We start from the raw sequence: 144,179 nt of genomic DNA on the forward strand, positions 1-144,179 counted from the left end.
GAAAATCGTTCCTACCCCAAACTATGCGACTCTTCAATTCCACCCGGGGGGGTAAACGTTAACATTATATAAAGTTATTGTCTGTTTTTACCTGCATTATTATCAATCTTTAATTTAATATTGTTTTTTGTATCAGTAAGGTGCTGCTGGAGTATGTGAATTTCTCCTTGGGATTAATAAAGTATCTATCTATCTATCTATCTATCTATCTATCTATCTATCTATCTATCTATCTATCTATCTATCTATCTATCTATCTATCTATCTATCTATCTATCTACTGTTTCAGTTACAGCACAGCCAATTAAGTACCTTGTTCAGAGTCATACAAATCAGGTAGATGCTCAGAACAATGTGAGCCTACACTCATTCATTTCATGCAGCAAACACTAAGTGAGCAGACATACAAAGGAGGCCAACAAAATCAGATAAACAACAGTTTGGGGTTTGTTTTAAAGCAAATGTTACAAAACTGATTTACAAAATTGGCCAAAACAAATAAGTGCTCTAAACTGTATTAGTAAGCAACAAGTAAACCCATCATAAACAGAAGACTGGTTAGCCTTGGAATAACTACAAAAGAACCTAGCATATTCACTGTTGCATGTTGGTCAGACATTCAGGTAAGGATTTCACTGTAATTTTTACATGTGACAATACTACTTCTACAACTACTACATATTACAGTACTTGTTACTTACTTGAGGTGAGTTCCCATGCTACCATTCCACTAAACCTGAACATGATCTCCTATCAGATACAGAACTATGTATAAAACTAATACTTTACACAAAGTGATCAACAACTGCCCCATATCAGGCTGTTTGATCTTATGATGGACGACTTTTTGCAGTCCTAAACTTTCAATATTAAATTCTGATGCCCATTATTTTGGCAGTGTCATTCATATTACAACTATGAGCAGAAGGTGTCCTTTTTTAAATCCCACTGCTAATTTAGCCATGCCAAGCTGACCATGTCACTTTACCTGGTTCTAGTCTTACTTGGGAATTCTTCCGTTTTTACCTTTTGTCTCTGCAACAATAACTTCGTTTTACTATTTGTTGAGCACTTTTGTCGTTTCTGCCTCAATGAGCCTAGTAGAGTCTTTCTGTTCTATTTTACTTTCCAGAACTGTCCTTCTAGCAGGCCATGTTTAATGCGGATTCGGCCAAGTTTTATCGTGTATTACGTTACATCATTGTTACTTCCATCATTTCCTTTCGGTCTACAGCTCATTGTTCTTAGATGTTTATAGCTGACGCTCATATGCCCTCTCATTGTCTATCAATATTGTGTTCTTATCATGGCTTATTAATGTTACCATCTTGACACGATTTATTTTCATACCGGATTACAGTTTTGTTTTATGTTGCCTTTCAGCGGCGCTATATAACGCCTGACTGACTGCTACGAGCTTTCCGCTACTCAAAGGCGCCACTTCAATACATGCAATCGCTTGCCTCACTTTTAAGTGTCCCTTCATGGTGTCACACCCGTTAAAGACTTCATTTATATAATTGTGGGGGCGGCGCATATATTGAAAGTAAATGTGAGAAGTCCCTCGCGACTCAGCCCGCATGCCGTGGCCACACCTTTGTTTTGCAAGTGGCTGGCAGCTGAGCTGGTGAGGAAGCACCAGGTCGAGGAGCTGAAAGTCGGCGTCTCGCTCTCACCACTTCAAGTACGCGAATCTCGGAGACGCTTCCCGCCGCCAGGCGTCGGGGATGTCGGGAAATCTAGAAGGGCTAAAATCAGAGACTTCGTCTTGACGACCACCCGTTTCACCTTCGACTTGTCTCAGATGCACTTGCCCTGCAATGGACTTCCTGAAATCAAACGACACCCTGGATAATGTCACAGCCTTGACAAATAAGCAGGTAACTCTAGCGGCGTCCCCAAAGACGCTTTGTACTGTATGTCGAGTACAGGACACCATTTGAAAAATCACATAATCCACGAAACTATACCGTCGAACTTTTTAAATTTATCGTACGTCATTTATTCCATTTAGCGGCACTATACAAGTCAAGTGGTCTGTAGACGGGTTCTGGTCAACTCAGTAGAGTCTCTGTGTTTTAGAAGAGATCCTCTCAACGGAGGCAGGACGAGGAAGGAAGCAATAGTTGCATCCTGATCATGAATGGATTTGATAGTTAGGATATAGTGGGTTGGATAATGGATGGATGGATGTTTAACACCTAGACAGCAGATGTTAGCGCTTCTCCTTCGGATCCTGTGCACAGTCACTGTGGACTTTGCACGGTTTCCCTTTGGATGAGTGAATTCTACTAGGCATAGTCTCGTCAGTTTCCCGTCTTTCCCACAGTATTGATTGGATAGATTCTGATACCATACGACCCTGAATTGGGCAAGGTTTGGGAATGTTTAAAAAATATTTCAAGGCTAAGTATGTTGTTATGAAATAAGAATGTAATTGGTATGTTAGAGTTAAGTATCCAGTTTATATAAAAGTGGAAAGACAGATAACGTCAATGGCACAATAGATAGATAGATAGATAGATAGATAGATAGATAGATAGATAGATAGATAGATAGATAGATAGATAGATAGATACTTTATTAATCCCAATGGGAAATTCACAATATAACTAATTTATCTAGATATCTGTTTAACATAACTCTGTTGTTTTACAGTATATATAGTAGTTGTCATTTAACAAGGTGTCCGAGAGAGGCACAACTACATCCATCCATCCATCCATTTTCCAACCCGCTGAATCTGAACACAGGGCCACGGGGGTCTGCTGGAGCCAATACAACTACATATTACCATAAAGGTAACTGATTTCACCTTAGCAAGTGATAACAAGACACGAAAAATAGGGGCAATATATACTGTACTCTATGCATTGAATTTACACTGGGTGTATTGTGTGTATAGCTCTGAACACAGGTCTTGTAAGGTATTAGTTTGCACGTTTTTACTGTTTTGCACCATTGTATATCTAGGTGCACTATATATTTGATGCTGTTACTTGACCAAGTGAGTTTCCCCTATAAGGATATCTATCTATCTATCTGTCTATCTGTCTGTCTGTCCAGCTTGTATAGGCCCATTAGTGACATGCACAACTACTGTACAAATTACAAGTAAAATTACACTGAAACATATAGCAGTATGTAAAAGTACTATGTACAGCAACAGCTGATATCTTGTATATTTGATGTACAGTATATACTGTATACAGTACTACCTCAGTTAGTAAATAATCTGAGAATGAAACTCCTTTATAATAAGGCATACATAAAACAAGCAATGGCTCATTCCAGTCAGCTAGAGCATTGTTGCAGTCTTTGTGTGGCATCACTACATAGAACATGTTGTTTTGATTGATGACATGCATACTATGGAATGCAAAATTAGTATAAGTGAATGCATCACTCTTTCATTGGAACTGTGGATCCAACAAAATATTGCTACTTTCAGTACTGTTTGCAGTGTGAGAGTGACCGTGAATCTGTCATATAATAAAATTGTCTCCTATGACTCAAAGTTAAAGTAATAACATATATAGCACAAGGATTGGCACAGTGGCAGTGCTGTTGCCTCATAGTAAGGAGATTTGGGTCCTCCCAACGTGTAGTTTGCATGTTCTTTGTGTACATGGGTTTAAATCGGGTGCTCTAATTTCCTCCCACTGTCCAAAGGCATGCAGTTTATGTGAATTGGTGCTAAATTGGCCCTAGTGTCATTTTGGTGTGTGTGTGTTGACCCTGTGATGGACTGGTACTCTGTCCAGGGTTTGTTCCTGCCTTGTGCCCTATGCTAGCTGCCATGTAGCACAAATAAGTATATTATTTCATTTTTCTATTTCTGTCAGAAATGTTAGAGCAGAATATCTTTGATGTGACAACAAGTCTTTGAATCAGCCAAATACCAGTGCAACACTGCAGGATTAAATCTATGTGATTACAGTATTCTAACTGGTCCTGTCTTTGAAAAATACTCCTCAGTTTTGTTTGCCAGACCTTTCTGTTACACGGCTCTTGGATAATATGTGTACACAAACATTCATAATGTTAAATAAAATATATACTTTGGGATCTCCCAAAATTGCTTCTTTTCCTATCCGTGTTAGACCTAGTTTACTCTGTTCTTTCAAAACAGTAGTGGACACCTTTTTATGCAATTTGTCACATGGAATAACCTTCATTTTAAAAAATAATAGGCTGACATGTTCCTTGAGAAAGCTGTTTTGTTCTAGTCATTTTTGAACCCAGAATTGCAGTGAACTGCAGTGGACTATGTAGTGTAGTCCCTGTGGTGAGCCCACCCAAACAATGGACCAAATTCTACATGAATGTTCCCGAGGCCCTACATGTACCGATGAAGATCTTAAGGATGCTAATGATGCCACTGTTACCGGGATATGGCAGTGGCGCGATAAGATATGATGATGAACTCAGAATTTAACTTTAGACCCTGCACCCTGCATCCCCAGGAAAGATGATTTGCTTGCTTTATTGATGATAATTAAAGTTTTCAGATGTGGTAACATGATTATAAAGATTTCTGTATTAACCAATCAGTATTTAAACTTGATTAATTAAGGGTGAGCTAAGAGATTTTGCTAAGGACACTGGAGTAATGGCTGCTGTCATATGTGAATAATAAATTATTCATTAGTAATTTCAAGCAGTGAAAGCCGTTTTCAACATTAGTAATGTACTGGCAATATTTTTAAACCAAATTAATGATACCTTGATGAAAAGTATATACAGGTGCTGGTCATAAAATTAGAATATCATGACAAAGTTGATTTATTTCAGTAATTCCATTCAAAAAGTGAAACTTGTATATTAGATTCATTCATTACACACAGACTGATGTATTTCAAATGTTTATTTCTTTTAATGTTGATGATTATAACTGACAACTAATGAAAGTCCCAAATTCAGTATCTCGGAAAATTAGAATATCAATTAAGACCAATGCAAAAAAAAGGATTTTTAGAAATGTTGGCCAACTGAAAGGTATGAACATGAAAAGTATGAGCATGTACAGCACTCAATATTTAGTTGCGGCTCCTTTGGCCTGGATTACTGCAGCAATGCGGCGTGGCATGGAGTTGATCAGTCTGTGGCACTGCTCAGGTGTTATGAGAGCCCATGTTGCTCTGATAGTGGACTTCAGCTCTTCTGAATTGTTGGGTCTGGCATATTGCATCTTCCTCTTCACAATACCCCATAGATTTTCTATGGGGTTAAGGTCAGGCGAGTTTGCTGGCCAATCAAGAACAGGGATACCATGGTCCTTAAACCAGGTACTGGTAGCTTTCGCACTGTGTGCAGGTGCCAGGTCCTGTTGGAAAATGAAATCTGCATCTCCATAAAGTTCGTCAGCAGCAGGAAGCATGAAGTGCTCTAAAACTTCCTGGTAGACGGCTGCGTTGACCTTGGACCTCAGAAAACACAATGGACCAACACCAGCAGATGACATGGCACCCCACACCATCACTGACTGTGGAAACTTTACACTGGACCTCACGCAACGTGGATTCTGTGCCTCTCCTCTCTTCCTCCAGACTCTGGGACCTTGATTTCCAAAGGAAATGCAAAATTTACTTTCATCAGAGAACATAACTTTGGACCACTCAGCAGCAGTCCAGTCCTTTTTGTCTTTAGCCCAGGCGAGACGCTTCTGACGCTGTCTCTTGTTCAAGAGTGGCTTGACACAAGGAATGCGACAGCTGAAACCCATGTCTTGCATACGTCTGTGCGTGGTGGGTCTTGAAGCAGACTCCAGCTGCAGTCCACTCTTTGTGAATCTCCCCCACATTTTTGAATGGGTTTTGTTTCACAATCCTCTCCAGGGTGCGGTTATCCCTATTGCTTGTACACTTTTTTCTACCACATCTTGTCCTTCCCTTCGCCTCTCTATTAATGTGCTTGGACACAGAGCTCTGTGAACAGCCAGCCTCTTTAGCAATGACCTTTTGTGTCTTGCCCTCCTTGTGCAAGGTGTCAATGGTCGTCTTTTGGACAACTGTCAAGTCAGCAGTCTTTCCCATGATTGTGTAGCCTACAGAACTAGACTGAGAGACCATTTAAAGGCTTTTGCAGGTGTTTTGAGTTAATTAGCCGATTAGAGTGTGGCACCAAGTGTCTTCAATATTGAACCTTTTCACAATATTCTAATTTTCCGAGATACTGAATTTGGGACTTTCATTAGTTGTCAGTTATAATCATCAATATTAAAAGAAATAAACATTTGAAATACATCAGTCTGTGTGTAATGAATAAATCTAATATACAAGTTTCACTTTTTGAATGGAATTACTGAAATAAATCAACTTTGTCATGATATTCTAATTTTATGACCAGCACCTGTATTTCTATCAAATACATGAAAATGTCTGGGTGATTCCAAACTTTTAAATGCTAGTGGGTGGATATCCAAAATTTTACCTGTATTCAGAATTAAGTATCTGAAGATAAACTATTCCAATCATATTTTTAGTATAAGTAATATTTTTTGAGCATAAAAAGAAATAATGGAAGTTGATATTTGTGGGCTTTTTGTAGAGTGCAGGTTACATACAGTATCAGTCTGAATTTAATCAGACAGTTATGCATGTCAGCCTCATTGTGGTCAAGTGAGGGTGGTGGTTATTAAACTACATTCCAAAAAGTCTCTTGTGTGAAAGTATTTTCTGAAATGAATGTGTTTAACATTGTTGCTTAAGGTATTTTAAGAGGATTTAGTGAAACAATGAATGTACTTAACTTTTTATTTTATGTTTATTTTCAGACCCAACAGCTAGCTGTTGTGTACATCTTGTCTTTGTCTTTCAGGTAAGAGTTAATGCTGGTAACTTTCATTTGATGGATAACACATACAGGTTATCTGTAGTATATCATCTAAAAACCACTATTAGCAAACTGTCAGCGTCAATCACATTTAATTTAGTGTTTGAAAACAACGCAGACTGGTTTGTTGCCGGTGAATACCATTATCCCACATGAATGATCATACCAGTATATAAAGTACAACACAGTTAAGTACAATGTAAAGAGCCAGCTTGCATTTATGTGTTTGCTTTGCAGAGGATGTGGAATGCACTCACTATTAGTTTAATTCAAAATAGGCATCACATGTTGAATTTGGCAAACATTCTTAATTATTTTGTACTTTTCCAACTTTAAATTAGTATGCAAATAAAGGAATCACTAAATTATTATCTTAAAAAAGTTAATTTTTGTTATTACTTTTTAATTGCTTAGATTTCAAATGTAATATTCATCTGAATTACTGAATTAATTGACCCAACTATCCAGCTTATGATAATAGTCTGAATTTAATTATTTTGAAAAAAATTATTTCTCAGCTTTTATAGTTTCAGATTAAACTAATCAGATCTTTATTTTCAGCTCATTTTCCAGTGCAAGGTGTATTTGGTAGGTTTTAAAAAATCAAAGCTTTAGGAATGAATTATACCAATTCTTTTAATGAACAAGCTTGAAAGCCTGTTAAATTCTGGTTTAATTACAAAACTGACATTTTTTGAAAAGCATTATTTCAACAGTTGCTTTTGTACTGTAATATATACTGTAATAACCCTTGTTAGATTTGTTATTATGAAAAATTCAAGGAACACTCTCTTGTTCATAAGTGCTCTTAAATTAATTAAGTGAAAACTACACAAAAAACTGTTAGGAGCGACTCTGGTCTTGCATCGGGCAACATGACAGAATATGCCATATAGGTGACATCATACAGGCTAAGATAAGTGGTGAAGCAGGTGAAAAATCGGTACATGGATAGGGTGGAGGAGTGGATGGACCAGCGTGACTCAACACATTTGTGGCAAAAATGTCAGGACCATCACGGACTATAGGAGCAGATTTCATACACTGGTGAATGCAGACATTATTCTAGCTGAGGAGCTGAACTTATTCTAGGCATAGTTTAATGTCAATAGTAACAATGGCAGCATGCCAGCTAACATTGGCATGGCTGATGGATCCGTTATGACCTTTTTCTGTGTCTGAGCACTGTGTGAGGAGAACATGGATTTGAGTGAACACCAGGAAAGCTTCAGGCTCTGATGGTATAACAGGTTGTGTGCTGAAGATCTGTACTAACTAGCTAGATTCTGGGTTCACCACTATTTTTAACACATCTCTGATCCAGTCTGTAGTCTCCACTTGATTCAAAAGGTCCACTATTGTCCCTGTACCCAAGAAAACCTCTACATCCAGTCTGAATGACTACCAGCTTGTAGCTCTTACCTTAGCAGTTACAAAATGCTTTGAATGTCTGATTAAGGACCATGTCTGCCCCTGCCTTCCCAAATACATGGAACTACTTAAATTTGCATATCGGGCAAACAGATCCACAGATGATGCCATTTCCCAGATATTACACTCTACTCTTTACCACTTGGACACTGTTAAAAAAAGCCAATGAGAGGCTATTGGTTATTGACTTTAACTCGGCCTTCAACACAACTTGACACCAGACTAGCGACAATATTGCATAATTTTGGTCTTAGCTCCACCTTATGCACATGGGTCCTGGACTTTTTTGTCTACTAGAACCTAAGTGGTTAGAGTGCGAAAATACACCTCTAGCTCCATTACCTTGAACATTGGCGCCGCTCAGGGATGTGTTCCTAGCTCCCTGCTGTATTCACTATACACATCTAATTGTGTAACCAGATGCAGCTCAAACACAGCTGTGGAGAGCCTCATCAGCAACAACAATGAGAAGCCCTACCTAGACAAATGTGTGCATAAACTTCAGCAAAACAAAAGAGCTTATAGTGGATTTCAACAGAAACAAAGAACTGAGTACATACCTCTGTTCCTTAATGGTACGTTAATGGAAGGGTTGTGTGTTTGAAATACCTAGGAATCAACATCAGGAGTGACTTAACACAGAGGCATTCCGGTGAGAAAGAAATTTATCATCTCGGATAACCAAAGAAATTCAGAATGTTAAAAATAGTCTTGAACTTCTTCTACCATGTGGCCGTTGAAAGCATACTGACAGGATGCATCAATGCCTGGTCTGGAAATGGCTCTAGAAAAATAACTCTGCCAAGAGTTGTGCCCTTGGTTGAGCACATCATGGGGATATCACTACCATCCCTACGGGATCCATATGCAGAAAAGTGTATAGATAGCCAGGATCATGAAGGACTCCTCTCACCTTTTCTATAGCCAGTTTAAATGATTAAGATGTGGTACCTGCTACATCAGAGGCGGGCAAAGTCATTCCTGGAGGATTGCAGTGGCTGCAGGTTTTTGTTCCAATCCAGTTGCTTAATGAGAAGCACTTATTCCTCAAGTAACACTTCTGCTTCATTTTAGTTGTCTTGCTCGTTAAGATGTTGAACCCTTATTGCTTATTTTAGTCTTAAACAGCTGTAGTGTTGTTTTTTAATTGCTCCCTATTAGCAATAAGATACAAATGACAAAAGAGACCAGCATTTCTCCATTTAGCTTGTTACCATTTCCACCTGTGTGTATTTATCATGCACTATTTGGTTTAATTAAATACGTGGAAGGAAAGTGAAGAGAAAAAAGTGAAGCACTGAGAATTACTCACTTGTTTTAGACTTCAAATCATTTGGATGATATTCTTAGAAAGGGGAATAAAATCTAGGATATGAGAATGACTTGACATGGCAGAGTTAAAACACTAACAAGCCATGAAATTTAGTTATTGACAAGGATTGTTTTTTAATTAAGCAACTAGGTTGGAACAAAAACCTGCAACCATTGCGGCCCTCCAGGACTGACTTTGCCCACCCGTGTGCTACATGATTAAGAACAGAAAGACTGAGAAAGATCTTAATTTTACAAGCGATAAAAATAACATGTTTATCATGTCAGGAATTCCTCAAAATTATATAAATAGTCAATCTATTATTTATAGTTAACTCTTTTTATTATTTAATAATTATTTAACAGTTATTATACCTCTAATGTGTATATGTGTCACACAATTATAATAATTTGAGTATTTTAATCTGTTCCTTTTTAATATTTAATATTTATTTTTAATATATTCATTTTAATTTTATTGCACAGTACAAGATTTCTTCCCTCAGTTTTACTTCACTATATACATGTAGTGTGTATATGTGACAAATAAAATCTAAATCTACAATTTAAATTTTCTTTTACCATTAAGTTGTAAATTGACCAACTATTTTAGACTAAAAGCACCACAAATTCCTTGGATAACAAAACATGTTATAAATTACTGGTGTAATACAGAAAGAACATGTAAATGTATTTGGGTTGTAAATTATTAGTTCACAGGGGAGGAAACTTTCAATGTAAATTGCCACAATATATTAGTTAGTTAATTTGCTTTAATGGTCCTGTAAATTCCCCTATAAATTAGTTCCTTTATAGTTCATCATAGTTCATGTGAGCAAAATTAAAAAAAAATTTGATATAAGCAGTCTGCAATTTCAGAAAAATGATGACCCAGGACTGGTTTTACCAGCTTCATAGGTAATGTTTAATGGATGATTGGAAGAAATGTCAAAACAGCTCTACAGCTGTTACATGTAACCTCTTAACTGTCTCACTTTCCATATTGTACCCCACATACTCAGCCCTAGGAACCTCTAATGACAGGCTGTTTCACTGACTGGGGTTGTCTTTACTTCAGAAGCTTTACTTTAACCCAGTTTACCACTACTAGAGGGCTTCTAAATATTGTCACTTTGAGTACTTAAGGGATCACATTTAGACAAGAAACGATAAAACTTAACTTCTCAGTTCACTAGTAGCTTTCATTTAAACATTATATTTATTTGCATCAAAACAAAAAACAGCAAATATAAGCAATACAAAGAATTATTTAACCTTGGTGGTTTAGTGCACTCTACATTCAGTACCAGAACATAATTCCCAGGTGGTCTAATTACTTAGATATAGATTACAAGTTCTAATCAAAAATGAAAATAAAAACATTTCTTGCCAGAGACTTAGCTCCTTTCCAAGTTTTCAGCAGATAAGCAATAACAAATACAGTAGAAAGCTTAATTAAAGTATCCATTTCAGTCAGAGAAAAAGCTCAAGGAAATCAAATACATTTTAAAATACCTTTAAAAACATATGAAATTATTTCAAGATATCTGATTAGCATTTTCAGCCATTTACAATACATTTTAAAATATCTCAAATACATTTGCAGATATTTCAAAATAACGTCCTGCTCAAATACATTTCAAGATATCTTAAAATAGACAGTAATCCCAATTAAATAGTAGGGAATTTTACTGAAAGTAGTTTTGAAATATCATGTACAGTAATGCATTTCAGAGATCTTAAAATGCATTCAAGGTCATTTTGAGATACAGTAATAAATGTATTTGTGATATCTTGAAATATGTTTGAGATATCTCTAGGAATGTGCTGTATTTTGAGATCTTGAAAACAGTTCAATATCTAAAAAGTATACTGCACTTTAAGATATCTGAAATTCATTTTGAGATTATCTGTAGATATTAATTGGGCATGCCATAAAATTTAGATGAGACAAGAGATCATTTTTAGGAAGGAAGAGTGCCAGGTATAGTATTGGGGGGGAAAAAGCTGAAAATAAACAGATGACGTCAACATTGTAACTTTCAATAATACTTTCATTTTAAATGAACAAATATAGCTAAAAATGTATATTATATTATGCCACTGATTTTCTTATTTAGATATGTATATTCTATATTTTGTTGTTTATAGTATATCCATGTATATTACCACCCCACAATCCTAAAATAGACTAGACATGTTTCAAAACAGATGTGTGGTTGATGGATGGATATGTGTTGAAAGTGGTGCAGGTTTTGCAGTGCAGCCTGACTGCTACAGAGTCCTGCATTCAATTGTTGACAGTTATGCTGTCTTTGTGGAGCTGGCACATTCTTGAAGTGTCCAAGGGTATTTTTCTAGATAATCTGTTCATTTTTGTATCCCAGACATATGCAGCTTAAATTATTTGATTGCTCTAAACCTGGATGGTATCCTATCCAGGATTAGTTTAGGTCTTTCATTTTCTACTTCTGTCAAAACAGGCTGCAGTAGACTGATGTTGTTTTGAAATGTAAGGCCATAGGAGCAATGTTGACAAGAATATGTCTTTCTGTCCAGCATAGCCCATCCCTCAATACTCAACAAAGGTCTGCAAAATAACAATCAGCAAACTGAAATTTGTATGTCCCCAAACTATTACTACCTATAATCTGGTTCTGTATACCACTCCTGATAAGAGGATTTTTCATATTTATTTGATTTTAGTTGCAGCTATATTATCATTCATTACTGTTTTATTTTTTACAGTATAATTGGGAGTAGCTCTGTTATTTCTGTTTCCCTGGTATTGAAGAAGTACTTTGATGATCAGGTAAAGAACATTATTTTCCATGTAAACATGTTAAAATGGATCAGATGTTCAATAAGCTATAATTAATTCAATAGGATGTCAGTAGCCCTATTGTGGTAGTCTGAATTTTGAAGTTTAAAATTTTTGTTTTGTTTATTTTTGCAATTTTTAAGCAACTAGGGGGCTCTGCCCTTGCTCGCTTCGCTCACCCACCCCCAGGTTTGGTTTACCGGATATACAATTTAAAGAGATTGTTATTTTCATGGGAATTGTCACATATTCATTATTTTCACTTTTACTTTATAACTTTTGTAAAAACAATACTTGTCCTTTATTTCCGGCCCCAGCCATGGTTAAATCTCTTTCTCGCGAAGGGAGCGTGGCTGAATGCACGCTAAGGAGATGCCCTTGGATCAGGTGCTGTCTTTTCTGCTGCTGGCGAGCTACGTGTTCTATTTGTCGTGCTGCGTGTTGATCATGTAAAAGCCTGTATAGCAGTTGTCCTTTTGTCACTTCGCGTCTCTGCCGCTCACGTGGGGGGGGGGGGGGGGGGGGGTTGGGGGGGGAGGGATGTTTGGCTGAACGCATGCTAAGGAGAAGTGGTCAGATCATCTGCTGGCGAGCTGCGTTTTCTGCTTGTTGCTTGTCGTTATTTTAAGAGCTGGGAGCACATGAAATGTGTCTGCCAAAAGCATTCCAATAACTGCTTGGTTAGATGTCCGTGAACTTGTTTTAAATGTTGTCTCCCTGCCTTGTCTAGCGTGACGTTAAAGTGTCTCTTGCGGGACGTCAAATTGTCTTCCGAGAAGATTACGTCTCGTCTCCCTAGTCTCTGTCCCAAGATTTTTTTTTATAATCGAGAGATATACAAAATATTGGCTCTTTTTAGGGGCTCTTCAACCATGCAGCTTCTGCTCACTTTGTGGGATAAGCTAATTGTAAGCTCTAAGTTAGCCCAGTGCAAGTGATTAGGGTTATGTTCGTGTGAGTGTACCCTGAAATGAACTGAAACTTCATTTTGGGAACCAGCACCCTACTACCTTGAACTGGTTATGTGGGTTTGAAATTGGATGGAGGAATTTCTTAGCTGAGTATGTGTTGCTAATGTTTATTAAGCACATCTTTTGAAATTAGTGCACATTATTTGTAGATAGCTTAACTGTTATTTGCAACAAAAAGATACTTAGTAACAAACCAAAATATATATAAACTAGCAATATATATAAACTAGAACATATGTTAATGAAATGATGAAGTAGAGAAGAACATCACACATACAGTAAGAAAGCAGATTATTTTAATAAGTAGTGACTTGTGAGAGGACTCAATATTACAATAGTCACATGATTAGTATGGGATGTTATTATAGTCACTTACAACAGCATGAATATTTACAGTACAAAGTGTAACATGAACAGGTTAGATAGATAGATAGATAGATAGATAGATAGATAGATAGATAGATAGATAGATAGATAGATAGATAGATAGATAGATAGATAGATAGATAGATAGATACTTTATTAATCCCAAGGGGAAATTCACATACTCCAGCAGCAAAAAATATTAAATTAAAGAGTAATAAAAAATGCAGGTAAAAAACAGACAATAACTTGAATAATGTTCAACGTTTACCCCCTCTGGTGGAATTGAAGAGACGCATAGTTTGGGGGAGGAATGATCTTCTCAGTCTGTCAGTGGAGCAGGACAGTGACAGCAGTCTGTCGCTGAAACTGCTCCTCTGTCTGGAGATGACACTGTTTAATGGATGTAGTGGATTTTCCATAATTGATAGGAGCCTGCTGAGTGCCCGTTGCTCTGCTACGGATGTCAAACCGTCCAGCTCTATGCCAACAATAGAGCCTGCCTTCCTCACCAGTTTGTCCAGGCGTAAGGCATCCTTCTTCTTAATGCTACCTCCCTAGCACACCACTGCGTAGAAGAGGGCACTCGCCACAACCATCTGATAAAACATCTGCAGCATCTTACTGCAGATGTTGAAGGATGCCAGTCTTCTAAGGAAGTACAGGCGGCTCTGTCCTTTCTTGCACAGAGAATCAGTATTGGCAGTCCAGTCCAATTTATCGTCCAGCTGCACTCCCAGGTATTTATAGGTCTGCACCCTCTGCACACAGTCACCTCTGATGATCACGGGGTTCATGAGGGGCCTGGGTCTCCTAAAATCCACCACCAGTTCCTTGGTTTTGCTGGTGTTCAGTTGTAGGTGGTTTAAGTCGCACCATTTAACAAAGTCCTTGATGAGGTTTCTATACTCCTCCTCCTGCCCACTCCTGATGCAGCCCACGATAGCAGTGTCGTCAGCAAACTTTTGCACGTGGCAGGACTCCGAGTTATATTGGAAGTCCGATGTATATAGGCTGAACAGGACCGGAGAAAGTACAGTCCCCTGCGGCGCTCCTGTGTTGCTGACCACAATGTCAGATCTGCAATTCCCGAGACGCACATACTGAGGTCTGTTTGTAAGATAGTCCACGATCCATACCACCAGGTATGAATCTACTCCCATCTCTGTCAGCTTGTCCCTAAGGAGCAGAGGTTGGATGGTGTTGAAGGCGCTAGAGAAGTCTAGAAACATAATTCTTACAGCGCCACTGCCTCTGTCCAAGTGGGAGAGGGATCGATGTAGCATATAGATGATGGCATCTTCCGCTCCCACCTTCTCCTGGTATGCGAACTGCAGAGGGTCGAGGGCGTGTTGGACCTGTGGCCTCAGGTGGTGAAGCAGCAGCCGCTCCTTGGTCTTCATCACATGTGATGTTAGAGCGACAGGCCGGAAGTCATTCAGCTCACCAGGACGTGATACCTTTGGGACTGGGGTGATGCCAGATGTTTTCCAAAGCCTCGGGACTTTCCCCTGTTCCAGGCTCAGGTTGAAGATGCGCTGTAGAGGACCCCCCAGCTCTGATGCACAGACCTTCAGCAGTCGTGGCGATACTCCATCTGGACCTGCTGCTTTGCTGGCACGAAGTTTCCTCAGCTCTCCTATGTTGGTATCAGCAGAAGGATGTGTAGAGAGTGCAGTACTCCGAGGTGAGAGTGGGTTAGGGTGGTCAAACCTGTTAAAGAAGATGTTCATTTGGTTTGCTCTCTTCACGTCTCTCTCGATGGTGGTACCCCGCTTCGAGCTGCAGCCAGTGATGATCTTCATCCCATCCCACACTTCCTTCATGCTGTTGTTCTGCAACTTCTGCTCCAGCTTTCTCCTGTACTGCTCCTTCGCCGCCCTGAGCTGGACTCGGAGTTCCTTCTGCACGCGCTTTAGCTCATGCTGATCACCGTCTTTAAAAGCCCTTTTTTTCTGGTTCAAAAGGCCCTTGATGTCACATGTAATCCATGGCTTGTTGTTAGCATAGCAGCGTACAGTTCTTACTGGAACTACAGTGTCCATACAGAAGTTGATGTAGTCAGTAGTGCAGTCAACAACCTCCTCAATGTTCTCACTATGTGATCCCTGCAGGATATCCCAGTCTGTAGTTCCAAAACATTGTCTCAGAGCATTCTCAGCCTCCGGGGTCCACTTCCTGAATGATCGTGTGGTTACAGGTAGGACTCTCACTTTTGGTTTGTAGTGAGGCTGAAGCAGAACCAGGTTATGATCTCCTTTCCCAAGCACAGGCAGCGGGGTGGCGCAGTATGCATCTTTAACGTTTGCATACAGTAAATCAATAGTCTTATTTCCCCGGGTGTTGCAGTCCACATACTGGGAGAATGCAGGTAATGTTTTGTCCAGCGTCACATGGTTAAAGTCTCCAGCGATTAGCACAAGTGCCTCGGGGTGCTGCGTTTGTAACTTAGCAACAGCAGAATGGATGATGTCACTCGCTATCTCCACGTCCGCCCGAGGAGGAATATACACGATGACAACAATGACGTGTCCAAACTCTCTGGGCAAGTAATAGGGACGCAGACTTACGGCCAACAGTTCGATGTCCCTGCAGCAAGTGGAGATTTTTACTTTAACATGTCCAGAGTTACACCACCGTGTATTAACATAGAGAGCGAGTCCTCCTCCTTTGTGCTTCCCACAGGTACTTGCGTCTCTGTCCGCTCTAACTGTGCTAAACCCGGGTAGCTCTACATTAGTATCTGGGATGGTGTTAGTTAGCCACGTTTCGCAGAAACACAACAATCTGCATTCTCTGTAGGTTCTGACATTTTTCACCAGCGCAGCCAGTTCGTCGATCTTATTTGAGATTGAGTTCACATTCCCCAGAATAACAGAAGGCACCGAAGGCTTAAAACGGCACTTTCTCGCAAGCCGCTTCATTTTTAGCTTAGTGCCGGCTCTGCTGCCACGATACCGCCTTCTTACCTCATCAGGTAGATATGGAACCACACCGGCACTGGCATTTGTTCTCAGCGCTCGAAGTTGAGTACTTGAATAGGCGAGTCTCGGCGTGTAAAAATCCATGCCCACGTTGTAAAAGTAAGTGTGTCCAGGGAACAAATCCACATAAAATAAAGTGGTAGGAGTGATCAATAAATAAAAATAGAAAAATAAAAGTAGAAAAATACACATATAGTCATACACGGAACTGCTGAAAAGGCTGCCACTCTCGGCGGTGCCAGATGTTAACAGAAGATATTGGATAAGAAGGGAAATGCAGGGCACATGTAAGTCAGTATGTGTGAAGTGTGGCCATCAGGTAATGTAGTATACCAATGTCTATAATAATGTTCGGAAAACGCAATTTGTTGCATAAACATTATTGTCGGCGAAATATTCCCCTGTGTGTAACCCGCAAGTACCTGTACATTTGACATGGGTTTTGATATAACTCTGGAAAATGTAGTGTACAATTGGCCATGGGTTTAACTAGGTCCTGACAAATAAACTCCGATGTTATTAAACATTTGTCCTTGTGACTTGGTGATAGTCCTACAATATGCTAAATGAAGGGGGAAATGCCTATGCTGTAATATAAAGAGAATATCTTGTTTTGAGTTGTCAGTGTTTATGGAATCCCTGTAGTTTTTCCGTCATAATGTTTCATGTTGTCTGGCAGTTTGCCGCTGCTCTTCAGAAAGGTTGTGTGTGTAATTCGTTTTTCATTCACTGTGTAAGTGCAAGACTTGCTGCCGCTGATCTTTGGATAATGTCACTCTATAGTTTGTCATATGTTGTGTTTGTTGTTCTGAGGCATCTTGCCTGTGCTGGTTGGTCTGGAGTGATGTAGTTGTTTCTGCTTCTTTGCGTTGGTCTGAGTATGTAGGCCGGGAAGACCATTTCTGTTGGTCGCAGCTAGGTTGTATGTGCTTATGTTGAAGTGAAGGAAAAAGGAGGTGTAAAATGGTAGTGTCACGTAGACTTATCTTGCTCAACTGGAAGAATGCTAACTCACCTCTTTTAAGTCGGTGGGTGACTGATGTTATATATTATCTGAAATTAGAGAAAAACAAAATCTCATTTACAGGATCTGTACAAAACTTTTTCAAAACTTGTCAGGATCTAGTGAATAACATGTTAGAATTTAAATTGAGGAAGTGGTTTATCTCCCCTATTTTTTATTCTATTTATTTTTATTCATTTATTTATTTACATATTTTTACTATTAAAGTTTTACTCTGCTGGTCTAGCTCTCTCTCTCTCATGGGTGGGGGTTGATTTGTTTTCAACCTAATTTTGTTAAACTTGAATTGCCTGTGTGCAATGTTATTTGACTTTTAACAAAATGAATAAAATGTTAATAAAAAAAATAAAATGGTAGTGTAATAATGCAGTTTCAGTGAGCAACAAAGGCATGAGGCTTATCTTGCACCGAAGAGGAGGTGTAAAATGGTAGTGTCATAATGCAGTTTTGGCCAATTAACAATGTATGCACCGAATAAACAGTCAAATACCACAATCGATAATTGGTCACAGTGAAGAACTGAAGACTTGAAGATAAGCCTAAGACCAAAACTCTGCCAGGAGCACGGATTCCTTGCTATTGTTGTGGAGGGATATAGTAGTTGTGGCAACCGTTGTTTATATCAAGCATGGATGGTCACAAGTGAAATAATATAAGGATGTTATATGAGCAAAACAAAAAAAATGTTTTTAGATACAAATAATGTAGGGCCAGAGGACATATGAATTAGAGACATGTACACTATGTCTGGCATAGTGGGTAGGACAGCCTGCATTGCCCTCCACAGTATGATTCTGTGGTGCTGGGATGGTATAGAACTTAAAGCTCCTATAAGGAGCTCTACAGTACAACTTTAATGCTGCATAATTACATTTGGTACCATGGAAGTACTGTACTTCCCAGGGTTTAACAGGAAGGAAAGGTGGACCAGTCATATAGAGATATCAGGGCTGTTTTTTAAATTAAATTGCCCACCTACCTTCTTCATTTTTTTATAATAAAGGTATATTTTTGCTTATTTTTCCTCTTCAGTTTCCCGTTGGGTTGGAGGTGGGATTATGGGTGACTGCCCTGGCAATATCTTATGCAAGATAGGTATCAGTACTTGACAGAGTACCAATCCATCACATGGCACACTTATGAACACACCCCACACTGGCTCATAGATATCCAAATTAGTGTTGTCAGTTATCCATTTAATTGTTTCATTTTAATTCTCTTCATTTCTGAAAGAAGAGTTACAGCTTTAAATCAATTCAGTTTTGAAAAGGTAAAAAATGATTGATCTTTTTAGCATGACTGTTCTTCCTCACCTAACCACTGTTGTGTTTCCCCAGGTTCGCCCACTAGTCCAGCTTACTTTGGCAGATTTTCTTGCTGCAACACTACTTTTTTCAACAACTATTATAGAACTATTACCTGCTGAACGCTTCCTTAATGCCTATGTTTTCTGCCACTATGGAATGGGACTGGCCTTGGTAGGTATTGGCTAAGACATTTAAATATTCCTCCATTTCATTCCTATTTTTATGTATGTAATCTATAAAGTGTAGCAAAATTAATTGTGCTTTTTAATTTAACATTTTGACTGAAAACTGGGTAGAATTAAATACAAAAATAAAACCATGTACTTGATGTCTTTTAGCAATGAGAACATTTTTTGAAAGCTAATACAGTATGCATTATGCCTGCATGTTTAAAAATTATATCCATCCATTTCCTAAACTCTTGCCCTTGTTCTTGTTCTTGTCCATATGGATTTTTTTTCTAGGTTTTGCAGTTTTCTCATACATCTCAAAGAGTTGTGTTTGTTTGCTTGGTATGTCAAACATTGCCTGGTATGAGTGAGTGTGTGTGTTTAAGTGACTGTACAACCCCAGGATATATTATGGATAAAGTGGAGTTAAAAAAATAATTGCTTTATAAATTGCTGAAAAATCTTCTCCAAGATTTGTACAAACAGTATTTGTAATTCCTTGTTAATATGCAGAAGGGCCATTGTCACCTTATGTCCGTACACTAAACTACGCAGGTAAAAAACACACTTGGTGAAGAGGTGTAAATATCATTCCTTCAGGTTTCTTATAACTTTGATGACTTCAGTAGATATTACTTTGCTCATGTTTTTAGAGGTTCTGAGTAATTTTTAATTTTTAAAAAGCACGTCTTTTCTGTGTTGCAGTCGTTCTACTGTGTCTCATTCCTTCTGGTCATGATTTATGCTTATGAAGTGAAACTGACAGTTCAGGGATGGAGGGAGACGTCCAATCCTGATTTACAGGTTTGGCAGTTTATTCTTCTTGGAATACAGTATGTGTCTAATCTACTATACATACTCTGTCATTTACTGTTCAGTATTTTTTAACTCATTGTATAAGAATGGTTTGTGATGGATTCAACAGTCACACAAATGCTTAGTCAAGTATCTGCTTAAAATTCAGCATTTCTACAGGGTTAACATTTGGATGTTTATTTTGAGACATTCTCTAACCCTCCGTTTCTTCTTTTTTGAATTATTCTTTTGTGGATCTGATTGAGAGTTGCAGGTCATTGTTTTATTGCAAGGTATACTAACACTAACAGACAGATGGCTTTACATTCTCTTCAAGTACTCTTTGGTTCAATGTAGAATTCAGGTGTGAATCCATAATGGAAAGCTTACCAGGCACTGAAGCAGAAAAAAAGCCCCAAACCATGATGCTTCCACTTCCATACTTTCACAGTTTGCATGAGGTTCTTTTGGCCAAAGGCAATTTTGGGTTTCATTAAACATTAAATCTGTCATTGTGGATAAACAGGCCTACCTAAGTTTCATCCATTATTAAGCAATTGTTCCAGTAGTCTTAATACCTGTGTGTTGTGTTGCAACTTTAGTTCAGTTCTTATACTGTATATTATTTTATGATAACAGAGGACAAAGTTGTGTAATCTCTTTTGGATGGCTGACTCATGTATTTTACCAAGACGTGCTTAATAAATCTCTGGGGTTCTTATTAAATTCTCACAGCATCTTTCGGTCAGTTCTTGGAGTGAATTTGATGTGATGACCTGACATGGACAGATTGCCTGTTTTGTAAACATTTCTGAATTTTTAGATGATCTTCCAAATATTTCAGTGATTGACTTCATTTTGCCTGGAAATAGCTTTTAAACCCTGCCCAAAATTTCTGGTAAATAATAATTTAAACTCACAGTTGGGTTAGTTAGCCGCCACTGTTTTCATAGTACTTAGGGCTGAATTTGAGTCTGGGCTAGGAGGTTTTCCCTGTAAAATGTTCATGTTTTCTCCGTGTTCAAATGGATTTTCCTTTGGGAGTCTGGTCTTCTCAAAGGTTTCAAAGATATAATGGTGCTCTGAGTTGGCTGGAAATTCTAAATTGCCTCGCTCGACATACTGTAAGTAAGTATGGGTGATTATGTAGGTACTTCAGTGAACTAGCATTCCATCCATATTACATTTCTGCATCATGCCCATTCTTGTTTTAGCTTACCAACTTTCTGCTCAGTTACTTAGTTTAATTTTTTTCAGAACATCCATATTCTTGAATCATGAGCCTTCATTTTAGAATTATTGAAAATCAAATATGAATATGTATTAATTTACCGCAATTTCAGAATTTGTTTTATTATATTTAAGTAGTGAATAATGAATACACATGGGTGGAAATGGAGACAAGCTAGCTGCTGTTTCCTTTGTCAGTTGCTTCATATTGCTAATAATGAACAGTAAAACAATGAATGCGGCTGTTTAAGCCTAAAATAAGCAATTAAGGGTTCAACTAAAGCAAGACAACTAAAATAAACTAGAAAAATGTTACTTGAGCAATAAGTGCATCATCAGCAATGAATGATTTCTCATGAAACAATTAGGCTGGAACAAAAACGTGAAGTCACTGCAGCCCTCCTTAGCCTTGAATGAAAGGTTCTGAGTCTTTAAATAGCAAATAATTAAAATGAAGATAATTAGTAGCAAAAAATTAGTTACTAATTAAGAAAATAGTAGAATGAAAACCTGTAGCCACCATGGGTCTGCAGGATCAGATTTGGCCACTCCTGCAATATAGCATTGGTAACCCAAGGACAACAATGTTGAATATTTTTTCATTTTTTTATAATTTTTTGTGTCATATACAGTGTAGGTGTAAGAATCTCATTCTAGACATCATTATTAACATTTGCAGTTCATCATCAGTGACAATGTAGAAGAAATGTATCTTACTGACATTTTCAAAATGTGTTCCTTCTACATTCCAAAAAATGGCCTACTGCACAAATAAACAGTGCTGAACATTATATCAAATGCTCTTTCCATATTTAAGTCCAGTATCTTCCCAAATACAGCTGACAAGAGTGCTTAAAGGGTGATTTTACATTGAATTAAGAATTCACAGACAGATGTAACCAAACAGAAAGTTAAGAAACGAGAAATTTCATCTAAAATTGTTCTTCACATTCATCTGCCATGTTCGCAAGTTCCTGCAGTTGTTTTGTTTACTGCTTCCTAGTTGCGGAAGGTTTATTTCTAAGTGAAACACTAGGAGCAAAAGAAAAGAAGGCTAATGTTCTTAAAATAAAAAAATAAAAAACCAGTAAACTAAAAAGGGGATGCGTAGCATCAGAGGATGTTTTTAGTGTATGGTTAATTTACAAGAAACATTTCTCTTTCTTTGAGAATTTGTTTTCAGTGTGTTTTACTTGTATATTAAAGTAGAATAAAGGTGAACACAGCAGTTTAATGGTTAACATGTAATTTGTTGCATTTACAATTATAAAAAAACTATAACTGCAGATTTGTATATATTCAAGCAAATTTTAAAAATGGAATATTCTAATCTTAATTATTAGCAGATAACACTACTTCAAACATAAGGGTTTATCTCACAAGGATTCACTCAGAGCTAAATTTACGTACGCAGTGTACCACTGTACTGTATGTCTAAAGTATATGTCGTTAGTGTAGATAGATTTGCTCTTACGATTATGAATTCATTTTAAATTTCAGTGAGATAAAGAAAGAATTAAACATTACAATATACCGTGAAGTTGAATTGCAGTACATAATAAAAAAAATACAGTATTACCATATTTTGACTTATGTATTGGGATGATATTGTATTGTGAGGTTCCTACCATTTTCCACCCCAGACCTGAACCTTTGGGTTCACTCTTGCTACTTCTCATATGTCAAAGACATGTGTGTTTAATTATTCATTTAAATATGGTATATTTTCTTATATAGAATGGAACTCACTGTAAAATAAAGAGAGAGCACCTGTATCTTCTGTACTTTCTGGCCTGGTAAGTTCTTTTACATACATTAAATCCCTTCTATCACTTCATATTCATATCCTTTTCTATTTTGCTTCAAATGTACATTTAATATTTCATGTGTCACTCTGAAGTAATTTCCCTGAGGGACCTGTGACCTTTGTTTCAACTTACTGTAATCTTTACCATACAAAATATTTGCTTTTGGAGAAGAGCTAGCTGAGGATGCCAGTCATTTTTTTTTTGATTCTCAAGTGATTTCTTTTTGTCAGGGCTCTTTCCTTTGGCTTAATCTGTTATGAGGTAGAAGGTGTCTTATTAATTGCTGCAGTTTTGACATAACGTGTTAGTGATGCCCAGCTGAGAAGTAAACGTTTGTTTTGTCAAATATATTTGCTTTTTGTATTTCTTCTTCTGTTCATCTGTGCCTTTTTGGTTTGTTAAATAAAGTCATTACTTTGAATTATTTTTTTGGAGCTGCTGAGCAATTTAATATACTGTACTTGGATTAGAGTATTAATCTTTTGGCACTACATTATAACACTGATACTTGAGGGAGAAATCATTTTTTATTTTATTTCTTATTTTCTATATTTTTCTAAACTTTGCGTGTTTTTTTATTTAACCTCCTTAGCGTTGCATTTTGTTCCAAAAAAACAAGTAAAAAGTACATTTTTTTGGCATGAAAAATTACATTTTTATTAAATCTTAAAAGTATAATAATGATACAAATAATAATAATAATGATGAGTAAAACTAATAATATGAAATGAACAATAATAACAAAGATAATAACAGTAATAATAATAATACTACTAATGATGCGAAAACAGTATACAATCTCAAAATGAGTCCTTTGTGTGGTAAATCTTAAAGCACGGTGGAAGACACAATCCAACTTCACAGTCGGGACAATAATAGTGTGCTTCTTTTCGGATTTTCTTTCCAGATTTATCAGTTTTTGAATAGCACACTGCACAGGTATGAGCTGGATTCAGATTTTTTTTTTTTTCTGTTGGAGGTATATGATCAATAAAATGTCTACCAATAAGACCGGTAGTGTGGATGGTGGATGTGTGGCAATGATTTGTTCTACAAGCTGGCATGTAAAGTTTGCATGAGATACAGTTTTGCCAGCTTCTTGTTTGTATAACACAAATGCATTCCAAATGAACAGTTCCACCAGATGCCGAAATATCTTTTGTATTTCTTTTGTTGCCTCCACATAACGGGATAAAAAGTCCATTCTTGATCCACGCGATTTATGCTGTCAGTCATGTTATTGTAGTTGACCATAGCACAATGCTTTGTAACCTGCTTGTTGCCTTTTGCCTATACAGTGACTGTAGCTGCATTATGTACAGTGTTAAGAATACAAACATCTTTCTTGTCCTTCCATTTCAGCACAAGCATTTTACCCTTTTGCCAAGCTGCTAGTGCACCTTGCTGTAATTTAGCTCTGCCACTTTCTTCAGACATGCTATGACGGTTAGGACGCACTGTTCTATATGCATCAGTCTTTCTTTGCATCAAAATGTCAAATAGCTCTGGTGAAGTATAAAAATTGTCCATGCTTACACAGTAACCTTGATCCAGCAGAGCACCTATCAAAGTCAGCACCGATGACGTAGCAATGCCATACTAATTGTATTTTGGATCAAACATCGTCCTCTTCCCTGTGTACAGAATCAAATTCAAAATTTATCCCGTTTTAAATTCACAAAGCTCGTGAAGCTTTATGCCAAATCTTGCTCTTTTTGATGGGACGTACTGTGTCCTTGACAGTCTGCCCTTACAGTATAAGCCGTGAGACTTTCATCAATGCCAACATTGCAGCCCATAATATAAACACTCTGAAATTTTACTACAATGTCCTGGTATATATCCCAAATTTTCTTCATTTTGAGTGCTGGATGGGTATTCTAATCAAAGTCTTCATTGTTGGTAAACTGCAGATATTTCATAATTAGTGAAAATCTACACTCTGACATAATTTCTCCAAGGAGTGGCAGCACTGTCAGTATTTTTACAGCCCGAGGGATTCTCGGTTCTAATGCTTATACAAGACTCATCTGTACAGTTGCCCAAGTGACACTTGGGACTAATGCTTTTAGCACGGTATTCGCAGCCTGAGTAACGCTCCGGTCTAATGCGAAGGAGGTTAATCAACATGAATTATTTATTGATCTCTATTTATTGATTTAGTCCTCAGAAGTACAATAAGGCATGTATAAAATTTTAATTCCATGTAAATGATCTTGCCATATTTTGTGTATTAAGCATAAGCAATAGGATTGCAAAATCCCCAACAACTTATTCACCTCTGAGACCTGAAATGTCAGCGTTGTGACGGTTGATATAGCAAACATTCTGATGAACTGGGATGCTACCATCACTTATTTTAAGACAAGCAACTTACAACATCTAATTTAATTAGGTCTTATCTTAAATCTCCTGTTTGTTATAGCAAAGTCATTAAACTCTGTATCGAACTTCATGGCTTCCACTGTATCCATTTGTGTATTAAAGAAATATTAAAATCACAACATACTTACAGTATATATAGCAGGAATCTTGCCAAATTCAGAATCTGAGAGTAGTAATCGCTATTTGGAAGACATTTTACAGCTTAGGAATACAGCATAGCTTGAGAAAATTATATGCTAAGGGATTGCTGGAACATTTATTGCCATGAAATTCCTTGGTGAATCACTACTGCCTATCTGCTATTTGGGCAGTATTATATAACAACTGAACAAGTTTCATTTTCAAAGTTAGATTAGTGGGGTTTATATACAGTAGGCCACTTGTTATTCATGTTTTCTGGGATGTAAATTCATTTTACAATATTTAATGCTGTGAATCAAGTCTATTATCATAGTGGCATAAGGTATTAGACAAGTGCATTCAGAATACCCAGAAATAAAAGCACAAGTTTACTTTGTCTTTGTATTCTCAGGTCTGTACCAGTGGTGGCTTTTATTGTTAATGTAATTAGCATATTGAATTCTGCTACAGAAATAATTCCAAATCACTTAAATGGAAAATTTGCTCTTGGAATAAATAAAATGTCAGTTAATGAGGACTACAGTTTCTTCTGCTCCAGGTAATTTTGTTTAACAATCTTACTATGTATGGTTTTACTCTTGAGAATGGTACATAAAAAACAATCCAGTTTTAAAGTTTTGGATGGTAGAGAAATTAAAATGACATGAATAATAAGCTTTCTGTAGTACATTCTCTACGTGACAGAGGCAAGCATCCCTCAGAAAGGTCAAAATCTAACTTTAAGGAACAGCTCTCTATCTAATATTTTTAAAGAATTTTAGTGTAATCAGATTTTAGTTTGCTGGTTAGCTGGTATTTCATGTTGCCCCTCAACCCCAAATTCGAGTAAGTGATTTTGATATTTTTTTATGTATTTAATGTTGAATAACTCAATAAAAGTTGTTTATTATAGTTCCTTGCAAAGGGCACTAACCTCCTAATGTACTTAGAACTATAGATGTTCAGAATATAAACAATGATAACTCACTCTCATGTTTCATTTGGATGCTTTGTAAAGGATTTGATGAAATCTAAGTGCCATTTTGTGATACCCATTATTTGGTCAATTTTATTTAATAAATATCTGGATTTAGTTCCTGCCATGATAGGGCACCTAACTAGAAATTTAATCAAAGTATAAAAGAACTGACAGTTTGCTGAAAGCATTTTCACCAACCTGCATTATGCATAATTACTGTAAATCAGTAATCCAAGCATGCAAATAAGTCAAGTAAACCATACATACAAAGAAAGCAAAATTTAAAGCACACAAACCATCCTTCAGTCCATTCATGTACCTGCATTTTCAACAAAGGGGTGTTAAGAACCAGAAAACAAGACCTGTCCTACCAATATTGCACACAAAACAGAATTTAGCTTTGGATGGAGCAAGTTTGTTGTAGCATAAACACAAAACATACATCCTTCTCTGTTGTATTCCAGTGTATTACTTGGTTGAGTATACAAATAAGTGGGTTTGAAGAATGGAAACATATTTGTTAAATGGCATTGTAAAGATGGTCTCTACAAACAGTGCTATGCAGAGTAAAGGTTTATTACCACAACAGAAGCACTGACTGCTTCTACTAAATAAGGTTCTCGTATTTCAGGTCAGGAAAAAGAGAATTTTTGCATTACATTTGTATACAGAAGCCATAGTGGAAATGGTTTTCATAATAAATTTGTTTGTCAACAGGTGCATTTTTTTGATCCACATGCCTAGTGATATATGTGAAGCAGTAAGTACAAATGTCTCTTTGCTACTGCTAAATACAGTATGTTAAAAATGTTGCTTAGAACCATTTACATTGATATACATTGATATAAGGTTTAAGGAGATTTGTGATACCTCCACTAGTCAGCCAGGTTCAAGGACATAAGATGAGAGCAGACCATTTAGGCTAGCACTGCTGGTTTATTGCTAACGATTTCTAATGCAATAATGTAATGTTAGGTTCAATCACACTGCTAATGATGGTAATTGGATCTGAGGATTTATAAACATGTATCTTCCAGTGAGGGACAATTACTTTGTGGTCTGCATTTTATTTCTGCTTGGTCAGGTTGTGTGTTTTTTTTTTTTTTGCAAACTCCTTTGCATGATGTATAACAATTAATTTAAGCAATTGATATTTCAGTTGACATGATTATCGGGCCTGTTTTTAAACAGTGTGTTTTACCATGAAACTCAGGTTGGTGTCAGCCTTGCATGATTGAAGACTTTATCTCATTTTGAGGTGAATCCTGTTATCTTATTCTTAAGGTGCTACTCAGAAATTGAATACCACATTTGCCTAACATGTTTAGATGGGCTCAGTGTCTAATGTATTTTAATATTTGGTGTAATTTAAAAGAAAACATTTTTTATCTCCATTCAATTTCTGTACATGCACGTGAGGTATGCAAATTTTTGCAAGACACAAAACTCACAAATTTGGTGTTTTGTACAATGAAGTTTCATTTTCACAATAGTAGTGTGATTTCATTTGTTACAGACATTTGCTTTGTCAAATTAGGCTGTAGTACTAGGGTGTTGTATAATGTTAGCCATTATGAATGTAGTGAGAAGTCAAGCAAAATGACTCCTTTTATTGGCTAATTAGAAAGATTACAATATGCAAGCTTTCGAGGCAACTCAGGCCCCTTCTTCAGGCAAGATGTAATACAGAGACTGGAGTTCCCTGTGTTTATATACAAACTAGGATAAATAACAACACTGGAAAACCTTTAAGTGAGACATCTTAAATGTAAAAAATTAATAGACCTCTTCAGGCTAAGATTCATTTAGCAAGAGAGGAGAAAAATATATGGTCAAGATCTTTGGATAAGATAACTGTCAAATTAAGCTGAAAATAGTATTTTTATTAAAAGACAACAAACACCGATCTTCCTGATCAACTTACAATTGCGGCCAACAGAACACCAGACTAACCATTAAACACATTTGTTTCAACCAAAATTTACTGAATATGTTCAATTCAAAGCAGTAATATAAATCACACAATGCAAATGAAGGTCATCTGTTTTTCAGATGTATGCTTTGTTCTGACAACAAAACAAAGATACACATTATTATTTTATCACAACTTTATAGGGTAGTCTTTCCTTTGGAGTAATACCTGTTTCCTTCAGAGTTCACAGCAACTTGTGTTGGTAGTTTTCATGTAAACAAAAAGCCAGTTAAGAAACACCAATTGGAACTGCTCAAGGGATAGGGGTGGTATAAGAGGAGTTTGGAAGTAAAATGTATGCCTGTAGCCATTTAGTACAAAATTATCTTCAACCTAGTGTCATGTGGAAATACATGTCTAGAATATGAAAACAAAATGAAAAAAAATCATACACCTACACTTCCCCTAGCCATCCTTCAGTAATCTAGATACTTCCTATGAAAGAAGTTAAATGTATGTGTTTGAGCTACCCACTTTAGAGAATGGGTAGAAAGATGATAAATGCATCTGTACAGCTAATTAATTTACAATATCATTTGATAGCAAAGTAAAAAGAAACGAGTATAAGTAGCTGCCCTGACCAGGTATGAAACAAGAAGGAGCTTGACATACAATATGCAAGACATTGGGATATCATAGAAAATTCTATAATAGCAGTAGAAGCCAGAAGTAGAAGTTTTCCATTAGCTAATAGTTCCATCACACTGTTTAGGGAAGTCTGGCTTGATTGCACACTGATCACAGTCTGCATGCCCATTTGCAGGCTGTTGTAGGTTAGACTGAATGGTGAATGTACATTGTGTCAGTATAACTGCAGATGAGGATGTACAGTGTAGCTTAATGCTTTGTACAGTGCTGTCAGAATAAATTCTGACATCCTGCAGTTCAGTAATATATGTGTATATGATTAAGTACAGTCACAGTGTATGGAAATGTGTACTGTTCCTACTGAATAAATGCAATAGATAGTGAAATAAATGGGAAATTTCAATAATTTTTTAACCATATGTGTGAAGATACTGTTGAACTGTATATATATATATATATATATATATATATATATATAATATAAAGTTCATGCCCGGCCGGGATGCCCAGGAGGACAGGAGGAGGGCTTGTGCCTCCTTCAGAACACGAGGGGGCGCCCGCCCTGGTTGCTTTGGGGGCCACGGGTACAGAGCTTGGAAGCTCAACCCTGTAGGGGCCCGTGGTCACTGCCAGGGAGCGCCCCGATGCCTTGGGAGCCCTGGACCTCAGCACTTCCGCCACACCCGGAAGTGCTGGGGGGAAGAGGATTGGGGACACCCGGAGGAGTTCCGGATACACCGCCAGAGCTTCCGCCACACAGGGGTGTGGCTACAGAAGCTCCTCAGGATGCACCTGGAGTCCATCCGGGGTGTATAAAAGGGGCCGCCTCCCTCCAGTCATTGGCAAGAGTCAGGTGGAAGAAGGACGGAGCTCAGAGGAGAGGAGAGGAGAGGAGAGGAGAGGAGTGGAGGTGGACCAGAGACTAGAAGGCATTGTGTTGTGTGGCCAAGGACTTAAGGGTTGATTGGTGCTGTGGCACTGGGTTTGTTTTCTTATGGACACTGTAAATATGTACAATAAACGTGTGTGTGGTGAAACCAACATGTCTACCTGTCTGTGTCCAGGCTGTTCCCCACTATATATATATATATATATATATATATATATATATATATATATATATATATATGCCGTTTAACACCATCCTCCCACAATGACCGGTATCCAAACTGGCAGATCTGGGACTTCCATCACTCACCTGCAGTTGGATACTGGACTTAATGTCTGGTCGCTCCCAGATGGTCAGGCTGGGTCCCCACACCTCCACTGCTCTCAGCCTCAACATCGGGATGCTGCAAGATTGTGTGCTCAGCCCCCTCCTCTACATCCTCTACACATATGACTGTGTCCCCACTCACCATAACAACAAGATCATAAAGTTTGTGGATGACACGACGGTGGTCGGACTCATCTTGGGCAAGGAGGGTGAGCAGGCATACAGGGACGAGGTAGAGCGGCTGGAGCGCAACACCAAGGAGCTGCTGAAGAAGGCGCAGCAGAGACTGTACTTTCTGAGAATCCTCAGAAAGAACCATCTCCCCAAAAATCTGCTCCTTGCCTTTTATCACTGTTCCATCGAGAGTGTGCTTACGTACAGATTATGTGTGTGTGTGGTACGGCAGCTGCACTTCCTCAGAAAGGAAAGTACTCCACAGGGTCATCAGGATAGCGGAGAGAACAATTGTTTGTACCCTCCCCACTCTGGAACAAATCTACACCTTCCGATGCCGCAAAAAAGCAATAGACATTTCACAGGATTCATCACATCCTGGTCATTGCCTCTTCCAGCTTTTGCCATCGGGCAAGAGATACAGAGCAATGAAAACCAGGACAAACCGCCTTAAAAACAGCTTTTATCCAAAAGCAATCGTGGCTCTGAACTTAGAATAAAACTGCTCCGTATTATTCTGTTTTGTAAAGTACTTTTATTACTATTCAGTTTGTTATTATTTTTTTTCTTCTTGTCTTTTTAACTCTTATGCCTCACACTGAGTCAACTGCACCTTCAATTTCGTTGTTACTTTGTAAAAGTGACATGACAATAAAGATCTATCTATCTATATAGTGATAGACCTCTGGGCATGAGCCAAGCCCAAACCTCAACATGAACACACCAAAAGTCCCAGGTTCAAATAATGGATGGTTTATTTATCCAGATACCTCCACACAATTGCAAAAACACAAAACAGATTCACAGGTTCTCTTTCTTCCACAATTCCTCTCCTCTCACCACCGCAGTGCCCTCCTCCAGTTCAGTGTTGCCTTCCTTCCTCCCAGCTCTATCTCGCTTGGGCACGGAAGTGCGGTCCCTTTTATTAAGGACCTGGGAGTACTTCCAGTGCCAGGGTCACTGCCTGATGGAAATACTTCTGGGTCATATGAAAATCCATTACAGTATGGAGCTTGTCTCCCTGCAGCACCCTCTTGCAGCACCCAGTAACTCCAACAGGGCTGCTCTGGTGGACTACATGCCCCAGCATGCCCCGCTGGCTTCCAAATGGGCACCGATATTTTTGGTGCTGCTGCCATCTATTGGGCTGGGGGAGTAAAAAGCCCCTAGCGACACCTTCCCTTTCCAATGGGCTGTCTGTCCATCCCTTCTGGTCCTTCCTTCCAGGTCTGATCCCCTTCTCCTCCCTGTTTGACAGACATCTTTCAAAATTGGTGACGGTGTAAAAAATCATTATATTTTTGTTAAAATGGCTTAAGTACAGTTATCAGCAATATGTGTGCAATCACAAGAAGTGAATCATTATACAGAAACATTCTCAACTTCAAAGTTGATTTCAGTTTTAAAGCACTATTGGCCACAGTTGCATGCTATTTGGCATATATTTTTTAATAAAATGTCTGATTATAGCTTGACAAAACAAGTGTCTGGGGAATTTAAAGCACTAATGACTATTAAAAATATATTCAACTTCAAATATACCATATTAAATCTTTAACAAAATGAGAAAATGTAGAATATTTTCCCTGCGATTTTGTGTTTGTCTATTTATGACACCGTCTTGTGACTCTCTCAGCCTGCCAGTCTACAATTTTAACAATGTGATTTATAAGTCACTTTTGGATAAAACCATTAGTTAAATTTATAAACTCAGACCAGTAGTTGATATCTGGAAAAATACTGTAGATTGTGATTTATAATAAAGCATATGAATAAATGACATCAATTTTTTAAAACAGTATGTATAATTATTATTAGTTTAAAAAAAAGATATCTTCTTGTTGCAGCATGATGATATATGGAAGAGAGACCTAGTGATGAAAATCCTGTTCTTCCTCTACGCATTTGCAGTGGTGACCTGTTCTGTGGTAAACAAAAATATCATTAGAGATTGTTATTAAATTGGGCCTAGGGGTTAATTGCACTGTTTAATACCAAGAATGTACTGTATGGCTGGGGTTTCACATTCTCTCTATGATTCGTATGGGTTTTCACAATTAAACATACTATTTAAAAAGGGGGACACCACAGCATATCTCCAGCTAAATATTTTCAAATGGAATTACACTTACGCTTATCACTATCCACTGACAACCAGGTGACAGATTAGTGGATCCTGCCAGATTATCTTGGTCTCTTCATTAACTGTCAGCTTTGTTGTCTCTCTTTCTTTCTCTCTTTTTTTCTTTCTAAGTAAAAGGATAAGTACACTCAGGCCTTGCTGTGGAGCTTTTTGCCCTTTGCCTTCAATTTATCACTCTCATTCTGTTTTGCTCTGCTGCCAATGGAGGTGTCATTCAAAAGGAACACAAGTGACAGGTCCTATAATACCCAACACCATCCATCCATCCATCATCCAACCCGCTATATCCTAACTACAGAGTCACGGGGGTCTGCTGGAGCCAATCCCAGCCAACACAGGGCGCAAGGCAGGAAACAAACCCCGGGCAGGGCGCCAGCCCACTGCAGAATACCCAACACGCTAGTGTGAATTTTATGTAAAGCAACAAATATTGGCATACTTACCCACATGGTAGGTGCAGAAGAAATTACAGAGAAATCTCTTTTTTTTTCTCTGAGTTTTATGCACAATGAAATTTGTAGATATGATAGGGCAGTTTGCCTCCGACTTTCAAACACAGTGAAACTCATTCATTTGATACTACAACAGGAAAAGGAGATTGGTTTCCCCCTTGAAGGACTAAGTGGGAGATGCCAGTGCACACCAAACACAGACAGTAATACTATGATGGCTTATGGGTAGTCTGAACACACTTGGTGCAGTGGTCTGCTCTTAGTCTAGTTTAAGCCAAGGTCAAATGTACATGGATGCTTCACTTCAGGATTGCACCATTGTTGAAAAGTGTGCTATAGTGAGATTTTGTTGGGCAGATGGAGTGCAACCTGCTGAAATTCACAGAAGAAGGTTGGCTCAGTACAGAAATGAAAGCAGCATGACTTGAAGAAAAGTTTATGAATGGGTAGAAAAGTTTAAATAGGGAAGAACAAGTGTAATCGATGAAGCTCAATCAGGTTGACCATCAACATTGCACACACAAGGCCACATCGACATGGCAAATGCCTTAATCAGAACAGACAGATGCTGTTGCTGCAACTGTGGCTATTAGCTATGGATCTGCACCATGACTAATGATGACTTGGGATACTGTAAAGTACTGTAAAGTTCGCACAAGATGGGTGCCCAGAAAACTTACTGGTCTGAACAAGCCAGCATCCTTCAGTAAATTTCAGCAGGTTTCATTCCCTCTGCCCAAGGAAATCTCTACGGCATGTTGTTCAACAACAGTGCAATCCTGCAGTGGAGCATCCATGTTCACTTGACCATGACATCAAATAGACTAAAGGCAGAGCGCTGCAGTTTGCATTTTTAAACTACCTATAAGTCATCACAAATATGTTGCATTGCCTCAGCCACCATCCTTTGTGGTTACTGCGTAATTTTCAATTGCCAGGCTGCTCCCCAGCCTGGAGTAATGACAGAGTGAAGAATTTATTATTTTATTTTTACTTAACTAAAATAAGAACTTCATGAAAACAAAAGATAACAAAAGAAAGAAACAAAACAGAATCATGCATCCACAAATACACATGCTTCTTTGCTCGTGTTTGCCACTGTAGGTAGAGTATGCCTCCCAGCTTACTAAAATCTCAAGTACTGTGAAAGCACACATTCTCTCAGTTTCCCACCATGTCTCTTTCTCTTTCTCAGGCTCTGACCTTATATCCTCCACATTAGGAACGATTCAGTCCAAGTGACATTTCAAGTAAAGTATAAACTCATCTAAATCCTAATGGTGTGATCATTTAAAGCCTATTTTAGAATCGGTTTTTGAATCAAGCTTCTGATTCACTTCTAGAATAAAAGCCCACCAGGCAATGAATCCTTCTAGCATCCCTGCACCGATAAACCCTAAATAATCTTCAAAGGGCCACATTTGTAAAGTTTCTTCCAAGCTGCCTTTTAAGCAGAAGTGTCCTTCCTATCCTAGTTAGCTGCCATCTTCTCTCACTTTAGTTCGCTCTAAGTATTTTTTTGGGAATTACTTACTTTAGAGGGGCCTTTTGCACCCTGGCAGCATCTGACTACCCACACTGCCATGCACAGGGACTGTCAGTTTGCTATTAGGGGTTACACTCCTTATCAAGGCCCTGATATGCCTTACTTAAATCCAGTGCCTCCAAAATGATGCGTGGACTTTGACAATCCCTTGCCATCTTGGCAGTTGCCTGTCATATGCTTAAATTTTTCAGTTTGTGAATGTGCTAATTTTAGTTCATGGTCAGTGGCTTCAAGTGACTCTTTAATGGAGAAAAGTGACTGAAAAAAGGTTTACACTTTAATTCCTGCATTTCTAATCTGTTCATAGTGTGAACTACAATTATGTGGTATATGAAATGTGTCTTATTAAAAGCTATATTTTTGGTTCAGCCTCAGCACATGAATATTTTTATTTAGTAGTTGTAGTTCAAAATGACTAACAGAGCAACAATGTGTCCTTGAGTGAGTTCTTAATGGCTACATAGTGACCCTCAGTAATACTAAGCTTGGAAATTGGGGAGTTGTATAAAAGCTGTATTCAGTATTTGTCTGAGTGATTTCTGCCATAAAATCATGCTCAAATATTTTATGTCAGGTGAGTAAAAGAAGCAAGAAAAGACCAAAACATGAAATTCAGGCCAAAGTGAAGGCAGTTGCTGCCTTCAGTCTCTGCTCAGGACTTTTTTGAAATTCTTCTCTTTTTTTCTTAAATCATGATGCTGCCTTTTGGCTTTAACAGAATTGTCCCCCCACACCAGGTTGCATACTGCAAAGTAAATCTCTGGTGTCGTCGCTATGAAGAAGATGGATTATTCTGTCTACGAGGAGATGGATTCAACAGCAGAAACATAAAAGACATTTATTTGACTGTGAAATTCATTTTCCTTGCATTTTTAATCTGCTGGACTCCAGGTTAGTACAGATGTTCACTAGAGTGGGTGCAGGGGGTGCAGTTCAGCTATAGTGGAACTACTGTAGGTGTTTTCATACTTTCATAAATATGGGCCACCACCTTTGATAGACTCCAGAGGAATAGGAGCAATACCTTACTGTGTAGTTCCAAACTGTAAAAGGCTACGTCCCCTTTTAGAATAAGAAGTATTATACATGTATATGCACGGGAAAGGCACTATATTAATAAAATGTATTATTATTCAGCATTAGCACTTTGTAAAAGGAAATGGTAAACTAAAATTTATGAACAGTGCAAAATAGCTCAAAAGTGTGGATATTTTTAAATAAAACACAAGCATGATGTGCATGCACCAGCCTGAGTTCTTTTAATTTCTGCTGTTAATTAGGGTATATTCTAATGTCAATGAAAAAGTATTATTATTAGTTGCCTGCTAATCATTTTTATTTTCTTTCCAAAGCTTTCATACTTATAATTCTTTCATTGGCCAATATTAGTCCAACAAAACTGTTTGCCCTGTATATTATACAGGTAAGGATCCTTAAATTTATTATGACATGTGTCTATACTTTTCTGTAATGCTTACATAACTCATGCACCATGTTATTCTCATTAAACAAAAACTTAAACGAAATATGTTGTTAACAAAAGAATAATCATTTCATTAACTAAAATGAAAAAGCAAAACTAGTTTTTGTAATTTTCATCACACTAGACTTTGTGCGTAATGTACACATGAGCATGAAGTTGCAGGTATATTTGTTAAATATTATAAAACTGCCCAATTGTAAATTGGTTGGAACAAGCATTGATTTGTGTGCATGTGCAAGTACCACTCACTGCTGCCATCTGAATCTGTGGATTTCATTGGTCATTTCATGTATCAGTCAGCTTTCCCTTCTAGAAATAAGCGCGAATGCCTAAACACTTGTCAATGACTAACTCTGTGGATTTCATTGGCCACAATTGACTGTCAGTCACAGATAACTCCTTGTCAGTGAATGGTGGGTAACTTTCAGTAAACATTAATGAAAAGGCACTTAAGTTAAAACATGCCACTAATTACTTTGGAAATTGAAATTTAGAGCCATGGAAGATTTGTCTAGATCAAATAGCCACCCCCTACACTTCAGATTCAGTCAGTATTCAAACTGGAAAAAATGTTACATTATACAGCAAAGAAGGTAGGAATTTTAGCCACTTAACCTAACTTCTCACAGATATTGTTTATGGACAATACCTTTTTAGTGACATATTAAGCAGCTGTGTAGCATGCAGTCAATGTTATCAACTGAGCCTTTTTAGTTATTAGTACCAATTAAAGTGAGTTGACTCAGTCTGGTCTGTTTACTTGGCAACACCACGGAGGTCAGCTGGGATTGTTAGATCTGAACTGAACAGCAAACAAATAGCCATTAAATGGTCGATGTCATCCAGCACTTGACTGTAAAACTGATATTGAAATTCACACTTACCCTATTCATTGTTCTATATCACTGTAATTGTACAAAAATTGTGTTATTTGTTCACAGCTTTCTTCCTTTTTTTATCCTGCTTGTTTCTTAATCAAATTCAGAAATTTGTCTTTCAAATATTTATTAATGTTTGATCCTGCATTATTAATGTCATCTTTACATTTATTTCTGTTGTATTCTTTTGAATATTTGTGAAGAGCTTTTGAGCTCTGCTATATAAATTAATTGTATAGAATTATTATTATTATTATTGCACAGTGCCATGAGCTCAGGTTTGATTGCTAACCTGGTCAGTTTCTGTATGGAGTTTGCATGTTCTTCCCATGTGTATATGGACTGACTGTGCCTAATTTCAGATGTTTTTTAGCAGAATAGTCAAAGAGTGTCATGAAGCACTCTCAATTTTCAAAATAAGTTTATTCCTAGATGTGTAGTTAAATGACATCCTCTCACTTTAGGCTCATAGGTAGCTCACCAGTTTTTGCATGTTGCTTATTAAGTAAATGATCTGATATGTTACTATAACAGATGTGCAGTATTTCATGTAAATTGTATTCTTGTAGAAATGCACTATAGACATGAAAAAAGTTAATCTCTATTTACGCTGTTATTTTTAATAGCACAGTTCAAGTAGTGACCTCAACAGTATTTCAAAAAATAAGCAAAGTAAGAATTATCTTAAAAAATACACTTTCAAAGTTTTGATTTGGGCAGATGAGGTATAGTCTGCATCAGAAGGTATAAAAAAAACAAATATAAAATAAGAGTATATGTGCATGGTGATCTTACTGCTCACAAAGGGAGTCTAAAAAATAAAAATGAAAACATTTTAAAATTAAATAACCATTTGCTTAAACTTCTTGCAGGTTAAAGTAACATATTACATCAGTGCACAGTTGTTATTTAATTCTTACATTTTCTGATTATATTGGAAGCTTTGAACTCTCACATTATCAGTAGAAAATTGAGTTATGTCCCAGACAGTAAAATTGTGGGGATTAAGTTGATAGGTACACTATAAAGTATGTACAATTTGACAACTATAAAGAAAACACTTGTAAAACTGTGTCCATGTGGACATAAAATTAGAAAATGTTGTACAACTAAATAAAACCTAAACCTAAAAATATCTTAAAGCTAGAAAACCACTGCCCATTCAGTTATGAGGCCATATTTTATATGAAAGCACAGCAAAATAAGCCATTTCAGTTTACCTAAAAATCAAACTTTTCCTGAAGTTTAGCTCCTCTCAAATAGCACAATGGTGAATAAAATCACACTCATGGAGGAGTATGGCTGAATTATGAACTATACACATACACAAACACAGAGACTGCAGTTTTAAAGTCCAGACCACCATTCTTAACTTTGGTTTCAAATGTGTTAGTGATCTTGTGCCATTGGTAAAATGGGTTACACCTTGTGCACACCTCACACATTTAGACCGACCCTGGAAGAATTTTTTTTAAGAAACTGTGTAGCTTTAATGGTATTTCATGTGTGCCTTCTTTGTCAAGCAGTGGAATGTGCAATATCCATTCATTTTGTAAACCTGCTTATCCAGAGTAGCTTCATGGACAGGATGGAGCCTATTCCAGCATGCATCAGGAGCAAGGCAGGGCACCAGTCCATAGCAGGTTGAATACACACAACAGGGGCCAATCTAGCATTGCCGTTTCTCCTAACCTGCATGTCTTTGGACTGTGGGGGGAAACTGGAGCACCCGGAGGAAACCTTTTGGGACACAGGGAGAACATGCAAACTCCATGGACACCTGAACCCCAACCTCCTTGTTGAGTGGGAGCTGTGATTTCAAATTTCAATTTAGGAGAAGTGCATTTTAACTGCTTAATTTAAACAATGCAGTTTTTTGCATTTTGCATTATAGTTAAAGCATTCATACCCAAAGCTTGCACTGTCATTGTAGTGAAGTGTTGAATTAAATGGTGTTGCTTCCTTCTTTGGGGTTGAGAATACAATGTGCTGTGTGTTTTGCTGTTTCAGGCCTTCACCATGTCTCTGCAAGGGTTTCTGGACAGTATAGCATACGGATGGCTGCGTCGTAATTTTCGACAGGTTGCCTTGGGGGAGAGAAGCCCAATTCTGCTTGCATCAAATGCCAGACCATTCTATGATGAATCCTTAACACTGCCCAGGTCCTAGCAAGTCTAGAGAAGATAAACAGAATATGTCTTTGAGCAGATCACAAAGCTAAAAATAAGCCATTGCTCCGTATCATCATTGCACATTTTTGATTGAGTGGACTGATAACACATTCACAGGACTTTAGATGTTGACTGCGGCATAGCAGACTTTTAATGTTTTTGCATTGTTATAATATATAAAGCTACATTGTTTCTAAATCATAAAGATACACTGTTTTTTTTTTATAATTTTGTGAGGAAATCATTGTTGCCAGTTTATTTTCAGGAATGGCCTAGACAACCTGATCTTTAGAGGGCTTGTGTGAGCCTCATGTTAAAGGCAGAGGACTGTCATCCAGAATTATTTATTATGGTGCATTTCACCTTTTCTGCAAAAAAAAAAAAAAAAAAAAAAAAAAAAAAAAATGACATGCCCTATAAAAAGGTTAATTTTGCCTTAAAGGAAAACTTGTTACTTCAAAAGAGAATGCTTTCTTTTACAAAGAGAACTTAACTCTGCTTTTACAAAGGTAAAGGTAAAGAAGTTTTTAACCACTAAATGTGTTTTTGATGTACTACATAATATAGCATAATATTCTCAAGCTTGCCTATCCAGTTCAGGGGAGCCAGAGGCCCAGAGTCTTTCCTGGCATCACCGGGCACAAGACAGCACCCAGTCTTTGACAAGAAACCATTTTTGAGGTACTTCTTTTTGTAATTACTTCTTGTTCATTACTGATGCATGTACCAGATCTTATTTATTACACAAGTCAAAAATAAATCTGCTTTGCCTGCTGCATAGCAAAGACATTTCCTCTAACATTGAGTATAGACATGGCAGGTTAATAACTAGATAGCTTATCAGCTGCAAATAAGACACATATAGGTACTCAGGGAAAAATAAAATAGCCAAACATCATATTTCTTTCTTTTATGCACTCACCTCTTTTTTGTTTAGATGCTTATTATTTTTCTTTGCAGGTTTTATGAATCTGCTTAACTTTTTTACGCCATGTGTTATATTTTGGGATTGGTTAGTGATAGTACTGTTTTCTATGAATTGTCCTCCGTGGGTGTATTCGCTGGAGACAGCCAGGTCAGGTATCACCACACTGATAGTCCTGACTACAGATTTACCTTATGGTTTTGTCAGGTAACATCTACCAAAAGCTCTAGACATCAAAAGCGAATATGAAAGTCGTTGCTCGATGGCCAAGATTGTGGCTGAAAGGTAATCCACAGCGCTTTGTTTTAAAAGCATGAGCGAAGGTTGGTAATGAGTCCAACAAGACCAGGTTCCATCAAGAGCTTCCTTTCATACTTTGACTCTCATGAGTATGAGTTCTTGGAAATAAAGACAGCTGTGGTATTTCTCTATCTTGATGCAATTGCAGGATGACTGTGCTCAGTCTGGAGGATGATATATCTGCAAACTCTAGTCACCAGAAGGACAACCCTCACAGCAAGACTCCAGTGATCTGGGTTTTATAACAGAGTGGCCAGACAGAAGCCTTTCTGCAATAAAAGACACATGGAAGCCCACTTGGGAGTTTGCAAAAAGGCACCTAAAGGACTCTCAAACTGTGACAAAGAAGATTCTCTAGTCTGATGAAACAAAAATTAGCATCATATCTGCAGTAAACTAGGCATCACTCATCACCTGCACAATACCATTACAACAATGAAGTATGGTAGTGGGCACTGTTCTTTGTCAGTGGTGGGGCCTGGGAGAATAGTCAGGGTTAAGGGAAAGATTAATGTAGCAAAGTACTGAGATATCCTTAATAAAAACCTGCTCCAGATAGCTTTAGAATTCAGACAGGGCTAAATGTTCACCTTCCAACGGGACAATGACCCCTAAGCAGAAACCAAAGACAGCACAGGAGTTGCTAATGAACAACTATGGCAATGTCCTTGAGGTGTCCAACCAGAGCCCAGACTTGAACTCAATCAAACATCTCTGGAGAGACCATTGACAGTCTCCACCCACCCTGACAGAGCCTGAGTGAATCTGCAGAGAACAATGGCAGAAAATTCCCTGCCAAAGGGGCTTCAACTAAGTACTGCCTAAAACGTCTGAATACTTGTATCAATTTCATATTTGTTTTTTTATTGTAGTTTTTAAATTTACAAAAATATATAAAATGGCAAAATATGAACATAGTAAAAGGGTCTGAATACTTTCTGCATGTACTGTATTACTATCTCTCTATTATAAAAAAAAAAAATCTTGGTGGAAGGGAGACCAGGGAGACGAGACATGATCTTCTCAGAAGACACTTAAAAGACCAACGAGATGAAAGAGATTGGCCACAGAGCGTCTCGCGGGGACCTTAAACATGAGACTTGGTGCCAAGAGATTGCGATTTGACGTCCCACGAGAGACACTTTAATGTCCTGCGAGACAAGGCAGTGAGACAACATTTAAAACAAGTTCACGGACATCTAACCTAGCAGTTGTTGGAATGCTTTTGGTAGGCAGACATCATGTGCTCCCAGCTCTTAAAACACGGACAAACAGAACACGCAGCTTGCCAGCAGCAGCAGTTGGAAGCCAGCAGATGATCTCAACTTTTTAGCGTGTGTTCAGCCACACCCCTCTTCACAACGCGAGCAGCAGAGACACGAAGGGGCAAAAGGACAGCTGCTGTACAGACTTTTAAATGATTGACGCGCAGCGCGACAAACATAACAGGCAGCTCGCCAGCAGCACCAGCAAGACAACGTGATCTGACTGCATCTCCTTAGTGTGCGTTCAGCCACCCCCCCTTCACAACGCAAGCAGCGGTATACGTACTGTGAGAAAGAGATTTAACCACGCCTGGGGCCGGAAATTAAGGACAACTATTGTTTTTACAAAAGTTTTAAAGTAAAAGTGAAAATAATACATATGTAACAATTCCCATTGTATATCTGGTAAACCAAACCCAGGGGTGGGCAAGCAAAGCGAGCAGGGTGCAGAGCCCCCTAGTATATTATATATACACCTGTATATTTGCATACCTCACAAAATTTAAAAACTCACTCTTTATTTGTAACATTTTTGGAGGAAGTGTTTACTCACATTAATCTTTATAATACCAGTTGTTCAGTATCCCCTCCTCAGATACTGTGACAGAAAAAGGATAATGAAGAATAAGACTGTCACTGCCAGACTGTTGTGTGGCAAGGCAGGTCAAGAGCAAAGAAAAAAACAAAATTGTTCAAAAATGACGTCCAGATAAGGTAGGTGGCGTTAAGAAAAAATATGTTGTAGAATCGAGAAATAGAGGAAAGTTTTATTATTTTATTATTTCCTTGCTGAGTATCTGTGTATTTCATGCACACTCATGATTCTAAGATCAATTGATGGGTTGCTTGGCCTTCAGAGATAAACTAAAACAAGAAAACTGCACAGATTTTAATTGTCCTTTGTGGTTTTAATTAGTTTGCCTGAGGACAGGGTCATAGGATCCACCTTCATTTATTTGTCACACTAATTCATCTGACTTTTTCTCCTCTGTATGTTGTTTAGTGTCATCTACAGTATATCACATCATTCTCAAACCCACTTAAACCAATTTCTGGTCGTAGGGCACTGGAGCTTTTTTTGGCAGATTACACAAATCCACACACACTAACACAAGCACACACATAGAACTGCCAGCCACCCTAACATGCATGTGTTTTTTTGGGATGTAGAAGGTGAATAAGCAAATGTCTGGGGATGGGAGTCAAACCCATGATGCTGTATCTGTGAAGCAGCAGCATCAGCCCACTAAAATAATTTGCCAACCATCTTCTTGATAATGAAACCTACAAATAATTTCTTATATCATGTGTATCACTTCAAATTGTTTTAGGTGTCTTTATTACCAATATAGGGAAGCCTGCAGATAGTAAAGAAGTATTTCTTGAAGATGTGTTATTACTTGATTGAATATATAAAACAGCTCAAATTGCATTATATTCTGATGTAGGACTGAACTGGCAGACTGCAAGGGCAAAAAAGTAAAGGATCATGGGAGGAAACATAGTGAAAGGATTATAAAAGGATAAAAACCAGGAAGTCAGATGAACTATGGAATAAGACCAAAATGAAAGCAAACCCTAAGCCACATCTGTCATGCAAAAAGGTGCATATGAAAGCACACATGAAAGTCTTTAAGAATGTACCCACAATTCTGGATAACTGTGACAATGGGTTAAATATCATTGTAACTTCCACTATGCATCACCCTGATAATCGAATGTAATATCTAGGCAACAGAGCCACAGAATGGTGTAAAAGCAGGACAAAATTAACATTAATAAATCTGAGAACTAAAGAAAAACAAAGAATAAAATGGTGATTAGATATTGCCCAATTCAGAGTGTATTAAAGTATATGTGATGATGGAGAAAAAAATTGTAGACAGAATTCAAAATAAGTACAGGTCATAATACCATGTGGACCTATGAATAGACACGGCCTGCTGCACTGACAATGCCCCAGTGTTCGCCTGCAGAGAATGCAGACAATTTTCAGTGGTCCCTCAGGGATGTTGTGTTGCTCAATGGGATTTCTTCAGTTAATTTTACTCTGGTTCTTCTTATTAGTATTATTATTAACAACAGACTAAATGTTTTCTTTTTTAGTGCCATATTTCTTTGTGTTAGTAAATGTTCAGTAGGATTACAGTTTACATTTAGATGGATTCAGCAAAACCACTACCTGATATTTAATAATGCTTCCCCCCCCCCCCACCCCCCAATAATATTAATGTCTAAATTCAGTCAGGATTCAAAAATTAAGATTGTTAGGCAGAAAATGATATAGGAGATACAGTTAGAAGGCCTTGGCAGCAGCAGTGAAGAGCTAATTAGGAGGTTTATTTTTGTGACTTCCTCCATTAACATGTCAGTGTATGCATTATAAAAGTTGTTGATTTGGCATTTTGTCATCTGTCACCATCTTGTCCAGGCTAGATCCAGGGTAGTGCAACAGAGTGCAACTGTAAAAGACTGTAAATATTTATTTACCTTTATTTCCTCCAAGTGGAAACAATGAGTGCTAGCCAGCTGAGATGTTTGAGTGGTGGCTAAGGGCTGAAAACAAACTTTCCAGTAGTAGCCAAAGTGCAGGAAGCAGAGTTCACCTTCCTCCTTATAGACTGCCGCACCTGAACTATTGAACCTGCCACATGGTTAATCAAATACAGATGGTCAGCCAAACATCATCCTGTACAATAGAAAAAATATGTCAGTCAGTCAGTCATTTTCCAACCCACTATATCCTAACACAGGGTCACAGGGGTCTGCTGGAGCCAATCCCAGCCAACACAGGGCGCAAGGCAGGAACCAACCCTGGGCAGGGTACCAGCCCACCGCAGGGCACACACACATACACCAAGCGCACGCTAGTGACAATTTAGGATCGCCAATACACCTAACTTGCATGTCTTTGGACTGTGGGAGGAAACCAGAGGAAACCCATGCAGACACGGGGAGAACATGTAAACTCCACGCAGGGAGGACCCGGGAAGCGAACCCAGGTCTCCTAACTGAAGCAACAGCACTACCACTGCGCCGCCAGAAAAAAGCATGTTGAAAGTCTGGGGGCTGATTTTCTTTTGTTCCAGGTATCAGAATCGGAGCAACTACCTGAAGCCTATTTGTGTTACTAAAAATAAGGAAAAAAAATACCTATCCTTTCTCACCACATGCAAGTTGGGCTATAGTGAGTTTTTCAAAATAGGCATTCTTTGGAAATTAAAAGTTTTACAAAAAGTTTCTATGAATTAAAAAAAAAAAAAAAATTCTGTGCCATAAATTAGGTGAGGAGGTGAGGTGCAAGGAAGAATACAGCAAGAATCAATCTGACTTTCCATTATCACTGGGGTTTTCAATTTCAGTCCTGGGCACCCCCTGTGGATGCAGGTTCTTCTTGTAGCTTATTTCTTCTTTTAATTGGACTTCTCCATTAATTAAATAAGCTGTTATCACCCAGTTTCTGTGTTGCCTGGAGTCAATCCAGAAGTCACAAATTGGTTATGCTAAAGGAGACCTTGATAAAGCAAGCACTTTTGCAAATTAGATAGGGACAAAGTCATTTTTTATCTTGCTTTTTAATAATTGGTGCTTTGCTGATGTTCAGGTTATTTAAGACTTTATTTGCTAAGAAACACACAAGTGAGGTACACTGCAGTAGCTGCTGTTCTTCAGCATTCAGTATCATCTGCACCTGTTTCCATGTCACTGGTCATTAATTGTCAGTGTCCAGATATAATTAAATTAGTAGAGCAAACTCCACATAAAAAAGTAAATTAAACAGAAAATGACAAAAAAGAGTTAAACAATTACAGTTATGGCAAAGAAATCTTTATTTGGTATCATTGCAAATCTTGCACTACTACACTTTTCCTTAATGCAAAATAAGAAAAGCAAAAAAGGTCAGCTAAATAAATGTGTAAAAATGAAATTGGTTGGAACAAACAACGAAAAAAAAAAACGTGTAGCCATACAGGAGGCCCCCAGGACTGAACTCGAATGCCCTGTATTATCAAACATGCATCATCATGAGGGGCTGAAGCCTGTTCTGAAAATATTAAAAACAAGGCAGGAGCCAACATCTGCTCACTTTTTTTGATTTTGCTACTTTCACTTAATTTTTCCTCTTAATTGTAACCTTTTTGCTAATATTTCTGACTTTACAATTTGGTTCTCACTGCATGATTTTTGACCCTTTTAATAATGAACCTTGCCTTGTCTTTTGACTTCTCATTTGGGAAGCCCTTTAGATCATCAGGAGTTCCAGATGTGGCAAAAGGGTGTGAAGCCTCCAAAATAAGCCATGACAGCAGGCCCAGATGAGGCTCACCCCAAACTACTTCCTGCAGGATGAGGCCTATATGGGCCTAACAATGGGGAGCTTGCTTTTAGCACTAGAATCCCTGAAGCCTATGAAAAATGTCATAATGCCGGGCCTCCTTAAATTCCTTTGCACCTCTTCATCAGCATCTTTGTTTTTAAAATGTGTCAATCAACACTGGCTTGCTATCCCATCCCAAACCGACGCAGCTGAAGTGAGACACAAAATTCTCTGAGCTCAAGTCTGTTTATCGGGGTGTGAAGTGCCTTGAGATGTATAGGGTAAATAATATAACATTATTTGGAATACAGTGATCCCTCGCTATATTGCGCTTCGTCTTTCGCGGCTTCACTCCATCGCGGATTTTAAATGTAAGCATATGTGAATATATATCGTGGATTTTTCACTGCTTCGCGGATGTCTGCAGTCTACAGTACGTGTGCTTCCTCAGTTGATTTGCCCATTTGAATTCAAACAAGGGACGCTATTGGCGGATGGCTGAGAAGCTACCCAATCAGAGCCTTCGGTTAAGTTCCTGTGTGCTGCTGATTGGCTCAGCGACGGAGTGCTGCATTAACCAGGAAGTCTAATCTCACTCATTCAGCATTAACGCACGCTACTGCTGCAGGAGCCGTGTCCAAGCGCCAACAGAGGGTGCAAATGATTGCAGAAAAGGTAAAAGTTTTGGATATGTTGAAGGAAGGAAACAGCTACACCGCTGCAGGACACCATTACAGCATCATTGAGTCCACGATTCTTTTTATTTAAAAAGGAGGAAAAGCATATAAGATCTACGGCCGCAGTGTCCTTTAACCAGGGTGCAAAACGAGTTGCAAGTGGACGTGATAAGGCAGTAGTCTGGATGGAATCTGCTTTAGGGATTTGGATTGAAGAGTGATGGAAGAAGTACAACGGCGGTGCTAAACAGTCGCCTGAAGAGGCTCCTTTAGAAGAGCTGTAGTCCTTTGTAGTGCAGTAAAATGAAACTCATCGTTATCGGACAAGTCGTCGTGTCATTGTTGGTGAGTAACCATAATTAATTATTTACGTACAGTACTTATTACATGTACATAGTTTAGTGTCACTGTACACACATTTTATTGTATACAATTTTTCTTGCATTGTACGTATTTATTGCTGGTGGCCTGTCTGTCGTAATGGCTTTAACATATGTGATATCGGAGACGCTCGATATCTTTAAAATAATATTTAGGTTTTATTGTATGTAAACTGTGTTTACATACATAATTTCAATGAATCTTACCTAATATCTAAGAGAATACAAAGGGTTTATGCTGTATAATTGTGCGTGAAATGTTTATAATAGTGTGGGAGAGTTTATAAGGGCTTAAAATATATAAAAATAACCATATAAACATATGGTTTCTACTTCGCGGATTTTCTTATTTCGCGGGTGGCTCTGGAACGCAACCCCCGCGATGGAGGAGGGATTACTGTACATATATTTCATGTGTGTTTCATTTCTACAATAATCTGGATTAAATGTAGGATGACAGGAAATGTGAGGCAAGAAACGTTGAACACATAAATAAAAACAAACTTTTTTCATGTAAAATTATAAAATGTTGACATGAAATGTATAATGTGTGAAGACTGAAGTTTAAATATCAAATAAACACTTTCACAAAAGGTATAACAAAGCAAATGCACCATTATTCAAGAATGTAACCAAAGAAAAATAAATTATTCAAGTTACATGTTGCTGTCAATATGTAAAAACCAAAGCCCATTTATCAATCACATGGCTGGGTTAGAGATAAGAACAGCTGCCTCTAAATCAAGAGGTTGTGGGTTTGATCCTGGGTCTTCCCTGCATTTTCCATTTTGAGTAGTGAGCTGTTATTATTATTACTATTATATAATAAAAACATACATTTGATTTGAGTCTGTAACACCCGTTGTAAATTTTTTCTACTTGTAAAAGATTTTGCTGAACATTTTATCAAGTATACATGAAAAAAGTTTCTGTGTTAGTTATGTGTTCATTTCTTGCCTTGCATTTCCTGTCATCCTACATTTATCCAGATCATTGTAGACACGGAACACACACAAAATGTATGTATTCCAAATAATGTTATATTATTTACCCTACACAACTCCAGGCACTTCACACCCAGATAAAGACACTTCAGCTGCGATGGTGGGGGTTTTGGTTGGGGGTGGGATTGCAGGCTGCTTGCTGCCTCTGCTGATTGACACATTTGCAAAAGAAAGACGCTGATGAAAATGTGCGAGGGAATTTAAGGTGGCCCGGCATTACAACTTTTTTCATAGGCCTCACTGACTTTAATTTTTAAAATGAAAAATATTACAAAGGTCTCAAAAAGCTCATAAAGAGAGAGAAATTCTTAAAACTCTGCCTTGTTCACCAAAGGGTAACAATGAATGTTTATAGAGTTAGAATTAATAAAAATAGAAAAATAAGAAAAAAGGAACAAAAAGGATTTGCCTAAAAGGCAATCCAAAACAAACATTCCTAATTTAAATCCCACAGAGGAGGCAGGGAAAGTCCAATAAATATGAATAAAAAAGAAAAACAATACTCACAGCCTCTGATACAAACTCAGTGTGTGTCACTGCAGGGCCTTATAAACACAGAAGGAGGACCCAGCAGCACTTATATCAAGGTAGCTCTGCCTCCTACGGGTCTAACTACAGAATACAAGGAGCATAAGATTATTTAAAGAGACAATACATAGCTGTTAAATCATAAATAGAAACTACATAAAAACATGAAAAATAATTTCAAAAACAACAATAAAACAAAAAATACACAAACTCCAGTGGACACACAGCAATCTGTTGGCAATTTATGAACTGTGCTTAATAGATAGATAGATATATAGATAGATACTTTATTAATCCCAAGGGGAAATTCACATACTCCAGCAGCAGCATACTGATAAAGAACAATATTAAATTAAAGAGTGATAACAATGCAGGTATACAGACAGACAATATCTTTGTATAATTTTAATGTTTACCCCCAGGGCAACAGCCTGTTTTTCCATCCTGGCACCTTATGTGTTGGCAACAGAAGCAACTCAATTGCTTACAGAGTCTCATAGGTTTTCAGATACAAGAATTTTACAATTTGAATGAAGTTTTAATGAGAGCACGTCATTGAGTTGAACAGTTTATCACTTTCTTTTCACCTAATGTTTCCAAAATATTTTTACTTGTCTGTTAATGCCATCTTCAGTTCCACTGTACGGTAACTCATTTCATGAATGTGAATGAGAATACGTGGGGTGAACATGAGTGTACTCACTCTAATCGCTCTTCATGTCTGATCCTGAACTGCACTGTGTGCCTCCAGATGTGAATGAATAGACGAACTTGACTCCGATTTATTGGGCATTCATCCACCTTCAGATTTTATGAAATCAGGAATAAATAAGGCATTTTGATAGCAATCACTTTGCTTTATTATTGTACAATCTCATGTAACATTGGCTTCAGTTTAAAACAGCAGACTACCATTTTTAATGTAGACTACAGTACAATAAGTCAACTTATAGGCTTTACACAGTCAAGTCTGTTTTATGCTACTACAAAATACCATCTTCAGAATATAATAAAGTTTTAAAAGAAGTGCAAAATGCAGCAAAACAACATATGGTAAATTGCTGGGACAACACAATTACCATAGATGTTTTAAAACAGCTGTTCTCTGAGGACATTTATCATATTCATATTTTGCACAGATATCTTAAAAAACATTTTACTTAAATAAAGTAAATTATTTGCACACATGTAGAGGCACCTGATTCAAATTATTACAGTACAGTATACAGTATTTAATCCTGTTATTGTTACCAGTGAGCTCCATTTATTCACATTTGCTTATTTACATGAGGAGCTTAAATATACATACATTGGAAAAGAAAATGTTCTTATCAAAAGCACTGATTACTTTACAGCTAGCGCCTTGCACTTGTATGACTTCTCTCACTTCTTTAAGCACTAGCCTTATTTCACTTTAAAAGGTCATATCATGGCACCATTTTGTAATGAAACTTTGGTTTGGCTATTGTACAGGGTTGTTGTGCCATTCATTTCTCTCCTGTATTGCATTGGATTGGCATTTAAAACATTCAGATCATCACACAATGAATGTCTCCAAGTTAAGGCTTTTTGAAACATTTTAGTGCCTGTTTATCCGATTCTACCACACAAGACAGTTTATGACACTTTTCAGAGGAGAGAGTGACAAGGTGTGGGGAGCTCCGTTATTTTCTGTGTAAAGGAACAGCTGTAAATATATAAGCAGGAAAATCAGCAAACACGCCAACACATTGTAAAATGCAAAAGAAATAAAACAATTTTTTCTTCATAAAGTGGTGTTAGGGAGTGTTTTGAAATGACACATCATAACTACTTTAGAGTCCAAGAGGTGGGTGGAATCATGGCAGCATGGCCTATGAACTGCACCCAGGGACCAAAAGCCTCTACAAGTTTAAAGTTTACAGCGTCCATAGGAACAAGACATATGCTTATACCTCACCACAGTCCACGACCCATGGAGTGGCTAAGCAACACATCACTTAAGAAATTTGATTTCTCAGTATTAAAACACAGGACAAAAGGCAAAATTAGAAAAAGTCATTAAAAAGCAAAAAATCTTCAAACATTCTAAATTCATTCAAAGCCAAACAACTGACTGTCAAGAGCAAATAACAGACTTGCTTTAGATCAGGTTCAACAGCCAAACATTTAGTAAAATATTTAGGACATACTATAACATTTCAAGGACACAATCCACTTTAGGGTCTCAGGTGATGCACTGTTCGATGCAAATATATCATATGAATAAAGGTTTGTCCCTTCTGTTCTAATTAGATACAGTGAGAGAAACATTTACCAACAAATCAAAATATTTTTAACAGCGTTCACTTCAGGAATATTCAACAACAAAACAGAAACATATCAAGAAAGATACCTACTGGGCATAAATCTAAGCACAGAACTTAAACAAAAACGCACTGTACATATACCAAGAGATCTTATGAATGTCAAGTCTAAACAAAACAAATGATTTGACTGAACTTGCACATTCCATACAATCTGTTTTTATTAATTATTATACATAATCAGCTGCAAGCAAAAACAGCTAAAATATAAGTGGAAACGTTGAAAATGATTCCAAACCTTTGTCCCCTTCCACCCACCAGTTTGTAAGGTAAAGTGCAGGTCCACTGCATTCACTGACCAGCATTCACAATGTGTTGTGCTTCTATAGATACTGGTGCAGCTCTTTTTTTCACATATACAGGGATGTACGTATTAGCTCCAAGAAGGTGCTGATCAAAAACTGCATGTTCCAGCACAAATGACTGAAATAAATATGCTCTAAATTGTCTAACATCGCAGAAACTATGAGTTAAATACAATACGGTATTTTCAGGCATCACCAGTGTTTCAAACTCTACACATATGCAGCCCCAACTGGGTTGTACCAAACTGGGATCATGCAAAGACAATGTGTCAGCTTATCATTTTAAGAATAAACTTCCAAAAAATATAAAGAGAGAGTTTTGATAAGAACTTACCATTCTGCATAGGCCAACATTTCACATCCTTTTTCCTGTAATGTTTCTAAAATATTAATAAGCTGGCATTGAATGGTTTTGCTAATTTCTGCACTGTTAAGTAGTTTTTTCCATGGTTCTGCTGTTCTCTGTAAGTTATTTGTCCAGTTAACTAGCCTCCATTGTAACTTCTTTTAATATTGCAGCTGGCATCGACTTTAATTATCCACCCAGGCATCCACTTTCCAACCTGCTTAATCAAACTTACAGTCGCAGAGGCCTGGAGCCTATGCTGGCAAACTGGGTGACTACTTCACTGCAGGGCACACACAGTCTCACTCAGCCTGGGCAAATTAAAAGTCATCAATCAAGTTAACATGAACTAAAGTACCTGGAACAAAAATTACGGTACCACTTTAGTTTAGGTATTGCAAAAAAATAATCTATTACTCATGTACTCTTACGTAAGAAGACCCTACCAAAGGCTTTTTTGGTCATTATAACACTTATAAAACATTAGTTATTATAGGTTATTTGTCTCTGTGCAGTGTGGCATATTGACATGATGGTAAAATTACTTGCTAGGATTCACGGGTCTTATACTAAATATGTGATATCAAGAGATATGTATCTCAGTTAAGCCACCTCAGACCACTCCAAAGTAACGTTTTGTTAGTAGGTCCCATTGCAGAGCTGAATAAACACTTCACTGATGCTTTGTAAGTGTTATGAAGACTCAAAGAAGTGTTTGTTAAAGTTACATAATAGTAAATGAGTAATAGATGCATTTTTGCAAAAACATCTGAAAATGAATTATCACCTATCCCCTTCACAATATGTAGAAGCAGGCTGCATGCCAAGGAAGTGTAGCATATTCCCCTTTACAGTTTGAAACTGAATTCACTTGCAAGGTTAATGATGAAATGCCAGAGAAATTAATTTCCTGAGAAAGCCATTATGCGTGGCAGCACTAAGTTTGGCGAATGCTAGTAATCAAATTAAGAAAACATTCAAGGAAACAATTTGCTACTATATATCTATCTATTCATCCATCCATCAGCTGCCCACCATACTTAACAATTTTCAGGGTGGCTGGGTTCAGATCCTATCCTGGCCACATCATGTATAAAGCTGTAGCCAACCCTTTTTGGCGTGCCAGTCTATTGCAGGGCACACTTATATACATGGTCCAGTTCAGAGTTGCCAGGTAAAAGAGCTAGCTAGTAATGCTAGGGTGAAATTTCATTTCAATGTCTTAAAATTTGTTAACACAATAAACAAATGTAATAAACTTTACATAATGTATTAAGAATCATAATCAATTATATAATTAGAATCATAAATATACTAATTTAAAAAAGAAATCAAATTAAATTATCATATATATCATACTGAGGCAATAAGATCATACAAAAAGTTTTGACAAGAGCAGACCATTCAGCTCAACAATGCAGCTAAATTTTTGTTCATGTAATTCTTTCAAAATACTGCCAGTTTGAGATTTGAAGATTCCACAAAACCAAAAATAAGACAACTATCTTTTTTCTTTTATAAAAATTAAAGCACCTTACATACTCTGAAACAAGAACCTTATTCAAAAACTCTTGTTTCACTTTCTAATAAACAAAAGGTTTTTAGGATAGCACATTGTTCCTATATCCAAATTAATTAAACACATATAAACAACAACAACAAAAAAAGGTAATTTGAATGTGTATTTCATTTTAGCTTTGTAATCAATGTCTTTTAAGGACAGCCTGCAGGTCTTCAGGAAGAGAAGTGATAATAGTCTGAATATATGACTCCAGCTTCTGTAACACCTCCTCTTTCACAGGAAGTTGTTGATGATGAGCTTTTACCTACCAGAAGAGGATGAAACTCAGTGTTACTGGATACAAATGATCAGCACAATCATTCTCCCAGTGGGAACACAAAACAGTATTCTGAGTTCTGTGGTGAGTAGTATAATTAAAATCATAAAGGCTTCTAGCTATACAATATATACATTAAGTGCTAGAGTTTAGAATGTTTTGTCAAATCCAATAACCGTCCATTTTAAACAAACATTATTAAAAATCCAAGAAGTAAATCCTGGAGCACACCATCAGGGTGCAGTTCCTGATGTCTTCAATGCTCAAGCAAGCCAGTTACGACTGTGATGATAACGCAGTCTTAAAATGCTGAGGTGGTCCCACCATGATCATTGGCATCCCTACCAAGAAGTCCCAGATACAGCTGTCTTTGACAGTAGGAGCTGCAGTAGTATAATACACCCTTACTGTGACATCAGGGTCAGAAATGTGCTGCAGTAAGCTGTGTATCATATACAGTGGCATGGTATCTAAAGGCTTCACTAAAGTTTGGGTCCCACAGTAAATAACTGACAGTAGAATTATGCATGTGGACATAACATCAAATCCAATCTGCTAAATCTAATTCAGGGTTAAGGGGAGCTGGGGCCTGTCCAGCAAGGATTAGGCACAAGGTTTGAACCAGTAATGGACAGTGTGCCAAAGCTATATCAGGGCCCACTCACACTCAAATGGGACCAATTATGAGTTTATCTATCATGTCATTGGGGATATGGGAGAAAAAAAATACACAATGAGGTAACACTTTAGCTTAGGTACTACAAAAATGCCTACATTGTTCATATACAGTTATGTAGCAAGACCTTAACAAAGTCTTCTTTTGGCCTTATTAAGATTTACAAAGCATCAGTAAAGTGGTTATTCACCTTTGTGCAGTGTGGCATATTGACGTACTGGTAAAATTAATTCTGAATTTAAAGGTCTTATACTCAAATATGCAATATCAAGAGGAACATGTATCAGGTAAGCCACCTTTGACCATTCCAATGTAAAGCTATTTTAGTAGGCTATACCGCAGATATGAATAAACACTTAATTGATGCTTTGTAAGAGTTATTAAGACCAAAAGAAGCCTTTATTTCAGTCTTGTTCCATAATAGTAAATGAGTAATAGATGCAGTTTTGCAGTACCTAAACTAAAGTTGTTACCCACAAAGAAAAACATGAACGGGGAAAAAAATCTAAACTCCATACAAACAGTGACCATATTAGAAATCAAGCCCAAGAAATTCACCTACTTTATGACACAGAAAAAAGAAATACAATGAAAGTGTAAGAAGAAACTTCTGTAAAAATCATAAAACACAAATTTTGAGAAGGCCAGCATGAAATTATGTTATATGGTATGTTAAAGGAACCAGAAAAACTCAGTTAATGAGGCACTTCAGATTTGTAAAAGAACACATACTTTACTGTGATACCTGGAATTCAATATCAATGTAAAATAATTGCTTAAAATGTAAACATGTACTTTAAAATAAATACCTGAAGTGGCATTTTATCTAATTACTGTAAAGTGTTCTATGTATAAATATCCAAATTAATAATACACATTACCAGTTTTTCCCGTAATTTCAAAACTAAATCGACAATTTCAACTTCAGATTTATCCTTAATCCATAATAACAGGTCCTAAAATGGAAAAAAGCACAGGCAGGCAGTAATCAAAAGAAAGGAGTGCAAAATATAAGAAAACAAAATCCAAAACTCAAACACTTGATAGAAACTTAGAGGGAAAGGTAACAAATTAGGTTTTTAAAGTTATAGTTTTATAGGCTTGTGATTGCACATTGGGAAGAACAGAATCCTGACAGAAAATCCAAAGGGTACAAATATTATTACAGAAAACACTTCAAGTCTTTTTAACACTGATCTAACCAGACAAATGATTCCTGGTATGCTCTAGGCAGCTCTCTGCTCTCTTATTCTACATTAATTCAAAAGCCTGCCCATATTTTAAAGCATGTGCTTTCTAATTTGTATTACACTTACACATCAGGCTGGCACCCTGGCACCCCATATACTGTTTCCTGCTGGCCCCACCCACCTGGCTGTATTGCTAGACAGCAGCAATGGAAAATAAGGTTGGGGGTAAAAGGTGGCGCCCAGGTCACTGCCTGACACTACTGCTGCATATTCTCAACAATATTCTTCACTATTATGCCAAAATGAGATATGAAATTATGCTTACAGCTTCACAAAGGACTTCCAAGTGAAGTGACTCCAGTTTGTGAGACATTTCTTTATGTCGCAACCGGTACCAACCATCAAAGTTTGGTGACCTGAAGAATCGCCTAAAAAAAAAAGTGCATACTATAATTTCCAAAATCTAACAAAATTTTTTAAAATAGTGTCAGTGATACAATACCAACCTAAAGACATACAAAACATTCAGTTAAATATCAGGTGCCATTATATACAATAACACACATACTATTAAGTAACCTTAAAAGCTGCATAGAGACTGTGCTCGATTCTGCAGGTGCACTGTACATCGTTTGCTAGAAGGCAGGAGTGTGAGAATCGGCTGTGCTGGAAGACTGAAGTCTTTAATTATCCTGTTTGCCTTTGTAAGCCAGTTTGTATAATATAATATAATATAACTAAGGGGTTCACCACTTTGCATCTCTGCCACTCACGTTGTGAAGAGGGGGGCTGAACGCACCCCAAGGAGACACGGTAGCTCCTCCGAAACCCCCTCTTAAATGGTGATACAATAGGAAACAAATAGTTTTTTTTACCTCCTCTTTGCTCGATCAGTTACTGGCTTGCTGCTGCTGCCGTGCTGCGTGATCTGCATCTCGTGAAGTGCTTTGAACATTTAAAAGCCTGTACAGCATCTGTCTTTGTCATCTACACTTTGTCTTTTGTTTCCGGCCCCGGGTATGGTTAAATCTGTTGGCACAAACTCTTGTCTCGCGGGATGCGAGTTCTTGATATTTTAGTTTATAATTTAAAAATGGAATAAGAATCTAAGAACCTAACAGCATCACATTAAAGTTTGATAAATTCTGAAAAGAATGATACCAAACATATATATGTAGTTCTTAAAATAAGCCCGATTTAAAGCGTGACATAAAAACACATAAAATCGTTGCACAAAATCATTGCACTTTTAGGCTTAGGATTTTATATATACAGAGTAAATATAATATAATATAATATACACTGAGTACTTTGAACCAAAATATTATTCAGCAGGAGTGTGTCAAGAAACGCTATTGGGGCTCCTTTATATACAACAGCAATACGCCTGCATAATGCCTCACTGTGACAGGCAAGTCAGAAGTTTTCTTTCTTTTTTCTTTCTTTTTCTTCATTGTCCAGACTAAAGAAGAGTGTATGTGTGTGTATTTACTGCATTTTCTGAAACTAAGGGAGCTGGGTTACAGTGATATTCTATGCTGCCTTCACCACTCCAAGCAGTGCTTTCGTTCTTGGGCCAAGAAGGTGCCATATCAGGGTGTTATGCTGCCAATGAGAATGGACTCCACTGTGCACCTTTAGAGGTTTGTGAAAAAAAGGTAGAGAAATTCGAGCTGGCCTAAAATGTTTAAAAAAGTAAAGTTGCTGGTGAGCCTTTCTGACAAAAGCTAAAATGTGTCGTGCCAAATTAAGTTAATCTGTGATAGTCTCTCCCATGATTTAAAACTACTCAACCTTTCAATAACATCCTGACTTATGCAGAAGACAGAGAGAACTGCTTTCTGCTTCCTGAAGTACACGCTATTTTGTTTTGATATCATTAAGAATCAGATTGTTGTCCTGGGATCACTGAGTAACCAGGTAGACTTCTACTCTGTAAGCTGTCTCATTATTTTTGGTGATCAGTCCTATGATGAAGTTGGAGCTGTTTCTGGCCACATAGTCAGAGGTGAACAAGTAGTATAGAAGGTGGCTCAACACACCGCACTCTAACATGCCTATGCCTGGGTGGAAGATCTGATGCTGCCAACCCGTATATGTTGAGGTTTACCAGTTAAGAAATTGAAAGGCGAGTTGCACTGTGTAGCTTTAAGTCCTAAATTGAGGGGTTTTAGTGGTCATCTTTGTTGGTGCAACAGTGTTAATGCTAAGCTGTAGCCTATAAACAGGACACTGGCATAACAGTTTTAAATATATAGATATGCCATGTTGCTATGAAGTGTGACAGATATGCAATCCTCTGTAGACTGGTTGTGATGCCCTATGTCTTTTTCTCTATCTCTATAGTCCAGTACTGTGAGACTTTTGTAGCAGTGATCCAGAATATTAGCACCCCTTGTGGGGCAGGTGACATGCTGGTGATATTTATGGTAAACACTCTCCAGCAACAATCCTGTAAGTAATCCTTGAGGATATAAATGCCTATGTTCTGTAAGAATGCTGCATAGATCATTCAGCACATTGCTCTTGTTGGCTTAAGGAGCAATATTAAGCAACCACTAGAAAAACAGAACTCCTTCAGGTGATAAAATTGGTGACAGTTGATCAATAAATATATCACATCAGGCAGGTACTTTTTAAAGAGAAATGTAACATTCACGTAGCACACATTGTTCACTGTAAAACTCATGCCTCCTTTGCTTTTAACTGACAGCTCATTTCAATCCATATGAAAGACACAAAAGCCAACTGGTTGTATTACCAGTGTCTGATGTCTCCAAGAAACAAAAAACAGCAGTTTCCAATATCTGTCCATGTAGCCAGCCCTGTCTGAATGTCCTCTAGTTTATTATTCAGTAGCCGCACATTTGCCAGAAAAATTTTGGGCAGAGGAAGTCAGTTCCAGCAGTGTTTTGCTCTCATCTGAATGCCTCCTCTTTGTCCCTACTTCCTAGCTCTATTGGTTGAGTCATTCCCAGTCGAGTCATGTAGGTTGTGTTAGCTAAATATCACTAATGATAGGACGACTGTATTTATTGGGATAAAAGTGGAATCCTGAATATACGCTCCTAATTTAAAAGGGTTTGTCGATTATCAGTAATAATTATGGTAAGGGACTGCACAAACAACAAAAAATAAATGTATAAAAAACATAAATAAAAACCAATCATAGTGTCAGAATTGTGGTGTACATATTTAAATCTATGTCACTCCACTCGTTACACCAAGGGAGACACTACCGCATTGCTGCATTTTTAATGTTTTACAAGGGAAAATGTTACCTGAGGTCATCAGTGACAAAAACCAAGTAAAAGGCCAAAAAGACTGAGAACCACTGCTGCAACATACTCCAGTCTGCAATAATCAACAGAAAGAATAGTATGGCCCATCTAACACCCTATGTTTTATAAACATAGAAAGGGACGAAAATATTTAGATTAAAAGTGTTTGGGGAAAAATGTTATCATTAAAGAGGAACTTCTTACATATAATTCTGAAAATTATATGATCTCATCATCTTCATGTTATGTTCACTTGCACCGCTGGGGATTTCACCCTTATTTAAAAAAAAAAAATAAGAAGCAGAAAAAGTGATGGCTTCTTGGTTTTATTAATTTAACTAATTGGAAAAAGAAAGAAAATAAATAATGGAGTTTAGCATTTTTGTTGGACAAAATTATTGCTACCTAAGAACTAGTTCTTATGTTCCTGTAACATTAATAAGCAATGAATAAAGAAGCATATCAATGCATGATTCAATACATAATATATACTAATATCTTTAATAATTCCTTAAAAGTACAACATACAAGGTTTTTTTTATATTTTATAGGAAAAGAACTTGATATGATTCCAAAGGCAAAACATATTAGAAAATGACTGAAAGGCTTTGATGTATTTGTGAATTCTGTGTAGTTGATACTGTTTATTTTTTAAGTTGCAATGTGAATGTGCCATACAAAATAAGAAATGCTGTTTAAAAAATAAAATTCTAGTAAATACCATGTGCACAGGCTAAATGCAGAGAGCTCCATAAAAAGACTGACCATAGGCACTCTATCAGCTTGTCACACTTGTGCTCATTTTTATACCAGAATTAGAAGGATGACTACTACTAGCTCTCTGTGTGCTGTATACATTTCAAATACAATAACGTGAAAGAAACTGTCATTTTGTTTAATATAGTGCTATTCACCGCAACACTAGAATACAAGTCTAGGGCACAAAAAATACTGTGGATGAAACCGCAGTTTTAATAATTTCTTGATTGACAACAATAAATATGCAGAAGCACTATCATAATGTTCTTCACGCAGTGCAATATGGCTGCTTTACAAATGACAAGAGAGGAAGATTCCAAACACCAAGATAAAAAGTGTAGTGGTATTAATAATTAATCACTTAATGTGTTTAGTTCAAATAATCTTTATATATAATCTTCATTTGGATCTTGATCTTTGTTTGTCCGCGAATTCACTGCCTTGTGTGGTGTTCCTGCTGTGTTCAGTAGAGGGCAGTAGTGATGGAGGAGGAGAGGAAGTGAGGGGGAGGATCGCTGGATGAGGTTGGAGTGTGGTGATTAAAGAGGATTGAACTAAAGGAGACTACGTGCTGTATGTACTGGCTGAATACACAACACCTTGGTTGTTACTTTTGTTTGCAAACACTGTCGATACCACTCTTTGTGTTTAGATCTGGCGTCGACACCGTGCTTTGTGTTTAGATCTGGCGTCGACACCTGCTTCGTTGTCGAGACTGTGGTTTTTTGTGTTTCTATCGACCGTCGTTGGCAGCACTTCGTCCAAATCGAATGTTCACCCACTTCTTGGAGTTGGCAGTCAGAGTATATAAGTCAGGCACACTTCTGTGATTTTCCATCAGTCGGCATTTAGAGTTCAAGAAAGAAGCATTGGTTCTTCCTTACTCTTTGGATTGCCACAAAGCAACCTGCGAGATTGGAGAAAGGTTGAGAACAGATCGTGAGAGGAAACGACAGCGTCATGAAAACGAGACGGACTGTGAACGGAGAGAAGCAGAAATGCTCCTCCACCACCACATAATTACTATTTGGACAGTGATTCCGAGTAGGCCGTTCCTATTGAATCAATGTCCAAGGGTTTTGTTTTGTAATTTTGTTTCCCTTATAAAAAATCATAATGCTGTGCGACGAAGGGCCCAGTTCACGACTGGCAGCCGCGTTTAAACAGGGAGCCCTTCACAGACAACTTTAACACGCGCAACGGAGTTGGGCACACATGGCTAGTGTATGTATATTATGCATGTTATCACATAATAAATGACCTAATATGTCATTTTGTCACTGTATTTTATGCCTTGTACTGTACATCATTAGTTTAAATTTAAAATTCATGTTGTTTCTGTTTGTCTGTATTATATTTAAAATTGAAATTGTTCTATTTAGTCTTTTACTTGCTTATCTATATTTCTACAATTTACTCTGTTTGGCATAATCTGATTAGCAAACCAGCTTGGCATTTCACTGCATATCGTATGTGTATAATGAACAATAAACTTTAAGTGACAAATACATAAATCCTGAATCTTGAAAAGTTCAAGGCAGAAATCATTCTGACACTAACAAATCACTAATAAGTGTCCATCCAAAAAGACTGCTTTCTGCCAAAACTTAAATGTTTTACAAAAATAAAACAAATAAAATGCAATACTTTCTGCTTTTTCACAAATATCTATCCATTTTCAAAACTGACTTTTTCTCCTACAAGTGTAGTAGGGTCTATCCCAGTGGTTTGATGACAGGCACCCTATTATGATACATTAGTGGACATAAAGTTGTATCACTAATGCCATCACTGGTTAAGAAACAACAAAAATTACAAACAAAAAAACAAACAAAAATTATATATCGAGCACATCTGTCTCGCTTAAAACTGTCCAAAATATTTCCAGGGCAAGATCCAACCTGCGAACGCTGCAACCAAGCTCCTGCCTCACTGGGTCACATGTTTTGGGCCTGCACCAAATTAACATCATTTTGGACCAAAATGTTTAAGTGCCTTTCAGACAGCCTTGGTATCACAATCCCTCCTAACCCATTAACAGCTGTGTTGGGTGTTCTTCCAGATGGACTTGTAGTGGAGAAGGACAAGCAAACGGTGATTGCATTCACTACACTTTTGGCACGCAGACTTATTTTGTTAAATTGGAAGAATCCTAACTCTCCTCTGATAAGTCAGTGGGAAACCGACGATTTATATTATTTGAAATTGGAAAAAAATCAGATTCTCAATTAGAGGATCTGTGCAGAACTTTTTCAAAACCTGGCAGGATCTAATCAATAATATTTTAAAATAAGAATTATCTCCGTATTTCTTTTCCTTCTCCATTTATCTTTATTGCCCTATTAAACTCAACAATTTAGGTATGTTTACAAGCTTTAAGTATTACAGTAATCCCTCCTCCATCACGGGGGTTGCGTTCCAGAGCCTCCCGCGAAATAAGAAAATCTGCGAAGTAGAAACCATATGTTTATATGGTTATTTTTATATTGTCATGCTTGGGTCACAGATTTGCGCAGAAACACAGGAGGTTGTAGAGAGACAGGAACGTTATTTCAAACACTGCAAACAAACATTTGTCTCTTTTTCAAAAGTTTAAACTGTGCTCCATGACAAGACAGAGATGACAGTTTCCGTCTCACAATTAAAAGAATGCAAACATATCTTCCTCTTCAAAGGAGTGCGCGTCAGGAGCAGTGACTGTCAGAGGGATAGAGAAAAGCAAACAAATCAATAGGGCTGTTTGGCTTTTAAGTATGCGAAGCACCGCGGCACAAAGCTGTTGAAGGCGGCAGCTCACACCCCCTCCGTCAGGAGCAGAGAGAAGAGAGAGAGAGAGAGACAGAGTTTGTTTTTCAATCAAAAATCAATACGTGCCCTTCGAGCTTTTAAAGTATGCGAAGCACCGTGCAGCATGTCGCTTCAGGAAGCAGCTGCACAGAAGGTAGCAACGAGAAGGTAATATTTCAGCATTTTTAGACGAGCGTCCGTATCGTCTAGGTGTGCGAACAGCCCCCCTGCTCAATCCCCCTACATCAGGATCATAGAAAGTCAGCGCAAGAGAGAGAGAGAGAAAAGTAAGTTGGGTAGCTTCTCAGCCATCTGCCAATAGCGTCCCTTGTATGAAATCAACTGGGCAAACCAACTGAGGAAGCATGTACAAGAAATTAAAAGACCCATTGTCCGCAGAAATCCGCGAACCAGCAAAAAATCCGCAATATATATTTAAATATGCTTACATATAAAATCCGCTTTGGAGTGAAGCCGCGAAAGGCGAAGCACGATATAGCGAGGGATTACTGTACTCCTTTGGCCATGCTCTCCTTCTCAGGGGTGGGGTTTGATTTGTTTTCAATTCTATTTTTTGTAAAAATTGATCTATTTGTACGGAATGATTACAATAAAATTAATAATAAAAAAAAAAAAAGAAACAATAAAAGGGCAGATACCAAATACAAGGCCTGAAGTCTCCTATTACTGTTTAGACCAAACACTTACAGAACGGCTTCTCTTTGTCTTCTTTTACAATGGGTTACCACTGCATCTCTGCATTGTATTTATACCATGCCACCAACAAAAGCAGAATTAAAATGAAAACTGACATTGGTCTAATCTAATAACATGTAACCTTTAGGTGAAAACAAAAATGAAATTTCCAATGTGTGAATCATTTACAAATATATTTAGCAGCTTGATATTTTTTTTTTACATTTTACATGTTAAATATCCATTTTCCTTGAGATTATAGAAGTAACATTTTCAAAACCGAGGAATAAAAATACATGAATAGTTAAAGGACTTACTGTGTATGGCTGGTTAAACATAACTCATAATTGCTTTGAATTCATTAAAAATGCAGGTTTAATTAGAATTAAATGTTTTCTCTAAAAAATATAACACCATCTGTAAATGTGTCTTGTTCTACTAATACCACAAGGTACCCTTAAGTGGACTACTGTCTGGCTCTCAGGTCTTAATTAAATAGAGGACAGGGAACACTATCAGGGGCCATTGTTTTACATGAATTAAACAAAAAAAAAGGTTAGAAAAGCAAGTTGTAGATATAATAGAAAATAACTGGAACACAAACAAGGACAATGACAAAGGCACACTGTTACACAAAGAAAATATTATAAAAAGCAGTACAGTACACAGGAGAAAGCCACAGATATTAGAATATTGAGCACAAGGAAACACTGAAGCTGAACACCATGCAACTTGCAGGTAACCTGATGATGGTTGTATATTGAATTGTATCCATCCATTCATCCATCCTTTATAGGAACCAACCTACTACTTTTTAAAATTACTTAAAGCTCGTAAACTCTTCTGATTACAGAAAAAAGCTATGGTAAAAACAATGTATGCTGTTAAGATAAGTACAACATAGGGTTAGCAGAATTAACCATCCCAATTTTTCATTCACTGATCACATAAAAAAAAACCTGCTTACCTGTAAAGCCCCATCCAGTCCTCCTTTAAGAACAGAAGTGAGCTGAGGACCAGAATGTTCAAGTGTCTTCATAAATTCTTCCCGACTGAAAGACCTAATCTGTGGTGGATTCTTAGTCAAAAAATAAAAATAAAAATTGCTGATTTAATTATTAACTTCAAATTTAGAAACATTAGCCTTTTCTACTCAAAATATTAAGGATTTATCAGATTCTGGTGAAATAATCTTATTATAAGAGGTAGCATCAGGGAAATTTTATTAACATTTGTGGAACATCTAAGCAGAAGTCAAAGGGCAAGTTTAACCTCAGTTTAGTACAATGAAATAATTTATGTGACTGAATTAATTAAACCCAAGTAACTTATATTATTATTATTATTTTAAATTTTCCAGATGCCTATACCCAAAGCAATACATATGATCATGATACTTAATAATTCCTATATTGTCATATACAGGGAAATTCACTCGAAAGAGGCCCCAAATATGCTGTAATAACTCTCAAAACAATGTGCTCCTCGGTATATGGAGCTTCAAACAAGCAGGGATGCCCATGCATCGGAGTGATGAGGTAGGCGCCGGATAGCCATTGCAACGTTTAACCTCCTTTTGCAACTTCTGGGTGCATACCGCCCATACCCCTTCACTCCGTCACTCAACTTCTCATCAGGATGGTGGTGTACAGTATTGAGCAGCACGTCTTCATGGTGCAAACCTATTGTGTCACCAATTAATTTAAGCGATGACAGAATCAACTGGATGATCGTGAGTTAACGGAAGGTTACTTCCAGCAAGATGGAGCAAAGTGTCACACATCAGCAAGGAACGTGGCAGAAATTGAGTCCTTCTTTTGCAACAGGGTAATTTCAAAGGGGCTTTGGCCACCATGGTTGCCGGATCTGACACCACCAGACTTCTTCCTTTGGGGTATGCTCAAAGGAAAAGTCTATCAGAACAGGCCTCATACTGTGGAAGATTTGAAGGAAAACATCCAACGTGAAATTGCTGCAGGAACATGGAGCGCCGCGTCGAAATATGTCTAGCAGAAGACAGAAACCACTTCCAGCATTGCATGTAATGCAATCGATTACACATACGTCAAGGTATATGGCGTATTTTTTGGTTCAGATTGCTTCATCCTAACAGGAGTTACAACAGAATATTCGGAGCCTCTTTCAAGTGAATCTCCCTGTATAATTTATGCAACTATAGTTACATTATTTGGAGTCTGCTCCTCTAAATTGCCATCCATGTGGCTGCAGCTCAATATATACTGCATGCAGGCACTGTCAAGAGGTTTAAGTAGAACCAACAATTAGAATGGGTAAGGCACGTGATTTAAGTGACTTTGATTGTAGTATGGTTGCTGGTACTGGATGTGTTGGTTCTAAAATTTTAGGAATAGCTGCTCTTCTGAAATCTTCAAACACTTACAAGTAATAATTTCCCGCAATAAAACCCTTCATTATTAAAATACTAAGGACACAAATTCATGTCGTGTCTCTTAAGAATTGACTCAGAGAGCCAAAAACTTTAAATGATTAGTGATTCGCCCTTCATATTAGCAAATGTAGTAAGTAAATGCACTAATGTATATTAGTTAATGTATTTTTCTTTACAGATTAGCCTTTTTGAACATGCTTAGATGTAAATGTAATTCGTTTTAATATTTATCTACAGGCAGTATTTCTCATTATTCAGGTAAAGAAAAAAAAACAGGAAAAATACCTTCCAAGGCATTATGGCCTTCTGCAACGGCATCAGACTTGCCATGTAGCGTTCCTAAAAATTGACAAATATAGATTTAACAAAAAAGTCCAATAATAAATATCATGACTGCATTAAAAACAGATCACTAATAAAGCACATACTGTACAAAAGCCTTTCACTGTGTAATTATGGTGATTTCAAATCTTTTTATATCTATTTATGATTACCTCTGTATTTCAAAGTGAAAGCAATATTACTGTTTTGTGGTATTTAAACTTAAAAGAGAATATTGTAAGACTAAGCACAAACTAAAGTAACAGTTTAGGAAAACTAAACTAGAGGAAACCTAAATTAACTGTCCATTATGAAATAATGAAAGCTTAAATAACTAAATACAACATAGCAGTATGACTTTCCAGACAGTCCTGCTAATCTAAAATTCTAAATGATGTGGAATACCCAATCCATTTTTCAACTATTGATCATCTTTTAAAGCCAGCTACAGTGATGGAATGGCTTCTATGAAAAAAGAGAGGATTTACAGCATTTAAAAAAAAATCAAACATTATTAGATGGAATATAATACATCTCTCAAAGGCAAAATATACTGAATCTCTGCATGTTTGCCCGTGTCCTTAACCTAATCCCAACAAGCTTTTTCATAGATTTTTCCGATGTGCGAATTGATAGTGTATTAGAAATAGTTGACTGTTCATTAGACACTGGCACACTCCTAGATCTTTTAAAGACTGCAGTAGTTAAACCACTCCTAAAGAAAAAATGATCTTGACTCTTCTGCCTTTGATACATTTAGACCTACTACTAACCTGCCTTTAAGTAGATAGTTTTTCAACAGGTAAATGATTAATTGAATAAAAGTATTCTTGATAAGTTTCAGTCAAGTTTTAGACCAAATTGTAGTGCAGAAACTGCACTGGTTAAAGTGATTTGCATGTTAATGCGGACACACAACATACCTGTTCTTGTTCTCTTAGACTTGAGCACAGCATTTGACACCACAGTCCACAGCATTCTTATAAATCACCATAGACAATGGATAGGTCTCTCTGGTAATGTCTTAAACTTGTTTCAGTTTTATATAACAGGTAGATCATTCTTTGTAAACTGTTGAGATTGCATGTCAGAGGTCCATGATATTGTATATTGACTGCCATAAGGATCTATTCTGGGCCTGCTACTTTTGTCAATATACATGCTCCTATTAGGCCAGATTATTACAAAAATGTAAGGTGAACTGCCACATTTATGCAGATGACACACAGTGTCACTTATGTATAGCACCTGATGACCCTGAGGCTTTGTACCCTTTGATAAAATGATTTAATAGCCATTACATTATGGATGAGTATTAATTTCCTCAAGCTAAACAGGGAAAAATGATATTTTAGATATTGTAAGAAATGAAAACCTCAATCAGCTGGTTTTAAAAATCAAGACAAAAGTAAGTATGAATCTAAATTTCAAATTGCATATTAACTATACTATTAAGACTGATTTTTTTATTTAATAAATATTGCAAATTAATTTGTCAAAACAAATTAACAAATTAATTTATGCTTTTATTTTAGCTGAATATATTACTGTAATGCACTCCTACCAGGACTGCCTAAGAAAAAAATCAATCGGTTCCAGTTAGTTCAGAATGCAGTAGAATAAAATCTGAGCACATCTCACCAATCTTAGCATCGTTGCATTGGTTACCTGTGTCCTTTAGAACTGAGTTTAAAATACTTTTTTAATTGTATATAAAGCCCTGAATAATCATGCCCTTCCTTATATTCTTAAGTACCTGTGTACCTGTCTCTGGATTATACTAGCTATAGTCTTAGATCCTCACATACTGGTCTGCCTATTATTCCAAGAGATAAACATAAAAGAAAAGGTGAGGCAACCTTTTGCTGTTATGCACCGAAAATCTGGAATACTTTATCAACAAAGATACACCAGGCTAATACTATAGGAGATTTAAAAAATACTAAAATCCCTGGCTTTTTCATAATTGCTTTTTTACATTAGTTCCAATGGACTATAATATGTAAAGCATATGTTACATACTTTTTAGATTTGCAATCATTGGTAATCTCTACTAATACCAGTTTTCTACAATTGTACTGTATCTGCACCACTGTCATCTGATTGAGGTACTCCTAGTGGGAGCTGGCCTGTTTTTTTGGCCATGGAATCCCTGTAGGCTTTTACTTCAGCATCTTGCTGGCTGGAAGTTTTATACTTAAAAAAACTAGGGGTCTTTGCCCCCTGCTTGCTTTGCTCACCCACTCCCCTATAAGGGGGCACGCTACGTGCCAGCCACTTCACATTTCTGCCACTCACGTTGTGAAGAGGGGGGCTGAACGCACGCTAAGGAGATGTGGTTGCTCCTTCGAAACCCCCTCTTAAATGGTGATACAATGGGAAACAAATACATTTTTTTTACCTCCTCTTTGCTTGATCAGCTGCAGGATTGCTGCTGTTGCCATCCTGTGTGATCTGCATGTCACCCAGAGCTTCGAACACTTAAAAGCCTGTACAGTAGCTGTCCTTTTGTCTCACTGCCTTGTCTCGTAGGACGTTAAAGTGTCTCTGAGAAAGTCTCGTCTTGTCTCCTTCCAAGCCTTCCAAGATTTTTATTATAATGGATGAGCAATTTAATTGAAACTTTCCCAAACAATATTATGTAAGGTATTTATTTATTATTTTTGTGATTCATTTTGAATATATAGTTATTTATTCTTTGAACTTGTAAAATCTATTTTCTTTAAGCTGTTCTAAAATACTTTGAACTATAGGTTTTGCATGAAAATGTGCTATACAAATAAGTGTTGTGTTTATTAGAAACACAAAACAAAATAGCATTGTTAAAATATCACTAAGATGCAAGGACAGCAATCAGTTTTAAACTATTGGTTTTAGTGAAACATCTGGGTACTCCAGCTACGTAAGATATGTTTTAGAATAATGTGTGCTGTAAATCAAAGTTCATTGTCTTTACTGCATTGCACTGTTGTAAGAGTCTGTTGGCTGTGTTTCTCTATTCCCTGTGGAGGATTACAGAGGATTACTACAGTTTGCCTTTTGTTGTCATAGCACAACCTTGAACTACAGTCAACTATTAAAAAAAGATAAACAAAGAAAATTGTTGTAACTAAAAAAAGCTAATGAGCAGTGAGAATACGAGAATGGCTAAAGTTAACAAAACAGCTGACTGACTCAGATGGGCAGCACTGGCAGTCCAGACATTAGATTTGTATATTTTTCCCCAGACCTGGAAAAAATGACTTTTTGAGTATAGATCTGAACTTAAATGGATAGAAAAAGTGACTTATTATGGACTAGAAACAAATGTAATCTCAGAATTTTAGTGTCCACAGTCAGTCCAGGATGATAAGATTGTTAAAATAGACAGACACATGCATTGTTAATGATTTCTATAGACACTAAATAGAATCTTTAAATTGTGTAACACTGAGATATTTTTGTATACTATAGGTAAGATATTACTAATGCTACATCATTATATTTTTAACAAAATAGCAATGTCTCATATCTCCACTTGTACACTGACACCACTGCTGTCAGAGGAGTTAAGTCCCTACCAATGGTATGATGAAACTCTGTGTTAACTCCAGCAAATGTCTTCTTAAAATGGCACTCTGTACTTCTGATGGTCTTTTCCTCTGAATTCCCTACAAAGCATTTAAAGAATAACATAAAAAATGAGAAGCTTTTCGTCAGTAATCCAGTCTCACATTTTCAGTTAAAAACAAAATAAACCCAAACACTTGCAAACAGAATTAAAAATAGTGTCTGTCTTGCTTTTAATCAAAATACCAATAAATTAAGAGACTAAAGAGCAGACAGTACATGTTCAGTTCTACAGAAAAACTAAAAGAGTTCCTATTGTAGGCACCTCTGTAAAAAGAATACATTTATGAAGTGGCTATAGATGGTTTTCACTATATGAAGGTAGTAAATAAAGTACAGAAGATGTCTAATTCTCTTGAACATACTTTTATTCATGCAGGTTATTTCAAAAAAGCATATTATTACCAAAGAAAAAAGACAACCCCTACTTAATTGAAAATACCTGAATTAGAAAAATATGTATAACATTCTCAATTATTTGAGCAAATCAAAAGCATTTAAAATGGAGACAATCATCCCGAGTACTTATGGAAAGTGGGAAACCTACAGGTGAATGTTGGCCTTAGAGAAAGAAACACAATTAGCATCTAGCAGGGTAGACATCCTGTATCCTATCCAAGAGAATAAGATCCACGAAAACAAGTCTGTATGGCATCAAACAAGTCCAAGCTGTTATCAAACCAAGAATAGGACCTAAGTTAAAGCTGCAAAAGATCAGCAATAGCAAGCCAGTTATTCCTCGAATAGGTCAATTCAGCAAGAAGGAGATTTGAATTCTCACCACCTATTTATCCATCAGTTTTCTAACCCACTAATTAAGGCCTGGGCTGCAGGGAGCTGGAGTTTATCCCAGAAAGTTGGGGCACAAGACAGGTATCAGCCTGAGACATAGTGAAATTCTATTGCAATGCACACCCACAAAAGGCAATTTAGATATGACAATTAACCTAACCTGCATGTGGGACGTAAGCCAGAGACCTAGAGAAAATATACACCTACACTGTACAATGGGCAGGCCCAGGATTTGAATCCAGCACCCTGGGATATGAGGCGGCAGCATGAACACACAGTGCTGCCGTGCTGCCCAAGTCACAATTATAATCGAGTCAAAAAACAAATATGGAAGAGCAACCAAACAAACAATCTGATATAAAAAATTAGATTTTAAACCTAGTGTAAAGGCATAAAGCATGTGTCAGCATGCCCTCTCAGCACTGTAAATCTACCTTCCTTTATTTCATGAGAAAGAAAGGCAAGTTTACTCACGTGTAAATAAGTTGCTTCAGCCTTACATGAAACTCCCCAAAACAGATAAAAACGGAGTATGTGTCTGTAGGTTTTTTTTTTAATGCCATAAATCTTTTTTCAAAAATTTATTTTTACTATGCAAGCTTTCTTCAGTCTTTAAATACAGTACCTGTTCCATGAATCAACTCAAAGTCAGGAAGGAGTGTGAAGATTGTGATGAAAGATTGATTCAAGCTGGAAGAAAGTCCTTTAAAGATGAATGAACTTGCCCTGCTTATCAGCTTTGCAAAGTCTCGTATCAGTTGTACAGCTGAACACACAGGGTATGCAACTCTACACAACATGTGGTCTCTCACTCTGACAAAAACAGACATTGAGCACCTCAAAACCATCTACCATATGATATTATGCATCTTATTTTTGACATGCATATTAAAAATGCAGTTGGTAAAAGATTGTAGGCATGTGTGCCAAGAATCTGCAACCATTCACAGGGTCACAAGTCTAGGTTTTGCTGAGCAGTGTACAAAGTGTACAGGTACACACACATAATAAAAAAGTATGCAAGAAATTTATATTAAAAGAACAATTATAATACATAAAGATAATTGGTAATTTAAGCTTTCTTTACCATAACAGAGTCTGGCCTGTGAGGTTCAGTTGTCATACCCCAAATTCAGTTCTTAGCTATACTAAGAACAAATATTGTATCTGTCTTTCTTATTGGCTTCAAAAAAACAAATGTAGCAGGTTATAACAAGTAAGCCCGCGATTCACTAGCGAATCGGAAATCCTAGAATGGCAATCAGTTTCTGTTCCGTCCGATATGTGGATGGATGACATATCATGGAGGGCGGGTGCGTCTGGGGAAATGTCATTTAATCCAATAAGCATATCTGTACCAAATTTGGTTTCATTTTGTGGAGACGTGAGTCTGTTGCCTTCGCTGACACCAACTGCTTGAACAGGTTGTGGTGTTTGGGGGCCACCTACTGACTCTGGGAAGCCGCTGCGTCGGACTGTGGGGCGAGCGCCACAGCGCAATTTGCGCCTTGGTGGGAAGCCGCTGCATGAAGACATATCATGGAGGGTATATGCGGTGGTGTGGGCGGTCCCGTCTGGGCGGCTGTACAACCTGGCGTGCACGCTTTACCTCAGGTGTAGTTCACAGGTCGTAGTCTTGTTTCTGTGTTTTCTTTGGTTTGAGCCGTGACTCCTTTCGCAAGTGCGTTGTTGGCTTGCGCGGCAGGCGCCACAGCGTTTTGGGACGCCGCTGCGTTTGACTCTGAACTCTGGGGCGGGCGCCAAACTGAATGACCGTTATGTGATCTACATTACTGGCACAGTGGATTAGAGCGAGTGTAGTTTACAGGTGGCGGGCTCGTTGCAGTGCGCGTGACATCCGATTTACAACCTTCTCGTTTCTGTATTTTCTGTGCAGTGCAGCAGTGCGCGTGCGCCTCGATGTGCCCAGCGCCCTGCGTCCATATCCGGTTTACAACCTTCAGTTAGTAAGATGGATCTGAGACTGATCTTAGAAGGTGAAAGCCCATGAAGTGAAATATTTCTTTGCAATAATCTGAAAAAAAATCTCATAAAAATGGAAATAGCTCTAGTTAACTGAAAACAATCCAAACTTTCAGCAAATGGACAAAAGTCAGAACAAGTATAACTCAGTATAATATGGTTAGAATCACATAATCACATAATAGAATCATAATTTTTATGTGAATAACTATATTGCTGTGAATGAGTTTTTTTTTTCCCCCAAAAGTCTACAAGAAGGTACAAGCTTATATTTAACAAATGCCATGCAAGTTAATACATGTAAGGAAATCTTAGACGAGCTTTAAATTTACTATAATGGGTGTGCAGTTTAACATGGCCCCTTCCTTTACTGCATAAGCCAAATAAATAATTTCCTTCAACAAGACCATACATGGCAATAACTTCAGAAATCACATATATGTAACACCATTACAAAAAGCAATATATTACATTAGAGAAGAAAGACTGACTTTTAATTTCTGAACAAAACAGAATTCTATATATCTGATTTCATTAGCTTTTAAAAATGCTATTTTTTTCAAGCCACTTATTTATTTTGTAAGTTCAAGAACAGGATTAGACTTTTGCTTACTTTTAAAAGCCTTTTGATTAGTGCCTTATCCTTGTGAAGGTAGGTTTTGTAAGAGGTATACACACCTGAGGGAAATAATTACATATAATTTAATCAATTCACCAACAAAACTTTCATTTTCATATTGAAAGACACCAAAGAAGACTTGATTTTTTTTTTTTTTTGTAATCACAGTTAGGAAACGAGTCATGTATCTTGTAAACAACACATTTCTGAAGTCTCTTTAGGATTTCCAAATGCCTTGCTTATCCAAAACTGCTTGTTAAACTTGCATTAAAAAGAGCAGGCTACACCATCAGATCCTGTACTTCTGTACCTGATAGCAGGTTTTAGTTTTTAATTTTATTTTGTATTTTTTATTTAGTAATAGTTTTTAGACATTTTTCTAATTGTAGATTTTCAGCAATTAACTTTTAGTTTTTGTCACACCAAAAATGTCCATAAGGACATAGTTTTGCAGGCGTATATTTTTTTATAATTGTTAAATTGTATATCATTCATGTTGTACCTATCAACTTACTACATACAATTTTACTGTCTGTGATGAAACTGTTTTTCTTATGATGATGTGTCAGTTCAAGGCTTCCAGTATAATCAAAAAATGCTAGAATCAATTAGCAAGAGAGCTCTGATGTCATGTTTTACTTTGGCCTGCAACAAGTTTAAGCAAATGGTTATTCAATTCCAAAAATACTTTCATTGTATTTTTGAGAGTCTCAATGTGAGCAGTAAGATCACCTCAAACATATCATTTTATATAAAGTCAAAGGAATACAATAGAAATAAAAGCAAAGATGACATTAATAACACAGGACAATTAATATCAAATATCTTTATATATAATACGCTACCGTGGCTGTTCATTTGTCTGTCCAGGATTTTAAATCACTTGTAGCTTGCAAAACATTTGACCTATTGACCTGAAATTTGGTACACATACACTATGTGATATCTACTATCTGCTTCGGGGCCATGATTGACCTCCAAGGTTATTCCTCTTCTTATTTTTATTTTATTTTATTGTAAAATCAACTCTCAGCAGCGGCCAGCAGGGCAGCCGTGCGACACATTTGTATGGGCACCGTTCTCATCCCTACCACCTTCGCCATCACTTCCCCTACCTCTTCATATCATTCTTGAGGCAAATTGAAGACTTAAGTGCCAGCTTGAAATATTAAAGAAAACATACTAAGTAATTGCAACACAAACACTGAGTTAATCAGTTTTAATGCGAAAAGATGCTGACGAAAGAAGAGAAAGAAGCAGGCCACTAAGGTGGAGAAAGCAAGCGCATCAACCTCTGAGCAAACGAATGCTAAACGTACAGAGAAAGAGAATGAAAACTATTAATGTTCAAGTCAAGTGGATTTCCAGTGCGCCATCACTGGTTAATAAATATTTGAAAGTCAAAGTTCTGAATTAGTTTAAGCAACAAGCAGGAAAAATAAGAAACCGTTTACATTTACATGTAGGGATATACAGTAAATGTAGTTGTTACAATCACCCATAGTGATGAAGAACAATGACTAGGGTAAGAACGGCTTTTGTTATCAGTTTTACAGCCAAGTGCAAAAATCAAATGTCTCTTTTGGATGTATGCCACAAATTACTAGATAGAACATGCATCCAGCTGATGAGCTGATCAGGGTATCTTTGACACATACAATAAACTGCAAGGGAAAGTTTAAAGGCATGAACAAAAGTGGATTTTTCCATCAGACTTTATCATTTTCTATAAGCCTCCGTCAGGGCACAGACTAGTAATGAAATGTACATGTGCCATGCTGACTCTAGAGGGAGAGGGTTACTGAGCTGCTTTGTCTTTTATTTTGGAATGGAATTCATATTTATTTTACAATAATATATCTTAAAGTTTGTAGGCTAATGTTCATATCTCTAAATACTGTAATATGATTCTACATTTCACAATACATTAATAAAGTTCTTAAACTCTCTGTGTATGCTCTTATTTAAAGGAATTTTAACTCTTAAATTATTTAAAAACAGAAAAACAAAAACTTTTTTAGAGTTTTTTTTAAGTTTCTAACTATTACAGACTTAGATACTAAAGATTCTTCCATTTGACTTAATTTATAACTTTAACTTTTTTTACTACTTATGAAAGCACTACACTTTAATTTGAAAATATGCTTTAAAAATAGATATTGTTTTTCTTAAAATCACTCACCCGGTTTTGTGTCCAAAGTCTTCAGCTTTGCTAGCTTCTTCACTTTTACTTGCTTTGGCAAATCACCTTTAAATTTAAATTGGACAATTTTTATCACATGAACTTGGCATGTCATCCTTATGTTATAAGACATAACTGCTGAGATAAAAGTTTACACTAGGGCTGTTCAGCAGAGGACTGGAAAGGCCACCGATTCTTAATCTTAGTCTCATTTTGTTTTTTATTGAGGTTGTGTATCTGACTTCGGATGGAGGAAATTAGAATGTTTTCCTAAGATATTTTGATAATTTAAATTCAAGAATTTAGTTCAGAGAATGGTATTCTATTTAATACCATTTTAAATAAAATGCTAATTAAAATGGTAATTTCCATTGAATGGACTGATAGATGATCATTAACTGCCACAAATGAGCCTAGCCTTTGTAAACTGCTTTCTGTCAATTGACAACTAAAGGCCCTGACACATTTTATGACTTTTCCAGCATTTTTCAGTTGTAGCCTTCTCTTACATAATCTTAAGTGTGTCACAGGCAGTTGGTGACACGTTCCTGTGAAGCTGATCACCTAATGTGACATGCCCAATGACTCAGTCCAGCTAGTCTGTGACACACTCCAAAGAAAATCAAGCAGGTTTGATGCTCATCTGGTTAAATGATGATATGTAGTTCAGGTGGCACACAGACTTGTAGGTACTTAAATGTCTCTAGTTAAGGCATCATTGGTGCTCAGCTTTCAGCCACACAAAATGGCTGCTGAGCTGTGCTCTTCATTGTGTTCTTTTCATCATCACAGGTTAGCAAGAGAGATGCTTCTTTCAGATGTTGGTTAGTAAGAGAGAGATACTTCTACATCATCACAGGTTAGCAAGAGAGAGATTGTGAGGTTAAACACATACATTTATAGATCTTCTGTCCAACCCCGAGAGCCAATAGGACATCATGGTACTTAAAGGCCTCTGAGACAAGCCAATTCCAAACAGCCATACCTCAGACCAATGGGGGAATAGAACATCTTAATACCTGCCACCCCCAAGACCATATGTCTTTAAGTCTTTCTTGCGGGGTAGAAATGAATTAAGCAAAGAAACACTAACCAAACCGGTTTAAGGCACATCTTCCCCCAAATCCTGTGGTAAAATTCAAAGAGGCTCAGTCGTAAAAGGGGGGGCAAACATGAATGCCTCTCACCAAAGTAACACTAAATTACATTGCTTTGCCTAAAAATCAAATACATACAAAATATTCATCAAGTTATATGTAAAATCTCACATCACAACAACTATACCTAATTGCCTGAGGTTATAAATGTAGAAGAGAAGGTGGGGAGAAGTTATATGGTAGAATACCTTATGAACAGTGATATGTCTGTGAGATTTGAGGCATTCTGACAAAGGCTACATATTAATAACTAGACAATGAGCCTGTTTCGACAACATAAGATGAAACGGGCACGAGTGCAATAGTAATAAGTATAAGCACCACAAACCTGATATAGGTGTATTGAATGAATGCGTAATTAGGCCTGGAGCTGTAGTCGAAATCGCCTTTCAGGCCTCTAGAGCTTTAATCGAAGTCGCCTTTCTCTTTGCTTTTTTGTGGCCGTAAATCCGCCACGTGCCGCGATGCTGGTCGAAGTCGCCTTTCTCTTTGAATTTTCGCGGCCGGAAATCCACCGCCTGCCGCAATGTTGGCCTCGTAAGGTTTTTCGGGCAGCTGTGCAGAAAGCGACTGCACATTCGGCTTCAGACAGATGTGAGTGAGTGAGTAGACTGGCGAATTATATATAAGATACAAAAGTGGAAAGTAGAGTCATATACAACTCTACCAAGACAAAACAAGCGAAAAGAATACTCTTCCTTCCTTGCTGCTTTCAAAGTTTTACTTTATTGGTTATTTCTCCTCCCTTTTTTTGGGTGGAGTTTGAATTTTGTTTTTTGTTAAGTTTGATTTGATTGTTTGGATTATTATTTGCTTTTAATTAAAATCCATAAAGGGCAGCACAGTGGCGCAGTGGTAGTGCTGCTGCCTCACAGTAAGGAGACCTGGGTTTGCTTCCCAGGTCCTCCCTGCGTGGAGTTTGCATGTTCTCCCCATGTCTGCATGGGTTTCCTCCGGGTGCTCCGGTTTCCTCTCACAGTCCAAAGATATGCAGGTTAGGTGCATTGGCAATCATAAATTGTCCTTTGTGTGCGGGTGTGTGTGTGTGTGTGTGTGTGCCCTGCGGTGGGCTGACACCCTGCCCGGGGATTTGTTCCTGCCTTGCACCCTGTGTTGGCTTGGATTGGCTCCAGCAGACCCCCGTGACCCTGTATTCGGATTCAGCGGGTTAGAAAATGGATGGATGGATGGATGGATTTTTAAAGTAACAGTCTTGATCCAATGTATACTTTTTAAAGTAACAAGTCTCAGTCCACTGTGTCTTGATCCTTTCTCCTTTTGCTTAAAGTGAAAAGGTTAAACTCATTTTATCTTTCCTAATAACTCATCCCTTGCAGTCCTGGAATCAACCTAGTTGCTCTTCTCTGCACATTTTCTAGTGCTGCTATGTCTTTTTTATAGCCCAGAGATCAAAACTGCAACACAGTACTCCAGATGAGGTCTCAAGAGTGCATTATAAAGCTTGAGCATAACCTTCTTTGCCTGCCAATTAGGCTAACTTATATAACTTTGAGATCTGGGAGGAAAACTGGAATATCCAGTGAAAAATTCAAGTAGACCAAGAACGACGGTACAAACTCCTCACTGACAGTAACTCTATTGGGATTTGAATCTAGGTCTACGGAGCACTGAGGCAGCAGTACCAATGCTTATGCAACCATTCTAAACAATATACCCTTGTTTTAAATAATTACTCAATACAGAAACAAATGTGTGGTCCAACACTTACCAGACATTTTTAACTCTCCAATACGGATAATATGGGGCCAATACTGGAACGTTTTTATAAAAAAAGGGTTTGTTACCCCTAATATAACATTTGGCCTGGTTAGAAGGAAAAAAAAGAACAAAAACCTTTTATAATTACACATGGAAAAAGTAAAGATTCATATTTTAGCCAAACTGTTTTAAAACATGACTGTTTGCACTGTTTTTACATGGTTAAGTGTTAGACTAATGTAATTTGAATTTAGCATTTGAATAGCAGAGCAATGTAAAGAAACTAATTGCAAAACCAGTTAGCTAATTTTCTACTTCAAGTCTATTGACATTTAAGTGAAATACTCACGGTGCTTGTGTTCGGGTTGTATACTCTTTGAACTCGCTATCATGAATTGTAAAATAAGGTCGATAATCACAGCAGTATTTTAAAGGTGCAATACAGCTGTAAACATACAAAACAGAAACATTAGAAAAAACAAATCTACCTTTGTTGGAACAAATCAATATCTGCAGCATAGACCCAGCACATGAAGCATTTACTACACCTTTTTATTTTGGCTAGCAACTCATATTTTTGTATTTTAATAATATTTTATATTTTTACTAATCAACACAGAGTAAGAATTTATCAGGTTTATTCCTACATAAATATCCACTACACTCTTGCTTGTTTGGTGTTGTTTTTGTTACTAGACTATTCTGCTTCTACTCTGATTTCTGAAACCAAGAAAACAAATTTAACTACTAAAGGTCAAGCAAATATCAAATTTTAGCTTTATAACTTTATATACAATTATTAACTGAATTATTCAAGTACCATGAATATGCAGAGAAGGTGAATGATAACAAAAAACATTTTATACAAAAGTCATTTAAAAAATCATACATGTATGTTGTATTGAGGTGTCTGGCTAGCAATGAGAAAAAGTGTTAGACTTAGGTTTAGGATTGGCAGTCAACATCTAAGACAACTATACACTGGACAAAGGAATGTTCCTCTTCAGACTAGTTTGGGCAGAAATGGGAAGACAGTGGGTGATACACCCTACATGAGTTGGGCACAGCAACAGACAGGTTTGGTTATAGTGCTAAAAGCAATTACTCATTGGTGGGCACTTGCGTTTTCAACCTGGATATCACAGTTTCCCAGGTAACTCTAGCATTCTGCAGAGTGCCCTGACCCCAGAAACGATTTCCAGGAATGTTCCTGAAAATTGCTCCTGGTTGAGGTTTAAATGGTCTGAAGTCAGGAAGTGAGCTGAGCAAGGGTGTGCCAGAGAACAGTGAGTGGGCTAGCTGGGAATGTCCAGCACATGCTCAAGTGGGCAATAAGACAAGTTATCGTACTCAATAGTAATGATAGATTAAGTAGCAGTATTGTAGCATGATTTTGTTTCCGTTTACTTACTTTGTTTATTTTTGTTTTCTGTTCATAGATAAAAATGTTTTCATTGTACTGTATTATAAACTCTTTCTGGCCTTTTATATTGAGTTGGAGTGACTTAAAGGAAGTTCTTGTGTTATAATGCTTAAGATTTGATGCTAGGTCTCCATTTCTTATTTAAATCACTCATTAATGAGTCATTGATTAGTCAGTTAAAACATTTTAAAAAATCATGTTATGCTAATGCCTTATATTTGGTATCTAAATTGCAAAAGTATGTTACTGTACTGTGCAACATTGAGGAAGTCACTTAGTCAAACTGAGTGCCAATTATGCAGATGTTTAATTAACTCTTTTATGAGCCTAACCTTTTTAAGTAATTTGGAAATCTACACAACTGCTTGAGATAAATAATTAAATGAAAATATCATACCTCGTAAGTGCAAGAACAGTTTCTGATGAGATGGTCGGAGAGGGGGCCATAATAACAATTGGTTCTCCGAGCAGCATCAGTTCCCACAGCATTTGAATGTGAATTAATAATGACTGGAAACATCTTATGATTGAAAAAAGTTAGTAAAAAATCATATTAGAAAATATAATTTGCCAGCAAGCTTAATCAGGTGCCATGATATTTAATATAACATCAATCCAGTATTACATGTAATGTAATATGTGATAATAGGTTATTCATCCTCACATTGTTAAGCCAGGTACACAGTTTATTGTCATAGAAAACCAGTGGCTATCACCAAAGCACAGAGTACAAGGTATGAAAAAGTAAAACATAGTACCATAATATAAACTAACATTGTCACACTTAATCCAATTCAGGTTTGTAGGAGCCAAGGCCCTACCTATCTCAGCAACACAGAGCAGAAAGCAGGAACCAGCCACTGGAAGGGGCACCAGTTCATTGCAAACACCCACACAGAGCCAGATGACAACTGGTAATTCATCTACCAAGCATACCTTTTCGGATGTGGGAGGTAAAGAAGAGTACCCAGAGAAAAAATCATGGAAACACATGAAGAATGTTGAAATGCCACACAGACACCATCTGGCAGTGTTTTCAGACTGAGTATGAGTTAAATTTAGATGATTGCATTACACACCATATTTACATTACATAAACATTCTGTTATGATTTTACTGCAATTAATAATTAAAGACACATACTTTCTAAAACTCAATAGTGAGACAATATGCATGCTGCAATGTTCTACTAACTTCTACATCTATGAATATTTTATGCTGTAGTCAAAGACTACATAAATTGCGTTCAGTATAAACATGTTATGTTTTATAGATCTTATATGTATAAATATGTATGAAGTTTCATAAGTGCAGCATTTGTTGTTCATGTATAGCAGGGAATGTGCTATAAAAACAGGGTGTGAGACTGCATGTTCAAGTATCACTGCATGCTTAATGCATAACATTATAATTACTATGTTTTAGATGTAAACAACACACCTTGTGCTATAATGCATTATGTTACTGAGTGACAGGTCAAGCTGGTAGGACTGGTTCCTTCAAAGTAATGTAAGACAAAAAAATAGTCAAAAGCACAGGAAATGCGTTATAGCCTAGAAAAGTGTGGTAACTAATAGCTGGTCTAAAAATGGGGGTGGTTGAACAATTAGAAGGCAACCCATCCCATTACTGTGCTCAGGGAATGGTGGATGAATTGCAGTTGACTCACGCCGTCTCTAAACACTGTAAGCAGAGTGCTTCCTGGTGAAATCAGCTGATCTGTCTTTGCATCAACTACTACCTTTTCTGCACAGTATCACTGGTACACTAGTGTTTTGCTGTGGACTCACACCACAAAGCATTTCTGATTGCAGATTTATACTGTGATGACCTGCTGGTGGTCAGCCACAAACCCAGAATGTTTATCTCAGGAATGGTCTCCTTTACAGCATGAGCTAATAGGAGACTCCCTAGTCTTGACCATGCAGAGACTGCTTCTGAACACTGGAAGCAAAGTGGTTCCTGGGCTCTCTCTCTCTCTCTGAGCCCTGACCTTTTCTGCAGAACACCACCACAAAACCCTACCCATCCACATATCTGTCTCCCAATTACAACACAGTTATGGCAATGGCCTATGGGGCTGCTTTGCACTTTAGTAATGCACAGGTGACTCATTCTTACCCACTACCAAGGTGCACTTGTTCCAGTGTGCAGTTCTGTGCATATCTGTTAGACTTGGTCCTTCCCTCTGTTCACTAATAGACACAGAATAAATGTCCATAGGCATGGAATTTGCCAAACTGGGAGTGAACAGCTCCTTACTTTTGTCCTGTCTAGTTTTTAAGCAGGATGCAATTCTACACATTTTTAATTATTTGTCCCAGTTCTTTTCTAAGCAAGAAATTTAATAAACTGATGGGAAAAATTGTGGAAATAAATTGATTGATCAATATGCGACTCAAACCACCTACACCTGAACACCAGCAAAACCAAGGAGCTGGTGGTGGATTTTAGGAGGCCCAGACCTCTCATGGACCCCGTGATCATCAGAGGTGACTGTGTGCAGATGGTGCAGACCTATAAATGCCTGGGAGTGCAGCTGGATGATAAATTAGACTGGACTGCCAATACTGATGCTCTGTGTAAGAAAGGACAGAGCCGGTTATACTTCCTTAGAAGGCTGGCGTCCTTCAACATCTGAAATAAGATGCTGCAGATGTTCTATCAGACGGTTGTGGCGAGCGCCCTCTTCTACGCGGTGGTGTGCTGGGGAGGCAGCATTAAGAAGAAAGACGCCTCACGCCTGGACAAACTGGTGAGGAAGGCAGGCTCTATTGTTGGCATGGAGCTGGACAGTTTGACATCTGTGGCAGAGCGACGGGCGCTAAGCAGGCTCCTATCAATTATGGAAAATCCACTGCATCCACTAAACAGTGTCATCTCCAGACAGAAGAGCAGCTTCAGCGACAGACTGCCGTCAATGTCCTGCTCCACTGACAGACTGAGGAGATCGTTCCTCCCCCAAACTATGCGACTCTTCAGTTCCACCCGGGGTGGGTAAATGTTAACATCATACAAAGTTATTGTCTGTTTTTACCTGCATTATTATCAATCTTTAATTTAATATTGTTTTTTGTATCAGTATGCTGCTGCTGGAGTATGTGAATTTCCCCTTGGGATTAATAAAGTATCTATCTATCTATCTATCTATCTATCTATCTATCTATCTATCTATCTATCTATCTATCTATCTATCTATCTATCTGTTATCATACTTTTTAGAATATCAGATTTTTGTAAGGGTCTTTATTCATAGCCCAACTTAATTCTGGTGGATTCTGTTTCTTGCTCCTGCATCTCTATGGATAAGGCCAGGAATCAGTGGGGTAGTGTGTTCAAGTCACAGCACAAGGGTTACTGGTGTCTGGAATATACTTTATCCTCAGGAGAGTCAGGATATCAATATCCTCAATTCTATTCTATTTGAAGTACTGTAGGTGGTTAAGCAGGTGAGAAAAAAGAAAGGCAGACATGAGAGGGAGAAGTGGACATGCAGAAACAAGCTAGTTGCTCCAACTCACTGTCAGTAATGTTGGTGCCGGGAAAGTGAGTAAGAAAAGCAGCAGGTGGACAGCCTCATCCCATTTCCCATAAAGGACTGAGAAAGCAGGGCTTTACTCTCAAGGGAGAACAGACCTATGCATAAAATGAATCATATTTATATTCTGATGATGTGGTGCTTAGCTGTGCTTACCCATTAAAAGAAGTGGAGTTTCTTTTTTAATTAAATTATCAATTACTTTAATTACCATTTTATTTTATCTTCAAATTGGGGAGATAATGTACCTACCGATTGAACCTACAATGGATCAACTTATAGATGGTGCTCTACTCAACACGACACCAGAATCATCACTGAACATTTTCTTAATGGCTAAGGAGGTACTTATCAGCCTTGGGTTGCATAAGTTTTTTTTTTTTTTTTTTGCAAAATTCCTCCAAATGCATGTCAGGCCTTACATTTTTTGTTTTCTGCTGCACATCATCTCTCTGATATTAATACTGAGTACTTTCTTTGAACAAATTATTCAACAAAAGTATTTCAAGACACACTACTGGGGTTCCTTTGTACCAACAGCAGTATGCCTGCATAATGCATCACTGGGACTGTGACAGCCAAGTTAGAATTTTTATTTTCTTTCTTTTCATATTGGTCATCCTTTTAAGGCATTCTGGTGTGCATTCAGACCACAGTGTGTGTGTCTGTCTATCTATCTAGCTATCTGTCTGTCTGTGTCCTTTATGTTATTTCTTTTTTCCAATATTGATAATGTTACCAACAATAAATTTTTAATACTGCAAACACAAGTCCATCACCTTTACTGAGTGTTACTCCGATAGTTAGAATATCTTCAAAATAAGAATTCCTTTGATGTGTATAAGGTCTCACAGGTTCAAGAGCATATTTCTGAACTTCATGTTACATAGGCATTCAAGATTCTTTATTTGTCACATACACAGTTATACACGTACAATATATAGTGAAATGTGCTTTGTATCTGTGTGAACAAAACCTCTCAAATGTGGTATCTTACTTAAAAAGATCCAGTTCATTCACAGTAGGCAGCACCATAGGAGCTGGTAGAAGATTCTTAAAAAACAAATGAGAAAAAAAAGACAGTATTAGTTTAATTTAATAACCACTAAATGGTATCAACAGGCAATGCTTCAACTTCTGAAACCTAAAGTCATAATGAATGCAATCTGAAGTATCCTTTAAGCTAAATTCCTTCTTATATAAGCCAACTCGACTGCTCAGTTTTACTGTAATAACATAATCAGATATATTATGCATTTACTCTACCACATTATCTGGATAAATTAGGAAGCACTGAGATTTGAATCTTGAGAAAACTGAAAAATACATATTGTCGTGTTCAAGTAATATCCTGTATTGAATAGTCCTCAAAGAGAGAAAAAAATTCACAATTCATTTGGTTATAACATACAGAATAATGAGAAAGCTCTGAGCTTATAAACATATATTTTATTATCAATAAAATTCCCATGCTGCAATTACAAAAACCAAATATTAAATATATATTTAAACGTACAGAATTGTAAATTCTGATTTAAGTTTCACACCTTTATGTAAATTACCTTTTCATTTTCCTTTTATATATATATAAAAATATGCTAAACAACTTGGCGATTATTAACAGTGCAGTGAAACTAGGATAAAATCGTTAAAAAGAAGTCACCAGGATTTAACAATATTTACTTCATGTATAAAAAAGAAGCCACTAATTACATATTCATACGGAAACACAACATGTAATTGTCAGTAACTACTAAATACTGGAGAAACCTCTAAAGACTAGAAGGTAACAAAATGTGTGACATTATGAAGTAATAGTGTTTGAAGTAAGCTTGATAAACTATAGGTCAGTTTCTTTAACCTGTATCACAGGAGAATTAAAAAAAACATCCCCTGTCTGTGCAATGGAGTGATTAGTCCTCTTTCCTATTCCTCCACTACCATTCATATCAGTCTCCCCCAGCACTAACCTTGCCTATACTACCTCACAGTGAACCTTTCTACCAGACTATCTTACTGAATCCACATTTGTTGCAGTTCTGCCATGAGATTGCATTGAACCTCCTCATGGGATTACTTTTTGAGATAAGGTTGCTTGACTTGTCTAAAAGGATATCATACAGACTAGAACTATCCCTTGCATTTGTGAAGCAATTAAACCCTGAGATCTCCAGGGCTACACCTGGATGTAATATCCCTTAAAATGACAAAATGGTTTGAAAACATCTGCTACCCTCTGGTAGCTACATGAGGGAGTTCTTCCTGCTCTCCTCTTTAAATGGGCAATGGACAGTGAGGTTCCAAAGTAAGGGACCTTCTGCTGTCATATGTTAGTCAAAACGTCTTCTAGCCTCTTGCTACACTTCCATAATCTTTCTCTCTTCCTCTCTTATTATTGTAAAGCAGGTGGACTTACTCTTGTATTTTTCCAGAACACCACACAAACCAGAATTTACTCCAACCTAGTGACCTACAAAGCCTTGCAGAGGGGCTTCATTATTAACAGCATTGGTGTCTTTCACTTGGAGGTTAGCTGTTGAACTTTATTGTGTCCATTTCCTGGTGACATTCATGATTCTAGCAGGTTGTGGCCAGTTACAGTTAGACAACTTTTTTCTAATTTTGATTCTGTACATTACCACAATGAATTTTAAATGAAACAACTCAGATGCAGTTGAAGTGTAGACTTTCAGCTTTAATTCAGTGGGGTGAACAAAACGATTGCATAAAAATGTGAGGCAACTAAAGCATTTTTTTAACACAATCCCTTCATTTCAGGGGCTCAAAAGTAATTGGACAAATTAAATAACTGGAAATAAAATGTTCATTTCTAATACTTGGTTGAAAACCCTTTGCTGGCAATGGCAGCCAAAACTCTTGAACTCATGGACATCACCAGAATGCTGGGTTTTCTCCTTTTTAATGCTCTGCCAGACCTTTACTTCAGCGGCTTTCAGTTGCTGTTTGTTTGTGGGCCTTTCTGTCTGAAGTTTAGTCTTCAACAAGTGAAATGCATGCTCAATTGGGTTAAGATCAGGTGACTGACTTGGCCATTCAAGAATTTTCCACTTCTTTGCTTTAATAAACTCCTGGGTTGCTTTGGCTGTATGTTTTGAGTCATTGTCCATCTGTATCATGAATCGCCGCCCAATCAATTTGACTGCATTTAGCTGGATTTGAGCAGACAGTATGTCTCTGAACACCTCAGAATTTATTCGGCTGCTTCTGTCCTGTGTCACATCATCGATAAACACTAGTGTCCCAGTGCCACTGAGAGCCATGCACACCCAAGCCATCACACTGCCTCCACTGTGTTTTACAGATGATTTGGTATGCTTTGGATAATGAGCTGTTCCACGCCTTCTCCATACTTTTCTCTTGCCATCATTCTGGTAGAGGTTGATCTTGGTTTCATCTGTCAAAAGAATGTTTTTCCAGAACTGTGCTGGCTTTTTTAGATGTTCTTTAGCAAAGTCCAATCTAGCCTTTCTATTCTTGAGGCTTATGAGTGGCTTGCACCTTGCAGTGCACCCTCTGTATTTACTTTCATGCAGTCTTCTCTTTATGGTAGACTTGGATATCGATACGCCTACCTCCTGGAGAGTGTTGTTCACTTGGTTGGCTGTTGTGAAGGGGTTTCTCTTCACCATGGAAATGATTCTGCAATCATCCACCACTGTTGTCTTCCGTGGGCGTCCAGGTCTTTTTGCGTTGCTGAGTTCACCAGTGCTTGCTTTCTTTCTCAGGATGTACCAAACTGTAGATTTTGCCACTTGTAATATTGTAGCAATTTCTCGGATGGGTTTTTTCTGTTTTCGCAGCTTAAGGATGGCTTCTTTCACCTGCATGGAGAGCTCCTTTGACCGCATGTCGTCTGTTCACAGCAAAATCTTCTACATGCAAGCACCACACCTCAAATCATCTCCAGGCCTTTTATTTGCTTAATTGATAATGACATAATGACAGACTTGCCCACACCTACCCATAAAATAGCCTTTGAGTCAATTGTCCAATTACTTTTGAGCCCCTGAAATGAAGGGATTGTGTTAAAAATGCTTTAGTTGCCTCACATTTTTATGCAATCGTTTTGTTCACCCCACTGAATTGAAGCTGAAAGTCTGCACTTCAACTGCATCTGAGTTGTTTCATTTAAAATTCACTGTGGTAATGTACAGAACCAAAATTAGAAAAAAGTTGTCTCTGTCCAAATATTTATGGACCTAACTGTATACATCCCTTTACACTATATGCAAATTTAAATAGGGATCTGAGCTTCAAAATGGGAAATACTGTACACCATATAAAATAAATTTAACAAATTTGCTCACATTGTCATTATGTCACCATTAAAGCAAGTCTATTAAGTTTTTTTTTTAATGTTCTTACAATGAGAAACACAACTAGAGTACAGCTAATATAAAATAATGGTGCCAGGGTCTGGAGAGTGTTCAGACGAAAGTGAATACAAAGTACCTCGAATGTCTGACACTCTGCTATTCCTTTGCCTGTATGGTTCTTTAAGCTCTGCTCACCCTGAGTAAATACAACGATGTTCATGTATTTCACCAGTAGCAATACTGTACATCATTGAAGAAATATAGTGACTGAACTACGCATTCACTCATTTATTTTTCAAAACCACTACTCCAATTTATGGCCATGGAGGGGTGAGAGGCTATGCTAGCAGCATTAGCCATAAGACAGGATCTGAACCTGGATGACACATCAATCAAACGATACACTCACTTATAATGACATATAACTCCATACAAAGCCAATTTAGATTTGGCAATCAGACTACTATACACATCTTTAAGATGACCTGAGTAAGCCAGGGATGAAGTCTAAACTTCACACGAGCAGTGAGTAAGCCAAAATCCAAACCTAAGACCCTGAAGATACAATACAGTAGTATTGACTCCTGTCCCACCCTCTGTGTTATTTACCAACCCATGCATCCATCAATCCATGCATTCTTCTAAGTTCCTGCAATGACTCATTTTTCTCATTATTATTTTAACTTTATTCTTAATAAGGATGTTACCGATTTAAATTACAAATCCATCTGTCAATCCAAGCAATTGTTATGAAAGCATACTTTCATGAAATAAAATAATACATTACACTTGAAACTAGACAAATATGTAAAACGCTGAATGTTTTTTACCTCCTGATAAGCTTGCTTTAGAGGGCTGGAACCAGGTTTGTCATTCTTTGAAGGAATTCTCACCTGCAATAAAAATACAGTAACTTATTAGCAAAAGTGGAGTTTCACTAAAACTCACAACAACCCTCCTGTAATATGTTCAGATGGGCAAAACTTGCTTCCTGGATGTTACTGATCATGATAAATAGCCCTAACCTTTTGCCTGTTTTCTTCACAGGGCCTCGTTTGGCCATGCCCCTGTTCTTTGCCACTTTTGCCTGCCTACTGTTTCCTTCACAATCAAGTCGGAATCCAGACAGTATGCATAGTCTTTAAATAGCCAGTACTGTTATGTCACATTACTGGACTCATGTAGACAATTCTGTAATCATATATCTCTTTCTCACTTAAGTAAACTAAGGCATTTAATGGAGATAAAACATTCATTTCAACTTTATTTTAAATACTTGGGCTAGTTTGAATTTCAGTTTTACAACTTCTCAACAAAAAATCCCCAACATGTGTATCAACTCTTTAAACATAATATGACAATTCAGTGTTTGCACATATTTTGAAATTTACTGTCTCTGATGCTGGCTGTGTAGTTTACTGCCTAAGCTACTACCCAAATCCCCCACATTGTTGTTCAGGTAGTAAGTGATCACCAGGACTGCATGTGTGTAGGATAAAAGTGGCAGTGATAAAATAAAGTGATTCTAATACAGCAGACAGACAAATCTGAGAAAAACAGAACTTGGTCTGTAACAGGGAGAAGTGGTGGATGGATATAAAGACAATTCACAATGGCAAGGACAACTCATATTTGGCACATAAGTGAAATGTTAGGAAGCACAGGAAAAATGACCTAGTACATGGGACACTAAGATGCTGGGTAAACAAAATTATAAAAGTTCTGTTAATGAGCAAAGGTTATCATGGGTATGTTGGTAAAGAACTGTCAAAGCAGTTTTCACAAAATTAATAAAAAAGCACTAAACAATAAAATAACTAAACATTTTACACGTAAAGAGGCAAAAGATGATATATACTTATGAAATTGAAGCACAGGCAGGTTACATGTGTTGCTCAGGGTAATATCATAACTGAGAAGCCAGGACTGAATCCAGCAGCCTTGTGACTTAGAGTCCAGTTCCTCAGGCAGTGTTAGCTGCTTATGACAGGATTTGAGAAACACTGATTAATACAGACTGATGACTGGTAAATATTGAACAATTTTTAAAATGTATTATTCACTACCTGAGTACCATATGAACATGTAGTATTTACCAAACTGCAGAGTTATCCTTAATTTCTTTCCTAATTTTGGTGCCTGAAAGTTGTATGTACTGTACGTACTGCCATGTCAACTATGGATGGTACTATGCTACAAAGGGTCTGAGATAAATCAGTCTAAAGGATTGTTGTCTGCCTTTCATCATAAGCAACACATCTCAAGTGTTTGAAAGATTAAGAAAAAAGCTGTAACAGGTCCTTTCCAAACCGGTTCAAGTTACATGTTCATATGATTATACTGAGTTATTGAGCAATATATGTTGCAGGTATTTAATTATTTTTAAATAGCCTGGTATAACTGAGATTTGTAATTTCTGGCAAATATGCTAAAAGATAAAAAAATATAAAGTAAACATATGAAATACTAGATGTGTTACTTGGCTTCAACTGGGAAATTTCATACAACAATGGTTGTCGGTTATAGTGCTATTGGTTAATCAGGTGTATCAGAAGTACTACCGTATTTCCCTGAAAATAAGACCGGGTCTTATATTAATTTTTGCTCCAAAAGATGCACTATGGCTTATTTTCAGGGGATATCTTATATTTATTCATGTATAACAATATACATTTATCCAAATACAGTCATGTCATCTTCTTCTGGAATATCGTCATAACTCTCCACATTCAAACCCTGAATTCCAGCCTGACTTTCTCGCTACTCCAGCTGCTTTTAGGATCCTCCAGGATCAATGTGCGTGCTTCAATGTTTGATGAATGGTTCGATGTGGTGAAGCAAAATGCATTTGTGGTGCTTTGATATTCAAGTGTTGCATATTCCCCAAAGTAATGACACGATACATTTTAAAAGTCTGACATACCATCTTCTGCGCCGTCTTTTTTTTTTTTTTTTTGCACCTTCACAATACCATCAGAATATACGGCGGCGTATTTGAGCCACAGACAAAAATAAATAAGGACATAATGAAAATGTCTATTTTGTGATCAAAGTGGAAATATCGGCTTTAATCTCGAAATGTCCACTTTAACCTCGTAGTTTATCATTAAAGCAGACCGTCGTAAACGTCATCTTAAAACTGACCCAGTTGTCCCTTGTGATCCCCTGCCTGGAGTTTACACATTTTCCTGGTGGGTTTGCACAGTGTGCTCAGTTTTCTATTCAAAGACATGAAGGTTTAGGAATTTGGTGAAGCTACAATGACACCAGTGAATGTGTGTGCTTGTGTTCACCTGATGCCCTGTCCAGGGATTTTGTTTCTGTCTTGCGCCGATGCACATCCCCGAATTGATGGATGTAATCATTAAACATCCTTTTCAGAGTTATTGTGGCAAGGTGTCCTTGGAATTTAATGGATGTTTCAGGCACACGTGTCTCATCAAGTGAAGTATAAACCCGGCCTTAGGCGCCTTAATTTTCAGCTGACAATCTTGACTAGGGCTTATTTTTGGGGTAGGGCTTATATTACAGAGCAGCATGAAAATCATGCTAGGGCTTATTTTCGGAGTAGGTCTTATTTTCGGGGAAACACGGTATGAAACTGAGTGCTTTTCTGCATACAATATTTGTACGTATTGTATACAATTTGTGGAAATATGTACAGTTTGTTCTGTATACAATATATGTAGTTTTTTTTTTAACTAAAGACTAATATAATTGAAAGGCAGTGTGTTATAATGGTTAAGGCTTTGAACAAACCCTGAGGTTGTGGATTCAAACCCTTCTACTTGACCCTGTCTGACCTTGAGCAAGTCACTTCGCCAGCCTGTGATCCAACTAGAATAACAAGAGAAATGTAACCAATTGTATCTTAAATGTTGTAAGTCACCATGGTTAAAATCATCAGTCAAATAATAAGTAGTAATAATTAATATTAGGTCACTGGAGCTGCTTACTCGAATATACACAATTGTTCATGAGTAAAACATTCCTGCATTAGATCAGTTGGTTCTTTTTCCAGTGACTTGGCTTTTGTTGATGGTCTTTGCAAAACACAATTTTCCAGGAAAGCGTATTCTTTTTGAATTGAAACGGGTTATCAGTAGAAATAATGTGAAATTTGAGTATACATTATTATCATTTGATGTTTACAATTTTCACTCAAGTACAGTATTTCTTTTTGTTTTTTTCATTAGTTGTATGTGGTCCACCTTCAAAATCTACAGATGTTATTGTATATGCAAAGCAGTGTTTGAAGTGGATATACTTAAGTACAGATACTCTATGTGTTACAACGATGTATTAACACGAAGAGTGAGGAGTACGAAGCATTTCTCCATTAGAAATTCAACTGCCACAATCTAAGACTAACATTTCTCCCTAGCAGTTTGTGTTACGAGTCTCAGGCCAAGGGGAACTTGGGCCTGTTACAAACCAGAGCTGCCATAAAGTATTGTAGCAAATGCAACTAACTTCAAAATAAGGAGACAGTCACCCATGTTCAGCTATGCTGGGTGTTTTGTCTGACTTAAATATTAAAACAGAAAGAATACACTATTTCAAATAAAAATAAACTATAGTCAGCAACAATTAAACCATCTTTAAGCAAATGCAGTCAACTAAATTATGTATTCTTTAACAATAGTTAAATATGTTCATCTATCATAAGTACATGCCAGTAGCATATTCTTTTCAGATATATAAGTACAGATATACAAATAACACTGGCCACTATCAATTAACAGATTGGGTAAACACCACCATTGTTTGCTCTGATAAATAAGAAAGGAAAAACAGCTAACCCCAGCTTTCATATAAAACCTTTCCATGGCCTGACATCCTTTAGTTTTGAACAAAAAAAAAAAACATAGGTGCACTGCATTTTGTAAGGAAAAAAAGAAAACAGAGATACGTACCGATGTTTTATAAATTAGTTATCTGGAGCTAATAACAGATTAGAATGCAATACTACACTTGGGGAGCCACTTCTTAGTCTCTTTTTATAACCTAATGCATCTGATGGACATTCTCTGTCTGTTAAAAAAATAAAAACACCCAGAGAAGCTTCCATAGCAGCTGCTGATGCTCTTTTCTTGTATGATGCTGTTCCCAGGCTCTCCTTTATGACATGCAATTGCTTTTATTACCCACTTTGCATTCTTTTGATGAATTTCCCATTGGGATTAATAAAGTATCTATCTATCTATCTATCTATCTATCTATCTATCTATCTATCTATCTATCTATCTATCTATCTATCTATCTATCTATCTATCTATCTATCTATCTATCTATCTTATCTATCATCAAAAACCACTGTAACTTAATAATTCAACTAAAATAAACTTTTGCTATTACAAATTGCTTTGGTAATGAAACTTTATTGCATACACTTTGTTGCTTTTCCTCGTTTTTTTTTTTACCAACAATCAGTGCATACTCCTTTCACCTATTGTTTTTTATTTTTATTCTATAATATTCTAATGGCACTTTCTGTCAGCACTTTTAGAGCAGGTAACACAGAGGAAGACATGTATGTACCTGCAAAATAAGGAGACAGGCACTACTTTACTGTGCCGTTCAGGTCTGCTGGGTGGTTTATTCTGGTAGGAACTCTTTAACAAGAGTAGTCTATATGCTTAATTTCCCTCACTCCGCTATGTAGCTCCCCGTACTGATCTGCCAGGCTCTTTGGCTACTTAACCGTCTTTTATGTTTTTGTAGGTTTTCCAGCAAACTAAAATAGTAATCCTTTTAGCTGCAAATTCATTTGAAATCACATTGGGATTTTTTTTAATAACATAATCCCCACATTTGCAGAACTGGGGTTGGGGGTTCTCCCTTAATGTTTTAAGAGCCGTGATAGAAAGAGGATTGGTTTTCAACAACTCAACCGGAGTTTGTAGGTCGACGGAGTGGAACGAATAACCAAGATGAGAGCCAGTACGTATCTAAGAGTACCAGTAGTCAACAGCAAAAAAGCAGTGTTTGTTAACCATTAAGCTTTGCAAGGTTTTGCTGAACTTTCTCTTTCTGTTGTCTTTTTTCCTGTCCAGGACAACACCTCATTTTCTGTCATCTATTCACTCAATTGGCTACTAGTGCTATTACAACGTCACATCAATCACTTCTGCTGTGTACTTCATTTGCATAAAATGTGCTCTCAGTGCAGTGTGGAGTATGTTAGCATAACATTAATAAATTTTGGCAAACAACATTTTTTTGAAAAATAAAAATACATGTGTCGGCTAATTTTCTTTTTCCCATAATGTCACCAAATTTGGATAAAATCAATCAAGGCATTTTAGAGATTTTGGGGTATTTAGTTTTTCTATCAGGTGGGGGGGGGGGGGGGGGGGGGGTTACCCTAAAAACTGATATATTGAAAATATCTTTCTTAGTGGATACCTACTGACATAGGTTTACCATTCTGCCGTATTTCAGCTTTTTAACTAAATTGGAAATAGTGTTTTTGTTGTTGAATGATTCAGTCAGTCAGCTAACTTTGAGTTATATATAGATTTTTATTTTGTATTTGAGCATTATAAAGAATAGTATAATGTACTGTATCATTAACAGGATGCATCACAAAGAGATGTGGACTATAACTGCTATCATAAAGAAGTATAAGATGGCATTAATAAAGAACAATGGTGTATAAATGTTTCCAAACTAGTAATTCGTGAAATAATACCACAGCATCTTACCTGTATGACCACCCCCATAACTGGCAAGTTAAGAGTCTGACCAGGGATTGGGGCTGGCCACTGATCGATTTCATTGCACACTGCAAGACAGAAATGGTAAACTCTTAAAAATAGGAAAACAATCACTGAGAAATTCTGTTAAGGAAACATTCAATTTATTACAAATATGGAATATTATTTGGTTTGCAAGTTATAAAAAATAAATCTCTTGGGGAATATGAAAATAAATATCATTTTATGTGTATATCTCTTCATATTTATGAAAATATATTTTCAAACATCCTGCAATGGACTGGTGCCCTGTCTAGGGCTGTTTTCTGAATTGCAGCCAATGTTTCTGGATTGGTTCTAGCCCCACACAACCCTGGATTGAATCAAGTGGGTTTGAGAATGCTATGTTATGCAATTTTTTATTTTTTATTTTTATATACTTTAAACATATTTCTTAACAGGACAACACTAAGATTTTAACAATGTTTAAGAGTCTAAAGAATAAAACTCAGAGAATTTAGACTAGTAATTAGACTAATCTATAAGTGCAAGATACTTCCTATATACTTCTTATACAAGTTTCTTCATTTAAGGCTTTAACATTGTAGCACTAGCTTGATAAAGAGATGAATAGAACAGTTGTTTCAGAAATACTACTGAAAGTTCTTTATTACTGAAAATATGCTTTTGTACAGGTTTAATATCCATTTGCAAATTTTTTATTACTTGAATAAAAAGTAGTCAAGATGGTTACTCATATAAGTTACCCTATTGCAAATCTAATGCATGATGCTTACACTACAATAAACTGGCCAAAGGCACCTACAGTAACTGTATGCAGATAATACAATCCTTACCAAGCATCTATTTATAGAGCCTGCCTAATTTCAGGATCACAGGGATCTAGATCATTTTCCAGTCCAAGACAGGACCTAACTCTGAATGGAACACTGGAGCTCTCTACCATCTCCAAATATTAACCTTTATTACATAGCATACTACTTCAAAATGTCCAGAAAACTTCTTCCCAAACAAAATGATGCCTTATTTCATACCGCAGTTTTCAGATTACCGTCCATCTACTGTATCACATTCATCCCTAGGATCCCGAATGGGCTTGACTTCTATATGTAGTGAATCTAGGCCATGACCTTCATGTCTGTTATGTCAGATGGGATGGCGCCACACACATGTCTGTAATACTGCTGAATTCTGCCAGATTATAATGCAGCCACTGCCAATAGTTCAGGTAGTGTGTTGTAACATGGAAAAACTTTGACTTGTGCTTTCTGACCATTTTGTGCTGTTCTATTCTTTGCATTTTTGTTCTTCTGGACATTTCATTCTTATTACATTCCCTAGTTATTTTTCATATATAGAATTTTTCATATACAGGGCCAAAATTTAAAATTCAGGTTTTCAAAGGATTTACACCTTTTAGTCATTTTTAAACATGATTTACTTGACCCCTTCCACAATGATGTCTCTGTGTGTATTTTTCTGCCTTTTCTGTTAGGATGTTAGTCTGTAGATATAATACTCAAACACGAATCACTCCATTCAAATGAAACCTTGCACAGGCTATGTTAAATTTTCAACGAAACATGATTCAGTATCCTTTATAAAACAGTAAAAGAGACTCATACAGTTGACATTACCTGATATTTTATACATGATTTGTTATATAATAACACAAACATATTTAAAATGTCAGATTTCAAATACTATCATTTTTATTTGATGATTTGCTAATGCCTGTACAGTACAGTAGGCCTAATAAATTAGATCGACTTCAGAATTTCTATAAAAGTAAACAGGGATGCAATATAAATTTAATACAAACCTGCTTCCAGGCAAGGGTCTAGTTTTTCAAAGTACTCTGGTGCAATAAGCTGCAATAAGGACTGGAAAAGATTCACATATGGTAGTCTTGAAATCACAACAAGAGACTAAAAAAAAAAAGAAAATACTTAATAAAGGGACAACTATAAGAAATATGAAAATGATGAATTGTAATGGACGTGAAGCCCACGACTCCAATTTAGACTAAGCAGGTTAGAGATTGTTATGTTACAAACATAAACAGGCTAAAAAATAACATTACTACAAAAGCATCATGCTTTATAACTAACAGGAAAAAATTACGACATTAAAAAGAATTATCTATAAGAACTGACATAACTGCAGACTCAAAAATCTCAATCCCTGTATAGGAGTATTCGACTCATATTAGTAAAAATGTATATTCAAGACTTTTTTAATATGTTAAATTATACACAGTGCTCTGATAGGTACTGCAGTCTTAGGAATTTCAGAATGCAGAATAAATTAAATCAGGGCTTAAAAATATCCAGTTTATTGAATCATGTTAAAAAGTAATTACATGCTTTAAGCTCAGTAATTTTACATGTCAGGACATCATGAAGAATTTTCAGGTCTTCACTATGTCCAACAATTACATGACTGTAACCTCACATTACAAAGAACACATAACACATTTTACTCAACTAAAAATAAGCCAACATACCATTTTGGTTATATCCAGATATACAGAACTATGGAATTGAAAGTGGATGCACTTTCTTTTTCACAGGACTATATGCATATTTCTTTCCATTTGATGCATGGTGTTTCTCTACTTATATTTCAACACTATGTTTTTTTCACATCATTTATTCATACAATACTGTATTTTTAATTATTGTACACAGTACTATATGGGGTTCCCACATTGAAGTCCACATAATAAGAATACATTTATTTTAATTATTTCTCTGAAACATTCAGTAGTTTCAGAATATACTCATAAATATATGGAAATAAAAAATAGCTTGAATAATTCAGAGATAATAAAATTATTTAATTAAGGGAACAGTAATATTTTTGACATAGGGATGCATTAGAATGTTTAAAAAGGTTTGTATTAATACTCAAAGTGATATTATATTGGTTGCTTGCGATTTTAAGAATTTGTATTTTTTCACAAAATTATCATTATTTAAAAAAAAAATCACATCAATATACTGTTCTACCAAATGTCAATATGGACTTTGGTAAACTGTCTGTCTCTTTTAAAACTATAGGAAACAAACATACTTTTCAGTCAATGTATCTAATTTACTTACCAGCTTTCTTTCATACATAATGACAATGTGAACAAGGGAACAGTGTCCTTCTTTTAATATAAGTGTTCAAGACGGGAAAAAATAAGCTGATCACCAACGTGGAAACAAAATAAGTTTGACATTTGCAGATAGTTCACCCACACTGGAAGTCATGCATTTACATTTTTTTTAGAAATTGAAATGAAAAATTTAAAAAGAAGAAAATATGACTAATTCTGAACTTCTGAAATTATTTAGAAACTACATGCCCCCTCTTCAATTAATGAGAAATGTTGCAGTCACGGGGAAAGAAAGCAAAGGTATGTAAAATGGGATTTTAACATTCAGTGGGCTTCTTTGTGAATATATCTTCTTGTACAAACAATGAATAAAAAAACAAGCACTGATCCTGGTAAAGTGTTACAGTGAACAGACAGAAGATGCAATCAGTATGGTAATACATTATTTTTTGCTTATTAACAAAAATATGAATTTCTGAATATATAAGAATGGCATGAAAGTTGTACAGTACATCCATCTACTGATCAATTACTTTTCTCTTACATACCTTTTGAAAATATCCTCTTTTCACAGTGGTATCTTTTACTTGTCTGAAGTAAACATAGCCATAATAATGCCCTGGATCTCTCTGTGAATATTTTAAGAAAAAGACATACAGAATATGCTGTAAACCAAAGAAAGCAACAGTAAATTTTGCAAACCAAAAGTCTTTTTGAGAAACCTGCTTTCAAAATTAACCATAACTCCTTAAATAAGCCTTCCAAGTAGAGAAAGGTTTTTGCAAGTTGTTTGAGAAATGATATACTGTATGGTTGTATTGGCATAGACAGTAGTCAAAATGTAACATTTTAAAAGGGTGACATGAAAATGATAAGACAGACATACTGAGTTTCACTGAGACACAGTAAAGCCGGATGCAAACTTGGAAAGGATATCTGTGAAGGCTGTAACAAGCTGATCTGTTTTTAAAAGCAACAGTTACACTCCTGTGAAAGTAGTAAGACTTAACACATTGATGTGTGACATGAAAAGAATGGACTGTAACTGTATGTATGCCCAAGAATGTTGAAAGCAAAGAAAGAACCATGGGGGAGGGGTAGCCAATCTAATCCAAATATTCCCTCTTTCATTTCTGAAAAATTTGGGGTTATGTCAGGCTCAAAATTTTTCAAAGCTCTGCAGATCTCCTGCATACCTGCCTTTGTTTTTTGCACATTATTTCATTATGTAAATTATGTTTATGGTTAGTAGTGCCATGGCTATAGTTACAGAAGACACTGCCACCTAAAATCATGGTGGTGATAATTAAACATTTTGCTTTTACTCTTAATGAACACTTACATCTTAGCACAGGGGCTGAACCTGGTAATTACAGTTTCATGCTAACTTATACAAGGGGGAATCAAGCTAAAGTTAGAAAATGGGATTTATTAGCAAATGGAATGAACCTTAACAAAGCTGATAATGTCATTTCTCAATATAGTCTCCACCCTTCTCGATGCACTGGAAGTGCCTGGATTCCAGCAGAATAAAAGGTTTTGTCTTCTAACTTGTGCACCCGAGTTATTGTTGAACACTGCATGTCGAGGGGTACTACAGTCACTAGTGCAAGTTACTGTGACTTACTGGAGACCAATGTGAAGCCTGTTTTTCGATCCAAGCATCAGGGACTGCTGTCTCAAGGAGTCCTTTTACTGCAAGACGGTGCCCACCCACACACTGCTAAGAACACCAAGGCTTGCCTGGAGAGACTGAAGGTATTCCCCTTATTCACCAGATTTAGCACAGTGTGATTTCCACCTTTTTTGCACCGCTAAAAAACATCTGGGTGGACAAATGATGACGTGCATGGGTGGTTGTAAGACAAAACCTTTTGTTCTGCTGGAATCTAGGCACTTCCAGGCAGGTGGCGCAAGTCCATTGAACAGGGTGGAGACTATATTGAGAAATTACATTATCAGTTGTGTTAAGGTTCATTCCATTTTCTAACTTTAGCTTGACTCCCCCTTGTACATATAATAAAGACCTTCAATTTATACCTCCTGCTGGCTTAAATTGTACACTTCTGTGATTTTTGCCATCAGCAACCTTCCATCAGTGTGAAAAGCAACAAAGTGAAGCAATGTAAAAGATGACTAAATAAATTATGTTCAAAACAAGATATTAAACTCACAATGGACAGCCACAGATTAAGTGGAGTATTTCTGGCAAAATTGCATACCGAGTCTGGATACTGTCATTGGCCCGTCCAAAGTCAGAGCTTCCCTCTGTTAAATGAGTCCAGAACTCAAAAGCATAACTACTGAAACTGGCGGACCACAAGCTGCCCCAACTAATAATAAGCTCCCGAAAGGCTCAGTGTTTAGAAAAGGAGTGAAGCCAAAGAAGTAGAGGGGGATGATTTGGGAAGATTGTGGCTCATTGAGAAAAACAAAAAAGAATCTGGAAAGATGAGGAAATAAATTGTTAGGGGTGGGAATACACCGGATAATTATCATTAAACTAACTCATATCAATGGTCTAAAGCAGGGGTCCTCAACCACCGGTCCGCGACCCACTACCGGGCCGCAGCCGTCTGACAGCCGGGCCGCGAGAGAACTGCCGGCAACGGAGACTCACTCAGACTTTTCAAAATGCTTGGTGGGCGGGGCTTTGCAGCGGCACAGAGAGAGGAGAGAGACCGAGGTGAGAGAGTATTACAACAAAGTATTTTTATGGTCGTGACAGTTTCCCCATATGACACGAGTCTATAGAAATCGCGTTACTACGAAGTACATTCAGCAGATGCTTTCATTACAACGAAGTGACCTTGAAATGCCTGAACGAATCATCCACAGAGCAGTTAGATCTGTGGTCGCAGCTCAGATGTGCACGTTTGCACAACGATCCCCAAACAGAAACATTGTAAAAAAAATTCTTTCTTCGAACTTTCCTCGTACTGTCTTTTTTTTGATGTTTTTGTTTTCTGTGGTTTTCAGTGATACCTTTTGCTTATTGCTTGTCAACATTTGAAAAACATCCATTGGAATTTAACTCATTGTCACCCTCCTATAGAAACGGCAGACACGAAAAAAACGATAACAGTGTTAATGTTTGTGATGTGCAATCTGTTGGAATGGCAAATGCAAAGCATATGTCTTTGTTATATGCAAAAAAAAGAAGAAAAATCTCAGGTTGCCAACGTATGCGGACTGCTTAATAACTTAATAATAATAGAAATGTTATGTAAATTGTGTATAAAACTGCCCCCCCACTCCCCCCCCCCGACCGGTCCATGGAAAAATTTGCATCTAATAAAGTGGTCCTTGCTGTCTAAAAGGTTGGGGACCACTGGTCTAAAGGACTGTGAACTTTTCCTTTAATGTTCCACCAACTAAGCCAACATTTGCATGCATTAATATGGGATGTGTGTTGCACCATTATGTGCACTGACCAACAACCATAATGTTACTAAATACCGATGAATGGGTAGCTAATCAAAAGAAACTCTCAGAACTGTCTCCCCTTATTGCAAATTAGAATAGCTACTGCTGTCTTGCTAGACTGTGAAACAATCCTAAGTGAAACTGATATAATCACAAGCTTAAAAATAGCAAAATTTCAAAAGCATGCAGGATCACTGTACATACTGTGGTTTTACAGTGTGTCAGCTATAAAAAAATAGCACAATCTGTCCAACGTCCTTACTTACTGATTTACTCCTGTTTATGCTGCCATATTCTTTGTACCTTTCTGGCAAATCAAATTATAAACATTCTAAATGAATTATTTTTTCATTTAATACTGCATTTTAATTCTTTGGCTGAGAAAAGCATGAACTGAACACAAAAATTTAAATGCAATGAGGTTGAAACATTTTATGAGTTGCTGATTAACAGTTTCACATTTCCCTGGGGCATCTGTAGTGACACAAGATACTGACATAAATGTGTACATGTCATAAAATGTTTTGCTTGTTTTTACTTAACTGCCATTAGGAGAACAGTCTGGATACCACATGATATGTTATGGATATGGGAAAATGTGGATTTCTGCCTTAATATTGGAAACTATTACAGGATGCTCTTCAGTATTTTCCATCAGGCAAAGGTTTATAGCTGAACATTAGTTAAACTATAACATAAGGACACATTTTTCATCATTTGAGTTACCTGGAGTGTAACCGGTGCTTCTCTGCTATAGATATCTTCTTCAACAAACCATGAGGATTTCTGTCCTACAGACTGCCGAACCCGGAAACTGAACTGAGTATCTCCAAGGCAACCTTTTAACGATAAAAAGACAATATTAAAAAAAGCTACTTACTTGCATAGCCTACAACCTATCCATCCATCCATTTTCCAACCCGCTGAATCCGAACACAGGGTCATGGGGGACTGCTGGAGCCAATCCCAGCCAACACAGGGCACAAGGCAGGAACCAATCCTGGGCAGGGTGCCAACCCACCGCAGGACACACACAAACACACCCACACACCAAGCACACACTAGGGCCAATTTAGAATCGTCAGCCCACCTAACCTGCATGTCTTTGGACTGTGGGAGGAAACCGGAGCGCCCGGAGGAAACCCACGCAGACACAGGGAGAACATGCAAACTCCACGCAGGGAGGACCCGGGAAGCGAACCCAGGTCTCCTTACTGTGAGGCAGCAGCGCTACCCACTGCGCCACCGTGCCGCCCTGTTTCAATTACAGTTCTTTGAAAATTGTTTATACAAAACATTTATTATAAACATAAAGTATAATTTGAAGATTCATGTAATTAAGCGTGGCAATGACACCTAGTCAGTTGAAAGCAAATCTGAGGGAAAGCCATGATGTCATATTAAGTATAAATTTATGTTTAAAATTTGAACTTATTGCAGCTACATACTGTACATACTAAAAAATCTGCTTAATCCATTTCAGGATTATTGGGATCCACAGTCTATCACAGCAGCACTGAGCACAAGACCTTGAAAACAATCCAGAGCACCAGTTATTTTTAGGGCCTACTCACACACACTTTCACACTCACAGAGGGTCAATTTAAAATTTCATACAAGTTAGGTTTCCAGAAGAAAACTGAACCACACTTGGGGAAAACATGCAAACTGTCTACAAAAAAACTAGGCACAAGATTCGAATCAAGGACATTTAATCTGTGCAGCAGCAGTGCTATCCACTGTCCTTTCTTATGTCTAGTTACTTGAAATTGACACATGACAAATAAGCAGTAATATAGATGAAAACATCACATTTCAGGTATTTAATAGACAGCATGTTTTAAAAATATACAATAATAAATTTCTTTCCAAAAGTTACACAGTCTTTATTGAATTTTGCAAAACATAAACAAACAAATAATGAATAGCAACAGCTAAACTAATGGGAGCTGAATCATTTGGACATAAGCAGCAAAAACTCAAATATTAGGCTAAGTTGATGTATGGTGACTATAAACACCGTAACCTTCCAGATTAAAAAATATTCAAGCGTCTGAATACTTCTATGCAAAATACATGGTATGCAAACAGATGACAAATAAATTGTTAATGCTGGCACAGCCAAAGTTTGGAAGGTAAAATAAGGATACATCTACATATATGGGGCACAATCAATTGGAAAATGTTTTCTCCTTAAGTATTCATGTCCCACTGATAAAATAAAGAAAGAAGAAAACCAAACTGTAATAAAAACATTGCTTTTGATACACTGGTTGATACCACGATGAATTAGCTTGCTGTCAGCTTTTGTGGCTCTGATCTGTACCCTGTGTTTCTATATCATCCGACTCCAATTATGAACTTTATATGATGACAGTTGTACTTTTATTATACATTTGTGTATTATACTATTCAATCCCATGACCCATTAAAATGGTACAGCAAAGTGATGTAAACATTAATATTATTACTTCAGGGATCCTGGGAAATGGGTTTGAATTCTAGCCTAGTAACATTCTGTGTGGAGTTGGTGTGTCTTCTGCATGTAAGTAAATTGCCTCCAGTTACCCCAGTTTTTATCCCTTAAAGAAGAGGCTGAATCACACAAGTAACCTCAAAAAAAACAATAGTATCTCACATTCCCACAGATTTGGTTCAAGTATCCTTACCTGAATAGGAATCAGGAAAGGAAAGGTAGCAAATATTTGTTTTCTGAAAGGTAAAAAAGAGACACTGCATGATTTCCACAGTCCTGGTATTAGTAGTAGGAGTAGTATAGTCACGCGCACAGAGTACAGTGAAATTCTATCATGTATAGAACCAAACGTTTAAGGAGATCAAGCTCTCTCTTCATCTGTTGCCCTACTGTATTTAAGCCAAAGTCTTGATGTTGTGTATAAATTATCTTTGTTCAATGAATTTTGAAAATATTTCCAATAACAAAAGGTACTTGTTTTCTAACAGTTATTCAAATTGCTGTAGTATATTCTGATCATTGATGAATAAAACATTGAAAATTTTCATTTTTGTTCAAAGACATAACATGTTTAATTATGCTATTAGAAGCTATGAAGATACAGTATATTTGCTCATGAATTATTAACAATCCTCACAATTTAGCAAACTAAAAAAGTAATACTTACCTCTTTCTCTGTGAGTTTAGTGTCATGAGGATATACAAGCTAAAATAAATTAACATAACATACATGTTAGACTTTTTCTTTTTCAATGAAAAAATGAGACATTTTTAAAAAAAAATCCTTTAAAGTTAATCTAGTGTTAAAAGTATTCTAATGTATATCAGAAACATCACACAATTACACAATAAACAGTTTGACATAGCAGCTAAGGCACAGGACTTTACACTGCCAGGCTGAAAGTTTAATTCCCAGCTTTGACCCTCCATGTGCCACTAAGCAAGTCATTCAATTTATCTGTGGTCCAACTTTTAAAAAATCCATATAAAGAATTGTACAGCGTTTCTGTACTTGTAAAGAGCTTTGGAAGACGTTTTAAAACGCACATATTTACATATATTAACACATATTTAAAAAAATTGTTTCTGTTCATGTAAAGTACTTAAAGATGATGTTTACCACAGAAAGGTGACATACAAAATAAAGTTTGTTTGCTTATAATAGATGGCATACAAAAGAAAAACTGAACTGTTAATTTAAATGTATTTCCCCTTTAAATATAAATGCAACATGATTTGTGCAAGTTTATTTGGCTAAATATTGCTACAAAGAGCAAATCTTTAAACAGTGCCTCCTATGTTGGCAAATGTATAGAGTTTTTTTAAAGCAATGAATAAATTAAGATACTAATTAGTCAATGGCACACAAACATTTAGTTCCAGACTTACTTGAACCGTTTAAATTTGCTACTACAACCTTGCATTTTCAAAATTCTCATTCTTCCTTGTAATGCAGATTGCACAAAAAATAAAAAACCTCTAGTACTAATGTCACCTAGACTGGTGGATCTACTTCTTTCCATTTCCCACAGTGCTCTAATATACACCAAAGAACATTTAGATTGTAAGCGCATCTAGAAACGTAGAAAATGTTCAGCAACAAACCCATCTTTATTTGCAGTTGCATCAAATAAGTATCTTGAGTGTATGTAGAACCTACTTTATCAACTGTATGTGCTCTCAAATCTTGAGTGTTAATTTCAGTTATTCACATATTTTTAAGCCCAATGCACCATAGATAAAATGAACTGGCTACCTTGTGTGCTAAGGTTCAGTTCTTTATACAAAGAAAGCATGATACTGTATTATGCTTTGCATAATGAAGATAATCTGAAGCCCCTTTATTGTTAAAGAAAATATTATATGAGATTTCTAGAGTATAGCAGTAAAGCAGCTTTTGGATACAGTGGAATGGGTCTGAATCCAGTGCCTGGATGATTTCTGCATGGCATTTGTAAGTTCTTTCTGTATCTGCATGGTTTTTCCGCAAATACTCCCTTCCCTCAGAATTAAGCATGTCAAGGTTAAACTGGCAATTGTAAATTTGACCCATTGAAGTGTGCATAATTGGGTCTGGCAATGGACTGGCATCCAGCCTGGGGGGCTGCTTCCTGCCTTGTGCCTAATGGGCCCTTAAATTCTGAATAAAAACTGGATTATGTGGATTACAAAATGTTATTTTTGGTTTCAAGAGCTGGAGCATGAGCAAAATAAACAACTTTGTCACAAAATCAGTTTGCACTGCCTGAACTTGTTTTATAGTCCACGACCTGTACTACTATTGACTGACCAATGTGTAAGCTAACAAAAAAAGTTGTCCTCCTTCATTGACATAACAAAACTTTTTCAAATGTATTTAATCCAGCTAAGAGTTGCTTTATATTCTTATGTTTGGTGTTACTGACTCTTGCATTCTACAAACAGTTTTCTTCACATTTAAAAAGTTATCAATTTATTTACATTTAAAATTATCCATAAAACATACTGGGGCTAATCTAACCTCGTGTTTCTCTTCAAGGTGAACTTCTTTCCATTCCTGACTATACTATACTGAGCTTTGTAAATCATCTTGTGGGAGACACCACATAATATAATGATAGCCTTACTGCCATTTATGCAGGAGAGTGGCGCAGTGATGAGCAGTACTGCACCACGGTTTTATAGTGCTGGGTTCAAATGTCTTTGTGGCATTGATATTTTCTTGATATGTTCACATGAGTTTTCTCCCACATCAGAAAAACATGCAGGTTACGTTCACTGGGCAACCTAAATTGATTTGTGCCCTGTGATAGACTAGAGTCTAGCCAAATGTTGACTCTTGTTTTGTGTTCAATGATGTAAGGACAGGCTCCCTTCCTTATAAACCCTGCATTGGAAAATACACAGTCACAATGTCCAAGACAAGAGATATAAAATTTGCTAACCTGGGCTGCCCCTAACATACACATCACACAGAATACACCTTAGTAATATGTACCGTATTTGAAAAAAGGTAAGGTGGCTAACAGAAAAAAACAATACCCAAAGTTAAAACTGACCCTTCTAATTTAATATTAATGCATGTGTGGATAATCATACATAAATATAGTTTATTAACTATGTTATAAACTGCACAGGTTTGGACAAAATATAATTTTTCATATTATCATTTGGTCTAAGGAAACACTGCTACACACTATCCAAAAAAGATGCATATCTGCTTAAAGGGCAAGTGGTATATAATTTGTTTTGTATATAAAATTGCTCATACAATTATTAACAGAAAAGTCTAGAAACGTGTTGCTTGCTACAGACTGTTGCTATTTTTTGAATGTTACCTTCTTCTTCTTTCGGCTGCTCCCGTTAGGGGTTGCCACAGCAGATCATCTTCTTCCATATCTTTCTGTCCTCTGCATCTTGTTCTGTTACACACATCACCTGCATGTCCTCTCTCACCACATCCATAAACCTTCTCTCAGGCCTTCCTCTTCTCTGGCAGCTCTATCCTTAGTACCCTTCTCCCAATATACCCAGCATCTCTCCTTTGCACATGTCCAAACCAATGCAATCTCACCTCTCTGACTTTGTCTCCCAACTTGAGCTGACCCTCTAATGTACTCATTTCTAATCCTATCCATCCTCGTCACACCCAGTGCAAATCTTAGCATCTTTAACTCTGCTACCTCCAGCTCTGTCTCCTGCTTTTTGGTCAGTGCCACCGTCTCCAACTCAGATAACACAGCTGGTCTCACTACCGTCCTGTAGACCTTCCCTTTCACTCTTGCTGATACCCGTCTGTCACAAATTATTCCAGACACTCTTCTCCACCCATTCCACCCTGTCTGCACTCTATTTTTCACCTCTGTTCCACAATCTCCATTACTCTGTACTGTTGATCCCAAATATTTAAACTCATCCACCTTCGCCAACTCTACTCCCTGCATCCTCACCATTCCACTGACCTCCCTCTCATTTACACACATATATTCTGTCCTGTTCCTACTGACCTTCATTCCTCTCCTCTCCAGAGCATATCTCCACCTCTCCAGGGTCTCCTCGACATGCTCCATACTCTCGCTACAGATCACAACAAATGAAAAGATACTAAGAAGCTGGGCACTTTCTCTTAAAAACCATTGCTACTAAAACTTCTCTCATCCAAAGGCTTGTATCCGAAACCTATAAAACGTCTGCATTCTGAAAATTATAGATATCTAAACCGGGTGTAAACACATGCAGCCAACCTATTTAGTGTCAACTAACAACCTCCTTGAAAAGTGGAACATAAATACCAGCAGTTCTTACATCAATGGTGAAAATGAAAAAATACATCAGATACTGTAGTAAAATTTGATTTATTTTGTCAAAACCTTCAGTTATCACTATTGTTTTCTCTCCTAGATATGTGTGTTGAATGACTGCAAATCACTAAAGTTTATACAACAAAAAATATTCACTCTTCAAATAATGTATTTCAATGTGTTGTATACAGATGTGCCTCATATACCACAGTTAGTTGAGTCATGGTGTCAGTGTTGCACAACAGAAACAGTCCTCATAACAACCTTATCTACTCCCTTTTTTAAAAGGACACTTCTTAGTTTTGTCTGTCATTCTTTTCCTCCATCCAACAGTCGGGAAATGTGCATGCTTATGTATAGGGATGTGTTTGAATTTACTTAATTGTAACATAAAAATTTACTGTACTATGCACCCTGTGCTAGCTAGGATAGGCCCCAGCAGACCCCCGTGACCCTGCTTCGGACTAAATGGGATAACAAATGACTGATTTACTGTGCTAAGAACGTTCATGTTTAATGGAAAATGAATACAAATTTGAATCCTCTGTCTTGATAAAGGAGTTTCCAAATATTTAACTAGTACTTGAAAGAGAATCTGAAACTAGCGAATCGATAACTAAATTATTCAGAGCATAAGATAATCTCTTACGAAAAATGGTTTGCAGTAGATTAAATGTCATAACAAAACAACAGGCAAACTGAACAATCAATGCCACGTTTATAGTGCTCTAACAAGCAACCCAACATGAAGTTTCGGCTGATGCATCAGAAACAAAAATGACTGATGGGTTTGTGGATGGCTACAGACAAATAAAGCTAACCCAAAGTATACTGACAGCATCTCATTTAAAACAAACTTGCAGTCACGTGAAAAGGCAAGTGTGACCTCCTTAAACTCACAACATTTCACAACATAACTAATAATCATGTAGTCCTCACCAAGTACTAAAATTAGATCATTCTAACCTTAGATGGTAATCAAACTGAATAAACATATAACAATACCATATTTTATGTTATCATTATTCACTTAACAAAGTATAACCCAAAATACAGAAACTCAGAAAAAGCAGAAGCACCCTTTCTGTCTAATTACCTTCTTACTTCATGTGTAGAGTCTGGTTCTGCTAATCAAGTACAAGTGGTAAGTCAATAAGCAGGAAATGCAACCACCACTTGATAAAAATTGAACCTCTGATGGTTTAGTCTGATGCATCTCAACCTCTGCAGTGACCTCAGAGAAGCAATCATTGCTGCTCTTCGGTTTTGGAAAGGTCATACGATCATTTCAAATACTGTGCAATTTTTTTGTTTCCTTTTCATTTTACAGCAAGGAGGAAGCTCATTTACAAATGCACGACATTCAGAACACACGTCAATCTTGACATAAAATTACCCAAAATCAGAATATGAGTGAAACAGCATTGAACGCAACATATACATCCATGAATATGCAGGCTTTTTGTAAATGGTAAATTTATTTTCATAATTCTACAGCTGAAAAAGACTGAACACGTGTAATTTTGTGGAACGATCGTCAGTGAAATGGCCCTTCTCTCCAAAGATCACACTGAAGAATTTATTGACAAAGTTGCAATTGAAAGAATAATGCTTCCAGAAAATTGTCATCTATACAGACAAGATGATTTGTTTGGTTATTTGGTTTGTTATACACAAAGACCCGTTCTTCCAAAACTCTACAGCATATAGTGTAAGCACGAGAATCTGAGTGCAGTCATAAAGAATTTGCGTGAGGATGGTCATTTGGGGTTGTTTAGCAACCACTGGATCTGGAGGCTTTCATTTAGTTCACAATGGACATCTCTTTATGTCACAATATTCTAGAGTAAAATGTGAGTTTCTGTCTAACACCTAACACTTGGCTGAAATGGATCCATACAACAGGGTAATCACCCTAAGCATAAAAGTAAATGTACAACTTAGCAGCCAAAAAAGAAGAGAATTAATGTTTTAGTATGGCCAAGAAAAATCTCAACTCTACCTTTATATGCTGTGGTGGCACCCTGACTGAAATGTGCGTAAAAAAATGTGGAATGATTTAGCCAGGGTGGTAGCCCTGATTCAAGTTTCTTCTTTGTTTGCTTAAAGGTTTTGTTGTTTTATTAAATGTTATATCTTTTTATTTTAATAATTATGTTCATTATACTGATGTGCCTTTTCTTCATCTATGTAAAATGATGTTTTCTTTGATTATGTCTTCAATAATTATTTAATTTATAAGTACTGTGTTTCTTTCTGTAAAATAGTGTTCTCTTATGCCCTTTGTGTTCTGTGTGTGGTGTGTTAAAATTTACTGGTGTTATTGTTAAGTATTCTGTTTTCTTTGATTTGAATTGCTGGCTTTCAACCTTTGCTGCTCTGGATTTGGGATTTGTCCTATGGATTGTGTTTTTGGGACTTTGTCATATGATTGCCTTTTAGGCAACTCCTTTTGCTTAGTTGGGTATTTATAAAGATTATTTCATGGATGATTTCTCAAACCATAGGTTTTAGGACTTCCCTTTCTCTTGAAGGGCACGTTTAGATTTTGGAACACTTTCAGAGCATATTTTGAAGCTGAAACTCCTTTTAGGTTGAAGCAGGCCAGTAGGGTATGGTATTCAGCTATTTGGGGGTGAAGCCTATTCTAGGCCTGCCTGGCTTATGGAGTCTTCAGGAGGCCACATAACCCCTTTCACTAAGGTTCTTGTTCCAGATCATAACAAAATGGCATAAAACATCAAAAAACTGACACAGAGTTGTATGAAGCAGTGTGCTTATGTGGGATGCTAATTAAAAATAGATCTGCAAGCTACTGATTCATGGGTGGTACTTAGGTTTTTCCACATATGGCATTTGTATGCTGGCATATTTTTTGTTGACTAAATAATGACAAAGAAAAGTCTGTTACATGTTGTTTGGTACTTAAGATTAATTGTATCTAGTTTAATGCCTTGGTGAGTATTAGATTACATCTTCTTCTTCTTTCGGCTGCTCCCATTAGGCATCGCCACAGTGGATAATTTTTTTTCCATATTTTCCTGTCCTCTGCATCTGCATCCAGCCCTGCAAGCAGGTCTTCCAACTTGCAAGGAAAACTCAGGGGTTGAGGGTAGGATTGGCACTCCATCCACTGTAAAAAACCTCACACTGTTCCATTCAATTTGAACTAGTGTGGTGCTGAAGTGCCACCCGTTGCACGGCTGCGATCAGGTCCTAATTTTAGATCCTCAAGTGGTTTATTGTGTGGTAGGAGCGGCAACTCACTGTTATCAGTGCATGCTCCCAGAGTTGCATCTTGCTGTGTTACACCCATCACCTGCATGTCCTCTCTCATCACATCCATAAACCTCCTCTTAGGCCTTCATCATTTCCTCTTGCCTGGCAGCTCTGTCTTAAACATCTTTTTCCCAATATACCCAACATCTCTCCTCTGCACATCTCCAAACCAACACAATCTCGCCTCTCAGGCTTTGTCTCCCAACCTTCCAACTTGAGCTGACTCGCTAATGTACTTGTTCCTAATCCTGTCCATCCTCATCACACCCAATGTAAATCTTAGCATTTTTAACTCTGCCACCTCCAGATATTGTTGTATATTTAAGGCAAAAACTAACTGAAAAGAAAGTACTTGGTAGACCACATTACTGTATGTCTGGGTAAGTTTAAAATCGTGAAAGCAATAGTGAAACAAAAAGGTTAGTCTATAAGTAACATGAATATAAACCTAAACCGTTTGTGAGAACAGGACATTCAACTTAGGACATCTCACAAATTTCTATTGAAAAAAATTTCCAAAGCAGAAATTTGAAAGTCCCTTCAACTTCTGTATACTAACAGGTAACTACTTAGCAAGTTCTTTCATGGTTCTACTAATGCAATAAAAATACTTCCTAACATTTCTAAGACATTAACCATTTTCCATCTGCGGCCTCCATGATCATCTTGTAAAACTAATTTAAACGTAATTTCTAGAATCCACCTACTAATTCCATTTATAATTCTAAAACCTTCCTTCATGTTTACTCTTAATCTTTGTTTTCTTAAAACTGAAAATATTGAACTTCACAAATCTTTTCAAATACACTGCAAACCTTATGGAATAGGCTTGGGAACTTGCCTTTGGGTTTTCAGGGCTGCTGTACTTTATGTAGTACGCAGTCCAAAACAGCAAGCAGATGTGACTTCAAAACTGTGTTATACAGCTGAAGTGGGTCTTCTTTATGACTTATATTTCATACAGCATGCTATGGAGCCCAATAAACCTTTAGCCTTTTTAAATTACTTCTGTAAACTGTGTGCCTTTGGACAAGTATAAGCTCTGTATAATTCCAGCATTGCTGAAAACATTTCACTTCTAATCTGTAAATTTTACATTTACGATTTTTATATCAAACTTCATGTACATTTTTATCCATATCTATATTTGTTCAGGCTCATCTACAGTCATTTTAGTTACTCTGCTACTTTACTTAGAAAGGCATCAATCGCAAATTAAACTAATTTGCTATTTAGATTTATATATATATATATGTTTGTCAAAACACAACCGCTCTGCAAGCACTCCTGAAAATAGCTCGTTCACAGCACGTTCCTAGTAGCTACAATTGAAAAAGGTGATTTCTATATCCCAAAGCTGTAACTGCAAACACACCGCCTTTCAATTTTAAAGGCGACTCAGGGTGCTGAAACGGACAGCTCCCTTTGGGAACAAACTTCCGTTCTCTTCCCTGCCAAATGAATTCCTTTACGTAAAAATTAATTTGATTATACTGACAGTAGAGTTATGCAAAAGTTGGCATTGTTCTTAACTTCTCGATAAGCAGTTCAGGCAAGATTAAATTAAACGTTCGTACAACACTGCTTGGGAAAGTGAACTGAACAAAACCCCACCATCCAAGAATGGTATCTGCCGTAAGATATTGACTATACATACGCTAATATTTAGTAGCATTTCTTAGTATTACAGTAATGTGCAATATGACATAAATGAATTTTTGTAATATCACAATTAGGCCTGCGAGCTCATCATCGGTCTCGCGTGCTGCCTCGCCGTTACCTGCCACGCCCCCCACCCTCTCTTCTCCCTACTCAAACCCGGAGATGGCTTATTACCTCGATGGCCTGGCCGAGCTCCAAATCGAAAGTGACGACACAGACGCACTCCACCCAGCAGGAGAAGCGAGCCCAGGGCATGCGACTGGCAGCAGAAACACTTTTCTCCGATTTCGCGTAGGTTCGGGCATGGCCGCTTTCGTACAGGTCCATCACAAATCAGTAAGTCGGTTCTTTCATTGTCCTGGATGCTGCTGTAGAAGATGCGGGAGGTGAATTTTGAGAAAAGATATTTTGCAGCGCCCTCTGTAGTGTAGGACCACAAACAAACTCACGTATGTCGGCACCGCTGTGGCCCTCGAAGTGGAACGCAGTGATTCTTGAACAATGGTATCAAATCAAACGCGTTCTGTTTAACTAAAACATTTTCCCAGAATTATCAATCATTCATAGCGTAACTCGTCTGCCTGTAATCCTGTCCTTAGCACTTAGCATTGAATAAATTAATTTATATGGTGATAAACTTATATATTTTTTTGTTTGGGCATCATGTCCAACAAACTGCTTAATTAAGAAAGGCGTAGAAGGTTTGGAGTCCAGCACTAAAATAGCTACACCGGCATATCCTGTCAACTGTCAACTTAAGTTGAAATAGAATTTAAAAAAAAACCTGTATAAAACTATGTGGGAGCAAACATCTTAAACTTTCTACCCAGTAAATGTGTGTATTGTGATTTATTTATTTATTTATAAAGCACTTTAAAAACAACCTCAAGGCTGACCAAAGTGCTGTACAAAGAAAAACAACACATAAACACATAAGAACTGAAGAGATTCTTAATAGAAAGTATAAAAAGTATACAAATAGCCAACATATTATACAGGGTTAAAAGCCAGAGAGTAAAAATGTGTTTTTAAATAGGATTTAAAGGCAGCTAGCGAAGGAGCCTGCCTAATGTGCAACAGCAAATCGTTCCAGAGTTTTGGGGCTGCAACTGAAAAAGCTCGATCACCTCGGAGTTTGCATCGGACCTGAGAGAGCGAGATGGTACGTAAGGGTGCAGCAGTTCCGACAAATAAGAGGGGCACACCCATTAAAAGATTTAAAAACAAATACAAGGATCTTAAAATGGATTCGAAAACGAATTGGAAGCCAGTGGAGGGAAACCAAAATCGGCGTAACATTCTCATGCTTTCTTGTGCCAGTTAAAAATCGAGCAGCAGCGTTTTGCACCAGCTGTAGGCGAGCCATGGAGGCCTGGTAATTCCAAAAAGAAGCGCATTGCAGTAATCTAGACGAGATGTTACAAAAGCATGTATCACTGTTTCAAGTTTGCACTTAGACAAAACAGGCTTGATTTTTGACAGCCGCCTCAACTGGAAAAAGCAAGATTTTACCACTGCGTTCACATGGCTATCAAGTTTTAAAGTGGAATCCATTTTTACACCTAAATTTGTGATCATGGATTTCTCAAATTGAGCCACAGTGGAAAGGTCGATGCAGGGGGTCCCACTGGTGCTATTGGGCCTAAATAGCATGACTTCTATTTTGTTCTCATTATAATTTAGAAAATTTAATGCCATCCAACTCCTTATGTCAATAAGGCAATCAAGCAGGGGCTGGACAGAACATGGACCTTGGCGCTTCAGAGGGAAATACACCTGACAGTCATCTGCATAAAGATGAAAGGGAATACCGTGTTTCCGAAAAATAGCGCAGAGTGGCAGCAGGTACAAGGAGAACAGAAGAGGTCCCAGGATGGAGCCCTGTGGTACCCCCCAGGGAAGGGCAACAGAGGTGGAAGTAAAATCATCAATACTGACACAAAAACTTCTATCTGAAAGATAGGACCTAAACCATTGGAGAGCTAAACCTGTGATGCCCACCCACTGCTCCAGCCTAGAGATGAGGACCTCATGGTCTATCGTGTCAAATGCAGCTGTTAAATCCAAAAGCATAAGTAGTACACAGTCACCAGAGTCCACTGTCAAAAGAATATCATTAAAAACCCTTAACAGAGAGGACTCAGTGCTGTGGTGAGTTTTAAACCCAGACTGGAACACTTCCAGAATTGCATGTTCGTCCAGAAAGGACTTCAGTTGAGTATAGATGACTTTTTCCAAGAGTTTGGACAAAAAAGTAGCTTGGAAATAGGCCTAAAGTTAGACATAACAGAGTGGTCCAGACCTGTTTTTTTCAGCAGTGGTTGCACGACAGCATGTTTAAAATGTTTAGGCACCACACTAGAGGTTAAACTACTATTAATAATAGTAAGAATAGAAGGACCCAAGGTAGAAAAGACCTCCTTAAGAAGTCGAGGAGGAACAACATCAAGGGGGGAGCCAGATGGTTTCATACTGAAAACCAGCTGCTTTAAAAAGAACAAAGTGACAGGCTCGAAGTGGTCAAACACAGCCAAACAGGGTATTAAAATGGATGGATCATGAGAAGGTGGTGAAATGAGGGCCCTAGTGCTTACAACCTTCTTCAAGAAAAAGTAAAGAAATTTATCGCAAGTTTCCCTAGAAGCTTCCAGAAAGACAGGTTCATGAACATTAAGTACAGAACGCAATGTGTTAAAAAGTACACGGGGGTTGTGGGAGTTAGACCCAATAACTTCAGAAAAAAGTTTGGATCTTGCAGCTTTCAAAACTTTCTGATAACACAACCAACTTTCTCTCAATATTTCAAAAGAAACCTGCAACCTGTCCTTTTTCCACCTCCACTCAGCTCTCCTGCACTCCCGTCTATATGCACGGGTATTAGCATTTAATTTGATTTGATTTAATTCAGATTTGTCTGAATGAGTCCACCAGACCCAATTAATAGGGGCTGAAGTGCAGGCATCCCGTCTAGGATTGGTTAATGCCCTTTGATAATTATGGCTGTCGCAGAGAAAATCTACAGGGCACTGAGAAAATGTATAAATTACTTGCATCATACTATGACTGGGACCGGATACTAATAAATCAAAAATAACTCAACTTACTCAGTGTTATTGTATGCAGCATAATCATCAACCAAAATGGCATTTCACAAATCATAGTTCATAGTTCTAAATAAATAACAGTTGTTTCTGGATCCTTCATGTAAATAGTTCTTTTGGGAGTCACTTTGGCACATTTTTATTTAAGAGTGTTGAAAGACTCAAGGCCAAAAGTGGTGGAAAGCAAATGCATCTGTGCACTAAATTGCCGAAGAAAGGCACACATCTTAACTGTATTTCATGTTTCTGGCTTGCTTTAAATTCCACAGCACGAATTCAGAAGGACAAACAGAGGAATTGAATTAAAAGCAGTAAGAAGTCATTGGCTAGTGTCAGCATCCCATTCCCTTCAGTGGGTACATCCTGCAGGTGGAAGAGATTTATGTCCCAGTCTGGTCACTGCCGGTGTTGAGTTGGCACTGTGTTTGTTCAAATGGGTAAGTTGATTAGTGACTCTAAATTGATATTGTGCAAGTATGTACAAATGTGCCCTGTGACGTACATGCACTCTGTCCAGAGTGCAGTTCCTGCTGTGAGTACGACATTGTCACAAAAATCTCAGGTGAATTTGTAAATGGATAAGCAGTTGAAAAAATGGATGGGTGGGCCACTTAGTGCAGTGGTGGCCAAACAGTTCAGTACATAGTCCTATGCCCAACCTTTCCTCCAGCAGCATAACTGACTGAGCTAATCTTTTAAGCATCAAGGATTAGCCAATACAATTGTGCCATTATAGGAATATCATAAAAACATCTACAGGTGACAATGGATTCCATCCTCACTAGCTGTAGAATATCCTGGTATATCACCTGCACAGCTCAGGACCATATACTACTAAAGAAGGTGGTAAAGTCTGAAACAATATTATTGGCACACAGCTGCCTTCTGTTTAAGGCATATACAACATATGGCCCTAGAAAGGCAAACAGGATTATTAAACACCTTGGCCATTCTGCACAATCACTTTTCTCCCTGCTCCTTTCTGGAAAACAATACAGGACCATTAACACTAATACCAGTAGACTGGATGCCCCTTGTCACCACTGCTATTTGCAATTGCCATTGAACCACTGGCAGTTCACTGTCGAAATGCTGATCAGATAAATGGGATTATCAGAGAAGGACTGGAACAGAAAATGTCTCTATATGCAGATGATATAGTACTGTATATATCAGCCCCACAAAATTCTGTGCCTGCAAACTTAACAGCACTTACAGAATTTCAAAAGATCTCTGGTCTCAGAATTAATTTGAATAAAAGTATACTCTTTCCAGTGAATTCACAAGCATATAATATTAGATTGGGCACCCAACCTTTTACCATAGCAGATCAGTTTAAATACCTAGGGGTAAATATCACAAGTAAACATAAAGCTCTTTATCAACAAAATTTCTCCGTCTGTATAGAAAAAATTAAACAAGACTTACATAGATGGTTTACCCTCCATCACACTCTAGCTGGAAGAATTAACGTTGTTAAGATGAATATCCTTCCTAAGCTTCTTTTTTATTTCAAAACATTCCAATATACTTCAATAAATAATTTTTTAAGCAATTAGATTCAACAATAACCTAATTTATTTGGAACTCAAAACATCCATGTATCCAAAGAGTGATCCTACAAAGACCTAAGGCAGAAGGTGGCATGGCTCTACCTAACTTTCAGTTTTATTACTGGGCAGCAAGCATACAAGCTATAAAAACCTGCACACAAATAGATGAACATACACAGGCTTGGTGTGCAATAGAAATAAAATCCTGCAGTACTTCTTTATATTCCCTGCTTTGTGCCCCAATAAATGTAAGTTATCAGCAATATACTAATAACACAATTGTGCTTCACTCACTCAGAATATGGAACCAATGTAGAAAGCATTTTAAGATGGAGAAGCTTTTATCTGTGGCACCTCTGCAAGAGAACCACCTCTTTCAATCCTCACAAACATATGCAGTTTTTAATATCTGGAAAAAATTTGGGATAAAATTGCTTAGAGATCTTTATATAGACAACATCTTTGCATCCTACGAACAATTACATTCCAAATTTAACTTTCCAGCTACGCATTTCTTTCACTATATTCAAATTAAGAACTTTGGTAAACAGAACCTGCCCGATTTTCCTCATCTTGCACCCTTGTCCATGCTGGAAAAAATATTGCTCAATTTCAAGGATTTAGATACCATCTCTGCAATATATACAATTATTTTACAGTCTCTCCCTTTCAAAGATCCAAGAGGACAATGGGAAAAAGATCTCTTAATCAATATATCAGAAAGGGAGTGGAAAGTAGCAATGCAGAGACTTCACTCGGCTCCATATGCGCAAAGCATACAATTATTCAACTCAAAATTATATATCGATGGGCGGCACGGTGGCGCAGTGGGTAGCGCTGCTGCCTCGCAGTTGGGAGACCTGGGGACCTGGGTTCGCTTCCCGGGTCCTCCCTGCGTGGAGTTTGCATGTTTTCCCCGTGTCTGCGTGGGTTTCCTCTGGGCACTCCAGTTTCCTCCCACAGTCCAAAGACATGCAGGTTAGGTGGATTGGCGATTCTAAATTGGCCCTAGTGTGTGCTTGGTGTGTGGGTGTGTTTGTGTGTGTCCTGTGGTGGGTTGGCACCCTGCCCGGGATTGTTTCCTGCCTTGTGCCCTGTGTTGGCTGGGATTGGCTCCAGCAGACCCCCGTGACCCTGTGTTCGGATTCAGCGGGTTGGAAAATGGATGGATTATATATCGAGCACATCTGTCTCGCCTAAAACTGTCCAAAATGTTTCCAGGGCAAGATCCAACCTGCGAACGCTGCAATCAAGTCCCAGACTCACTGGGTCACATGTTTTGGACCTGCACCAAATTAACATCATTTTGGACCAAAATTTTTAAGTGCCTTTCAGACAGCCTTGGGGTCACAATCCCTCCTAACCCATTAACGGCTGTGTTTGGTGTTCATCCAGATGGGTTTAAAGTGAAGAAGGACAAACAAACTGTGATTGCATTCACTACACTTTTGGCACACAGACTTATTTTGCTAAACTGAAAGAATCCTAACTCTCCTCTTTTAAGTCAGTGGGTAACCGATGTTTTATACTATTTGAAATTGGAAAAAATCAAATATACAGTTAGAGGATCTGTACAGAATTTTTTAAAACCTGGCAGGATATAATCAATAAAATTTTAGAATAAGCTCTTAAAGCAACAAGGAAGCAATTATCTCTGCATTTCTTTTTCTTCTCCATTCATCTCTACTGGCCTATTAAACTCATCAATTTAGGTATGTTTACAAGCCTTAAGTTTTACCCCATTGGCCATGCTGTCTCTCTTAGGGGTGGGGGTTGACTTGTTTTTCAATCCTATTTTTTTTGTAAAAATTGATCGATTTTTATGAATGATTTCAATAAAATTATTTAAAAATAAATAAATAATACCAGTAGACTGGGGACAGTTTTGTGCACAGGCCATAAGGCTACTCAGCAGCTGCTAGTACTGATACTAACATGAGGATATTAGATGTTTCTTTTATTTGTTTGTGATTTTTTTTATTGAAATACAAAACAAAAGGTCAACATAAGCTATTCTGATGGGAATTACAATAAAATAAAACACAGTGCTCATTGCCCACTCCCCACCCTACCCCCATAACACTAACCCAATCCTGACATGTTTATTTCTAATAGATATATGTTGTTTGTTTAACATGCAGTGTTGTTGAATTGTTTTTTGTTTGCATTATACTACTGCCACTAGTCTGCGGCAGACATGTAAATTAGATTAAATAAATGTTATTAATCCCATGAGGAAAATCAGATGTATACAGTAGCAGAAACATAAAAAACAAAGATACAGACTCAGAGGACAGATAATTCTGTCAATTAATCAATCAATCAATCAATAAGTAAATAAATATAAGCTTAATAAGTACATCAGGATTAAGCATTGATGCCTAGTAGCAGTGGGCAGTAAAGACCCATAGAGTTGCCTCGTAGCACACCATGATGGAATGAAAGTGCTCCAAGAGAGCACCTCCTGGAGGGAGTGGAGGGGATTTTTCATGATGGCTTCAGTTTTGCCATTATCCTCTTTTCCACAACAGCTTCCAGTGTGTTCAGGGTTGGCCCTGTGATGGTGCAGGCTTTCCTAACAAGTTTGTTCAGGGATTGTGCTTCTTTTGAGCTCAGGTGACTTCCCCAGGAGACTGCAGCGTAGAACACCACACTGGCTACTGTGGACTGATAGAACATTTCAAGCAGCTTGCTGTGCACATCAAAAGACCTGAGCCTCCTTAGCAAGTGCAGTCTACTCTGATCCTTCCTGTACAGTGCCATTGTGTTGTCAAACCAGTCCAGCTTGTTGCTCACGTGAGCTCCCAGTTACTTGTAGCTGTGCACCACTTCCAAGTCCTCCCCGTGAATGGCAGCTGGTCTAACTGTACATACCGTGTATGTGATGATAAAGTTGAACTTGAACATATGAAATGATCAGGGGCACTTGTAAAGCTGTTTGAAAACCTCTAGCTTATATTATATCAACCTCTACATAATATCCTTCAAACTCAACGACAATATGTAGACCACTTCTAAATTTGGGTTTTCATGTGTAACCTTGGAAAAATAGCCCCTTCAGCTTCTCTTGATAGTTTATGCCTTTCAGGCCTACAGTAAAACTGGAATTTCTTGTTTTCTGTCACACTTCTTCAGCGCAACTACATTATATCTTGAACGAAAGTATAGGCTAGAAGCACAGGTACTGAAGTGTGAAGATCAAAGCTGACAATTCGGTCCCCCACCACTGACTCAACAGTTCTGTTTATATTTTATTTGTAAAAATATATTCCAACTGCAAAATCCAGTGAGGCAATGTTCAAAAAGTGTGAAAGCTTGCTGTCAAGGATGCCTACTTGCTTGATATGGCACAGTATAACTGATCATTTTGCACAGTTCTTAAATTTTTGCTGCCAAGCTTTATTTAGTATGTTTCATTTTTGTATGTCCTTAGCTAGCAAAGCCCCTGACACACAACCTTCACCCTAAAGATTGTGAACCGACACGACGACTCCACGAAGCTTTTTTATTTAGCCATCGTGTGTTTGCTACTGAACACCACTGGTATAAACTGGCTTGAGTATTTAGTTAAAAAATGTACAGACCTCACCATTTGAAGGTTCCCAAACCAACACCTACTGGGAAAAGACCAAATGGCAGACCCTGTATACACTGGAGATATTATGCTGTGTGTTCAGGGAGTCTCGGTATTTTTGAAAATGGGCTGAGGAAGATGATGGGATAAAGATGCTTGATCAGATGATTAACCTGACCCTCAAAAGAAAAGTTGCATGAAAATAATTACGATATTGTATTTATAAAGTGGAGCTTTTTTTTATAATGGAGCTACTTGCTTCTAGAGTGTCTATTAAATCTATCCATCTACCAAACCCCCTTTATCCTGAGCAGGGTCGTAGGGAAGCTGGAGACTGTCCCAGCAAGCATATGGCACAAAGCTGGAATAATCCCTAGACAGGGTGCCAGTCTAGCACAGGGTGACCAAACACACCCACACACACACTGGGGACAATGTAGTGCTGCCAATCTACCTAACCTGCAAGCCTTTGGGCTGTGGGAGGAAATCCATGCAAACATAAGAAGAACATGCAAACTCCAAGCAGGAAGGACACGAGATGTGAAACTCCAGCCTCTTTGTTGCGAGGCAGCAGTGCTACCACTGTGCCAAAGTGCCACCCTGTCTACTAAAGCATGCTTTCTTTCTAAAATATACAGTACATTTCTGTTCATAGCGCATGTAACAATTATGAGAGCTATTTTTTATTACCTTATCAACACATGGTTTAGCAGGCCAAATTTTTTATTTGTTTAGTTAATATTTATTATTATGGAGTGAGTATCAAAAATCTACACAATCTTAATTCTTTGTGAATTCCCCCTTGGGATTAATAAAGTATCTATCTATCTATCTATGAATCATTTATATTGTGTCTTATCTATCTATCTATCTATCTATCTATCTATCTATCTATCTATCTATCTATCTATCTATCTATCTATCTATCTATCTATACTTGTAATATAGTGTCTTTCATTATCTATCTATTATATAGTGTATATCTATCTATCTATCTATCTATCTATCTATCTATCTATCTATCTATCTATCTATCTATCTATCTATCTAAATATACTTGTAATATAGTGTCTTTCATTATCTATCTATTATATAGTGTATATCTATCTATCTATCTATCTATCTATCTATCTATCTATCTATCTATCTATCTATCTAAATATACTTGTAATATAGTGTCTTTCATTATCTATCTATTATATAGTGTATATCTATCTATCTATCTATCTATCTATCTATCTATCTATCTATCTATCTATCTAAAGTTTTTTTTTGTTTTATTATTTTTCACTTTAACATGGCTGGATACAAAATATTAAACTAGAAGTAAAAATTATAACATGATTTTTTTTCTGAGTTTCACACTTTATATCAAAAAAAGCTGAAACTTTAATAAGGGTGTACAGATTTTTGATATCTACTGTATATACACAATTACAATGAAATGCTTACTTGCACGCTGTCTCACACACAGAGAAATGTTTATCCCAGTAAATCCCAGTATCCTAGTAATTGACATTATTTTGTTAACATTACATAAGTAGTACATTTGCTGCAGTAATTTAATGTATTGCTTATTGTTTATAACAAATTTATATTAGTCGTTATAATTAGTTTTCTTATGCTATGATCAATGCAGTTTCTTTTCTAGAAAAATATTTATTGTTGGAGCATTTGAGATTTCTTTTCTGTTTGGCATCACTAGCCTGATTTTAAATTCCTTGGGCATGCACTCTGACCCTACACTGTTTTAGGCATACCTTTGCTGAAGTGGAGTGATGGCTCTGAGGCTAGGGATATGTGCTAGCCATCAGAAGGTTGCCGGTTTAAATCTTGTAAATGACAGAAGTGATTTCACTTTTTACCTGCAATTGCTCCGTCCTGGGTATGACGTTAACCTACTTCCAGCCCTGCAAGCAGGTCCTCCATCTTAAAGGGTAAATCTTGGAGGTTGGTGGCAGGATTGGCACTCCAGCCACCATAAAAAAAAAAAACCTCACACTGTTCCAGTGTGGTGCTGAGGTGTCACTTGTTGCACGGCTATACTCGAGTCCTAATTTGGGATGCTGAGGTGGTTTGTCGTGTGGTGGGTGTGACAACATGCTGTATCAGTGCATGCTCCCAACTTCTCTTTCTCTCTTTGTTGAAGTGTGCTTAGGGCCTGAAAGCTAAAGCCCTTTTAAGGAACCCATTGATTGACTTTTTTTGTGACACAATTTGTAGAGTGCATGAACTTGCAGATCTGGCAGCTTTGGAGTAGATATCATTATGATGAGTCACATTAATTACTTATGTACATGATTAAGCATGTTGCCCACGGAACAAAAATTCTAGATTTTTGCATTTGGTGTTAAGTATAATGAGTATTTGATAGTGACATGTGTTTTAATGCCATCATTTGGTGGTTGTACAGCTTATTTTGTATATTTTGTTATGGAATTATTCATCTGAACTTTTTGGCTGGTAGCCTAAAACATTATAAAACACAGAGTCTCTGCCTCGTTCCCTCACATGAGGTGTACTGCAGGCCACCTCCTCCCTCAGCCACCCTCCATCACAGCTGTCACTACATTGCTCTTCTGTGGCTCCTTTCTTGTGGCTCTAATAATCTTTTCTCTGCTGCATCCCCTGTTTACACATTCATACTTTTGGTTTCAAATCTATTTCCCACTTAGACAGTTAGTGGGCATTTGCCTTGGGAAAGGAGAAAGGGCAGGGGAAAGATTTGTTACATTTTAATCCTGGACATAAATTAGTGTCCAGTTTTATTTCTGCTCTTCAATTTTTTGGTGTAACATTGAGGGGCATTATAATATTCACAAACTTGTCCATGATTGCTAACTATGTCACATTATCAGATATGACACTACATCCCTCTCTGCTGCACATACACTTTAGTTACATAATGTAGCACATCTAAAGAAGACCCAGCAAGCATTGCACACAAGAAAGGAACAATCCATGAACAGGGCACCAACCAATCATAGGGTGAACACACACACACACACACACATACACACACACACACGCACACGCACACGCACACGCACACACACACACACACACACATCCATTAGGTGCCAATTCACCTAACCTGTATATCTTTGGACTATAGGAGAAAACCAGAGCACCTGAAGGAAAGTCACACACGAACACAGGAAGAACATGCAAATTTGACATGCAGGGAGCACCCCACACTTGAACCCCAGTATACAAGTATACTTTGGCTCCCCTCTGGTACAATATAGTACCATTATTTTTTATGCATTAGACTTTCCGCAAAAAAAGGTAAAATTATTATGATCCAGAATACTAAAGTATAATATAAAATTATTATATTTCATACATGTATTACAATCTCCCTGTAACAAAAACAAAAGAAACATTGTAATTACCTGTTTGCTTTATAGGTGTGGTCAGCTTTTGGGTTTTAGTTCTGGCTCGTACCTTCTGGTACTGAAGTAAATGTGTGAATAAAAAGAAAACAGAACTAAATATAAAAATAATGACAACATGTTCACTCTTCAAAAGCTTCCCTAACTTATTGTGTAAGCATGCCGATATGGCCTTATATGTTTAGCTAGAGTTAATTTCACTTGGCAGTCTTTTAAATATGGACGCATTATTTGCTCATTATACTGTATGAAATGTTTTTTGCATGATACTATTTGTACATTTACTGTAAATTGTTACACTTATCTTTTAAAGATGCTTCCCTGCTTCTCATTATGGGCCCTTTTTGTTGAACTTACAAAAAATAAATATATAATGCCAATCTACTTCATTCTTCACAAGAGTCTACACCAGCAACAATACGTGCAAGATAGAGTCCTATCTTAGACTGGATGCCAGTCCATCAGAGGGTACTAACACTCACACCCACAACACACAGTGGTGGACCTACATTTCTGGTGCCCTGAAGCTTGAACTGTTAGGGGGGGCCCTTTGCAACCAGCAGTGAGGTCTGGGTAATCACTGTTGCTCCATGACATATCACCACAATTTTTTTTTTTTTAATTTAACCCCTACATCTCAGATTTTGATAGAAATTGCTGTGTTGGATTATCTCACATGTCAGAGTCACTGATGTGAGTAAAAAATTTCCAATGCCTTATAGTTTTGAAATTATGGTGGGATTTCAATTAGGGAAATGTTATATACCTGTACATGAATGATGCATCTTAGAATGATGAAATAAAACATAGAAAAGACCACAGACGTTATAATCTTTTACTTATGACACCTATGAGAATACATTCTACATGAAGCACATTTTACAAAGAAAACTCTTTTATTCTACCACCATATTAATATACAGTTTTGTCCTATGAGAGCTTCCTTGCAGTGTCATTTTCTAGAAACAATATGCACAAAGATTTTAAGCACTCTTTAGTCATGGTTTTTTTTCTTTATAAAAATAGCTTTGAAAAATTCCTTTTTTGTTTTACAGCTTGTGATAGGCATAAATAATTTTAATTAAAATGTTAATTTCTATAATAATGATTTAAATTATTTATACTTATTTTATATTAAATATATTTAGAATGAAACATCCTTAATTTGAGTGTTTTTTCATATATGTCAAGTGCATATGATACTTTAATCATTTTTTACTGAATTACACTATATTATTATAATTCAATTTTTAAAAACTCCTTCTCTTACAATAGAAACCCACAGTTTTTAAGCGACATGGACTTACGTAGTTTCTGGGGCCCCTCCAGGATTAGGGACCCTGGAGCTTAAACTTTATTCATTTCATAGTAGCAACTGCAAACAAAACATTTCTAAAGTCACCTGAAAATGACTGTATGCATGAGTATCTAAATATACAGAGTTAAATGCCAGGGGGACTATGCAATCATGCATCTGCATTTACAGGAAAGAAATATAAAAATCACTACTCATTTCATATACTCAGAGTAAGTGTTGCCACATGTACAGAGTACAATAAAATCCTTACTTGCACACCTAATAATCATGCAACATGTTGCCATTCTCCAACTCAATGATCAGCAATTATTATTTTGACTATATTACCAAATAAGTCTGCCTTCCGTATCTGAAATTACAACCCTACCTTGAAGTTAGAGTTATAATGGAAGTTGATTTCAAAACGGTTGGTTTAAACACAGGTTGTGTTGAGGCAAAATTACTTAGGTTTGCACATTAGCTCATACTTAAAAACAGCTTTCATGTGCAACAGGGCTAAAGTGAGTGAGTCTGCTTTAAAGTAGTTTGTATGAGACAAAATTTTTCGAAAGTAAAAGCCCTCATCACGCAGACTACTGCCGTTTATTATGAAGGCTTGTTTTTTGCTACTTCATATGGCAGTCACAGCAATCACTACTATCAGAAGTCAAATCCTCGAAGGTGAGTTTGCTCACAAAGGTTAATGCAACGGTCGTGGGTTTTAGTTATAAACTAAAATTCTATAATTTAACTGATAATTACACTCTTGCCTTGTGCTCTTGGCACCTTTTTTTTAGCATTGACTACCGATAGCTCTTAGGTTAGTGACACACCAAAAAGTTTAATTCTGACTGGCCTAAATTTGCAGTTGATGCTATGCAGCCATTATAATGTATCCTTAGGCTGTGTCTATTTGTACTATGTAACGATTTCTACTGAGAACCCTTAACAAAGCAAGTTAAAGCACTGTGCAATGTTTCTTGAACAAAATAGTTATACACCTTATTAATCGTGTTGCCTTAGCTTCTGTCAAATGACGGGCAGTCAGTTTTTCAATTTATCAGCACTTACATGACCTTATGTTGAGGTCATGTTGACCTGAAAGGAGTGCCCTTCACAGTCTCATGAGAATTTGATTGCATGCATTTAAACAATTAACAAAGGTTTTTGTGTAAAAAGATATAAGTTGATGCATAAATATTTCACTTTCCACTATTATGGCTTGTTAGTTTCTCCAACTATATTACCTCAGGTGCATGTGCAAGACGAATATTTAAACCACATTTGCATATTTTTTCCCACACCCGTTATGGCCTCAGGGAGCAAAACAATACTTTTACCTGCAATCGTGGAAAGCTCTATTGCAATGAGCTTGAGCTGATAGGTAGAAAATGCTGACTACTGTCAAAAAGAGTTATTTGATAAATCACTAATAGTGTGTGTGGCTGACAACCTTAACAAGCGAATTATAAAAGCCAGTTTTATATTTAAAGTGAATGTGCATGGCTGGTGCCAAGACATTATACAACACCCACATATTTTCTAATAACTTTTTTTATGGAATTAATAGAGATTATTATCATAGACTATATTGTAATGAACAGACACACTCAATTTTTCATGAAAACACTTTCTCTTTACTCTTTCCTTTCTACTGGTAGCGTTAAACATTCAAGTAATGCAGACAACCACTATAAATGGCAATATTTAAATTAAACCTCTGCCCCTTACTCCCAGTACCAGAATGCATACACCAGGCAGCATTGGTTAGTGGTGGTAATCCAACTCAAACACCCTTTCCAACTTCAATAAATCACTCCCATTGCCAAAAGCTACAACCCAAAATTAAACACAACTGTTTGAAACCCAACATGAAAGAGATCACAATTAAAAGTCTAATTTTAGGTGTAGCATCACAGAGCCTCTTGGGACATCAGCATTGTCCATTGCTACAATACTTTAAGTCCATATAGAATGGTAAACAGTAGGCTACCTACAGGAGCTTTAACAATGTATGTTGCTTACCGCATCTGGTTCTCTGTTTCTTTCCTTGCAAAAGGAGTTGTAGTCAGTAGCGACCAATTACATCCCAACAGGACACTTGGACCAATGAGAGGAAATGGGCGGGGCTTGAGCCAATGTAGCCACTCCTTTCTGCAAGTCCCTGGACTGTACTGTAGGCACCTAGGGGCAGCACTATTTTGTCATAATAGACTTTGTGGATCAGAAAATGCAAGAATATTTACAAGTGTTATTTCAAGTACCATTTTTAGAAGCACAATGAAGGTTGCAGTGGTAGGTTAATGGATTAATTTAAAAACTAAAGCCCCTCAAATTTCATTCATGGTTAGAGGCACCTTTTGTGTACTCAGTTCTTCTGTTTCAATCTGTCTATGGCCCATCAGTTGATTTATGTGCAGATCATCTCACATGGATTTTGTATGCCCACTTTGTTTCCTTTCATCTAATTTTCCCTGAATATTTCTCTCATCATAATAGTGTTTCTTCTCAGAATGTGTCTAACTATTTTTCCAGGATATCTAATACAGTATTCTTTATCAAACTAGCCACCAGGGGGCAAACCAGAAGTTTGGGTAAATAGAGAGGGTTAGTGTCAGGAACGGCATATGGCTGTTAAACCTAGCCAGGACCTTAATGATGTAATCAGTTCAGTCAGCTTGGGAAAATGCTGGGGCGTAACTTGTAGGCGATGTACAGGGCCTTGCCTGACCCCTGTGGGAAGTGAGCAAGGTCAAAGGCAGGCCAGCTAAAAAAGTTAGTCCGGAAGAGGTAGAAGAAGAAGAAGACAGGGAAGGGGAAAGAAAAGAGTAAAGTAAAGGTAAGAGTGGGGACTCTAAATATTGAAAGAATGACTGGGAAAGAAAGAGAGTTGACAGATTTAATAGGGAGAAAAGTAGGAGTATTGTATGTGCATGAAACTAGATGGAAGGGGAATAATGCCAGAGAATTGGGAAGAGGCTTTAAGTTGTTGTACAGTGGAGTAAATGATCAAGGCAGAAATGGTGTAGATATTGTAATATCTAAAGAACTAATAGATAGTCTTGTCAGTTTGAATAGGAGGAGTGATAGGATGATTAGTGTCAAGCTAGGCCTTGGTGAGACTGTAGTTAATGCCATTTGTGCATATGCTCCCCAAGTGGGCTGTGAAGAAGAGGAAAATAATGTTTTCTGTGTACAAATGGATGTGTAGCTTAGGGCAGTACTGGAGGGGGAAAGGGTGATTGTTTGTGGTGATCTTAATGGGCATGTGGGAAAGAGTAGAGAAATGATAGAGAAGGTATGTGGAAGGTGGAGAGTAGGAGAGAGAAATGGAGTAGGGGAGAGGATAGTAGATTTTGTCATGGCATCTGATTTGGCAATATTTAACACATTTTTTGTAAACAAAGTAAATCAGCTTGTGACTAACAGTAGTGGAGGAAGGGAAAGCCAAACAGACTTAATGTAATGTGTAGAAGATCTCATTTGAAAGAGATAAATGAGAAAGTGTAACAGTGCAACATAAAGTGATGGTGATGGACTGGGAGATCAGAATCAGCAGGAGAATAAAAGCAGAACAAGCAGATCCAAGGATAAAATGGTGGAGATTAAAAAAGGAAGGGTTTAAGAACAGGTTTAGAGAGAAAGTTTTAAATGAAGTGTAGTCATTTAAGAGTGTGGAGGAATGGTGGGTGAAGAATAGCAAATTTTTATTAAGAGTAGGTGAAAAGGTATAGGGTAGGACAACAGGATGGATCCCACCTGGGGACAAAGAGACACAGTGGTGGAACAGAGAGGTGCAGGATGTGATAAAGGGTAGGAAGGAGGTAAAGAAGACATGGTACCAATCTGAGATGGAGGAAGACATTGAAATGTATAGGTGGACTAACAAGGAGGCAGTAAAGGCAGTGGCAAGAGACAAGGCACAAGCTTTGGAGGAGGTGTGCAGTATGAAAAATTGGAGACAAAAGAGGAAGAGAATGATTTTTAGATTGGTGAAGGCTAGGAACAAAGCTGGAAAGGATTTTAATCAGATAAAGCAGATGAAAGATAAGAAGCAAGGTGTGGTCTTGAGTGAAACGCTGTTGAATGAAGAAAGCAAGAGTAGTATTTGGGGATGGAGCTCAAAAGAAGAGCTAATACCAAGAATAAGGAGGAAGGAATTAAAGAAAACACTGAACATAATGAAAAATGGGAAGGCAATAGGACTAAATGAAATACTAACAAAAGTGTGGAAATGTCTAGAGGAAGAGGGAGTAGATGTGTTGTGGGATCTAATGCAGAAGTTCAATGAATATAGGAGAGAATACCAGAGGAGTGGAGGATCAGTGTGATTGCACCCATGTATGAAGAGGAGGGTAATATTCAGGATTGTTGAAACTACAGAGGGATAAAGCTGATGTCACTCACAATTAAAGTTTGGGAAATGTTATAGAGAGAGAAGGCTTAGGGAAGAGACCACCATAGGGAATGAGCAGTTTGGTTTTATTACAGGAAGAGGAACAACTGATGTAGTCTTTGGATTGAGACAGATAATAGAGAAACATTGAGAATAACAGAAAGCTTTGCATATAGTGTTTTTGATTTGGAGAAGGCTTATGAAAAAATGCCACATGAAGAGGTATGGAAATGCATAAGAGAGAAAGGAGTATCAGAAAAATATGTGAGGATTGTCCAGCTTAAGTATGAGGGAGTGACAATTTGCGTTAAAAGCAGTGTTGGGGTAACAGACAAAATCCCAGTTAGAGTAGGTGTGCACCAGGGATTTTCTTTAAGTCCTTACCTCTTTGATCTGGTGATGTGTTTACTCATGGGATAAAAGACCAATCCCTCTGGTGCATGCTATTTGCTGATGATATTGTGTTTTGTAGCACCACAAAAAAGGAAGTGGAGGGGAAGCTGGAAGACAGAGGATTTAAGATAAATAGAAGGAAGATTTAATGATGATCGGGTTTTAGAAGTTAGACTGCAGGGAGAGCTATTGAAAAGGATAGATGAAGAGACCCATAGAGTGCAGTGTGGATGGAACAATTAGAATAAGGTATCAGGTGTATTGTGTGATCAATGAAATTAGTCAAAGGTTAAAGTAAGGATTTTAAGACAGTGGTAGGACCAACAATCATGTATGGAGCTAAGACATGGGCAGTAAAGAGAATGCAGGAGAAGCGAGATGAGGCAGAAATTAAAACGTTGAGATAGATGTGTAGAGTTACAAAAAAGGGCAGAATAACGAATGAGACAGTCAGAGGTACAACAAAAGTGGGGGAGATATCTTAGACAGTATAGGAAAGTAGGTTGAAGTGGTATGGACGTGTAATGAGAAGAAACAATGAATACATGGGCAAAAGAGTGCTGGGAATGGATCTACAGGGGAAGAGAAAGTGAAAGAGGCCAAAGCAGAGGTGGGTGGATAAACTAAAAGAAAATATGAAAGAAAAGTGTTTGACTGAGGAGGAGGTACAGGACTGAGCTGTATGGAGAAGGTTGATGAAGCAAATCAACGCCACATAGAAGTGAGAATAGAAGAAGAAGAAGAAGAAGAAGAAGAAGATGAAAAAAGATCTAATATTCTTTATCAACAAAGGTAAGTGGGCATTATATTTTTAATTTAACAAATAAGTCATTCAAAAAAAGGATTTTCTTTTTTGAGTAAACAAGCCCTTTTTTCTCATTGGCATATCCATGTGCAACACATATTGACTGTACAGCTTGTTGTTTGGCTGATTGTGCCATTTGTTGAAATGCAATAATTTTGCAGACAAACAAATGAATAAAATTAATTTATTGATACATCAAATGACTGAACCCTTTGGGCCCAAGCAACAGCAGCATGCACAAGACAGGGTCCAACCCTGGATGGGGCACCAGTCTATTTCTACAAACACATAACAATACTCACTCATTCTGGGCTCATTTAGACTCATCAATAAATCTGCCAAGATCTGGAAGAAAATGCAACAGAGACCATGAGTGCTCTGAGATTCAAACCCAGAGCCTGAGAGGCAGCAGGGTTACCAGGGTTGCAGATGCAAAACCTAAATTAAGAAAAATGAATAATGCAAACTGATTATAGGAGTACACTATGTACAAAGTGCACAGTACAGTAGGCCTCAGCTTAGGAAATGTAAATTATGTTTCTGCATTTCATTTAAAGTGTGACTCAGTAGTCTTACTGTCACATCTCCAGTGCCACTCTGCCTCACATCAGCCTGAGATATCATTTATTTTGACTTTCCAAAAGCTTTGTATCTTACAAGAGGCAAGATCTCAAATTAAAAGAGGCAGAGATTCATGACACACTGTGCAGATTATAGTGTGAGGAACATATTTGGAATTAACTTAAGGAAGAGCAGTGGGGCCACTATTTTTTACTTGTATAAATTATTTAGGTAGAATTGCATCTAAAAGGCAATATAAATATACAAATATCAGATCAGTTAAAGTTAACCAAAGTCAGTTGTTAGTATATGTGGCATATAAAAAATGTAGTCTTTTATATCTATAATAATAAAAGGCAAAGCCCTCACTGACTGACTGACTGACTCACTGACTGACTGACTCACTCATCACTAATTCTCCAACTTCCCGTGTAGGTGGAAGGCTGAAATTTGGCAGGCTCATTCCTTACAGCTTACTTACAAAAGTTAGGCAGGTTTCATTTCGAAATTCAAAGCGTAATGGTCATAACTGGAACATATTTTTTGTCCATACACTGTAATGGAGGAGGCGGAGTCACGTATCGCGTCATCACGCCTCCTACGTAATCACGTGAACTAAAAACAAGGAAGACATTTACAGCACGAGTCACACGTGGGAACGAAGGTAAATGACGTTAATTTTTGACTGTCTTTTAATACTGTGTAAGCATACATATTAACACATGTGCAATTAAACGTGTGCATTTACGGGGTGATTTCTCAGGCTTAAAAGCTCACCTTTTATCAAACGCGGGAAGAAAGGTAACTGACGTTGTTCACTGTCTTTTAATACTGTGTAACCATACATATTAACACATGTCCAATTAAACGTGTGCATTTACGGGGTGATTTCTCAGGCTTAAAAGCTCGCCTTTTACTAAAAAGGTAAATGCAAAACTATTTTCAATCAGTTTATTGAAACGCTCCCGTTAAGGATTGCAATAACATATTCGCGAGATAAAAGAACGAAGTAGGGGGAAATGGAGGAAGACCCGCAAACAGCGAAGAGTAAAAAATTAATTAAACAATTGAGAACGGAGCGAGTTAAGCATACAAGCATGTTCATAAGGGAAACAAAGCACGGTGTAAAACGTAAGTTTAAATTAAGTTTATAGAAATGCTCCCGCTGCGGATTGCAATAACATATTCGCGAGATAAAAGTTTAATGAGAAGACACGAGGTATAAACGAACCACACGCCGTGGCGCAACGTTAGGGGCAACAGTTTCAACCATTCTATGATCTGCTTCTCGCAACTGAAAGACGGCACATGGCGGATGTTAGCCGACTTGCTGACCGCAACGTTAGGGGCTTCAACTATGGCGCTGACGCCACATCTCAGTGCCAACACTTTGCACACTCTACTTAAAAGACACGCCCTCCTCACTGGACAGTTAAAAACACCAATCAAACTAATGATGACATCAAGTATTACCCAATCAAAAGTAGGAAAGGAGGCATCTTCATAAAATACATGTCGGATGATTTGCATGAGACGCTGCTTTAAAAAAAAAATGAAAAAAAAAATACGGGATAAATCCCGTCCAGTATTGATTCAAAACGGGACGCGCAATTTCATTCTCAAACGCGGCACGATTCCGTATTTTAAAGGACGGGTGGCAACCCTACAGTGGCAGGTAACCACCCATACAATCACATTGTGATTCAGACTAGGAATGCAATGAATGTAATTACCCCGATCTACATACAAGGCGAAAGTCTTGCAACATTCAAAGATGATGGTTTGGGATAAGTACACCATACAACATAAAAGAGCTTATGAAGCCTTGAACCGAAAAAAGCAAGATCTCAGAGATCGTAAAAAAAAAAATAGGAGGTAATGTCGTTTTACTCGCTATAGATTTTACTCAAACATTACCAGTTATTCCACGAGGGAGACCAGCAGATGAACTGAACGCGTGTTTAAAATCCATGCTTCTCCCACGCTCGGTTCTATGTCGCGTGTTCTCGGGTTGGTGCACCAAAAAATGTATACATTTAAGCATGTAATGGGCAAACAAAAAATGAGGTATACCCGAAGGCACTGCAGTAGTACTTAATGTAACTTTACTTCTTAAATGTTAATGTTTTACTGTTTAATAATTTATACGCTTCTTATATGTTGTTCAAATTCTTTTATCAAAATACCACTGACAGCGCAATGCACGATAACATGGAGTGAATACACCATACGCATCCGCCCACGGCTGCCCTGCTGTGCGCAGATACGAGTTGATTCTACAATAAAATAAAATAAAGATAAAAAGAGTAAAACAATCATCACCCATAAAGCGTGTGTGTGTGTATATATGTGTATATATATATGTTGATATGTGGATGTGTATATGTATATATACTGTATATATATATATATATATGTAGATATGTATATATATGTGTATATGTATATGTATATATATGTTTATATGTGTGTGTGTGTATTTTATATATATAAAACATAGCAACACTCATAACAATGACAACACAATTACATTGACAATCATGTTACGTTATTTTTAAAATGTTTCCTTTACTTTTTCATAACCTCTTTAACACACTACTTCTCCGCTGCGAAGCGCGGGTATTTTGCTAGTAGGTTAATATAATTTGTTACATGGAAGGTGTGTCTGGAGCTGGAAAGTGTGCCTAATGAGAAAGATTTAAGAGTCTACTTTAATCATCAGTGTCCACAATCAGACAGTGTACAGAAGCAATTAAAAAAGAATAATAGAATATTAAGTTGTCCAACAAACTGTGGTGTGAAAGTCAAGAGGAGTTATGCTGGGAATCTCAGTCTTCCTATTACACAAAAGGAACAACAGCTAGAGAAACCCCACAGATGATCTACTAAACTGATTTAAGGACTTTATATTACCAGCTAGGAAGAAAGCTTTAAAGAAGTTAAATCTTTTTGGTTTAAGCAAACAGAAGTTAAGGGAGTTAGTAGGGCAAATATACTGAATTGCCAGTTTTTAAGGTACACCCCCCATGTTTGTGTAAATTCAACATTCCAACATATCATATGTCACGTGACAGCAGTGTGTCACATAAATCAGGAAATCCATAATTTCTAGCATCAGTTAGTATTCAGTTGAGTGTTGAAATGGACAAAATGAGCAACATTATTGACTTTGAATGTTCTGTGTTGGTACTATGCATGTCAGTTCTAGCATCTCCCAAAGAAATGTTGCCACATACGTTTCACAAATAACCATTTCAAGAGTTTACCAAGAATAGTACAAAAAGCAAAAAAACTATCAGCGATAGGAAATCCTGCATATAAAAAGAGCTTGTGAATCAGAGGGAACAAAGGAGAGTGGTGAAAGAGACAGGCCACAATTAATCAAATCACATCCAAGTTAGATGCTGGCATGCATCTCAGAATGCACCACATAATTTCACTTTGTCTTGAATAGCCTACAATATCTAAAGACCACCTCAGATACTGATTTTTGTCAACATAAAACAACAATGTGTATCTCCCGTGGACACAAAAGCAGCACAACTAGACAATTGAGGAATGGAAAAAAGTTGCTTGGTTGGACAAATCTAGGTTCTTTTTACATGATGCTGATGAAGAGATCAGAATTTGGCACATTTAATATTGGTTCATAGAGCCATCCTGTTTGGTGTCTGAGGAATGTTTTCTTGGAACACATTAGGGTTTAGATACCCATTAAAGAACATCTGAACAGTAATGCATATGATCTGACCACTGTGGTTGACCAATTTCATGCTTTTATAGTTGTAGTATATCTACACTTGGATGAAGTGATAATGCATGACAATATACCATGTCACAAAGCCAAGCATCATCACTGAATGGTTCCAGGAACATTACAGCGAGATTTCATTGCTTCAATGGCTTGCACAGACCCTGGATCTCAACTTTATCAAGCATCTTTAGGATAAGGTAGAAAGGGCTGTTTGCAGCAAGATTCTGCAGCAAAATATGCAACACAGTCAGTTCTGCATGGTACAACATTACTGAAAAACACGTCCAGCATTTTGTAGAATCTATGCCAGGATGAAGTAATCTTACTCTGAATGACAAAAAGGTCTCAACATATATATATACTGTATATATTCATTGCATTCGTTACCTACAACCAGGCATGTGGTTGGTCTGCCATTCGGCAAACATCTTCAGTTGTGAAAAGCAGATCATGGAATGTTGCATAGTTTACTGTCAAATAATGCAAAGAGTACGCAACACGTGTTTCGCCCTTATTTCGGCTCATCAGGCATACATACTCTACTGCTCCCCTTGCGGGGATCGAACCTCCGATGTTGGTCGTCACTGCGCCACGGCGTGTAGTTCATTTATTTGACAGCCTGAAGAGGGCCCCGTGGTGGATGTTTGCCGAATGGCAGACCAACCACATGTGTTACCTGGTAGGTAACCACCCATACAGTCAGGTCGGGACTCAGACTACGAATGCAATGAATGTAAATACTCCAATCTACAGGCTTTCAAGGAGAGCAGTACAGTGTGTACGCCTGATGAGCCCAAATAAGGGCGAAAGATGCGTTGGGTACTCTTTGCATTATTTGACAGTAAACTATGCAATATATATATATATATATATACAGCGCATCTGGAAAGTACTCACAGCGCATCACTTTTTCCACATTTTGTTATGTTACAGCCTTATTCCAAAATGGATTAAATTCATTTTTTTCCTCAGAATTCTATACACAACACCCCATAATGACAATGTGAAAAAAGTTTACTTGAGATTTTTGCAAATTTATTAAAAATAAAAAAATTGAGAAAGCACATGTACATAAGTATTCACAGCCTTTGCTCAATACTTTGTCGATGCACCTTTGGCAGCAATTACAGCCTCAAGTCTTTTTGAATTCGATGCCACAAGCTTGGCACACCTATCCTTGGCCAGTTTCGCCCATTCCTCTTTGTAGCACCTCTCAAGCTCCATCAGGTTGGATGGGAAGCGTCGGTGCACAGCCATTTTAAGATCTCTCCAGAGATGTTCAATCGGATTCAAGTCTGGGCTCTGGCTGGGCCACTCAAGGACATTCACAGAGTTGTCCTAAACCCACTCCTCTGATATCTTGGCTGTGTGCTTAGGGTCGTTGTCCTGCTGAAAGATGAACCGTCGCCCCAGTCTGAGGTCAAGAGCGCTCTGGAGCAGGTTTTCATCCAGGATGTCTCTGTACATTGCTGCAGTCATCCTTCCCTTTATCCTGACTAGTCTCCCAGTCCCTGCCGCTGAAAAACATCCCCACAGCATGATGCTGCCACCACCATGCTTCACTGTAGGGATGGTATTGGCCTGGTGATGAGCTGCAGGTGAAGAGCAGAAATGAATTTAATCCATTTGGAATAAGGCTGTAACAAAACAAAATGTGGAAAAAGTGATGCGCTGTGAATACTTTCCAGCTGCACTGTATACAGTATACATCCATCCATCCATCCATCCATTATCCAACCCGCTGAATCCAAACACAGGGTCACGGGGGTCTGCTGGAGCCAATCCCAGCCAACACAGGGCACAAGGCAGGAACCAATCCCGGGCAGGGTGCCAACCCACTGCAGGACAAACACAAACACACCCACACACCAAGCACACACTAAGGCCAATTTAGAATCGCCAATCCACCTAACCTGCATGTCTTTGTACTGTGGGAGGAAACCGGAGCGCCCGGAGGAAACCCACATATATATATATATATATAAATACAGACAGAGACAAAGCTACTGTGAAGCTAGTGTAGGTTAAGATTTAGGGCCCATTGTTTCCAAGGCCAGGGTTTTAATCATCAGTAGACTTTGATTATAGAACTATCTCAGATATTCAGATGTGCTACATTTTATCATTATGCAAACATGAACAATCACAATCACAACCCAACAAGTCATCATATGAAGAGGTTACCAAAGTGTACATAGTTTATAAAGGTCTGTTAGGCTGTTAATTAAAAATACCACTTTTAGTTTTTCTTTTGTGAAGATTATGGTATTTGCCAGTTTTTAAAAATGAATTTGCTATTTACCTGATGCCTTTATCTAAGGCAGCTTACAACATCTGAGATACAATTGGTTACATACCGTTTGTTATTCCAATTGGGGCACATGCAGGTGAAGTGACTTGCTCCTTGTCACATGGCTTCAGTAGCAGGATCTGAACCCAGGACCTCAAGGTTTGAAGTTCATGTCTTAACCACTTTGCCCACCACGTTTGTAAACTGTAAGAACTACTTATGAATGCTTTGAAATTACTTCATTTTTTTGGCTCCTTCTGACTCTCACCGGAACAAGAACCCCCCCCCCCGCCCAACCATATGATATATCACTTGACTCATCTTGATGTCTAGTTATGCAACACATTGAGTTTTTATGCCCGCTCCCAATTTTTGGCCCCCAAGATTTTTAAAACACAGATTTTTAGATTTTTTTTACCATATTTTGTGCAGAAAATTACACCCTTCTGATAAAGAGTAAACCAATATGTCCTTTCAGCCAAACTGATCAGAAGGACTTGAAGCTGTGCATGCCACATCAATCAAACCCAGGGGTTCACCCCCCATTAGGATATGAGTCAAAGTTACCCCTTTTCACAAAACTTTAAAAAAAGGGAATGGTAATACAAGCTTGTGGAGTGCCACTTTATGCCATTTTGAGGTTGCCAATCATGAATATAGTATCTTTGATATTTTATTCTTTACCAGTGGTCCTAGCCCACTAAGAGCCACTCCGTGAAGGTTAAAATAGTCAAATTTCAAACATACACATGTGGAATGTTGGTTTAGGCTATTTCAAGGTTAGTGAATTTGAATATGATGTGAAAAATTACAAATTTCTATTATATTTCTGAATATTTAGACTTTAAACATTTACAATGACGCACACATTTTAATATATGATGCATCTATTCTTGTTCCGACTTGGAGCCTGTACATTGGGGTTTACCCCGGTGGACGAGAGGGTAGCCTCCCTCCGCCTTCGGGTGGGGGGACAGGTCCTAACTGTTGTTTGTGCGTATGCACCCTTTTTGGAGTCCCTGGAGGGGGTGCTAGAGGGCATACCTTCTGGAGACTCCCTCATTCTGCTGGGACACTTCAATGCTCACGTGGGCAATGACAGTGAGACCTGGAAGGGCGTGATTGGGAGGAATGGCCCCCCTGATCTGAACCCGAGCGGTGTTTTGTTATTGGACTTCTGTGCTCGTCACGGATTGTCCATAACAGACACCATGTTCAAGCATAGGGGTGTTCATATGTGCACTTGGCACCAGGACACCCTAGGCCTCAGTTCGATGATCGATTTTGTGGTCGTGTCATCGGACTTGCGGCCACATGTCTTGGACACTCGGGTGAAGAGAGGGGCGGAGCTGTCAACTGATCACCACCTGGTGGTGAGTTGGCTTCGATGGCGGGGGAGGATGCCGGTCAGGCCTGGTAGGCCCAAACGTGTTGTGAGGGTCTGCTGGGAACGTCTGGCAGAGCCCCCTGTCAGAAGTAGCTTCAACTCCTACCTCCGGCAGAATTTCGACCACATCCTGAGGGAGGTGGGGGACATTGAGTCCGAATGGGCCATGTTCCGTGCCTCTATTGTTGAGGCGGCTGACCGGTGCTGTGGCCGTAAGGTGGTCGGTGCCTGTCGTGGCGGCAATCCCCGAACCCGTTGGTGGACACCGGCGGTGAGGGATGCTGTCAAGCTGAAGAAGGAGTCCTACCAGTCCCTTTTGTCCTGTGGGACTCTGGAGACAGCTAATAGGTACCGGCAGGCCAAGCGGAATGTGGCTTCGGTGGTTGCTGAGGCAAAAACTCGGGCATGGGAGGAGTTTGGGGAGGCCATGGAGAACGACTTTCGGATGGCATCGAGGAGATTCTGGTCCACCATCCGGCGTCTCAGGAGGGGGAAGCAGTGCAGTGTCAACACTATATATGGTGGGGATGGTGCGCTGCTGACCTCGACTCGGGACGTTGTGGGTCGGTGGGGGGAGTACTTCGAAGACCTCCTCAATCCCACTAACATGCCTTCCAATGAGGAAGCAGAGCCTGGGGACTCAGAGGTGGGCTCCCCCATCTCTGGGACTGAGGTCACCGAGGTGGTCAAAAAACTCCTTGGTGGCAGGGCCCCGGGGGTGGATGAGATACGCCCAGAGTTCCTCAAGGCTCTGGATGTTGTAGGACTGTCTTGGTTGACATGTCTCTGCAACATCGCATGGACATCAGGGACAGTGCCTCTGGATTGGCAGACCGGGGTGGTGGTCCCCCTCTTTAAGAAGGGGGACCGGAGGGTGTGTTCCAACTACAGAGGGATCACACTCTTCAGCCTCCCTGGAAAAGTCTATTCGGAGGTTCTGGAGAGAAGGGTCTGTTGGATAGTCGAACCTCGGATTCAGGAGGAACAGTGTGGTTTTCGTCCTGGTCGCGGAACAGTGGACCAGCTCTACACCCTTAGCAGAGTCCTGGAGGGTGCATGAGAGTTCGCCCAACCAGTCTACATGTGTTTTGTGGACTTGGAAAAGGCATTCGACCGTGTCCCTCGGGGAATCCTGTGGGGGGTGCTCCGGGAGTATGGGGTACCGGACCCCCTGATAAGGGCTGTTCAGTCCCTGTACAACCGGTGTCAGAGCTTGGTCCGCATTGCCGGCAGTAAGTTGAACCCGTTTCCAGTGAGAGTTGGACTCCACCAGGGCTGCCCTTTGTCACCGATTCTGTTCATAACTTTTATGGACAGAATTTCTAGGCGCAGCCAGGGTGTTGAGGGGGTCCGATTTGGTGGACTCAAGATTGGGTCACTGCTTTTTGCAGATGATGTTGTCCTGTTTGCTTCATAAGGCCGTGATCTTCAGCTCTCTCTGGATCGGTTCGCAGGTGAGTGTGAAGTGGCTGGGATGGGAATCAGCACCTCCAAATCCGAGACCATGGTCCTCAGCTGGAAAAAGGTGGAGTGCCCTCTCAGGGTTGGGAGCGAGATCCTGCCTCAAGTGAAGGAGTTCAAGTATCTTGGGGTTTTGTTCACGAGTGAGGGAAGAATGGAGCGTGAGATTGACAGGTGGATTGGTGCGGCGTCCGCAGTAATGCGGGCTCTTCATCGGTCTGTCGTGGTGAAAAAGGAGCTGAGCCGCAAGGCAAAGCTCTCAGTTTACCAGTCGATCTATGTTTCTACCCTCACCTATGGTCATGAGCTATGGGTAGTGACCGAAAGAACGAGATTGCGAATCCAAGCAGCTGAAATGAGTTTCCTCCGCAGAGTGTCTGGGCTCTCCCTTAAAGATAGGGTGAGAAGCTCAGTCATCCGGGAGGGGCTCAGAGTAGAGCCGCTGCTCCTCCGCATCGAGAGGAGTCAGATGAGGTGGCTCGGGCATCTGATCAGGATGCCTCCTGAACGCCTCCCTGGTGAGGTGTTCCGGGCACGTCCAACCGGGAGGCGGCCCCGGGGAAGACCCAGGACACGCTGGAGGGACTATGTCTCCTGGCTGGCCTGGGAACGCCTCGGGATTCTCCCGGAAAAGCTAGAAGAAGTGGTCGGGGAGAGGGAAGTCTGGGCATCTCTGCTCAAGCTGCTGCCCTCGTAACCCGACCTCGGATAAGCAGAAGAGGATGGATGGATGGATAGATGGATCTATTCTTGTTTATTATGTACTTCAACCTCATTAAGTAAATCATTACGTTTCTTAAGACTCCAGATTAGGGCAGTTTATTCTTTTTCTTTTTTCGGCTGCACCCGTTAGGGGTTGCCACAGCGGATCATCTTGTTCCATATCTCTTTCCATTCTTCCATATCTATTTCTATATGGCAGTTTATGCTATTTCAGATTTTTTGTAATTGTAAATTTTAAATTAGCATGAAGTTTCTTTTCTCATTCTAAATAAATATTAATTCTCATACCCAATTTTCTATTTGCAACAACCTCTTCTTTTTCTTAAAGAGGGGCCCAAAAATGGTGTAAAATTCAGCCCCCACGAAACATCGGCTCTCTTGTGCATACATATGCCGTGTATCTATTGTTAATTGAAAACTATATATATGGACCAAATCAGATCTAAATATCATAAATTACTTTTTAAACTGATCGCGTTGAATTGAATATTTTCTCGAAGTCAGAAGGGGAAGAAGCAAAGAGAAAAGGGGAAGCAAAAACGCATCATAATAAACAAACCAAAGTCGGGATGCCGAGTCCGCGCATGCACGCTCCCGTGGACGCCGCGCGAGCGCCGGGGCACGCGCTCTAGGCAAGCGACCGCCATTTTGATCCGAATATAAGAGAGAATATTTTTTTCTTGCACAAGCCTGGAAGCAGTGGTCAGGATTGAGAACATAGGAAGAAGAAGGGGAATAATTAGGATAAAAAAAAAAACTTTGCATGAAATAGAAAAACGAATGAGCAAGATCCTTATATCAGACGGATATATCTGCGCTTGTTTGTTTGTTTACTGGAGGGGGTTTAGCGCCGGAGGAATTACGCCCCCCCGCCACCCCCTGTAAGAACAGTTTCTTGGAGGCTTGCATGCGAAGGAATTGTCCTGCATTTCTAAGGTAAGCATCATGAGGAACAAAACGTCCTTTGACCAATACGATCTCTGCGGGCGAATTTCCTGTAGCTTGAAGTGTTAAGCATTACTTTATTTGGAGCAAACATAGTACTCGCACGTTTCCCCCCTCGTTATTATTATCATTTCACCAGTTATTTACCAGCGTGGCTAGTGGAATATTACGGCGCACAGGTAAAGCACCCACTTGGGGAGCTCGAGCTGTCACTCGGAAAGAACGTGGCTTTACTTTTCGGAGACAATTTTGTTTTCGTCAGGCCCTCCCCCGCCGTGCGGAGGTGGATTGGATCGGAGTGAGGCGGAGGAGGGGGTCATCACCCATCGCTGTTTTTTGTGGGGTGGGGGCGGAGGATGGGCACTTGACCTACTCGTCATTCAGGCTGAAGAGAAAGTTCATGAGCAGCCAAGCGTGAGCAAACCACTTCTGAGCTCCGTAGAGGAGCTTTTTACAGTCACAGTGTGTAAAGGACATGAAATAAAGAAAGAGAAGGACTCGGGAGAGCCTTGGGGGTTAGGGCACTGGCCTGGTAGAAGATCTTAAGAGTGCCGTGAGCGCTGTAGAGACCATGATTTGTCTATGTATATTCAGTAACTGCGCTGGGCTTACTCGATAGAAGTGAGACAGGTTCAGATTGGTACTTGTGGAATGATGAACGGCGAAATGTCTGGCGGATGAATCCTGTGTGTCGCAGGTTTGTACTGTGCAGAGCTTTGCAGATTGAGCCAGATTTTTGTTTAGTGGCTGTAAGGGAACATGAAATGAAAAATGCGCAGTAAGCAGTAATACATTCTTATTATTAACCCATGTAAGGATTACAGTGATTTATTTCATATGTATGGAACAGACATGCCTGGAGATGGGGTACCTAGAATGGTTAATTACTTCGAGCAACCTTTTATATAGCGCCTTTCACAGAGTGCGCCATCTCAAGCCCACTCGATAACGAAGTGTACTGCAAGTCGCTTCCAGCTTTGCTTTTTAGAGCTGTGCCTTCTACAATTAACTGCTTAGAATGAACTCCACTGAACTTTAGTATGCTGCAGCATCTGTTAATTGAGTACTGTGTACTGTAAGAAGAGTGTTAATTCTTTTCCTATACCATTTTAAGTGGCTTTAACTTGCAACTTTTAAATCTCCCATTAATTTAAACCTGGCAGTAGTGGCTTAGGTCTTACACTCTAAAGAAAGCATGAAACGATACACAGTTTCGCGCAGGATAATAATAATTGATTTTTCCTGTGTCACATTTGCTCACTGCAGTATCAGTATTCACATTTGCCTGAAATTCTACACTGCACACAGTGCAGAGTTCATTGAGCAGTCTTGTTTAAGTTCCTAATACGTGTGTCATTATATTGACATAATGTATTGTAATAATCTTGACATTGGATACAATGCTGATACATTTTTCTTTTTATTCCACTATTAGCAGATACCGATACATGAGGAACAAATTTTGATGCACTCCTTTGAATCACAAGGTTGCTTAAATTCAATCTGTGATCCTAAGTCAAGGCTATTCAATAACAAATTCAGTTGGGCCAGATTTTCAAACCAAGACATTTAGCTGGGTGAGACATTTTCAGTAGCCGGTAAGTAGCAGATAATGACAAATTTTAAACCAACACGAATAAAAGTATTGAAAAACAAGTGATGTTATTCATTGTTTCCCTTTTAAATTTGGTCACATCTGACACAGGCACATAAAAATGTGCATAAAAAGCAATGAAAAAGGTATAATTGGACAGAATATGAGGTAGTAGTGTTGGGGGAAAACTTTCCTCTGTTTTCAAAGAAGTCTGCCACAGAGTCAGATGAAAATGCTGAACAATTCTTTATTTGCACACAGATATCCACAAATGTCTTGGTCCATGGAGTGAGCAATTAATTAATCAATTCATTCTCTTTTATACTTTTTTTTTATCAGAGTTACCTTATCTGATACAGTACATAACGTGATCTGACTCTTAATATGCAGAATTCTGTCTTTGCCAATTGACTACAGCCACCAGTAACTTTGTATACACGTTGATTCTTCCATTATACTAAACATCACTTCATTACTAGGCGTGTCCTACAGGTTTTCCCATTGATCTTATCACCGTCTCATAATAGGGGTGCTCATTATTCATTGACTTCATTTTAACCTTAATAACTACATTGGTGGCTCCTCTAAGAACATGCAAAAGCCTTACATGCCTAGACTTAAAACAACATTTAGTTAACTCTTTAGTTACATTCAGTTATTCTCTTTTTAATAATTCATTGTCAGAACTTCAGTATATATTTGTATTAAATTGTACAAATTATCATGATTTATTAAAAATATTGATTACAATTCTAGTAGCAATACATTTTTCTCCACTTTTGAAATAATAATAAAAAAAAAAAAACAACATTTTGGTCATATCTGTGTGGTGGGTGCGACATCACGCTATCCGCACATCCCATAGTGCATAAAAACAAAAATAGTGCACAGTATTAGCAATAACATTTGTTTCCCTTTTGAAATAAAATTAATAATTTGGTCATATAATAATAATTCTTTACATTTATATAGAGCTTTTGTCACTTCTCACAAAGCAAGGACCTTGAACTTGATCCCATGATCTTCTTATTGTGAGGTGCCAGCACTACCATTGTGTCACTGTGTATATATATATATATATATATATATATATATATATATATATATATATACACACAGTGGAACCTCGGTTCATGACT

At 37.8% G+C, this 144,179-nt stretch overlaps 3 protein-coding genes across 5 annotated transcripts in view; 2 read left to right on the plus strand and 1 right to left on the minus strand.

Moving 5' to 3' along the window:
* Positions 1-1,572: 1,572 nt before the first annotated feature.
* On the plus strand, positions 1,573-39,466 carry si:dkey-30c15.2 (uncharacterized protein LOC558938 homolog). Its single transcript, XM_028815390.2, has 12 exons — positions 1,573-1,880; positions 6,776-6,819; positions 12,325-12,388; positions 19,077-19,217; positions 19,922-20,020; positions 22,979-23,037; positions 25,967-26,113; positions 27,251-27,293; positions 32,331-32,411; positions 35,362-35,515; positions 35,977-36,047; positions 38,996-39,466. The coding sequence occupies exons 1-12, from the start codon at positions 1,821-1,823 to the stop codon at positions 39,152-39,154; spliced, it is 1,122 nt and encodes a 373-aa protein (XP_028671223.1). The 5' UTR covers positions 1,573-1,820; the 3' UTR covers positions 39,155-39,466.
* A 13,716-nt stretch (positions 39,467-53,182) lies between these two features.
* On the minus strand, positions 53,183-112,246 carry dennd6b (DENN/MADD domain containing 6B). The gene is given in 21 exon segments (XM_051935231.1): positions 53,183-53,375; positions 54,945-55,019; positions 55,579-55,681; positions 63,744-63,763; positions 63,765-63,854; positions 65,472-65,525; positions 69,068-69,157; positions 72,505-72,569; positions 74,693-74,758; positions 77,579-77,673; positions 77,918-78,013; positions 79,389-79,511; positions 83,527-83,582; positions 87,697-87,759; positions 93,574-93,653; positions 95,408-95,513; positions 97,237-97,317; positions 100,841-100,953; positions 102,784-102,826; positions 103,258-103,296; positions 111,986-112,246. Coding segments are annotated over 21 exon segments (1,734 nt in total). The 5' UTR covers positions 112,139-112,246; the 3' UTR covers positions 53,183-53,252.
* Positions 112,247-141,074: 28,828 nt separating this feature from the next.
* ppp6r2a (protein phosphatase 6, regulatory subunit 2a) overlaps positions 141,075-144,179 on the plus strand; it is a 176,103-nt gene continuing 172,998 nt past the window's right edge. The window contains exon 1 of one of the 3 annotated variants that reach the window (XM_051935201.1): positions 141,075-141,437. The gene's annotated coding sequence lies outside the window, so the exon portion shown is untranslated. The remainder of the gene's footprint in view (positions 141,438-144,179) is intronic. The other 2 variants (XM_051935215.1, XM_051935209.1) reach the window with 2 other exon arrangements.

Source organism: Erpetoichthys calabaricus, chromosome 1 (assembly GCF_900747795.2).
Source record: "Erpetoichthys calabaricus chromosome 1, fErpCal1.3, whole genome shotgun sequence".
NCBI lineage: Eukaryota > Metazoa > Chordata > Cladistia > Polypteriformes > Polypteridae > Erpetoichthys > Erpetoichthys calabaricus.

Excerpts from the sequence above, each read along its gene's own strand:
- si:dkey-30c15.2 (XM_028815390.2), top strand. The coding sequence starts at position 1,821 with ATGGACTTCCTGAAATCAAACGACACCCTGGATAATGTCACAGCCTTG. Across the intron at positions 1,881-6,775 it reads CAGCCTTGACAAATAAGCAG|ACCCAACAGCTAGCTGTTGT; the intron begins GTAACTCTAGCG and ends GTTTATTTTCAG. Across the intron at positions 36,048-38,995 it reads TTGCCCTGTATATTATACAG|GCCTTCACCATGTCTCTGCA; the intron begins GTAAGGATCCTT and ends TTGCTGTTTCAG.